The following is a 144,179-nucleotide window of genomic DNA, read 5'->3' on the forward strand; positions in this document are numbered from 1 at the left end:
GTTGGCTGTGACTGCCAACAGCTGCCTTGACTCTCTCTCTGTCACCCAGACACACATTCAGAAATACCTTTGTTTGCCCTGTAACCATTAAGAAACTCTTGTGCAAAACTGTGTCTCAGATTCTGCTTTATTTAGAAGCTTACTGCAGAAGCATTATACATGAAATCATGTATTTTTTCAGGTACTACATAAATGGCAAAACAAAAATTATAACATTAAGAAGTTTTTTTAATTCTTCTCAGTGTTTCAGCCTGAAAAGCAATAACTAAATTGTTTAATATTTCAGCTTGGTCGAATGGCATAGCAAGTAGAATTTTGATGGAATAATTGACACGATTTCAAGCAGAAGAACATAACTATCTAAACAGATAAAATAATAGAGAATAATAGAGGTATTATTTTAGAAATAATGAGGGCTTGTAATAATGAAGTATTTTTTATGGTAAGTGACAAAATGAATACTAAGGGTAATCACACAAGTAGACAACACAACAAATACCCACTTTTGTTATAAAATATCTCTATTTTTTAGGCTTCGGGTCAACCAATCATGCCACTATTCTGAAATAAAGTGAGAAAATAAGGTCAAGTAGTTTCTCATAAAATAAGTATACCAATTGACATACCAATTAAAAATGCAAAATACATTCTTCTCTACTATTGAATAAATATGGAAACTGAGAGTTTAAGATTTTAAGAAGCTGGAAAAGAACAAAATGTGTCCTTCAAATAAAGTAATTTCTGTTAACAGAAATAAGATGCATAATAATATCACCATTCATTTGAATATACTTCACTATACTTAAATGGAATAACATTTTCAGTATGCAATCAAAGACACAGCAAAAAGAAATAATATAAAATGAGCTATATAAAGCTCTTATTCTAGTGAGGTTTCCATAATCTCTAAATTATAATGTCTTATTCCCATTAAATTGCTCACTTTACACACATTTCTCCAGTCCCAAACTCACTTGTACCAATTTTTAAATAATAAAAAAAATGAAATAACTTTCCCTCAAAGCAAAAGAATGCTGAGCTTGGAACAAGAAATGCCTGCACTAAATTATTAACTCTACCACTTATCCATTAAGATTTAGACAAGTTATTTAACTTCTTAACTTCTCATTTTCTTCTCCATAAAATACAGATGGAAACACAGAAGCTGGAGAGACAGCACAGAGTAAGGTGCTTGCCTTGCATATGGCTGACCCCATATAGTTCCCTGAGATCCATCAGGAGTGATCCTTGAGCACAGAGCCAGCAGTAAACTCTGAGTATGGCAAGGTGTGGCCCAACCCAGCCCTGCCTCCCATAAAGATAAAAAAAATGTCTCAAAAGTACTTATCAAACTCTGGAAATTAGAATTTTAATTTACAAATGATATACAGGGTAACAAGATGAATTAATTACCTTTGTACATATCTGTGCAGGATACTGGGACTTGCATCCTGGCACTACAGGTCCTCAGAGCACTGCTAGGAATGACCATAAGCACAGAGCCAGTAGTTTCTTCTGAGCACCACTAAATATATCCAATCCCTGTTGACTCAGCTCCACAAAAGAGGCATATCAATTTCCTATGTAAATTACATAATGAAACATTTTGTTTACCTCTTTGGAATACCTCTATCACAACTAGTATAATAAAACTTGTTTGTACTAAGCCCCATTTTTATATGCCAGGAATTAATATTTTTAGAAAAGCATATCTGAAACTAGGGCAGAGTAATTTTACAATATAAGATAACTGTAAAGAGTCAAAGTTATGACCCAAATCCATGTCTATCTTCTAAAATAATGAAACATTTCTCAAATATAGTCCATCCTCCCAATCACTATTGATTTGAAATAAAGAAGCCATCAATTCGCATGAACACAACATTGGCTTTTTAATTTCTAGAATGTTCCTGGCTCTACCTTGTCAAGTGTGGAGCTGAGAAATGTGTGGTGTCATCTAATGACAACGTAGTGTGTGACTACCAAGGGCCTCATAAGTCAGTACTTGAGAAATTGAAGTTCTTGTGGAAATTCTCTTGCCAATACCTTGAGATACTTCAGACACAAAACAGAAATCTATTTTTACTATGTCCAGAAGTAGCTATAGGGAGAGGCAGAAATAGGTTTTCATCTTCACTGACAAATTTTAAATAAATTTGGTGACCCAAATGTGTAAGCTTGTGGCAATTATTAAAAGACTTTGCAAAATTCAGCTACTGTTCTTAGACTTGGGACTCTGGGAAAGTATTGTATTTAAACACTAGCTAGTTGGGACCAGAGAGTTAGTACAGCAGGGAAGATGCTTGTCTCGCAAGTGATAGACCCAGGGTGGATTCCTAGTACCTCGTAAGGATTCCTAACTTCCACCAGGAGTGATATCTGAGCACATATCAGGGGTAAGACCAAAATACAGCTGGGTCACTGTCACAGTCACTATCCTCTGGTTGTTCGTCGATTTGCTCGAGCAGGCCCAGTAATGTCTCCATTGTGAGACTTAAGTTGTTACTGTGTTTGGCATATTGAATACATCACAGGTATCTTGCCAGGCTTTGCCGTGAGGGCGAGATACTCTCGATAGCTTGCCGGGCTCTCCAAGAAGGGCAGAGGAATTGAACCCGGCATGGCTGGGTTGGCTGCATGCAAGGCAAACGCCCTACCGCTGTGCTATCGCTCCAGCACACAGCTGGGTATAGACCCAAAATAAAAACCAAAAGACAAAACTAAAATATTACTTAGTGCACTTCCCTAGTTACTAATGCACAACAGTCTGAAATATAGTTTCAAAACCTTATCCCACAGGATAAGAATAGATATTTGGATTTCTGTAGACATAACCTTCTAGATGCCAACAAATATGGATAATAATGGCACAGAGAAAGAATTATAATCTTTTCTTTCTTATCAGGATAATGTCATTGCTGTTGAAAATTCATTGTGAATATACAAACTATACCCATTAAGTTATTCTGAAGATCTCTATTTTTTCAAATCCCCCAGAACTTTATTTTCTAGCTTTTTTTTTTTTATCTTACTATGCTCCTTTCTCTACTTCCTTTCATTTATCATTTGGTTTAATTTCAATGAGGTTCTATTTGTCTCTGTTTGAAAAACAGGTTTCTAATTATTTCACCTTACTAAAGGCATAAGCCTAATACTTATGTACTAGAATTTTATTCAAAGCCCTGTGAAATGAAAATCACCCCAAAATTTTAACTTTAAGCAAGAAATTGAGTGAATGACTCTTGGTTAAGGAAGAACTAGGAAGTGAAATGTTATTTCCAACTTTAGATTATGGACCAGAGAACAGCACCAATGGAAAAGATCATTCATTCTAATTTATTCACTCCACAGACTGGAAAGATTGTCTCATTAGTAATAGCCTTCTTGAAAATACGATTAAATTAAAGATACCGGTCTAATTATATAGCCCTATATAAAATCATGTGGACCTGAACTACAGTCACCCCTCTCTCTCTCTCTCTCTCTCTCTCTTTCTTTTTCTCTCTCCACACATAGACACACATATATATACATATATGTGTGTAATATATACATATATTACATATACATAATCTGCCATTCTTCCTCTCTGGAAGACATAGTTCATAGTTTTATTTATCTATATATTTTTATAGATAAATAAATAGATAAATAAATAAAATTATTTATAGATAAATAAAACATAATCTGGAGCGATAGCACAGCGGGTAGGGCGTTCGCCTTACAAGCGGCCAACATGGCCGACCCGAGTTCGATTCCTCCGCCCCTCTCGGAGAGCCCGGCAAGCTACCGAGAGTATTCGATATGCCAGACACAGTAACAACAAAGTCTCCAATGGAGACGTTACTGGGCCCGCTCGAGCAAATCGACGATCAACGGGAGGGCCTTTACCTTTACCTTTTACATATACATATATGTAAAACAAGGATATGATTTCACAGCAAAATACTTGTGTAGCATGTCTGAGGCTCTGAGTTCAGTACCCAGCATTGAAAACTAAAAGGAGACAGGGATATGTACAGAGGGCAAGAGGAGAGGAAGAATGGCAGATTGAAATGCTGGGACCATAAGCATAGGGCTGCTGGTGCACCACTTAAAATTGCAAGAGGTTTTCCAAGAAAGCCCTTAGAGGAGAAATGGCTTGGCATAGAACCTTGGTTTTGAACTTATGACTTCAAGAGTTGCATGTTTGTAAGCATTTGCTGTTTTCAGGTGTCAATCTTCTAGTAATGTGTTATGGAACCATGGGGTATGAATATAGCCTTTGCTCTAAACATGGGGAAGAACATGAATAAGACAAAAGACCTGTGAGGAAGAAACTAATTAGAACAAGACCTAAAGGATGTCTATGGAAGCTTACAGAGAGAGAAGCAGGTTGTCATCCAGAAAGAGATTTGAATATTTAAGTCAGTATCAATTAAGGCGCAATCAATAAGATTTATACGAATCAGAGGAGATGAACTTCGTTTCAAACTCGCAGGCTTGCTTTAAATGATCCTGAACGAACAGAACCAAGAATCTGGCAGAATCACTCTGTTTCTGATGTGTGAAATTTTACCAATAACTAATAGGTTGTTAAGCTTAACAACTAGTTAAAACAACTACTCTTGGTTTTTGTTTAATTGTTTTTCTGAGCCATACCTGATGGTGCTCAGGGCTTCTTCCTGGCTCTGTTCTCAGGGATTACTCCCAACAGTGCTTGTGGGACCATATGTGATACTGGAGATTGAAGTGGGGTATTGGTGAAATGCAGAGAAAGACATTATCTGCTGCATTCTCTGGACCCAGGGTTTTTTATTATTGACATATGTTTATTGGATCCTATCTAATATGACAACTAGCTAGAAGCATTTAACAGAAGTATAAAACTAAGATAAAAATGTTTTTCCTAGTTCAAAAATTCCTTTCCTTTCCTTCCTCTGATTGTTGTTTTTATGCGTGGTGGTTCCATATGGTTGTCTGTGGGGCTCTTTGGGGCTCGTACCCACTCTTTGGGATGAAAGATCCAAGACAGAAGAGCTGCTGGGGTCACACTGGGGGCAAGAGGGCAGTGCTGGGTATCAAGTTCATGGCCTCATACATTCAAATACTGAGAACAGTGTTTTTTGCCTCTAAATCATCTCTGAACCACCTAATAGTAAGACTGGAAATGAAAAATGTATATAAATGACAATCTAATGCTCAGACACTTCTCATTGCAGATGGAGTAAAATTTGGCCGAACCTGTAAGTGGGCCACATGAAAGCACTGAAAGGGAACACAGACAGCACGAAGAATGTAATTTGGGGGGCTGGAAGGACAGTGAACAAACACCCCAAAAAGACTTGATCACAAAGTGTAAAGGTTAGTGGTCTGTAAGAGAAGACCGTTTAAATGGAAAGAACACCAACAGAATGACATGAGGGCACTCCCTTGCATGCTATAGTGTGAAAAGGAACACAGATCATTTTCCTGAGAGAATAAGTAAAGAGGGACTTTTGAACAAATCTGGAGCCAGGAGCTGTTTCTTTACCCTGAGAACAGACTCCGGAGCAGACTATCACTTTGACTAATGTGACAATTACTCTGAGCTGAAAAGATCACCATTGACACTCTAAAATTCATGTTAGAGTCCCAACATCTGGTACCTCAGATTGTGACTGTATTTGAAAATAGGAGCTTTAAAAGATCATTAAAATAATATTGTACAATCATGTTTGGTCTATAGTCTACTTTCAGCACTCAATGCCTTGTTTGCAAACCACAACACCCAAAAGGAGAGAGAGAACAAAAGGGTATGCCCTGCCACAGAGGCAGGGTGGGATGGGGAGGATGGGGGGGGGGGGTGGGAGGGATACTGGGATCCTTTGTGGTGGAAAATGAGCACTGGTGGAGGAATGGGTATTTGATCATTGTACAACTGAAATCCAAGCACAAAAATTTGTAAGTCTACAACTGTACCTCATGGTGTCTCACTAATAAAAAAAAATAGTATTGTATAGGTGAATTCTGATCCAATATGGTGTCCTTTGAAGAAGAGGAAATTTGAACTCAAAGGTGCTAGGTATGCCAGCAAACAAGAAACCCTTGGGAGGTAGTGAGAAGGTCTCTTGTAAGCTAAAGAGTTACACTTTGGGAGAAACCAACCCAGCAGTCACCTTGAACTTGGTGTCTGGTTTCTGGTCCTCCAGCCTCCAGAACTATGACATAGTAATTTAAACTTGTTTTTCCTAGTTGGAAATACTACTACAGAGGAAGTTTTAGAAGTACTATAACGGTAAACTAATTGTTGAGAGGTAACTAGAGAGACAGTGATAAATGGCAAGAGGTAGCACTCTAGCACTGTCCTCCCACTGTTCATCGTTTCTGCTCGAGCGGGCATCAGTAATGTCTCCATTGTAAGACTTGTTGTTACTGTTTTTGGCATATCAAATACACCACAGGAAGCTTGCCAGGCTCTGCTGGGAGGGCAAGATATTCTCGGTAGCTTGCCTGGCTCTCCGAGAGGGACAGTGGAATCAAACCCGTGTCGGCCACGTGCAAGGGAAATGCCCTACCCACTGGCAAGAGGTATTTAGGTAAAAATGTGCTGTAGGACTGTAGAACTATTGAAATTCCTTGACCACATATCTGTGAAATTAGCACTGCATTAAGGATCCTAGGAAGGCTAAGCCCAAGGTCTTTTGCCCATGATCATGTGTTGATTTTGATTTCACGTTGAGACTGTTTATTTGGTTCACAAGATAACTCACTCATTTGCTTGCTTGTAATCCGTATCTTCCATGCAGAGAAATATGCCATATTTCGCATTTTCTATTTAAAATAAGAGCCAAGCCATTTGACATCACTCAGCTCCCCGCACCTTGTGACAGGGAAGTCATTAAGGAGCTGAGACGGAAGCATGTTCTCTGAGTGACAGCAGAGCAAGACACTTTTCAGTTTTGAGAAGTTTGGATGAATTCCAGGGATCAATGTAGAAATTAATTGCTTACAGTTCTTGGCACTAGTCTACTCATCAGCCCTGATTTTTTTTGAACAGCCACAGTAATAGGACACCGCTTGCCAAGGGAAGGCGGCTGACAGTTTTGCAATTAGAGGAGGCTGAGGGATGATTTGTTGGTCTGAGGAGCAGATATGCACAGTGTACAAATGACACGTGCAAAGGCAAATGAACCGAATGCTTTAAAAAGAATTGTTTCATTTTTCCCTCATTCCATTTCCCTCTCATTCATTTTGTTTCTCTCATTAGAGATGGACTTAAAAGTAATTAGGTATAAATAATTCTGAGCTTAGGTTATTTTTTGGGGGGGTCAGCTGGGGGATAGGTGTGTCTTCACAATGTTGTACTTGTAATTTAATCACATCAGAAATTATAGGAAATTGATTTTTATGAAATTAAAGCATCTGGTGGCATAAAAAAATGCTTGTGGAACTGAGTAATTTATAACACCTAAGGCATTGCATGCAGTGAACTTTACCTCAAAGTGGTAATTTAAAACATCAGCTTCCCCTCTCTGTGGACTTTAGAAAATGCTCTGTGCCAAAAAGGAGCATGGAGAGATGGATTCTGTATTATAAATCACATTTAAATTACTTATGAAATGGTAACTGTGCTACCTCTTTATTCCCTGTGAACTTTTAATTTATTTGCTACTAACCTAAATATAGAATCATTACTTTTGTGATGTACAAATATTTAACAGTTTTACTTTTTAATGTGTATTTGTTCTCTTTCACACACACTCCAAATTTAGTCTCAACTCTGATATGCATCATTGTTTATCTTTATTTGCTGTAACTGAGGGAAATTCATTTCTTTTTTGGATCACCCCCAGTGGTGTTGAGGGGCTACTGGGTGCTGCAGTTCATCTCAAGTGGCGCTCAGCGAGGTGGGGTTGGGGGGAATCATGCATTTCAGGGGACTGAATCTAGTCTGTAATGTAGCCTGTAAGAAAAGCATAACCTCAGTTTATTGAATTATCTCTCTGACCCCTAATTTTAATTTTGAATCAACATATGAGAGTAGCATCTCAACTCATTTTCCCTTTCTTACCTCCATTTCGCTGTCCACTGTCAAAGTCTGCAAGGACTGCAAGGACTTTTTTTTTTTTTAACAAAAATGTACTTATCAGTTATGTAAGAAGTATCTGTAATCATGGTGTCATTTCTCTATGTGCCTATTAACCACATCACAGAGACACATTGCTTAGTTGGTTTATTTCCAATTTGTAAATATTTAATTTTTTTTTTCTTGCCACACCTCACAGTGCTCAGGATTGACCCCTGGCTCTGAACACAGGACTACTGCTGACAGGGCCACCATGTAGGGTTTTAGGGATGGACGCTGCTGGGCCAGGTGCCTGCAAGTGAGCATCCTACCTGCTGGGCCATCTCCTGGCTTGAATCTCCTTTACTCTTTGCTCGAGCGGGCCCAGTAACGTCTCCATTGGAGACTTTATTGTTACTGTGTTTGGCATATCGAATACTCTCGGCAGCTTGCCGGGCTCTCCGAGAGGGGCAGAGGAATCGAACTCGGGTCGGCCATGTTGGCCGCTTGTAAGGCGAACGCCCTACTCTTATTTCCCAAAATTCAGGTTTAATGGTTCATTGCATCCGTCTCATGCTGTAGTTGAGAATTACTCTGCTTCTATTTCTTCATATGAGGGTAAAACATGATCCCTAGCTTCTTGGAAGCTCAGAGTGAGGAAATTCATGAGTATTGTGGAATGTTCTAGAAAAGAAAATACTGGGCACCTGTGCACAGACTATAAACCCTTTTCCAAAACTGACTGCTCTGATATTATTTCTTTCTTTTTCCTTAGCCCAAGAGATAGTTTCTAATATTCAGGTGACACATTGTATAGTTTCTTATTATAGAATACAAAAACACTCTTTTTTATGGCCAGTCTTTTCCAGGATTATGTAAGTTTTTGGAAACCAAAATATTTTTTACTTAAAAAAATAAAACTAATATCACTTCCTTTCCTCCACCAGAAAATCAAGCCCCTATACACTTAAGTGTTTGCTGAGAATTGAAGATGTAAAAAGTAAAAGAGAACATATATTAAGAATGCAAATTAATACACCTGAAAAATGGAAATTTCTGAAATTCAAATTATTGCCAGCGACAGGTTCGTCCCATCAATGGCCAAGACGCAGAGACTATAAAACCCAGCTCCGGAAGTGCACGGCCGGATTTGCGGCTGTGTGACATCTTATTACCTTATTTTTCTTTTGGAGAACCTGGCAGGCTACCAAAAGAATCCTGCCTGCATGGCAGAGTCTGACAAACTTCCCGTGTCGTACTCAATATGCCAAATACCAGTAACAATGATGGGTCTTATTCTCCTAATCCTGAAAGAGCATTGAAATGGCTCTTTTAAAATCTCAGGGCTAGGAAGAAGGAGACGTTACTGGTGCCTGCTCGAGGAAATCGACGAACAACAAGATGATCGTGATTGTGATCGTGATCATATTTTATTATCATTTTTATTATCAGATGTACTTCAAATGATTATATTTTTATTATTATATCATATCACACTTTCTACAATGTCTCTGAAAGATGATAAAATTTATCAGTAAAGAAAGTGACAAATCAAACTTTGAGTTAGAGAGAAAGGTGAGTAAACTAAACACAGATCTTGCATTTGGAAAGCTCAGCTTCAAAGTCTGGTGTCACACAGTCCCTGAAGACACTATAATGAGCAACTTCAAAGAATGGATCTTGAGGGAGCCTTTGAACACTTCTCGTGTAGTCCAGTTTCCAACCTCCTCAAAAAACAGACAGACAAAATACTTTGGTTTTGTTGATTTGGGCAATGGCTCCTGAGCTGAAAACACAAAAACAATAATTGCTGTCATGTCATCTGAGAGTATTTCGCCCGCACGGCAGAGCCTGGCAAGCTACCCGTGACATATTCGATATGCCAAACACAGTAACAAGTCTCACAATGGAGACATTACTGGGCCTGCTTGAGAAAATCGATGAACAACGGGAGGATCGTGACCATGACCGTGACCGTCATCCCATAGTCTCAAGTATGAGGAAGACAATAATTCTGTAGAATATGCTAGGCAATAAAGGATGCTATCCCAAAGAGTATGGCACCATATCTGTTTTGTTAAAAAAAAAGTGGCAAGCGCGAATGATCAAGTACGACATCATTGGTCTGACCGAGACAAGAAGACACGAATCTCACCATGCCGTTTTCGACACTGGAGAAGAATTGTTCCTCGGAACATGCGATAAAAGAGGTGTTGGAGGCGTCGGTGTCCTTGTCAACACAAACTTGGCCAAGAGCATTGATTCATTCGAATGCCTAACAACCCGAATCGGACGTTTACATTTGAATAGATGTGGCTCACTGCCTGCAGTTTCTATCTTCGTTGTCTACGCACCAACATCTCATTATGATGAAAGAGAAATCGAGAAGTTCTACATGGAGCTAGAGAAGTTCTATAAAGAAGACCACACCTTCTACAAGATCATTGTGGGTGATTTTAATGCCAAGATAGGACCGAGAAGATCAGCTGAAGAACTTCACATCGGAACCCATGGCCTAGAATGGAACGAACAGGGTGAGAGACTGTCTGAGTTCATCATGTCGACCAAGACCATTCATGGTAACTCACAGTTCCAGAAGGCAGAATCTAAACGATGGACATGGGAGTCTCCCGGTGGACGATTCCACAACGAAATAAACCACATCATATTCAATCGACGGTTTTGCCTGACTGATGTCGCTGTTGTCCCAAAATTTCGAACGGGATCGGACCACCGTCTCCTTCGTGCAAAATTCTACTTCACAGAGCGGGGAGAAAGGGCTGCAAAGTTCAAAAAGAGAACTCCCAGAACGACCACCAACTGGGAACTCTTTGGTACTATTGCGGCAACATGGGAAGATGCCATTGTTGACAACATTGACGAGGAATACGATCGACTGGTTCAGCACCTCCATGAATGTGCGAGGAACGCCAAGAGAGAGATAGCCACAAAAAGTCGCCTATCTTCGAAAACTCTTGAGCTAATTCGCCAGCGTGGTTTGGCGCATGCCTCAGGCAACCGCAAGCTAACGTCCGAGCTTGCAAAGCAGTGCAGAGATGCGATCAAGGAAGACCTCAAAGAGAGAAGAGCAGAAGTACTGGTAGATGCGGCAGAAGCCGGGAAAAGTATTCGTAACGCCCGCCTGTCCTTCACCAACTATAAGACCAAGATGACTGCCCTCCGACATCCTGATGGATCCATCACATCCTCCAGAACGGCAATGGAGAAGATTATCCATGACTTCTACTCAAATCTCTTCGATAGCCATGTCCACTTGCCGACATACCAAATTCCACAGGATGGGTATGTCGTTCCCAACGTTCTCCCTTCCGAAATCCGACACGCCATTTCGTCAGTAAAGAAGCAAACAGCACCCGGCCCAGACAAGGTCAGACCTGAACACCTGAAGAACCTGCCGTCAGTACTCATCAATACACTGGCTCGGCTCTTCACTCGCTACCTGTCTGAATGCAAGGTTCCATCTCAATGGAAAACCAGCAGGACCGTACTACTGTTCAAGAAGGGAGACATCCATGACATTGGCAACTATCGCCCGATCTGCCTATTGTCTGTCATCTACAAGTTGTTCACTCGAGTCATCCTGAATAGGATTGGCAGAACACTAGATGAAGGACAACCATGTGAGCAAGCCGGGTTCCGCAAAGGATTCAGCACCATCGACCATATCCACACGATAACCAAACTCATTGAGGTTTCTCGGGAGTTCAAGATGCCGCTCTGCTTAACGTTCATTGATTTAAAGAAGGCCTTTGATTCTGTTGAGACGGAAGCGGTCATTGAAGCCCTAGCCAATCAGGGCATTCAAGCCCAATACATCAGGATCCTCCGTGAGCTGTATTGCGGATTCACTACCAGGATCTCACCATTCTACAAAGAAGTGATCGTTGATGTCAAGAGAGGGGTGCGGCAGGGTGATACCATGTCACCAAAACTCTTCAGTGCCACCCTCGAGAACATCATGCGACGACTGGAATGGGAAGGAATGGGAGTGAAGATAGATGGTCGGCAACTACACCACCTCCGCTTTGCTGATGACATTGTTTTAATAACACCAAACATCAGCCAAGCGGCACAAATGCTGGCCGACTTTGACCGTGAGTGTGGAAAGGTAGGACTACAGCTGAATCTTACGAAGACAATGTTTATGAGAAACAGCCTTGTTCCTGACGCCCCATTCGCTCTCAATGGAACGACCATCTCTGAATGCAACAGCTATGTGTACCTAGGTCGAGAGGTCAACATGACAAATGACCTGGCACCCGAGCTGCGCAGGAGGAAGAGAGCGGCTTGGAACGCCTTCAAGAACGTCGAAGAAATAGCTAAGAGGACGAAGAACCTCCGGCTCCGGGCACATCTCTTTGATTCCACTGTTCTTCCTGCATTAACATATGCCTCAGAGACCTGGGCCCTACGCAAACAAGATGAGAACGCCATTCAGGTCTCCCAAAGAAGAATAGAAAGAGCTATGCTTGGAATATCACGTTTCACTCAAATGAGAGAACGAATCCGGAGTTCTGACATCCGTCGACGATCAAGGATCAGGGACGCTGTCTCATTTGCCAAGGTGTCTAAAATCAGATGGGCTGGTCACGTAATGAGATTTAAAGACGACCGTTGGACTAGAGCTGTTACTGATTGGATTCCACGGGATGTCAAGAGACCGCGTGGCCGCCCACCTACCAGATGGTCAGACTTCTTTGTCAAGGTCATGAACGATCGGTTTGAGGCCCTCCATGTTCCCGGAGCGAAAAGATGCCATTGGGCTACACTAGCACGCGACAGGGACAAATGGAGACGTTACTGGCGCCCGCTCGAGCAAATCGATGACTAACGGGAAGTTAAGTGATTAAGTGATTAAGTGAAAAAAAAAGTAATGTCTGAGGTAAGCAAACAAGGTTGAATGTGGATATGAAAGAGTCTATACATTTATGCATGTATGCCTATTGATATTCAAATATAATAAGAGATGGATACAGACATAGATGCATGCATTATTTGTGTGGCCAAAGGCAGTTTTAGTTGTCAATTGGCTGAATGTTTTATACTTTTTCTTCCTTCTCAAAGCTAACTCAAGATGCTTGAGAGAAAGTGCTGCGGCTCATATCAAATCAGTTAGCTGGATTCAAGAGATCTCTAGGAGAGTTTGGGGTGAGTACACTGGAATCTAAGATTTGGCTTCATCTGTGGAAATCCAAGGGGGACAGTGATGAACAGATTTTTGCTGTTCGGCAATAAAGTATGGCTTCGGGGCATAGCTGAATGGCATGGGAAAGGAGGCTATGATTCTCCTGTGAACTGGACATGAGGATATCTCAGACGGGGTCAGCTCTGTCTGGTAGTAAAGGCTGACAAGCCTGGATACCCAGACAGTGGTGTCAGAGGAGACTGTTTAGGGAAAAATGCCCAATCCAAGGAGAATGGTATTTTTCTTCTCAGGCCTGACCTCTGTTGCTTCAGCAGAAGAATGTCCATGAAAAAGGTCACAATTTATACTCTGGGTCACTGCTAACATTCAAGACTTTCCAATTCACCAGATTTTACTGAAGGTTTGAGGAGAAGAAATAAAATTGCAATCTAACAGGAAAAAAATGGCTTCAAAACAATAAAACACATTGAATCTGTTCATGAGAAGTTAGCCAACAGCCTCTCAAAAGAAATTTCATAATTTCTAGACGGTTGTGTCATAGCCTGAGCTGTCTCTTATGTTCTATTTCTTCCTCCATTTATTCCAACTTCATGCACAGAGTCACACACAGAACAATTCATCTCCCTCCTTTTTCTGTCTTGCCTCTTGCTAAACTGTCTCCTCTGTTCCTCATTCCTCTGCTGTTTATATTCATTTGCATGCACCAAAACATACTAGGTAGATGCATATGCATTTAGATGCATGTGTCTGGATGTGTTTGTTATATTTACCCAGTCACAAGGATGAAGTAGAAAATCATGTTACTTTCCATTGCAAAAGTCCCTCAGGCTGGCAAGGAAGCATAGCAGTCAGGGGAATGAATTTTGCGTGCATGGACCCTGCTTTAATTCACAGCACTGCATGGCTGCTCTCTCCCAACATTGGGTACCTCAGAGGGTCTGGAACCATAGTTGGGGAGCAGTGATCCCTCATCCCCCAATCCTACCACTGAACTGCACAAGCCAGTTGATCAAGTATTGCTGGGAGTAAACCTGTTCTCCTAAGCATTGCTTTGAAGTTTCCCTGAACCCCAAATGTCCTCATCTTTAATTTCTCAAGTAAATCTCACTTCCTATTTTCTTTACTGGCCATCATTCAGTATATATCAGTAGAAATGAAAATTGGTACAGGTCAAAAAATATGTTAGAGATACAATAATGTATACAATAGTATATACAGTATTATAATACATAATATATGTACTATATTATACTATATATTATATATACTATAAAAAGTGTTTTGGCAATTGTAATATATAAAATATCTTAAATACTATTGCTCAGGGTTGGCCTAGTCAGTCAGCATTGGCACTTCAAGGTGGGTAGGACAAAGAGAACTTGCAGTTGTTATCACATCTAATGATTGTTGTTATATTTAAAAAAGAGAGAGAGAATAGATGAGCAACTATGTCAAATAAAGCTGAACAGAAGTTGAAATGAGGCAGAACAATGAATATCCTGCCTTCTCTTTGAAACTGTCCTTGAACTCCTTCCAGGGCTACCTGTTGGGGACTGCCCCAGAAAATGCAGAATGGGGCACTGTGTCATCCCTTGAAAGTCAGCTGTTGAGTGCTTATATCAGGATAAAGAGGGTGCAATTGTTGGTTGTGACCAATAGAGAAGAATTGTGCAACTTTTCCCCACTTGACCTTAACTCAGGAGGTTTTGTCTAGCAGAAACACCCAGGGAGGAAGCAAACAAAGGAAATAAATATTGCTGCTTTATGAAGCCAATCAATATTTCTTCTTACACCATTTATTCCAAATTCCCTTGCCCTCTATACCAATGGGGCAACCACTTTTTGTACGGAGGGTTAATTGACACAATCTTTATTTCCATGGGGCACACTTCCTTCATGCTCTTGTCCTCATCAGGCTGACCGCTATTAATTGAGCATGGGGGAGTTAGCAGGAGTTTTAAAAGAATGCCCTCACTTTGATAGAGTAATAGAGTTGTTCTTGACACTTCTGTATAGCAACAACTCAATTTCCCCTTTGTTGTCAGGATCAATCGCCTTGGCCAGTACATTAACCCTCCTCTGCCTGTTAGTTCAACTGCAGTAGCCACAAAGCCGGTAGAGTTAGCTGCCACACATGCCAACAAGCAATCCCGGTCAATTTCAGCCCCTGAGTTGTATCCCTGTTACCTCCCGCTTCCTTCCTACCTCAGCACTGCTGATAGTTATCGCCTGGGTGGTCCCTGAGCACCTCTGGCTATGCCTCCCCCAACTATATTTCCTTTTTTTAAAAAAAAAACTTTATATTATTATTATTATTATTATTATTATTATTATTATTATTATTTTGCTTTTTGGATCACACCTGGCCATTGCACAGGGGTTACTTCTGGCTCTGCATTCAGGAATTGCTCCTGAATGATCCTCAGGGAACCATATGGGATTCTGGGAATTGAACCCAGGTTGGCCACATGCAAGGTGAATGCACTACTTGCTGTGCTATTGCTCCAGCCCCAAAACAAGACAACTTTAAACTTTCAATATAAATAAGCACACAATGATTTTTTTTTAGTTTTATGTTTTGGAACCAATCCAACAGCATTTGGGGGTCCTGGCAGTAATCAAAGGACCATATGATGCCAGGGATCACACTGGGATGGACCACATGCAACACAAGCCCTTAAACCCCTGTACTAGAAGGGCCCCCTCTAACCACCACACCTGCAGGCCACACACTTCTACTTTCATTCTTGGAGATCACATTTCCAAAGTTCGGTGTCTTGGTTTAGGGCCAGAGTGTGAGTAAACTCCATGTTGACCCCAGACACAGCGAGTTCACACATTTCATATTTTAGTCACATTGAGTAGCATCCTCTTCTCGCTGAGAACACCCTATTTAACAGAGTAAGTTACATGATCTCCTTAGTAAAGGTAATAGGACAACTCCATTTGCGATTTGCAAGGAATTCTATTTCTCTCCTTGTACAACAAATAATTCTGCATTTTATAGTTTCACCAGATCAGTTGCCTCTGGAGGATGCAACTCCTTTAAGATGAATAACATCTTGGCTCTTAACCCATGGCACCATTATTTTTTTATTATTGAATCACCATGAGAACAGTTACAAAGCTTTCAGGTTTAAGTCTCAGTCATACAATGTTCAAACACCCATCCCTTCACTAGTGCATATGTTCTACCACCAAGAACCCCAGTATATCCCCCATGTCACCCTCCCCCTGCCTGTGTGGCAGACGATTACCACTTTACTCTCTCTTTACTTTGATAACATTCAACTTTTTGACAGAAGACCCACCATTATTATTTGGAATTTCCCCCCAACATTCAGACCTGCCGAAAAGGCATCATTAGATAATTTGTTTTCTATTGCTGATAATGAAGAGCATATGATGTGTGATTTTGGATTTCTGGTATTTTAGTAATTAAGTCCAGAGGGATTTCTGACAAAAATCACTGGGTTATGAGATAGGTTTGTGTCCCTCTAGGATCATGGTCTTTCAGGAAATGGAGGAGCTGAAGGAGCCATTCCTGGGCGGCAACTAGGGGTCTCATCAGGGCAGGGAGAGGGTCTTGTTCCACCCCCCATTCCAAGAGGCCATGTGCATCTCATCACTGCAAGCTTGTACCTCTTTGCCCTATAGGCTCTGAAAGATGGTGGTCACCCACGCTGAGGGGAAAAGGTGGAAGGACAACACCCTTCCCATCTGGGATGTCAAGGGGCCGTAGCTTAATTCACAGTTCAGAAGCATTTTTGCCAAAAGCCTCTGGATTCTGAGATTGGTTTGTGTGCCTCTGGGACCATGGCCATTCAGGAATTGGAGGAGTTGTTCATGGGTGGTGATGGCACCATTTTTAAAAAGATGAATTTCTTGATTTATGACTGTGGGCTTTGAGATACCAAGATGATAAGAATGACTATGAAAGTAAGCATGTGTGTTGGGGCTGATCACCAAACTAATGACAGTTTGTGATTAGATACATTTAGAAAATGAGAAAAAAATTAGAAAACTGTATGCATTTTTGACATGTGAATATACATAAGTAAATTTTCACTTAAATCACTTAATCACTTAACTTCCCATTAGCCGTCGATTTGCTCGAGCGGGCGCCAGTAACGTCTCCATTTGTCCCTGTCGCGTGCTAGTGTAGCCCAATGGTATCTCTTCGCTCCGGGAACATGAAGGGCCTCAAACCAATCGTTCATGATCTTGACGAAGAAGTCTGACCATCTGGTAGGTGGGCGGCCACGCGGTCTGTTGACATCCCGTGAAATCCAGTCGGTAACAGCTCTAGTCCAGCGGTCATCTTTAAATCTCATTACGTGACCAGCCCATCTGATATTCGACACCTCGGCAAATGAAACAGCATCCCTGATCCTTGATCATCAACGGATGTCAGAACTCCAGATTCTTTCTCTCATTTGAGTGAAACGTGATATTCCAAGCATAGCTCTTTTCTATTCTTCTTTGGGAGATCTGAATAGCATTCTCATTTTGTTTGCGTAGGGCCCAGGTCTCTGAGGCATATGTTAATGAAGGAAGAACACTGGAATCAAAGAGATGTGCCCGGAGCCGGAGGTTCTTCATCCTCTTAGCTATTTCTTCGACGTTTTTGAAGCCGTTCCAAGCCGCTCTCTTCCTCCTGCACAGCTCGGGTGCCAGGTCATTTGTCATGTTGACCTCTCAACGTACGTACACATAGCTGTTCCATTCAGAGATGGTCGTTCCGTTGAGAGAGAATGGGGCGTCAGGAATGAGGCTGTTTCTCATAAACATTGTCTTCGTAAGATTCAGCTGTAGTCCTACCTTTCCACACTCACGGTCAAAGTCGGCCAGCATTTGTGCCGCTTGGCTGATGTTTGGTGTTATTAAAACAATGTCATCAGCAAAGCAGAGGTGGTGTAGTTGCCGACCATCTATCTTCACTCACATTCCTTCCCATTCCAGTCTTCGCATGATGTTCTCTAGGGTGGCACTGAAGAGTTCCGGTGAAATGGTATCACCCTGCCAAACCCCTCTCTTAACATCAACGATCACTTCTTTGTAGAATGATGAGATCCTGGTAGTGAATTCACAATATAGCTCACGGAGGATCCTGATGTATTGGGCTTGAATGCCCTGATTGGCTAGGGCTTCAATGACGGCTTCCGTCTCAACAGAATTAAAGGCCTTCTTTAAATCAATGAACGTTAAACAGAGCAGCATCTTGAACTCCCGAGAAACCTCAATGAGCTTGGTTATTGTGTGGATATGGTCGATGGTGCTGAATCCTTTGCGGAACCCGGCTTGCTCGCATGGTTGTCCTTCATCTAGTGTTCTGCCAATCCTATTTAGGATAACTCGAGTGAACAACTTGTAGATGACAGACAATAGGCAGATTGGGCGATAGTTGCCAATGTCATGGATGTCTCCCTTCTTGAACAGTAGTACGGTCCTGCTGGTTTTCCACTGGGACGGAACCTTGCATTCAGACAGGTAGCGAGTGAAGACCCGAGCCAGTGTATTGATGAGTACTGACGGCAGGTTCTTCAGGTGTTCAGGTCTGACCTTGTCTGGGCTGGGTGCTGTTTGTTTCTTTACTGACGAAATGGTGTGTCGGATTTCAGAAGGGAGAACATTGGGAACGACATATCCATCCTATGGAATTTGATATGTCGGCAAGTGGACATGGCTATCGAAGAGATTTGAGTAGAAGTCATGGATAATCTTCCCCATTGCCTTTCTGGAGGATGTGATGGATCCATCAGTACGTCGGAGGGCAGTCATCTTGGTCTTGTAGTTGGCGAAGGACAGGCGGGCGTTACGAATACTTTTCCCAGCTTCTGCCGCATCTACCAGTACTTCTGCTCTTCTCTCTTTGAGGTCTTTCTTGATTGCATCTCTGCACTGGTTTGCAAGCTCGGACTTTAGCTTGCGGTTGTCTGAGGCATGCGCCAAACCATGCTGGCGAATTAGCTCAAGAGTTTTCTAAGATAGGCGATTTTTTGTGGCTATCTCTCTCTTGGCGTTCCTCGCACATTCATGGAGGTGCTGAACCAGTCGATCGTATTCCTCATCAATGTTGTGAACAATGGCATCTTCCCATGTTGCCGCAATAGTACCAAAGAGTTCCCAGTTGGTGGTCATTCTGGGAGTTCTCTTTTTGAACTTTGCAGCCCTTTCTCCCCGCTCTGTGAAGTAGAGTTTTGCACGAAGGAGACGGTGGTCCGATCCCTTTCGAAATTTTGGGACAACAGAGACATCGGTCAGGCAAAACCGTCGATTGAATAGGATGTGGTCTATTTCGTTGTGGAATCATCCACCGGGAGACTCCCATGTCCATCCTTTAGATTCTACCTTCTGGAACTGTGAGCTACCATGAATGTTCTTGGTCAACATGATGAACTCAGACAGTCTCTCACCCTGTTCATTCTATTCTAGGCCATGGGTCCCGATGTGAAGTTCTTCAGCTGATCTTCTTGGTCCTATCTTGGCATTAAAATCACTCACAATGATCTTATAGAAGGTGTGGTCTTCTTTATAGAACTTCTCTAGCTCCATGTAGAACTTCTCGATTTCTCTTTCATCATAATGAGATGTTGGTGCGTAGACAACGAAGATAGAAACTGCAGGCAGCGAGCCACATCTATTCAAATGTAAACGTCCGATTCGTGTTGTTAGGCATTCGAATGAATCAATGCTCTTGGCCAAGTTTGTGTTGACAAGGACACCGACCCCTCCAACACCTCTTTTATCGCATGTTCCGAGAAACAATTCTTCTCCAGTGTCGAAAACGGCATGGTGAGATTCGTGCCTTCTTGTCTCGGTCAGACCAATGATGTCATACTTGATCATTCGAACTTGTACCATCAGGTCCTCGATGGATGCATCTGATGCTAGCGTACGTGCATTGAAAGTACAGATGATCATTTTGTCTTTCTTTGTTGTGGCAGCCTAGGTCGGCCTTGAGATTTTGTCGGCCTCTCCTTTCTCATCCTTTTCAGTGCTGCTATGTTGGTGAAGGCTTCAGGGTCAGGTGAATGAGACCAGTTGTAGTTACTGGTTTTGGCATATCGAATACACAACGGATAGCTTGCTAGGCTCTTCCGTGCGGGCGGAATACTCGGTAGCTTGCCAGTCTTTCCGAGAGGGATAGAGGCTTTTGGGGCGACCTCTAATCACCCTTGTAGGTGTTACCATATTTGAACCCTATCAAATACGGTACGACAATTCCGGAAGATGGGTATTTAGTGTCTTATGATGTGTCCCGCGGCCGCAAAGCAGCCGCGTGGGTCCAGAAAGCGTCCTGGAGTGTGGCGATGGCTGGGTAGTGGAAGTAGTGTGGACAACACTACCCAACTACTTCAGTGTCTAGTCCCGACTTTCTCATCCCCAACAGCATCTCGTCTTCATATCCTTCCCAGAGTCTAGTTCTCTCTCACCCTTTACAGCATAGTTATATAGAAATCATGAAGGGTGGGGATAGAAATGTGGGTTGAACATTGTCATAACAAAGGGAGGTACAGGAGTATAACTTAAGCACAAAACCTCAGCAGAGGATATTACTCCAGATTACTTGGAGATCTGATCAAGTGCAGGATTCCATCCAGGGTATATTGCTTTCTCCTTTCCTCAGCTAGTTATCCATTTAAACAGTCATAGTAAATTTACTTCTTATGATATTTCTAGCAATGTCATTTCGTATGAACACAGTAAGAGATATACTAAACTTAAAGTTTGACTCTTACTGGGGAAATTTCACTATATATTCCAGATCACAGTCCTCAGGTCAGGTTAGTTTTTCCTAATTCCAGCAGGATCCTTATTTAGTTACTTCTTTTGTGTCATGACAGATTTTGTCCATGACCGTGCTCTTAACTTATAGTTAAATATCATGGCACTAGACCTGGCCATTTCCATGACAAGGTAGCTCATAACTTGTCCTGGGTCCATCCAGTCCCTTGTTAGGACCCTGCTTTGGGGGCATTAGGAACTAAGTGAAAGTGAGGCTTAAATCCAGTAAATATAGATGCCCAGGAGTAAATATTATTTTGGAGTCAGTTAGCTCCCATATTATGTAGCATAGCATTAACTGTCTTCCTATGTCCTACAAAAAGGACATTGCTAAATAAATCATACAAATGACATAAAGGAAAGAGTAAAGCAACATAGGATTATCAGTGCTTGATGTAACTGGGTGTGCTTCAGTTGCACTGTTGTGGGACTGTCTTAATAAACCTTAGGCTCCCTGTGGTAGGAACAAGGACATCCCAATGTTATCCAATAGTATTTGATAATTGAAAATTAAAGTATCAGTTGTAGCCCAAATGAGATGAAAATTTAAGGCATTTTAGAAATTAGTAACACATGGTTCAAGATTAAGAAAATTGTTCAAAGAGGGCTGGATTAAGATTAAAGGCAAAACTCAAGACTACTTACCAAATATATCTCTACATTCTACTTTTGCTTTTTATCCATAAAATTATACATGTAACAATTAGGAATAGGAGTTTATTAACTTTGAGTCACTACAGTTTTATGTAAAATTAAGAATTTCATACTAAAATATAACTATAGCATACTGTGTCAGCATTTCCCACTAAGAGTGGGATTTGGTTTATGACAATTTGTTCAAAAATGTATGCTAGCTGAAAGAAACTTCATGTCAGTTTGCTGGCTAAGCTTTTCTTTAGGAAGAAGTGTGAGAACAACTATAGCTCAGCTAATAATCTACTTAAATGAACTGTTTTTCAATTTCCTGTCAAGAATGCTCAAGTATAATTGTTCATGATGTAATTAGGTTTAATAAAGGATTATGAATCAACTTACTATTGACCAAATGGTGAACACTCATTTGTTTGGAAAACAAGATACTTTTGTGAATATTTTTGAAAAAGGAAGAATCTCATATGATATTTGAATTATAAAACTCAGTTGAGTCTGCTTGACATAAAAGAAGTGATTATGTTGAATAAAAGTAACTTTTAAAATAGGACACTAGGGGAACTGTCCATTTCATCTATTACATTTTTTTTTGTGGCTTTATCTTCTGGTAGCTTACCATTATATTTTTGATAGAAATAACTTAAGTGGAAAAATGGACTTATCTTTTATAGTTCTTTAGTGTTATAATACCCATTGCTATTATCTCTCCAGTTAACTCAATAAGATTTTATCAGAATCTACCACTTTCTATTTTCTAAGAGAAAGTTTTGTAAAGCTTAAATATTTCATGAGATCTCAAGGCTATATTAATGTAATTTATTATCACATGGAATTTTATTTCTATCCAACTTTTAGTCAAAATTTAAAATATGAAAATGCTTTTGTACTTTAGAGACCAAAAGGACAAAACGAAACAGCTGTTCAAACAGCAGCAAGATAAGTGGATTCTATAATCTTAGGTCTACACTTGAGATATTTTTGCAGCTAATACAATACTGTAAATATCGGTTGTGTGTTCCAAAGGATTTGAATCCCAGATTTGGGGTGAATGTGTTATAATACTGACTTAAATTTCAGTAGTTTTTCTTTCTTACCCAACAGAGAGTTAAAAGTTATTTTTCATGAAATAAGAATAGTCCAGTTAGTTAACTGTAAAACAGACCCCAAAATGATAAATTTTGTGCACTGAGAATTTTGTGTTTCATATCTTTCAGCAAGAAAAAGACCCCTTTTGGGAAAACAATCACTATGTGTTTTTGGTAACATCAAAACAGACTCATTGATTTCATAGCTCACTGATGCATTCAATCTGATTTTTTAAAGCTCACATTGAAGACATAGCTGAAGTAAGAGTAAAAAAAACAAAATATGTTCCTCCCAAATATTCAATTTATGTTTAAAATTCCATTTAGTGTTATTTTGGTTTGTTTGGGGCCATACCACTTTTGGGTTTGCTTCTGGTGCAGTGCTCAGGTTTCACTCAGGGCAGACTCAGGGGAACATATGGGGGGCCAGAGATGGGACCTAGGTCTGTCGCATGCAAGGCAAATGCCATCTCCACTGTAACATTGCTCCAGCCCCAGTGTTATTTATTTTTCACAGTTTTATTTATTTATTTTTCTTCTTATATTTATTTATTGAATCACTGTGGGAAAAGTTACTAAGCTTTCAGGTTTAAGTCTCAGTCATACAATGGTCAAACACCTCTCCCTTCACCAGTACTCATTTTTCACCACCAAGAACCACAATATACCCCACCTCCCACCCCTCCCAATGCCTGTGAGGCAGATGGTTTCCACTGAACTCTTCTCTACATTGATTGCATTTATTATTTCGACAAAGGATGAACCAGTATTGTTCAGAATCGCCCCCCCCCCCAACAACCAGAATTGCTGAAAAGCCATTGTGAAATACTTTGTTTTCTATAGCTGATTATGAGAATAATAAGTTGCGTGGGATTTTGGATTTCTGCAAAGAGCCAGATAATTACGAGATTGGTTTCTGTATGTCTGGTGGTATGGCTGTGCCAGAGAGCTGCTCGTGGGGGGCAACTTGTGACCTCGGTAAGGCGTGAAGGACGAGCTGGTACTGCCCCCCCCTTCCCATTAGACTGCAGTTTCCCTGTCACTGCAGGCTCATACCTGGCTTTATTATAAGCTCTGAGGTGGTGGCAACCTTGCTGCCAGTGGGGAGGGTGGGGAGAAGGCGGAAGGGAGCAATACCCTTTCCCACCCAAGGAGGCATGGTGCCGTAGTTTAACGCATGGTCCATTCACTTTTCTGCAGCAAGCTGCTGGGCTCTGTACTAAGTCCTTTTGCCTCTGGAGCCATGGATGTGCCAGAGAGCCGCTCGTGGGGGCAACTTGGGACCTCGATAGGGCATGAAGTATGAGCTGGTACCGCCCCCCTTCCCATAAGACTGCAGTTGCCCCGTCACCGCTGGCTCATACCTGGCTTTCCTATAAGCTCTGAGGCAATGGTCTCCTTGCTGCTGGTGGGGGGCGGGGGGGGGAGAAAGGCAGAAGGGAGCAACACCCTTTCCCTCCTGGGGAGGCATGGCGCTGTAGTTTAACGCATGGTCCATTCACTTTTCTACCGCAAGCTGCCGGGCTCTGAATTAAGTCCTTTTGCCTCTGGAGCTGTGGCCGTGCCTGAGAGTTGCTTGTGGGGGACAACTCGTGCCCCCAGTAGGGTGTGAAGGATGAGCTGGTACTGGCCCCTTTTCCATGAGACTGCAGTTGCCCCATCACTGCCAGCTCATACCTGGATTTCCAATAAGTTCTGAGGTGGCGGACACTATGTATGTGGTCCAGATGCATTTCTGCCAAGGGCTGCTGGGTTTTGAGATTTATTTCTGAGTCTCTGGGATCATGGCCGTTAATTAGCATGATCAGAAGCCAGAGAGGCCATATGTTGGCGGTGACTTGGGGTCTCTCTGGGATGGGGAGGAAAGGGCCGGTTCCACCTTCATCTGGAGAGGCCCCACATGTCTCATCACTGCAGGTGCAAACCTGACTGTCCAGTGTCCTCTGGAGGATGGCAGTCACCGGGCCGCCAAGGAGAACAGGCCAAGGCACGAAACCTATTCCCACCTGGAGTGGCCCAGCGCCAGTAACCTATTGCAGGAACAAGACACATTTCTGCCAAAAGTCTTTGGGTTCTGAGATTTGTTTCTGAGTCTCTGGGATCATGGCCACTAAGCAGTTCAATCAGGAACCAGAGAGGCCATGCCTCCAATTACATAGCTGAGCCGAGGTGGTTTGTGGGTGTGTCTTCCACATACCTGACTTTTGGCCGTTTACTTTCTTGGTAAACTTTACCCCAAGTTTTTGGGGTCTGGTCAAAGCTCAGCAGCAATTTTGGGGTATCTGAAAGTCTGACGGTGCCATCAGGATGCTGATGCACTCTCCTCACAGGTACAGATTGACCTGCTGGCGGCACCATATCCCCTATATATTTTAAAGGGAATATTTTTCATAGTTTTCTAAGCATGATGATTAATGCTATATGTTTATAAGTATACACCTATAAAACACAGATGTAATGTTATTAATACATTTAACTAAAATTTTTCTTTAAAATGACATTGGAACCGGAAAACTGTATGACTTATAATCAATATTTTACTCTACTAGGCATTTCAAAGCCAGAAAGACTGAACTTCACCAAATCTTTACTCTGTTGATTTAATATCTAAATAATTAAAAATGATAGTACTGAGAGGAACATTTTCACTGTTGCTGTCCTCTCATTGTTCATTGAATTACTCGAGGGGGCCCAGTTACATCTCCATTGTGACACTCATTACTGTGTTTGGCATATCAAATACAGGTAGCTTGCCAAACTTTGCCCTGAGGGTGAGATAACTCTCAGTAGCTCACAGGACTCTAGAAGAGGGGCAGAGGAATTGAACCTGACTGTTTAAGGCAAACGCCCTACCTGCTGTGCTATGGCTCCAACACAATTGGGTGATACAATAAAATAGTATTATTGTGGGGAGGATCCATTTTAGTCCCTTGTGACAGCACTGGAGGCATGTGATGCTGGGGATAACCCCCTGCTTTGGATATGCAAAGTCTGCACTCTGCACTTGAGTCACATCCCTGGTCACCAAGAAGAGATTTCTTTTTTGAAAAATAAATATTTTATATGATCAAATCCATTATTTAAAGCACCCAGAGAGCACTTAGGCAATTCTAAAATGAAATGGTAAAGGTGGATTGTATAGTGCTGATATAATAGGAAACACAGATAATCTAAAAAAAGTCAGTGAATGACAGAAGGGTAGTTCAAAGGACTGAGCACATGCTTTGCATGAAGGAAACCAGGTTCAGGTCCTCTAAGTACATCCAGGAGTGATCCCTAAGCACTGCCAGAAGATATTTCTGAGCATTTCTTTCCTTGGGAAAGAAAGAAGAAAGAAGAAAGAAAGAAAGAAAGAAAGAAAGAAAGAAAGAAAGAAAGAAAGGAAAGAAAGAAAGAAAGAAGGGAAAGAAAACAATATAAATATCATAAATGTCATTTCTTCAGAAAAGAACTACAATGAGAAAGTGAATTGACAGCAACTTGATAAGAGATAAAACTGTTAACCCAGACATTTTAGAGTAAAAATAAAGACTAGCATATTAAGATATATACTGAGAATGTAAGAAATTTAACACATCATGTGTATATGTTGCTTAAGGGGAAAAAAGAATGTGTCTTAGGAATATAAAGCATCACTGTCACTGTCACTCTCTTCCTGTTGTTCATTTATTTGTTCAAGTGGGCCCAGTAATGTCTCCATTGTGACACTTGTTACTGTGTTTGACATATCGAACACGTCATGGGTAGCTTGCCAGGCTTTGCCGTGCAGGCAAGATACTCTTGGTAGCTTGTTGGGCTCTCCAAGAGGGGCAGAGGAATCGAACCTGGGTCGGCTGGGTCAGCTGTGTGCAAGGCAAACACTCTACCCACTGTGCCATTGCATAAGAATCAAAAATTGAACCAGAGAGATAGTACAGGTGGTAAGACATTTGCTTTCCTGTGGCTGACGGTGGCACTGAACATCGCCCGGGATCACTCATAAGCACAGAACCAGAAATAGTCTGAGTAACCACTGCATGTGGCAGCAACCCCTTACTCCCTCTAAAAGAAGGAAAATGGTGAGAAAAATTATACTTCAAGTGTATGTAATAAAGAAATGAAATATTTAAAATATATATATACATATATACATATGTAAAACAAGAGCAGAAATAAAGCATGCCTTCCTCAGCTATCAGTGAGAATTGATGCCAAGAATTTACAGCTAAGCTACTAACTGACTATTCTCTTAAGGTTATGTCCTCATTCTAGGACTCTGCACCTAAAATTTCTGGTAAAATGATGTAAGTAGGCCCCATTATCCTAACTTGAAAAAACTCTCAAGTGTCAAACTCCTCTTTAGGATTAGCAGACTCTATTGTGGCATGCATTCTTTTTGTTCTTGTTGTCTTGGCTATGATGTCTATTGAACTTGTTCCCACTCCAACCCACTATTAGATAAATCTTTCTTCTTAAACTCTTGATTATAAAATCAAAGACATAGTAAACCCCTTGCATGCAGTTCGTTCCTATAGAACTAACCTGGAATAGTTCCTATAAGAAGTGGTTTGAAATAAACATGTTTCAAAGAGGAATGAATAGTTGAATAAACTTTTAGTCCATTTAAAGCCCTTCCCTGGTGGATAAGTAGCAGTAGCACCCAAGAGAGCTTGTAATTTTGACTTGTGACAGCCATACAATCATTAAACTTGAATAGTCATACAATCACTAAACTTGAATAGTTATAATATGGGATGAAATCATCCAGGAAGGGAAGACACTAATGATGCAATGTGTGAGGATTTGAGAACTGCAGGAGAAACTGAAATTAAAGGCATGCTGGTAACAGAAAGCAGCACCTCAGATGAGATAGCTGAGGTTAGTGGAGAAATAAGAAGAAAAAGTTTGAATATGATTAACTAACAACTAAAGAGAAAATATAAAAGCTAGAGATTCTTTTTTTCTATGTTGTTCTTTTCTTTTTATTTTTTTTAATTGTATTGAATCACCGTGAGATAATTAAAAGCTTTCATGTTAGGGTTACAATCACACAATGATCAAACACCCATCCTCCACCAGTGCACATTCCCTACTACCAATATCCCCGGTATACCCCCCCTTTTCCACCCACCCCCTGCCTCCATGGCAGACATGATTTCTCATAATCTCTCTCTACTTTTGGGCATTATTGTTTGCAGTACAGACACTGAGAGGTTATCATGCTTGATCCTTTATCCACTTTCTGCACACATCTCCCATCGCGACCAATTCCTCCACCCATCTTTTTCTTAAGGATCCTTTCTCTATTCTAGCTGCCTTTTCCCCTTTGCTCATGAGGCAGGCTTCCAGCTATGGAGCAATCTTCCTGTCCCATGTATCTACTATCCTTAGGTGTCAGCCTCATGTTATATTGTTTTATACACCACAAATGAGTGCAGTCCTTCCATGTCTATCCCTCTCTTTCTGACTCTTTTCACTTAGCATGATACTCTCTGTGTCTATCCATTTATAAGCAAAGCTCATGACTTTATCTCTCCTGACAGCTGCATAGTATTCCATTGTGTAATACGATGTACCAAAGATGTAACAAAGTTTCTTTAACCAGTCTTCTGTTCTAGGGCACTTGGATTGTTTCCAGATTTTGGCTATTGTGAACAGTGCTGCAATGAACATACAGGTATAGATATCATTTCTACTGTGCTTTTTTCATCTTCGGGATATATTCCCAGAAGTTAAGATCAGTCGATTTGCAAATTCCGCAACATCTGTAATTCCTATTTTTCTTTGTCCAAGAAGAGAACATATTTGCAGATCTTTAGTGGAAGTCATTCACACCAAGAGCATCCAACAAACACTCCATCCTTTCCACCCCTCACTATAGGAAAAAGCACATCCCCTGTCCCCAACCCTGCCCTCACACACTCCATTGAGGTCATGTGACTTTAGTTAATTAATGGAATATAGAGAATACTGACAGCGAGTTCTGCTGAGCTTTATCCTGCTGCCATGCCCATCTCATTGTTGTATTGCGGGGTCCTATGGAAGCTCAATTTCTAGTTTTTGAAGGACTGTCCATACTATTTTCCAGAAAGACTGGACTAGTGGGCATTCCCAGCAACAGTGAAAGAGCGTCCCTTTTTCCCCACATCCATACAAGAACTGGTTGCTTTTGTCCTTTTGAATGTGTGTCAGTCTCTGTGGTGTGAGATGACATCTCATTGTTGTTTTGATTTGCATCTCCCTCAGGGCTAGCGATGTGGAGCATTTTTTTTTATGTGGCTTTTGGCCATTTGTATTTCTTTTTTGAGTAAACTGCTGTTCATATTTCTCCCCATTTTGTGATGAGGTTGGAGGTTTTTTTCTTGTACAATTCTACTAGTGTCTTTTATATCCTGGATATGAATCCCTTATCAGATGGGTATTGGGTAAACATTCTTTCCCATTCTGTGGGCTCTTTCTGTATTTTGTTCACTGTTTCTTTTGAAGTGCAGAAGATTCTTAGTTTGATGTAGTCCCATTTGTTTATGTTTACTTCCACCTGTATGGTAAATGCTGTTTCACCCTTAAAGATGTTTTTAGCTTCAATGTCCTGGAGAGTTCTGCCTACATTTTCCTCTACGTACCTTATGGATTCATGTCTGATATTGAGGTCTTTAATCCAGTTTGATCTGACTTTTGTGCCTGGCATTAGATAGAGGTCAGAGTTCATTTTTTTGCAGGTAGCTATCCAGTTTTCCCAGCACCACTTGTTGAAGAGGCTTTCCTTGTTCCACTTCACATTTCTTGCTCCTTTGTCAAAGATTAAGTGGTCATATATTTGGGGGTCTGTGACAGAATATTCAACTCTGTTTCATTAGTTTGCAGGTCTGTTTCTAGCCCAGTACTATGCTATCTTAATTACCATTGAAAAGTTAGAGATTCTAACTGAAATATGTTAAGAGATTCTTAAATGCTATAGAGTAAGTGAAAGGGAAAGAGTGGAAGAGCATTTACAACTTATCTATAAGAGCAGAATTTCAGAGAATGCTACAATTTCACAGAACTATTCTACCCAGGACTCTGTTAGAATGTCATCTACTTTGAGAGAACTTAGATTCCTGGAAACATTTTTTTTTTGTGGTTTTCTTTTGTTTGGTTTGTTTTGGGTCGAGCACAGAGCCACACCTTCATATACTCAGGGCTTATGTACTTCAGAGCTATGGAGAGACCATATTTGGTGCCAGGGAACAAATCCTGGTTGACCTCATGCAAGGCAAATACCCTCCCCTTTGTACTATCACCTGATACATCCATGGAATATTTATAATCTACAGAAGTAGCATCCTTTAAATAATAGGTGTAGAATCCGTATGCTGCACACAGAAAATGATCTTTGACGTGAATGAAAAGACTAGATAGAATGACCCTGAAGGCAAAATCTGTTTCCTTCCTACCTTGAATTATATCTATCTACATAGTCCAAAATATTGATCATAAAATGTATAATAAATAAAAAGTATAATAAACTTAAATAGGAATGTTTGGATATTGAGATATCAAAAAAACTTGAGATCGCTTAAAGGTCATAACAATATTTTTTTAATTGCAAGTTGAAATATTAAAAAGAATGTAAGTATTTAACATTTTCTCTTGATATCTTGTTCACAATCATTTCACCAGGGAGGCCACATTTGGAGTACGATTTCTTTTGTGTTTTTATGGGAGTGGTGTCAGAGAGCAAAAGCTGATTTTAATGCCATTTTTATATGTCTATCTGTCTCTCTATCAGCTATTTAATCTCCACAAATGTAGCTGTATCCTTTTCAGGACTTTCAAAATTAGATTAAATCACATTACATCTTTTCCAAAATCTCTATGGTATTTTTTTGTTTGTTTGTTTGAGCATCCTGACTGGGCTGAAAGCTCCCATTTCTGCTCGTCCTTCACTAAAAGCACTCTCTAAATGCATTTGTCTCATCTGCATAGTTCCAAGAGAATATTCATATTTTAAGATCAGTCGATTAGCAAATTCCGCAACATCTGTAATTCCTATTTTTCTTCGTCCAAGAAGAGAACATATTTGCAGATCTTTAGTGGAAGTCATTCACACCAAGAGCATCCAACAAACACTCCATCCTTTCCACCCCTCACTATAGGAAAAAGCACATCCCCTGTCCCCAACCCTGCCCTCACACACACCATTGAGGTCATGTGACTTTAGTTAATTAATGGAATATAGAGAAGACTGACAGCTAGTTCTGCTGAGCTTTATCCTGCTGCCATTCCCAGTGTGAGTTCTATTATGAAAGCCAGCATCCACACCTAGAAATGGAGTCAACAAATCCATCTCAGAGGCCATAACATGAAAACACTCCACTCCGGGGTAGCTTTGCTATATGGCAATGTTGGCTTCATCTAGCATTCATGTTTGCTTCCCCAAATGACATCTCCTTATTGTTGCTGTCACCTAGGCACAGATAGAGGGATGCTATTTGTACAACTCTGTGGGAGTTGGGTCATTCCTAGCAGCAGAATCTGTGTGAATGAGATTTCCAGAGTGGTGCACATGGTGGCCTTGGACATGACAGTAAGTTGATATGTTCCGGTTGAAGCTGGACATACAGTGAAACCTGTGAGAAATGAGTTTTTGTTTTCAGTTAAATCTTGCAGATCTATAAATACATCACTGTCAGTGGTGTGAGATGTACAGTCTATGAAACACCTCACTAGTAAGGACTTGTCATCATCACTGGTACTGTGACATTTTGCTCCTTATAGGATGCTTATGCCTCCTACCTGTTCTCTTGCAGGATTTGAAGCAGATCTGACTGCAGAAATTTAAGAGATAAATAAATGCAGACACTTAAATGTCACAAGTCCAGATATAACTTAAGATTCTCTTTTCCTGTTGGTGTCTATTTTTCAGAACCGAATGAAACGCATATTTTGCTTCTGTTGATTGTTCCTTTGCATTCTACTAGAATCTCTCTCTTGAGTATAACAACTCCCAAGTGTGTGATTCTTATGTTCTCCTAAAATACAAGTCTTGCTATTCTCCTTACATTTCCTTATCTCCTTTAGGATTCTGAATCTTCTTTGCACCGATGTCAAGTGGATGTGCCAGCCATTTACGTACTGCACTTTCTAGAAGTACTTCCCCCAATTGTCAAGCAAAAATCAACTATAGCAGATAACAAGCTACTGCTGTAAAAACTTCTGAAGCCTTACTACTGTCTTATTGCCACTGAAAACCAATGGATTCTATGCCACGGCCTGTCTGCCACTGTTTCTTCCATTCCTCAGCATCTGAACTTTGCAGACCTCAAATAACTTTATGTTTGCTTCTAGTGTTCTATTTCTATTCTCACCTAAATGGCTTTAAAGCTGGTTTGACCACATTATTAAAGTTCTATTCAGCTTCTTAAATTGATTTGGTTTCATTTTCAACAGAGAACCAATATGTTTTCCGTTATGAGTGCTATGACTCCTTGATATTTCTTTGCTTTAGGCCAGCCTCTTATTATTTTTTACTTAATATGTGCACTTATATATTTTTTCTTGCAAACACCCCCTCTTGTGAGATATAAGGAGCTGATAATTTTGAACTTCCCAAGATATCCATTGTTTTAAACAAGTCCTGCCTGTGCTACATATTTTCTTAGTTAGGATTTTCCTTCCAGGAGATAATCTGCTTAAGGTCTAATCAAAGCCTGGTGAAAAAAAATTCTGTTTGCACCCAAAAGGAGAGAGAGAACACAGGGGCTTGCCCTGCCACAGAAGCAGGGTGAGATGGGAGGGATGGGGGTGGGAGGGATATTATCCATGGTGGTGGAAAATGGGCACTGGTGGAGGGATGGGTATTTGATCATTGTATAATTGAAATCCAAGCACAAAAAATTATAAATCTACAACGTACCTCATGGTGTTTCACTAAAAATAATAATAAAAAATCATGCATTAAAAAAAATTAAAAAAATAGAAATCTCATGAAAAACTTTGAAAAAAAATTCTGTTTACATTAATGCATCTCAGCCCTTACAAAATGAGCACTACACTACACACACACAGACACACACACACACAGACACACACACACACACACACACACACACACACACACACACACACACTCCCCATCCCGAATACTGGAATTTCCCTGATCTTACATGCCTTCCTAACTATAGAATCTGGGATAATCTCTCTGAACTTTCAGGGTCTTTTTATCAGGTTGCTTTAGATGCTGTGTAATCACCTTACTGCTGCTCTGTAGTTGAACAAATGACAAAGAAGTATATTTGTACTGGCTCTTCTTTCCAACTTCCTCACTCCCAGTCTCGAGTATAGCTCTTGTTTTCCTGGATGAAGTTTTCCTCTGGGTAAGTTTTTCAAGTTCAGTCACTAAGATCTGGACCTTGTTAAATGATGCTGCATCCCAGTATTCTCTTTGTCTCAGGAACAGTGCCCTGTTCAGTGTTCTGTAACTCTGTCTTTAGCAATGCTTTCAGATATTTGCAAATCTGCTCATTTTTATGAATATGGCTATATTTTGGAAATATTTTCCCCAACAATATGTCCTTTAGTTCCTCAAGTTTTCGTGTTTCTCAGCCTTTTAGTGTGTATTTCTTATTCTCTGATTTCTAATTACCTGTATTTTACTTCATTTTTAAGAGAATTTCCTTCAGGTCTCCAATTGAAGTCTCAGTCAGATTAGTTGTCTTAACACAGAATTTTGAGGCAAAACCTTTTCTAGTAGTAGTTTGCCTATGTGATTTCATTATTCCTACTAACATTTTTATTTCTTCCTTTAAAATAAGAGTGACACAATGTGCCAGATCTTCCTTTGTTTGTGATGGCACAATATCCAATAAACTCATTCAAGTCTGATTTTGTTTAACTCTCCTAATAATATGGCTTGGCCTAGTATCCTTAAATGTACTCGGAAGACATTCCAGGATAAGAAAATACCACATTGTGTATTGGCAGTGTGTAAACAAAAGCAAATTTTAAAGTAGTTTCCACTGAATTTGTCTTTTTTTGCACAATAGGAAAGCTAAAAATTTGTAAGCTAAAGCATCGAATGCCAGGGAACATCTGTATACAGAATTTTCCATATCACTTTATGTGTTTATTTAGAAAACTTAAGTTCAGTTGGGAATTTACTTGCAATCTCAGTCCTTATAATACAACACCACAATCAATGAATACATAATGAAGAATCCAGACAATCTGGGAACCTAAGTAGACATGAGTGGAAGAGACAAAGGGCCATAGCACAAGAATCTTATGGTTGAACCACATGAAATTAGAAGTTTAATCATGCTGTGAATTTCTTCTGTCTCAAAATACACCTGAGACAAAGAATAGATTCAATGCAGTAAACAGCAAATCTGTGGGTTTTCTAGTTCTTCACAATGTTGAATTTCCCAAATCACATGTAAGTGTATGTTCTCCAATATTATGCAATTTTTTTGGCTTTTGGTGTCATGTTCAGCAATATTCAGGAGTTACTCTTTGCTCTGTTCTCAGGAATTAGTCCTGGTGGTGCTCAGAGGACCATATGAGATGCCAGGGATTTGAATTCAGGTTGGCCCCATGCAAGGCAAACACCCAACTTGCTGTCCTTTCACGCCAGTCCAATAATATGAAAATTTTATATGCAAATACATACTATATATTTGACTAATTTTGTAATAGGATTGTACAATGATTTTAATAAGAGTAATAAAAGAAATATTTCTATCTGAATTTAGCAAATGCTTCCAGTACTTATATTGAGGGACATTTCAAGCTACTTAACTAAAAACTCCCTTTGCTAAATCAGAAGAATATAATTAAAAGTAAAAGATTCCTGATCTTTCATTTTCTTTCATATTAATTAATAAGACATAATGAATTTTTTAATTTGACTCTTCAGTGTTTTTGCGTAGTTTAATAATTAGATCAACCTGGCTATTTTCTAAATTGAATTAAGTGGCATTGTAACATCACATTCTCTGATAAGGAGTATAAGGCACTGAGGTTAAGAATAATTTGAAGTGTTAAAAACATAAAGTAAATTGATGTTCCAAGAAAGCACTATAGCTTTCAAATTCCCTTGTGCTTTTAGCTGATCTATTTTAGGGTTTCTGTGATCAACACCTGAAGTATTCATTGCAGTGTGGCTGGGCCCTCATGTTTCAGTAATCATCCATGGCCCTCTGAAAAAATGCCAAGTAAGTGTCAGCTCATCAGAGTGGAGTCTGCATTTCATAAAAAGCAGAAACTCTGGGGATAAGGTGCTGCCAGCAGGTCTATCTATACCTGTGAGGTGAGTGCATCAGCAGCCTGATGTCACCGTCAGACTTTCAGATACCCCAAAATTTCTGCTGTGCCTTTGGCCAGACCCCAAAAACTTGGGGTAAAGTTTACCAAGAAAGTAAACGGCCAAAAGTTAGGTATGTGGAAGACACACCCACAAACCACCTCGGCTCAGTTATATAATTGGAGGCATGGCTTCTCTGGTTCCTGATAGAACTGCTTAATGGCCATGATCCCAGAGACTCAGAAACGAATCTCGGAACCCAAAGGCTGTAGGCAGAAATGCGTCTTTGTCCTGCAGTAGGTTACTGGCATTGGGCCACTCCAGGTGGGAATAGGTTTTGTACCTTGGCCTGTTCTTGGTGGCCCGGTGACTACCATCCTCCAGAGGACACTGGACAGTCAGTTTTGGGCCTGCAGTGATGAGACATGTGGGGCCTCACCAGATGAAGGTGGAACTGGCCCTTTCCTCCCCATCCCAGTGAGACCCCAAGTCGCCTCCTAAAAACGGCCTCTCTGGCTTCAGATCAAGCTAATTAATGACCATAATCACAGAGACTCAGAATCAAATCTCGAAACCCAATGGCTTTTGGCAGAAATGCATCTGGACCGCATACAAGTTGGCTGCCGCCTCAGAGCTTATTGGAAAGTCAGGTATGAGCTGGCAGTGACGGGGCAACTGCAATCTCATGGGACAGGGGCCGGTACCAGTTCATCCCTCATGCCCTACCGAGGTCACAAGTTACCCCTCATGAGCAGCTCTCTGGCACAATCATAACACCAAATGCACAGAAACCAATCTCGCAATTATCTGGCTCTTTGCAGAAATCCAAAATCGCAAGGCCGCTATATCGACCACACGAGATTATATGATTCTCATCACCAGCTATATAAAACAAAGTATTTCACATTGCTTTTTCAGCAATTCTGACTGTTGGGAAGGGAATTCTAAACAATAATGGTGCATCTTTTGTCGAAATAATGAATGTAATCAATGTAGAGAAGAGTTAAGTGGAAATCATCTGCCTCACAGGCATTTGTGGGGGGATCGTCAACCTCTGTTGATGATCAAGAATACCTGTCTTCATACCTGTCTGAATGCAAGGTTCTATCCCAGTAGAATACTAGCAGGACTGTACTACTGTATAAGAAGGGAGACATCCATGACATTGACAATTATCGCCCAATCTGCCTATTGTCTGTCATCTACAAGCTGTTCACTCAAGTCTTCCTGTATAGGATTGGCAGAACACTAGATGAAGGACAACCATGTGAGCAAGCCAGGTTCAGAAATGGATTCAGCACCATTGACCATATCCACACGATAACCAAGCTCATTGAGGTTTCTGGGAGTTCAAGATGCCGCTCTGTCTAACGTTCATTGATTTAAAGAAGGCCTTTGATTCTGTTGAGACAGAAGCAGTCATTGAAGCCCTAGCCAATCAGGGAATTCAAACTCAATACATCAGGATCCTCCATGAGTTGTATTATGAATTCACTACCAGGATCCCACCATTCTACAAAGAAGTAATCATCGATGTCCAGAGAGGGGTTTGGCAGGGTGACACCATTTCACTGACTCTTCAGTGCCACCCTCAAGAACATCATACAACTACTGGAATGGGAAGGAATGGGAGTGAAGATAGATGGTTGGCAATTACACCACCTCTGCTTTGCTGATGACATTGTTCTAATAACACGAAACATTAGCCAAGCGGCACAAATGCTGGCCAACTTCGACTGTGAGTGTGGAAAGGTCGAACTACAGCTGAATCTTACAAAGACAATGTTTATGAGAAACGGCCTCGTTCCTAATGCTCCATTCACTCTCAACAGAATGACCATCTCCGAATGCAACAGTTATGTGTACCTAGGTCGAGAAGTCAAAATGATGAATGACCTGGCACCTGAGTTGCACAGGAGGAAGAGAATGGCTTGGAACGCCTTCAAGAGCGTCAAAGAAATAGCTAAGAGGACGAAAAACCTCCGGGTCTGGACACATCTCTATGATTCCACTGTTCTTCCTGCATTAACATATGGCTCAGAGACCTGGGCCCTATGAAAACAGGATGAGAATGCTATTCGGGTCTCCCAAAGAAGAATGGAAAGAGCTATGCTTGGAGTATCACGCTTCACTCAAATGAGAGAAAGAATCTGGAGTTCCGACCTCCATTGACGATCAAGAATCAGGGACGCTGTCTTGTTTGCCAAGGCATCAAAAATCATATCGGCTGGACACATAACGAGATTTGGAGATGACCCCTGGACTAGAGCCGTTACTGACTGTATTCCATGGGACGTCAAAAGACCCTGTGGCCGCCCACCTACCAGATGGTTAAACTTCTTCATCAAGATCCTAAATGATTGGTTTGAGGCTCTTTGTGTTCCTAGAGTGAACAGATGCCATTGGGCTACACTAGCACGTGACAGGGACAAATGGAGACGTTACTGGTGCCTGCTTGAGCAAATTGATGATTAATGTGAAGTTAAGTGATCAAGTGATCAAGTGGTGATGAAATATGAGTACTGGGATAGGGAGAAGTGTTTGATCTTTGTATGATCAAGACTTAAACCTGAAACTTAGTAACTTTTCCCAGCAGTAGGGCATTTGCCTTGCACGAAGCCTACATGGCCGACCCGAGTTCGATTCCTCTGCCCCTCTGGGAGAGCCCAGCAAGCTACCAAGAGTATTGAGCCCACATGGCAGAGCCTGGCAAGCTACCCGTGATGTATTCGATATGCCAAAACACAGTAACAACAAAGTCTCCAATGGAGATGTTACTGGGCCCGCTCGAGCAAATCGATGAACAATGGGAGGACAGTGACAGTGACAGTGATTCCATAAATACATATAAGAAGCAAAAAATAAATAAAAGTATGAAAAAAAAGTAAGGTGTAGTTCCTGCCCAATTTAATCAGCAAATCAGTGACTGAACAAATAGCAGTACTCTTACATAAAAGGGAAAAAAAAGTAGAAACTCGGTGCTGGAGCAATAGCATAGTGGGTAGGGCATTTGCCTTGCACACAGCTGACCCGGGCTCTATTCCCAGCATCCAATATGGGCCCCTGAGCACTGCGAGGAGTAATTTCTGTGTGCATGAGCCAGGAGTAACACTTGTGCATCGCTGAGTGTGAGTCCCCCACACAAAAAAGAAAAAAAAAAAAGCAGAAACTCCTAGGTGATGCCAATGGTTTGGTTCTCAGACCACCCTTTTAGCAGCCAGGTCATGGAATTGACAAATAAAAAAGCTCTAAAAATGTATAAAATGGTCCAGTCTGTAACTTTTATATTTAGAGATAAGACCCACATAAGGAGCCCAGAAAATGCTTCCAGGCCCTAATCATAACCTGTGGGAGGAGAGGCTAAGCTGCCACCAAAGTTACAACGGAAAACATAAAACGGGGCAGGGGCCAGTTTTGGAATAATAATGGCAAGGAGCATTGAGCTTCTTTGCTGCTCGAAAGTCACCTTATTCTGAATGTTAAATTACATGGATTAAAGAACAAGTGGCCCCATTTCTTTTCCAAGGAAGAACTGGGAAAGAAATGGGGCCACTGTCAAATCCCTATTATGCTTTTATCACTGTCATTGTCACTGTCCTCCTGTTGTTCATCGATTTGCTCAAGCAGGCCCAGTAATGTCTCCATTGTGATACTTGCTACTATGTTTGGCATATCGAATACGTCATGGGTACCTTGCCAGGCTTTGCCATGCAGGCGAGATACTCTCGGTAGCTTGCCAAGCTCTCCAAGAAGGGCAGAGGAATTGAAACTGCGTCGGCAGGCTGGCTGTGTGCAAGGCAAATGACCTACCTGCAGTGCTATCAGCTATCCATAGCAAAGGAGAAATTTTCTGCCACCCTCCCCACAGGGAGTGGATTTTGAAGAAATCTGCAATTTCTATAAATTCCACTTTTTTCTCTTCATTTTAATAATATGACAGAACTGTGATTTACAAATTTATTAATAGCTGCACTTTTGGCATATAATATTTCAACACCTATCCCATCACCAGTGTAAACACCACTTCCTACCCCTTCCTCAGGAGAGCAGTTACTTCTCTGATTGTTCAGAAAATAAGATAGTCAATGATCCACATTTTAAACATGGCTTGCTTTGTGTTGAAAGCCTGGACTTCTACCTATTACTTTATGCTACTTTGGTGAGCTACTTTGGTGAGGGCTGGAGCGATAGCACAGCGGGTAGGGCGTTTGCCTTACACGCGGCCAACATGGCCGACCCGAGTTCGATTCCTCCGCCCCTCTCGGAGAGCCCGGCAAGCTACCGAGAGTATTCGATATGCCAGACACAGTAACAACAAAGTCTCCAATGGAGACGTTACTGGGCCCGCTCGAGCAAATCGACGATCAACGGGAGGGCCTTTACCTTTACCTTTACCTTACTTTGGTGAAGCTGATTAAGGACTAGTACTTATCCATGGTCCAGTGATCGTTTTATTGTATTCGAAGAGAAGTTTCTTTCATAAACTACCAATATCTGAAAGACAGGTAGTAAAGCTTTGTTTGAGAAGTTTGATGATCCTCTGCTCTCTTTTCATTAGACTTCCACGTAGGAATGAGAGGGCATGATAGATAATGTGTGATTGCCAAGGGATTGCTCAATTTAAAGGCAAACTCTTTTGCCTCTCAGTTAAGTGCAGAAAAGGAAGTATATGAATAAGTGAGAACATAGTAACATATGAACAAAATTAAATGAAAGATCCCTCAAGACTAAATTGACTCAACAGAAGAGGCATAACTTGACTTTGGAAGGAAAAATTTCTTGAAATTTTGAATTTACAATTTTTCTGTTTTGTTTTTGTGGGGGGTGTGCAGATTAGTTATTCACACATGTACATGTATACACATACATGTTCATATATATGTTTTTCTATTCATACACATATACATATATGTATATATATTTACTAGCTTTCTTTTAATCAAAATAAAAACATAATGTATCTAGGGTAGAAAGTAATATAATAGGAAAATATATAGTAATGGAGCTGTGAGAAAACTTATATTTAAGACCATCTGGCCAGTGGTTTATTATTTTTTTTTTTAAAAAAAAGAAAGACCAACTGGCCAGGAGAACTTTGACAGTATGGAGGAAGCAGGAATAAATCCTGGACTCTAGTTGGTGAGTGTAACAAAAAGAATAAGAAATTATACATAAATACATTCTTGGTGCAGCCAGTTTGGTGTGTTTGAGGAATAATTGAGAAGTCAGTAATGACTAAGTAGAGCCTTGAGCGATGGCACAGTGGGTAGGGTGTTTGCCTTGCATATAGCTGACCCAGGTTCTATTCCCAGCATCCTATATGGTTCCCCGAGCACTGCCTGCAGTAATTCCTGACTGCAGAACCAGGAGTAACCCCCTTGCATCACCAGGCATGACCCAAAAAGCAAAAAAAAAAAAAAAAAAAAAAGGAAAGACTAAATAAATAAACAGGGAATTTCTTCACAGTGTTCTAAAATATCATTAGTAATTAGTATATCACTTAATCACTTAACTTCCCGTTAGTCGTCGATTTGCTCGAGCGGGTGCCAGTAACGTCTCCATTTGTCCCTGTCACGTGCTAGTGTAGTCCAATGGCATCTGTTCGCTCCGGGAACATGAAGGGCCTCAAACCGATCGTTCATGATCTTGACGAAGAAGTCTGACCATCTGGTAGGTGGGCGGCCAAGCGGTCTTTTGACATCCCGTGGAATCCAGTCGGTAACAGCTCTAGTCCAGCGGTCATCTTTAAATCTCATTACGTGACCAGCCCATCTGATTTTCGACACCTTGGCAAATGAGACAGCGTCCCTGATTCTTGATCGTCGACAGATGTCAGAACTCTGGATTCTTTCTCTCATTTAAGTGAAACGTGATATTCCAAGCATAGCTCTTTCTATTCTTCTTTGGGAGACCTGAATAGCGTTCTCATCTTGTTTGCGTAGGGCCAAGGTCTCTGAGGCATATGCTAATGCAGGAAGAACACTGGAATCAAAGAGATGTGCCCGGAGCCGGAGGTTCTTCGTCCTCTTAGCTATTTCTTCGATGTTCTTGAAGGCGTTCCAAGCCGCTCTCTTGCTCCTGTGCAGCTCGGGTGCCAGGTCATTTGTCATGTTGACCTCTCGACCTAGGTACACATAGCTGTTGCATTTGGAGATGGTCGTTCCGTTGAGAGCGAATGGGACGTCAGGAACGAGGCTGTTTCTCATAAACATTGTCTTCGTAAGATTCAGCTGTAGTTCTACCTTTCCACACTCACGGTCAAAGTCGGCCAGCATTTGTGCCGCTTGGCTGATGTTTGGTGTTATTAAAACAATGTCATCAGCAAAGCAGAGGTGGTGTAGTTGCCGACCATCTATCTTCACTCCCATTCCTTCCCATTCCAGTCGTCGCATGATGTTCTCGAGGGTGGCACTGAAGAGTTTCGGTGAAATGGTATCACCCTGCCGCACCCCTCTCTTGACATCAACGATCACTTCTTTGTAGAATGGTGAGATCCTGGTAGTGAATCCGCAATACAGCTCACGGAGGATCCTGATGTATTGGGCTTGAATGCCCTGATTGGCTAGGGCTTCAATGACTGCTTCCGTCTCAACAGAATCAAAGGCCTTCTTTAAATCAATGAACCTTAAACAGAGCGGCATCTTGAACTCCCGAGAAACCTAATTGCGCTTGGTTATCATGTGGATATGGTCGATGGTGCTGAATCCTGTGCGGAACCTGGCTTGCTCTCATGGTTGTCCTTCATCTAGTGTTCTGCCAATCCTATATAGGATGACTAGAATGAACAACTTGTAGATGACAGACAATAGGCCGATTGGGCGATAGTTGCCAATGTCATGTCCTGCTGGTTTTCCATTGGGACGGAACCTTGCATTCAGACAGGTAGCATGTGAAGAGCCGAGCCAGTGTATTGATGAGTACTGACGGCAGGTTCTTCAGGTGTTCAGGTCTGACCTTGTCTGGGCCGGGTGCTGTTTGTTTCTTTACCGACGAAATGGCGTGTCGGATTTCAGAAGGGAGAACATTGGGAACGACATATCCACCCCGTGGAATTTGGTATGTCAGCAAGTGGACATGGCTATCAAAGAGATTTGAGTAGAAGTCATGGATAATCTTCTCCATTGCCATTCTGGAGGATGTTATGGATCCATCAGGACGTCGGAGGGCAGTCATCTTGGTCTTATAGTTGGCGAAGGACAGGCGGGCGTTACGAATACTTTTCCCGGCTTCTGCCGCATCTACCAGTACTTCTGCTCTTCTCTCTTTGAGGTCTTTCTTGATCGCATCTCTGCACTGCTTTGCGAGCTCGGACGTTAGCTTGTGGTTGCCTGAGGCATGCGCCAAACCACGCTGGCGAATTAGCTCAAGAGTTTTCGAAGATGGGCGATTTTTTGTGGCTATCTCTCTCTTGGCGTTCCTCGCACATTCATGGAGGTGCTGAACCAGTCGATCATATTCCTCGTCAATGTTGTCAACAATGGCATCTTCCCATGCTGCCGCAATAGTACCAAAGAGTTCCCAGTTGGTGGTCATTCTGGGAGTTCTCTTTTTGAACTTTGCAGCCCTTTCTCCCCGCTCTGTGAAGTAGAGTTTTGCACGAAGGAGACGGTGGTCCGATCCCGTTCAAAATTTTGGGACAACAGAGACATAGGTCAGGCAAAACCATCGATTGAATAGGATGTGGTCTATTTCGTTGTGGAATCGTCCACCGGGAGACTCCCATGTCCATCGTTTAGATTCTGCCTTCTGGAACTGTGAGTTACCATGAATGGTCTTGGTCGACATGATGAACTCAGGCAGTCTCTCACCCTGTTCATTCCATTCTAGGCCATGGGTCCCGATGTGAAGTTCTTCAGCTGATCTTCTCGGTCCTATCTTGGCATTAAAATCACCCACAATGATCTTGTAGAAGGTGTGGTCTTCTTTATAGAACTTCTCTAGCTCCATGTAGAACTTCTCGATTTCTCTTTCATCATAATGAGATGTTGGTGTGTAGACAACGAAGATAGAAACTGCAGGCAGTGAGCCACATCTATTCGAATGTAAATGTCCGATTCGGGTTGTTAGGCATTCGAATGAATCAATGCTCTTGGCCAAGTTTGTGTTGACAAGGACACCAACGCCTCCAACACCTCTTTTATCGCATGTTCCGAGGAACAATTCTTCTCCAGTGTCGAAAACGGCATGGTGAGATTCGTGTCTTCTTGTCTCGGTCAGACCAATGATGTCGTACTTGATCATTCGCGCTTGTACCATCAGATCCTCCATGGATGCATCTGATGCTAGCATACGTGCATGGCAGCACTGAGAAGAATGAGAAAGGAGAGGCCGACAAAACCTCAAGGCCGACGTAGGCTGCCACAACGAAGAAAGACAAAAATGATCGTCTGTACTTTCAATTAGTATATAACCGATGTAATACCAAATCTAAGTCGTTTAAATGCAAGATGTTGGACGTTAAGGCATATAATCTTTGTTATTTTTTGTTAATATTTGTTTATGACTAATGACAGTCATGCAGTTTCCCTAGTATTTATGCTTTTTCATTGAGGGATTGGATCACACTATTTTCTCAAATCTTTCTATGAATCTGTTTTGGTGGTAGGGGACTCTGGCAAATGTTTAGGGCTTACTCCTCCCTCTGTGTTCAGGAATCACTCCTGGTGTGCTCATGGAGCATAGATGATGGTGGGAACTGAACCAAGGCTCACTGTGTGCTTCAACCCCTGTGCTATCTCTTGCATTTTTATTTTTGGTTTATTTCCTTTTAGCTAAAGCCCATGGTGCTCAACACTTGTTCCGGGCTCTATGCTCAGAAATGATACCTGATGGTGATATGGTGATGGGGAATCAGAGGCAGCATAGTGGCTGGACCACATACAAAGCAAGCAAATCTTACACATTCTGTTTGTTTAATCTTCCATTCCACTTTTCAGGTGGCTCAAAATCATTTACGTAAAATGTAAGTTTTTTTCACAATGTAAACTCATATGGAAGCTCAAAATTCATATGGGAGTTATTATAAATTTATGGAAGCCATAACTCACTTTTGCAATATCAATATGAATTTAATCAAATCATAGACAAGCATTCTATTTCATATATTCATATCTGTTTTATATTATGTTCTGTGGTCAATGCACAAAGGTTTTCAGTAAATGAAATTTTCTAACTGTAAGATTTTCTAGGATTGAAAGTTTTGATATTTTTTCTCAGTGCAGATTACAAATAGTATTACTTCTCTTATGAGGCTCTATTTGATAGTTTCCTAAAAAAAAATCATATGATAAAAGAAGAAAAGAATTAAACCTTTTAAAAATTACTCAAAATTCCTTTTTAATAAAATTTTAGATTTTTACCTAGTTACTGATCTACATGTATGTTAATTCTGGAATGTATATACTACAATTAATATTCACAAGTTTTTATTTTAACCTCACCGCTGATAAAACTTTGGAAAAATGGTATAGAATATTTTATTTTTACCATAAATTTTAAAAAGAGTATTAAGTGCAGAATTTAGACACAGTAAGCTTTTACCCAATTTTCTAACCTACTAAATCTTTTAAGACTCAGTCAAGACCAAATAGAACTATTAGCCCTCTCCCAAACTAATTTGAGCTAGCATTTCAGCTCTGTTTAGCACAGAGATTTGATAGCCAAAGACATATTTTATAGCAGGTTTCAAACTAGAAAGGCGTGACTGTTTTCAGTGAGATTGATGAAAAATTGTTCCTTTTTGGGATTTCTGATTGATAAAAAGAAGTATTCGTATAGAGACAAGTGCCATACTCCACACTAGAAGATTAACTATATGAAATGTAGTAATTCTTCAGTGCTGATGGAAATTTTCATTATTTTTCAAGTTAGTAAGACCATATGTTTAATGCTTTTTTAGAAAGTAAACTATTGTCAGTAATTTTTGAGATTATATCAAATAATCTTTTTGACATTTATTCTTTATTCTACTCATAATCTAAGACTGTTATGCTAAAATAATGTTCCATATTTCAAAATGTATACACCTTGTAACAACAAAATGATGTGAGATAAAAATTTTTTGAAATTTAATGAATATTATCATAGTTCTGAAAAATATGATTTACCTGTGCTTTCCAGTATCAACATCTAGGTAGAACTACCATTGATATCTCGAAAGTGAAATAAATAATAAAATTATATTGGTAAAGGTAAAGGTAAAGGCCCTCCCGTTGATCGTCGATTTGCTCGAGCGGGCCCAGTAACGTCTCCATTGGAGACTTTGTTGTTACTGTGTCTGGCATATCGAATACTCTCGGTAGCTTGCCGGGCTCTCCGAGAGGGGCGGAGGAATCAAACTCGGGTCGGCCATGTTGGCCGCGTGTAAGGCGAACGCCCTACCCGCTGTGCTATCGCTCCAGCCCAATTAATCAATTAACACATATGATTATACTATTGCTATTAATGACATTTAAAATACGTTGTATTTTATGCCTATAATAAAAGAACACAGATATGTAATCAATTGTCTTGTCCAGCTCAAATTTTAGTGATTAATTGATATTGTTAGTCTTGATCAACATGTGTGAGTATGCTTTGTGTTCTCACTATCAGTATCAGCAAAAATTAATGACTTATTTCATGTCATAAAGAAAGTTAAATTTAGAAGTAAGCCCTTGATCTTCTATAAAATTTGCTCACCAAATAATTATCTTTGGAAGTCCTGGCCATTGCAGTTAGGGAAGAGAAAAGTATCAAGGGCATACAGATAGGAAAGGAAGAGGTCAAGCTATCACTATTTGCAGACAATATGATACTATACTTAGAAAACCCTAAACATTCTACAGAACGCTCCTAGAAACAATAGGTCAGTTCAGTAAAGTGGCAGGCTATAAAATCAACACACAAAAGTCCATGGCTTTCTTATATACAAATAACAAAAGAGAAGAAAGAGACATTTAAAAAAGTACTGTTCACGAGATAGATAAATGGGACTATCTTAAACTAAGAAGCTTCTGCACCTCCAAAGAAACAGTGACCAAAATACAAAGACAGTCTACAGAATGGGAAAGGATATTCGCCAAATACACATCTGACAAGGGGTTGATATCCAAGATATACAAAATACTGGTTAAACTCCACAAGAAGAAAACATCCAACCCCATCCAAAAATGGGGCAATGAAATGAACAGAAACTTTCTCAAAGAAGAAATCCGAATGGCAAAAAAGCACATGAGAAAATGCTCTACATCATTAATCATCAGGGAGATGCAGATCAAAACCACAATGAGATACCATCTCACACCTCAGAGACTGGCCCACATTCAAAAGAACAAAAGCAACCGATGCTGGCGTGGATGTGCCGAGAAAGGGACACTCCTTCACTGTTGGTGGGAATGTCGACTGGTTCAGCCTTTCTGGAAAACAGTATGGACGATTCTCAAAAAATTAGAAATTGAGCTCCCATTTGACCCAGCAATACCACTCCTGGGAATATATCCCAGAGAGGCACAAATGTATAGTCGAAGTGACATCTGCACTTGTTTGTTCATTGCAGCACTCTTTACAATAGCCAGAAACTGGAAGAAACCTGAATGCCCAAGAACAGATGACTGGTTAAAGAAACTTTGGTACATCTACACAATTGAGTACTATGTAGCTCTTAGAAAAGATGAAGTCATGAAATTTACATACAAGTGGTACAACATGGAAAGTATCATGCTAAGCGAAATGAGTCAGAAAGAAAGGGATAGACATAGAAAGATTGCATTCATCTGGGGGATATAAAGTAACAAAATATGAGATTAATACCCAAGAATAGCTGAGATCAGCACCAGGAGGATTACTCCATAGCTTAGTGGCCAGTCGGGCATTCTAGAGGAAAGGGCAGCTCAGATAGAGAAGGGAACACCAAATAAAGGGTGTTTGGAGGACCCTCCCAGGAGGGGAGATGCATGTCGAAAGTAGACGATGGACTGAACATGTTTGCCACTCAATGCCTCTTTTGCAGACCACAACACCCAAAAGGAGAGAGAGAACACAGGGGATTGCCCTGCCACAGAGGCAGGGGGGGATGGGGGAATGGGGGTGGGGGGGATATTATCCATGGTGGTGGAAAATGGGCACTGGTGGAGGGATGGGTATCTGATCATTGTATAATCAAACCCAAGCACAAAAAATTGTAAATCTACAACTGTACCTCATGGTGTTTCACTAATAAAAAAAAATAAAATAAAAAGTACTGTTCACAATAGTACCTCAGAAAACCAAAGTACATCAGAATCAGATTAACCAAAGAGGTGAAGGACCTATACAAGGAAAGTTACAAAACACTAAAGGCCCTCCCGTTGATCGTCGATTTGCTCGAGCGGGCCCAGTAACGTCTCCATTGGAGACTTGGTTGTTACTGTGTCTGGCATATCGAATACTCTAGGTAGCTTGCCGGGCTCTCCAAGAGGGGCGGAGGAATCGAACTCGGGTCGGCCATGTTGGCCGCTTGTAAGGCGAACGCCCTACCCGCTGTGCTATTGCTCCAGAACACTACTTCAAGAAATAAAAGAGGACACTAGGGAACGGAGACACATCCCCTGATCATGGATAGGGAGAATTAGCATTATCGAAATGGCAATACTGTCCAAAGCACTATACAAATTCAATGTGGTCCCTATCAGGATACCCATGACATTTTTCAAAGAAATAGAAAAAACTCTCCTGAAACTCATATGGAACAATAAACCCCCACGAATAGCTAAAGCAATTTTTGGTAAAAAGAAGATGCGTGGCATCACCTTCCCCAACTTCAATCTGTACTACAAAGCAGTAGTAAATAAGACAGCATGGTACTGGGCTAGAAACAGACCTGAAGACCAATGGAATAGAGTTGAATATTCTGCCACAGACCCCCAAATACAGACCACTTAATCTTTGACAAAGGAGCAAGAAATGTGAAGTGGAACAAGTGGTTCTGGGAAAACTGGATAGCTACCAGCAAAAAAAAAAAATGAACTCTGATCTCTGTCTAATGCCACGCAAAAAAAGTCAGATCAAACTGGATTAAAGATCTCAATATCAGACATGAATTCATAAGGTACATAGAGGAAAATGTAGGCAGAACTCTTCATGACATTGAACCTAAAAAAATCTTTAAGGATGAAACAGATCTGACCATACAATCAAACAAAGAAGCTTCTGCACTTCAAAAGAAACAGTGACCAAAATACAGAAGCAGCCCACAGAATGGGAAAGAATATTTACCCAATACCCATCTGATAAGCGATTAATATCCAGGGTATACAAGACACTCGTAGAACTGTACAAGAAAAAACCTCCAACCCCATCAAAAAATGGGGAGAACAAATGAACAGAAGTTTCCTCAAAAAAGAAATACAAATGGCCAAAAGCCACATGAAAAAATGCTCCACATTGCTAGCCATCAGGGAGTTGCAAATCAAAACAACAATGAGATATCATCTCACACCACAGAGAGTGGCACACATTCAAAAGAACAAAAGCAACCGATGCTGGCATGGATGTGGGGAAAAGGTGACAATATTTCACTGTTGGTGGGAATGCCCACTAGTCCAGCCTTTCTGGACAACAATATGGACAGTCCTTCAAAAACGAGAAATTAAGCTTCCATATGACCCTTCAATACCACTTCTGGGAATATGTCCCGAGGATTCCAAAAAGCACAGTAGAAATGATATCTGTACTTGTATGTTCATTGCAGCACTGTTTACAATAACCAAAATCTGGAGACACCCCAAGAACAGATGACTGGTTAAAGAAACTAATGGAATAATATGAAGTTGTCAGAAGAGATGAAGTCATGAACTTTACTTATAAATGGATAGACATCAAGAGTATTGTGCTAAGTGAAATGAGCCAGAAAGAGAGGGACAGACATAGAAGGACTGCACTCATTTGTGGAGTATAAAACAACATAACATGAGACTGACACCTAAGAATAGTAGATACATAGGGCAGGAAGATTGCTCCATAGCTGGAAGCCTGCCTCATGAGCAAAGGGCAGAAGGCCGCTGGAATAGAGACGGGATCACTAAGAAAATGATGGCTTGAGGTACCGGTCCTGATGGGAGATGTGTGAAGTACCAAACATGATAACCTCTCAATGTCTGTATTGCAAACCATAATGTCCAAAAGTAGAGAGAGATTATGGGGAATCATGTCTGCCATGGAGGCAGGGGGAGGGGGAAAAAGGAAGGGTATACCAGGGATATTGGTGGTGGGGAATGTGCATTGGTGGAGGGATGGGTGTTTGATCATTGTGTGACTGTAACCCAAACATGAAAGCTTGTAATTATCTCACCGTGATTCAATAAAATTTTTAAAAATAATTATAATTATCTTAATAACAAATTTATGATGACAAGAAATATAATAGAGCCATTTGTGTTTCATGGAATTTATTCACCAGGAAAAGACAAATATAGACAAAAATAATTTGGAGAAGTATTATTAAACTGAAATAAAATGCAATAAAGTGTTTATAACAGAATTACATTGTCTTAGTAGAGATAGTGAGATCCTTCCTCACGAAGAAAATTATTTTCCTAAACTAACTTCTGAAAAGACAGGAAAAATGTTGGAACAATAGGTATGATTTTATCTACTCAGTTAATTTTCAGAATTTTAGATTATTAGTATTACTGTCAATAGCTCTTTTCACATATCAATGAAAACAAATAAATCACATTTAGTTATCATAAAAAGTAATATTTAAAAACCATTGCCAAGATCTGTATTGCTTGTTGAAAATTAGTACTTACATAATGATTCATTTTGAAAAAGCTAGTTCACTCATTTGATTGAATACTTATTTTACTAATATAGCAAGTTTATGTTGGGCAGATCTTGTGCCATACATCCTGCTCTTATCTGAAGGAAGAAAATATTTAATAAAGAAATAAGGTATGCTGTGAAATTATAATCTATATTAAAAAGTGTAATAATATTCTATTTAATGAATTGAGCAAGAGTGGGATTAGCCATGGAGGATTATCAGGATGATGACAAGAGACAGGTGCCATGTATAGAGGTGGTTAGTTACTGAAATTATAGAAAAGAATGAAAGAATGTGTGGGAATTCATGATCACAATCATCCTGTTGTTTGTCGATTACCTTGAGCAGGCCCCAGTAACATCTCCTTCGTCCTAGCCCTGAGATTTTAAAAAGTGCCATATTCAAGGCTCTTTCAGGGTTAGGAGAATGAGACCTATCATTGTTACTGGTATTTGGCATATTGGGTACGGCACGGGGAGTTTGCCAGACTCTGCTGTGTGAGCAGGTTACATTCGGTAGCCTGCCAGTTTGTCCAAAGTAAGAATGAGATAATAAGATGTCGTGCGACCGCAAATGCGGCTGCACGATTCTGGGAGCTGGGTTTTATAGTCTCTGGGTCTTGGCCATTGATGGGATTACATGGCGCCAGGGAGCCAGTTGGTGGGTGTGACCCCTGCCTACTGGAAGATGGAGGATCTGGGTGGAGGATGCTCAGCCTTGATCTAAGCAGGCTTGAGATCTCAGCCCTGGGACTCACATGCCTTTGTTCCTCTGCCGGTACCTTCATGCGTGTGGAGAGTGGTCTCAGCATGGTTGTGGCTGGTTCGGGAGGTCTTTGGCTGCTGGATCTCTGCTCGGGTGGAGAGGGAAACTCAACCCCCCCCACCCCCCGCAAGGGGCCCCGGTGAGGACAGCCAGGCGCAGGGGCAGGGGATTATGTGTGGAAATTATCACAGATATTAGAAAGTGATTTGTAGACAAATGGAAAATCTACCCTAAGTGCCTAAAACAGATTTCTGCATGGAGTGTTAATGGACTAGCAAAAGGACAGTGTAATCAGAGGGAGTGAGCAAAGGGAGAATGGAAATGAAGTCCAAGAGAGCCAGAAAATCTAAGAAATTACAAGGCATTTGAAAGACTTTGATTTTAGTCAGTAAGAAATGGGAGCCATTAAAGAATTTAAAGTGAAACATTAGCATAGTCTGAAACATGTCTTAAAGTACTTTTAGCCTGAGTGTAGGAGAGAGACTGCAAGTCCAGCTAGAGTGGAATTGGGAAAACCTATTCTCCAATGTGGATTGAGTTGAGTGGAGGCACTGCAATCAGGGTCAGGGCAGCTGAGATAGTGACAGAAAATCAAATACTGCATTCAATTGGATGGGGGCGCTAGATGGTCTTTTTTGCTGAAACATATAAGGGATATGAAAAAGGAAAAAATCAGACAAGCCACATGTTCTTGCAGTGATCAGAGGAATTCAGTCATAAACTATGTCTCTCAAGGGATGATTTTTGTTAATGGGTTTGGATAGTAGTGCCCATGTTTGCAATGAGTGATGCCATGAGAAAAGGAAAAAAGCATTTTGGCAAATCCAGGGTTTCAACATAAATTAAGAGTGGATTTCAGTGGGTTCCTCTGTCTGATGGTGTAAACAGGCATCCAACAATGGTCTTCTAACCCGGACCAGAACATTCACTTCTGACTCTTGCTGGAAAGAATGAGCTTTTCTTTTCCCTATGGAACTACAAATTAATCACACAACTAATTTACAGGAGAAACTCTTTGGTAGCAGCTGAGTTTCCTTTTCAGTTCAATATCCCTGTTAGTCTGGATAATTTTAAAATTTAATTACATTAAAGGAAACAAAATTTTTCCCAATTATTTTATGTTCAAGTTCAATTAAGATGAGAGGTTAATTGAAATATTCCAGGCCCGAAGGAAGATATTTTCTGTCTTTTATCAATTATTGGTTATGATATATGATATCATCAATTATGACTTAGAGATAGAACAACTGTAATCATATAATATTACCCACTTTAAAACTGAAAGGCCTACTAAAGCAAACTAGCAATATACTGAATGCATATAGGTTTAAGGTAACCTCATTATGGTAATCAATCTTTCAATCAATGGACTGACATTTTCAACAATTCTATTCTAAATTTTGTGGTTTACTGCAACTTGGAGAGAAATGACGAATGTCATTCTAAGTGAAATGAGTCAGAAAATAAAAGATAAATGCCAATGATCTTGCTCATATGCTGAGTACAAGGAAACAAAGAAAGGGATTAAATAATTCCCAATGCTGGAGCTGAATGGGGACAGTGGATGGGGCTTGCATCCCATATGGTCCCCTAGAATCGCCAGGAGTCCTTGAGCACTGCTGGGTGTGGCCAAAAAACTGGAAAAAAATCCCATTGTAAATTGTGAGACATGATGAAAAGCAATTAGAACTAAGGAGGCTGGGAAGGGAAATGGGATAATGGTGGAGGATTATAAATTCTAGTGGACAGATTGGTGTAGTAGGCCTGCAGCCTTAAAATAACAACTTCAGAAGTATTATACTGCACAATACCTTAATAAAAATTAATCAAAATTACTTAACATCTAAAAAATAACTTTTGTACTCCAAATATTTTGTTCTTGTATTCTTAAACAATTATTTGACCAAAAACACAGTTTGAAAGTCATGCCTTTCTTTTTGGTATAGTTACTCTAATACAACAATGTATTTTAGTATTCTACTTGTGTATGTTATCAAGGTACTTTAAATTTTGACTTGAAATAACATTCAGTCATTCATTCAGTGACATATAGGCACTTTCTATGTATCAAATTTTCTTTGATGTATAGGGGCGGGAGGGATATATCTGTTCTCACAAACTTCACAATATAGTAATGTGAAACTGAATAAAGTGGAGGGAGTTAAGGGAGCTTGGGGAGGACTTAGTGATATGCAAGTTTATTTTGGTGGCAGAGGGAAATGTAATATAGAAAATGCCATTTTAAAAAGAAAAGTGATGATGTGCGGTCTGTAAGACATTTGAAAATATTAGGGAAATACCATAAGAGAAGGAAAAGTAAATGCAAGAATCTTGAGATAATTTTTATATGAAAAAAAGAAAGGAGTGATAAGGTGGACAGAACAAAATAGAAGAAAATGGGGTCAGAAAGGTAAGTTGTTGGTACATCTACAGAGTGGAATACTATATTGCTGTTAGGAAAGATGAAGTTATGAAATTTGCTTATAAGTGGATGGTCATGGAGAATATCACGCTAAAGTGAATGAGTCAGAAAGGGAGAGACAGACATAGAATGCCTGCACTCATTTGTAAAATATAAAATAATATGAGACTGACATCCAAGGACAGTAGATAAAAGGGCCAGGAATATCACTCCAGAGTAGGAAGCCTGCCTCATGAGCTGGGATCAAGGCACCTAGAATAGAGAAGGGATCACTAAGTCAATGATGTTTGGAGGAATCACTCAGGATGGGAGACGAGTGCTGAAAGTGGATAAAGGACCAAACGAATAGTCTCTCAGTATCTGTATCGCAAACTATAATGCCAAAAAGGAGAGAGAGAGAGAGAGAGAGAGAGAGAGAGAGAGAGAGAGAGAGAGAGAGAGAGAATGGGGAAAACTGCCATAAATATAGTACTGCACCAACTACAGAGCACAAGAGTAGGAGCAGATATATAAGAATCCAGAGATGATAATCATGGTTTTAGACCAGGATGGTAGCAACAGGCATGGTGCCACCCTGTAGAAGTATAAGAATTTCCTGATAGAATGCATGATCTAAGAGAAAGAGAAATGACAGACAGCTTCAATATGTTTTGACTTGAGTAACCAAATGGGAAAAACTGGAAACAGTTGAGATTGGAAAGGCATTTGGTATAGCTAGCAGGAAAAAAAGAGATTCATTGCTCTCTTTTGGATATTATCAACTCGAATTTCTGGTTAGGTATCCAAGAGAAAATATCAGATGCAGAATTGAAATTATGGTCCAAAACTCATTGAAAAAGTCTGGATTGCGGACAAATATGTGTAGGATTTATAAGTTTGAGATGCTATTTCAAGCCTCATGATAAAATCATGTTACTTGAGCGGGCCCAGTAACATTGGGAGACTTGTTACTGCGTTTGGCATATAGAATACATCATGGGGAGCTTGCCAGGCTCTGCCGTGCGGGCGAGATACTCTCATTAGCTTGCCGGGCTCTCCGAGAGGGGCAGAGGAATCGAACTTGGGTCGGCCATGTTGGCTGCGTGTAAGGTAAACTCCTTACCCACTGTGCTATCGCTCCAGCCCAAAATCATGTTAAGGTAGTTAATAGAGTAAAACAAGACCAAGGAGATGCTTTGTAAATGTGGACTTCTCTGAAGCTAAAATGAGAATTTTTTATATTAATTTTTTTGATGGGCTGGAGAGATAGTACAGGTGTTAATGCATCGCAAGTTGTCTGACCCTGGCATTGTATATGGTCTACTGAGTACCTGCAGGAGTAATTCCTGAATACAGGCTCAGAAGGAAGACTCAGAAATCATTGGATATGACCCCTAAATCAAACTAAAAAAAATAAAATGGTTGTGAGATACTTTTTATAGAAATATTCAACATATTTTCTTATTAGCATACAAAGAATATATTTCTATACTGCAAAAAAATCAATTATCTTTTATTTATAACACAGTCATGTGTTAATGTTATATGATTTTTTTCAGGGGTGGAACTTGCCTAGAAAATAGTTATTCTACAGGTCTTTCGAATGAAGTTTTATATGAAACTCAATGACTATTAGCTGGAAATTAATATAGTGGTAATTTGTATTATTGAGTTTTTGTAATATTGTACTTAATATTATAACAAGGTTAATACATTATTCACATAATCTATTTCAGTGCTACTGAAAGAATTTGCTTTTTTCAACACTTAATAAAATATTAATTTACCCATGCCCCTGCTTGCATCTACCAATATTATTTTCTTGTATCTCATTGAAACCACAGATATTCATTAGTTGTTTGTTTAGACTCAGATCTATGTGTGATTCATATTTATTAGAACATAGTCCATTTTTTCCTCTGTGAACATACATTCTGTTAATTAGCAGATTTTTAAATGAAGTCATAAGAGACATCATTTCAAATGTGGTGATAGTAATATTGTTTGTCCTTACTCTTTTAAGTAACACACAAATGATATTTTCAAATAGCCTGGCAATTTATTCTAAGTGATACAGAGAGGACAGTATATTTTCAAAGAATTTGATTTAAAGAAAAATAATCTATTTGATCTTGCACTAAAGTTGATTTTATGTTACAGATTCAAAATTTACATCCATGGACAGGTTTTGTTTATATGCAGCATTCTTCTTTCTATAAGATTAACTGTCTCATATAGATAATCTAAAACATTAAAAAATAAAATATATTCATATTCAGTTCACATTATCCCAACTTGCCTTTAATTAGAAGTACCTTTAATAAAAGTTGATTTGTTTTGTAATCAAACATTTTTCAGAATTTGACATTCTTATTAGGAACTCTAGGTTCATAATGATATCTTAGTATAAACATGATTATTATGAATTATACTTTTAAAATGTCAAATTTTGCATGTAGCTTTTCTTACATTTTAGAATCAGATATTATTTACATAGTCATTTTTCACTGCACTTCACTGATTTCCCCTTTCTAACATATGATTGGTAGTAAATACAGAAATACAGAATAAGAAACATTCACATGCAGAATTGTTCCTAGTACCTTTATGTTGGGCTGGAGTGATAGCACAGCGGGTAGGGCATTTGCCTTGCATGCGGCCAACCCGGGTTCTATTCCTCTGTTCCTCTTGAAGAGCCTGGCAAGTTATGGAGAGTATCCCGCCAGTATAGCAGAGCCTGGCTCCCCAGGGTGTGTTCAAGATATCAAAAACAGTAACAATTCTCAGAATGGAGATGTTACTGGTGCCCACTCGAGCAAATCAATGAGCAACAGGAGGACAGTGCTACAGTGCTAGTAGAATAGCTTAAAATAGTTTATAAAGAATAAATTATACAAATTTTAGATAGACTTGGGATTTTTCAAGCTGATTATAGCATTGTCCTCTCTGTTCGGTTTTCACTCTATGATTAGGAAAAAGAACACGAAGGGGGCTGGAGCGATATAGCGGGTAGGGCATTTGCCTTGCATGTGGCCAACCTGGGTTTTAATATCCAGCATCCCATATGGTCCCCCAGCACTACCAGGAGTAATTCCTGACTGTAGAGCCAGGAATAAACCCTGTGCATCGCCTGGTATGACCCAAAAAGAAAAAAAAAAGGACACAATGTATTCACTAGGGAAGTGTCACCAATAATGCTCAGAAACTCATATCTATATTCCAAAAGTTGCCACAGTACAATAATGCATTCTATATTACACTCAGTTCAGTTTTATTGACTCTGCCAAACTGATACACTTAGCCACATGTGCAATCAAGGACATACTGAATATATAATCTCCTATTTCACAAGAGATCTATAATGTTGACAACTTGTCAGCTATGTGAAATAAATTCCAAATTATAAAAAAAACTCCTTTGCTTCTGTTTTAATTCTTCCCTCCCTATGACTATATATGTATAATACTTCACACAGACATACTAAAATTATTGATGTAAGGTAGAAGTAAAATTCCAAAATTTTGAACATAATTATTTTCTTGGTTGTAAAGCATATATTTAAATGTATCTTTGTTTTGTTTTTATTTTATAGCTCAACAAAAGAGATATAAATGTCTCTAAAAAGTTGAAACATATATGTCAGCAAAATACCTGGTATACCAATGTGCAGAATTTGAGCTTAAGTACAATTTTGATGAAAATATGCTTTATACAGAAACAGAATACATGTCTACCCCAGGAGAAAAAGTATCAATACTATTATTCATTGAAGTAATGGGTATTGGACTGTCTTAGTTGATGCTTTTTAAAGATATATATTCTTTTATTTTCATAAATTTGTTCACAATAATGGATTACATTCAATATTTCAACACCAGTCCCATTACCATCACATCTCTCCACCCCATTTTTTTAATTTTCCACCACCACTCAAACCTGCCCAACAGGCAATGATAGATCATTTATTTGCATTGCCTTCTATGAATAACATAGAATGTCGTGCTCCTGCTCCTGAAATCTAAAATTTTAGATGATTAGGGTCTGGAGAAATCTCTGCATCAAGTTGCTTGGTTCGAGATTCTTTCGTCTGTTTCTGGATCATGTCCATTAATGAGCTTAAATAGTTGCTGGAGACAGCTCGTGGACATGCCATCTAAGGTCCCAGGGGGGCAGGGAGATGGGAAGGACCAGCCTATCCCGTATCCTATGAGGCCTGGAGTTTGTAATTTGTGCTCTTAAAGTTAAGCAAGTTAGGAATGAAAGATATATATGCTATTATTCCTTTACAGTATATGTGTTTAAAATTACATTTTCAAGTAAAATGTGTTTGCATATTATTAGAATGACTGATAAAAACCCATTGTTATGGTAACATCTTTGAAAAGCTGAATTTTTCCCATTTTTTTAAGTTGAGTTGACATGGTTTACAACAGTTTACACATCATTGTTTTATGTTTGCAATAGTACTTGCCACCCCACCACCCCAGTACCAGAACCCACCACCACAGCCCCTAGATTCCCTTCTCCTTTTTGTGCTCTAGTCTTCTCTGTTCTGTTCACAATATATCAAGATTTGCTTCTGTATCAATCAATTCAGTGCTCATGAACCACGTATTCCAAGCTAATAATTTAGATATAGAAGAACATAAAAAAGGAAGTTGAAATAGAATTTATTTTATATTATATTTCTTTACTCTATTTGAAAACACATCGGGACAGTTTTTAGACAAAAGAAAGTCATTTTAGAATAATTATTAGGTAAAGAAAAATAGACCTCTTTTTTAGTTAAGGTAATATTTATCCCTAAGTTCTATTTAGGGCTGGAGCAATAGCACAGAGGGTATGGCGTTTGCCTTGCACGCAGCCAACATGGCCGACCCAAGTTTGATTCCTCCACCCCTCTTGGAGAGCCCGGCAAGCAATTGAGAGTATCTCGCCCGCATGGCAGAGCCTGGCAAGCTACCCGTGATGTATTCAATATGCCAAACACAGTAACAACAAGTCTCACGAAGGAGACGTTACTGGGCCTGCTTGAGCAAATCGATGAACAATGGGAGGACCGTGACTGTGAAGTTCTATTTACACTTACAATCTACAAAATAATTCAGATCTTAGATTTTAGAAGCACTTAGATAATACTTAAATTTAGAACAGATTCAGTAATTCACAGGAATAATATGACTAGTCATGGCTGGAGTGATAGCACAGCGGGTAGGGCGTTCGCCTTACACGCGGCCAACATGGCCGACCCGAGTTCGATTCCTCTGCCCCTCTCGGAGAGCCCGGCAAGCTACCAAGAGTATTCGATATGCCAGACACAGTAACAACAAAGTCTCCAACGAAGACGTTACTGGGCCCGCTCGAGCAAATCGACGATCAACGGGAGGGCCTTTACCTTTACCTTTACCTTAATATTAATTTTGCTAACAGATAAATATTAAGTTATTAGTGTTAATAGGTAATAAAGAGAAGGCACTATAAACATATTTAAAGTTTTTATAAAGTATTTTTCAAAGTATTTATCATAGTACTATAATACCTTTCATGCTGTTGGATTTTAGATATGTATGTATATGTGGTGTGTGTGTTACTAGTATTGAAGGCAATGGTGTTTTGGAGAATGTCAGGTAGTATAAGTAATTTAAGCTATTACACTCATAAAGAATGTGATATAGAAGGTCAGAGATATAGTATAATAGGCAGGACACTTGTCTTGTGCATAGCTGATTGGGGTTAAACCCCAGGCAACACATATCATGCCCTAAGCACTGCCAGGCCTGATCCTTGAGTATAATAAAGTTAGGAACAATCCCTGATGGGTCTCATTCTCCTAAATAGCCTTGAATATAATCTCAGGGCTAGGATGAAAGAGACGTTACTGGGGCCTGCTCGAGGCAATCGACGAATAACAGGATGATGAAATGAAAATGAAATCCCTGAGCTTAGTTGGGTTATGGCTCAAAAATAGAGCAACAACAACCACAAAAATGAATGTGCTATAGAAACACAAAACATTACCATGCTGTTTTCTATGGTACTTGCTTTATCAGGCACTATTATTCACAGGATCTTAAACTGGGGTTAATCTTAATCTTTCTAATTTAAGAACATAACAAATATTTAAAGAATATAATAATGGCTATTATATGACGTCTTTATATGCATCCAAACTCAGAAATTCATTACCAAATCATCAATTTACATGTGAAAAAAATCGAGTCTAAAGTTGGTTCATCATTTTTCCAAGTTGATACATTTTCATACCCAGATATGTGACTCCTGTGTTTGAGCTTATAACCACAAAAATATGTGATTATATAACAGAGTGCATAGAAAAAAATCTATCTTTACTTGAGTTGTGATATTTATATGAAAAATGACCTGAAACTTGGAAAGAAGCAGAAACACAGGATAGGTATCTTCCTGATATCAAGTGACAACAAGAGCATAGTGTATCCTTAAGAGAAATGAGCTAGTTCATCTGATTGTTCCCTATTGATTAAAGGTTCCACAAGTTATGAATTAACTTCTGAACAAATGCTTTAATTTTTGCCCTTTGGAGATAAACACAATTTCTTCCAGCAAAAGAAAAAATGCCAAAGATTTATGACTTCTGAGAAAAGTTTATATCTAAACCAACAATCTTATCCTAAAAATTACTTGTTTAGCCATCATAAGAATCCTGGATAGGCTTCCTCTTTGTCAGATCATATTATCACACGGCCTACATTAAATTAAATCTTGGACAACTATTTTTTATCTTACATATAGTGTTTTTCAGAATAATAATTAAACATTGTCCTAAAAATATTACCTGGAACATACTATGATAAAATTTATTTCTGTAATAAATAAGCATTTACTTGCCACATCTCCTGCAGCCAACTTGAACTTTGGCCAGAGTGAGGGAATGAGAGCTGACAAGGGCTACGGGGGACTGCGTGCAACATACGGCATACAGCAAACAGCAGAATAGCACTGCACTGTCCTCCCATTGTTCATCGATTTGCTTGAGCGGGCCCAGTAACGTCTCCACTGTGAGACTTTGTTGTTACTGTGTTTGGCATATTGAATACATCACGGGGAACTTGCCAGGCTTTGCCATGTGGGCGAGATATCCTCGGTAGCTTGTCGGGCTCTCCGAGAGGGGTGGAGGAATTGAATCCAGCTCGGCTGGGCTGGCTGTGTGTTAGGCCAACGCCTTACTGCTGTGCTATTGCTTCAGCATACAGCGAGTTTATTATAATCCAAGCTGGTTTATATAATCTTATTTTAGCAAGGGTCAGCAGGTTACATAAGCTGCATAAGCAATTTTAATCATACTGTGCAAGCAACTTTATTTTTGCCAATATTACTTGTTTTTCGGTTCCTTCTTGTTTTTCAGTTCCTTATCTCAGCCCTGAGAAACAAGAAATGGAGATGTGGCCTTGGGCGGATATGAGCCAGTCTTCCCTTCAGCCTCCTCTTAAGTCCAGCTGCCTGAGCATGGTACCCCTTCGGCCGTTTTTCAAGGCCTGCTGTCAGGGGATGGCTTAACACTCACGCCAAGGTTCTCCACACTCATCCCTGTTTACAGGGTCAGAGGCAAGGGGTACCTAGGCCCGTCCCCAACATTTATGAGATCTCAACATAAGCAAGGTTTGAAACAGACAGAAATGAAGGTTTGTGTCCTCATGGAACTTACTTACTGATCATCGGGTAGGGGAGAGGAGACATGGCTGCGGGCTTAGCAAATGCTTCCTATAAATGGTATTTATGAAACAACAACAACAGCAACAACAACAACAACAACAACAACTACTACTACTACTACTACTACTACTACTCTTTCTGAGTAGTATTTACAAAACTCTGGTGCTCCACTCATTGGACTCCTTGCCAGGCTGTTTCCACTCAGGGCACCTCAGAGGGGGTCAGGCGAGAGCCCTCCTGGCCCAAGGGACCCAGCCCCAGCAGCCGACCTCCACTACCCAACTGCCACCATGTACAAGGCCACTTTAAGGACCACACAGCTTTGCCACTGGACACTTCCTACCCATTGTCCATAATTACTACACCATGTTTGATGGAATTCAGATAGTAGGCAACAGATCATAGAGAGAAATGTGTATGTGTGTGTGTGTGTGTGTGTGTATATATATATATATATATATATATATATATATATATATATATTTCAGAGAGTCCGGCAAGCTACTGAGAGTATGCCACCTGCAAGGGCAGAGCCTGGCAAGGTCCCCGTGTTCCCGTGTTGTATTCAATATGCCAAAATCATTAACTATTAACTATAACAAATCTCATCCCCCTGACCCTGAAAGAGCCTCCAATCATTGGGAAAGATGAGTAAGGAAAGGCTGCTAAAATCTCAGGGCTGGGAAGAATAGAGACACTATTGGCACCCACTTGAGTAAATCAACAAACAAAGGGATGACAGTGATACAGTGACACAATGATTTACAAAACTTGATACTCATCCAGTATATGACACTGTAGAAGTGAAATCTCACTTTTTCTGCAGTGAACTGTTATAATTGCTACATCTATTATCCTACCAGTCAATGTTCTATGCACTTCCAAAGTTGAGTAACTACTTCTCTGTAACTGCTTTGGTTAGGAGAGAATATTTTCCCCCCTTTATTTTCATTAGTGACCATTTCCATACCTCCACTCCTTAATGTACAAGTGTCCAAGTGTGCATGCCAGACACACCCACAGACACACAGATACATGTGCACACACACATAGACACACACACAAACAACACCAACATGGAACAGTTCTTGCATTTGAACAAGTTCCTGCGAAGAATGAAACAACATAACCATATAAATTTCTCAAATCTCATCTCTTACTGTGCTGGAGAATGTATGGCTAAATAAAAACATCAGCTTGAAGCAGCCAGTGTGTTGGTGGGGAGAGGGTTGTCAATGAGTTCTGGGGAAATATTAAAACCAAGATGGAATTCAAGGAAGTCATTCTCTCACTCATCGTAAAGCAGCCCAAAAGCAGGAGGTCAGACCCAGTTTGTGGACACAGGAGCTGAGAGTGATGATATTCTAAGTGATACCAAGACTAGACCAGAGAAGGCTGGACCTTCTCTGGAGATGAGGCATTGTGTGGGGAAATAAAGCCTGTGATAAGAATAGGAAGGGGGACCAGCAAAAGTCAAAGCTCTTACCCTTGACAGCATAATAGCAAGAGATTGATCTACATAGAAAGTCCCACCTGGGGGAAGTTTGGGAGGAAACCTATAAAACCAACTCTGCAGAGGCAAGAGTTGGTTCTGTCTCTGTCTCTGTCTCTCCCTCTCCCCCCTTCTCTCTTCAGAATCCTTTTTGTTTTGTTTGTTTTGGGTCACACCGGCAATGCACAGGGATTACTCCTGGCTCTACACTCAGGAATTACCCCTGGCGGTGCTCAGGGGACCATATGGGATGCTGGGAATCGAACCCGGGTTTGTCACGTGCAAGACAAATGCCCTCTCCTCTGTGTTATGGCTCCAGCCGTCCTCAGAATCTTTACATAAAACTGTTTTGCTTCACTAATCATCTCCTCCCATGGTCTTATGTCAGAGGAGATGGCAATCTGTAAAGAGCCTGAGGGGAAGCTAAAATTGATTTTCCTCTTCCCACAATAAGTGATTCCTCAGTCCAGCCTGAGTTCTGGGACTTCCCGAGAGATCAGGAGGTAGGAATAACCCCTAGACAGTATTGGTCAAGTGGAGCTCAGGTGCAATGAAAATTGCCAAGTGGAGCTGGTGGGACACAAGCAGGATCCTCATGGCAGAATATTCCAGTCTTGGATATCCCAGATTCTTCTCCCCCTTTACATGAGTCACGTGCAACAAATATTCAGACCTTCTATTTTTATGTTCCTGACAAGTTCCTATCAACTTGTCAATATTCCTATGTTAAAGTTAGAATGAAGATTTTTTTTTCTTTTTGTGTCACACTCAGCGATGCACAGGGATTACTCCTGGATCATGCACTCAAGAATTACTCCTGGCAGTGCTTGGGAGACTATATAGGATGCTGGGAATTGAACCCGGGTCGGTCACATGCAAGGCAAATGCCCTCCCTGCTGTGCTATTGCTCCAGCCCCTAGGATGAAGATTATTTAATGGACATCATTTACTTTTTTTTTTCTGAGACTCTAAAACATAAAAAATGTCCTAAAAAATCCTTGACAAAAATGAGACCCCTATCTCATTCATTCTCCTTATCAATTTATCCTGTTATTATTCTCCCGCTGTCAGAACAAATTTAATACAATAAAGGGTTCCATTACATTAGAATACCTCTCAAAGACAAGCAGTTTCTGTGAGAATTTCATAGTTAATAAGATTTAAACTGCAATGGATTCCAAACTATTCTTTTTGTTTTGTTTTGTTTTGGATTGAGACCACATCCCGCAATGCTCAGGGGAACATACTTCTGGCTCTGCACTCAGAAATTACTCTTGGTGGTGTTCAAGGAATGATATGGGGTGTCAGGGATCAAACCTCGATTGAACACTATCTCTCTAGCCCAGGATTCTAATCATTTTACTGAACATATAGTGGAACAAAATGCTAGTTAAATAAAAGAACTTCTCAAGGTCACAAGAACTTGCGCCAATTGAAATGCCTCTTAACTAATTTTCACTGCCTCCGATTAGTAAATTATATAAAACATGTATAAAATTAATTAAGTTTCAAAAGAAGGACTAAAATCAGAGAGAATTTTTTTAAGAATACAAAAAAGAGTTTTAGGATTTAAATGACTTGTCGTTGGCAAAGAAAAGAAAAAGCTATAGTACATCAAAATGTGTTTTCAAGACTCAGAGTATGTGAAATCTAAATTTAAGACAGGTGAGAGAAATATTAGACCGGCTGTTGTATAGTTGTTGGATTCAATCTTGTTAATGTGTGTAAAAAATATCCATATTTCAATTCTGTTCAATCTGTGTCAATGACATTTTAACATTTTTAACTGCACGAGTCACTCACTCCTGGAATAACAGGTATATGGGAAGTCATGTGGTGGCAATTTTGATTTAAATAGCATGTCACTGTCACTTTTAAGAAAGATAAACACAATGAGTATGTTATGAGTGCTCCAGTTCTAAAGGAAGAAGGAGTAATCAGCTGAATTTACTAGACATTTTTAAATAAAATTATTATAAATAATAAACATTTAGAATCATATTATATCTATTATCTTCAAAATAATCTTCAAGATAATATAGGGTACTATCTTCAATGGAAAATTTCCAGTGAATATAATTAAACTCCACTTTTAAACATTTCCTTGGCTAACCTGGGTATTCACAATTTCTCTTTTTTAATAAATTGTGGGGCTAGAGCAATAGCACAGTGGATAGGGTGTTTGCTTTGCATGCGTCTGACTGGGCCTACCAGGTTTTGATTCCTCCACCCCTCTTGGAGAGCCTGGCAAGCTACCAAGAGTATCTCTCCTACACAGCAAAACCTAGCAAGGTAACCATGACGTATTTGACATGCCAACACAGTGACAATAAGACCCACAAGGGAGATAATACTGGGCCCACTCGAGCAAATCAATTAACAACAGGAGGGCAGTGACAGTGACAGAATAAATTGTAAATTTCCTATTTTTAGCAGGAAAAATTGTCTTAATATTGTCAACAATATCTCAATTAAATAAGAAAAATAAAGATAAATGATATCTAACATGTCAGAATACAAAACATATTCAAGTGTGGTTTTGAATCATGTTGAATAAACTTAAGGATTATTGAAACATTTCAGTTTATTTTTGAGGATGATACATTAATATTTATAAATTCAACATTTTTGTATACATATATATTTGGTCTATGATATTGTGTTTTATGAGTATAATTCCAATAAATTCTTCATGACCAGTAAACCCCTCTCTCTACCTTCTGCAAGAGCCCCAACTTCTCTCTCATCACCTCCCAAGCAACTGATCCACCAATTCTGCACATAAGTTCCCCTATTTATGTTGCCTCTGGGTCTCTGTTGCCACCTTGTTGTGTATCTTTAAGGCCTACATATGAGACACAACATTCTGTATCTAACCCTCTTCTTCTGAGTAACTCTGTTCAGCATGCTATACTCTAGTAACATCCATGGTACTACAAGTTACATAATTTTGTTCTTTCTTAGAGTTGCATAGTATTCTACTACATTTTGGCCCATTCATCTGTCGCTGGGGATTTGAGTTGTTTCCATATTTTGGCGATTGTACTAAGAGAAAAATGATGAATATTGGTGTGCACACATGCTTTTGAATTAATCTTTTGTACTCTGGGGACAGATGCTAAGAGGTGGTATTGCTGAATTATATGGTACGTCTATCCTTATTTTTACAATGGAGTTTCTGTATTGTTTTTCATTAAAGTTGAATCAGACAACAATCCCACCAGTAGTGGATTAGGATTCCTTTTTCACCAAATGCTGCCAACAGTATTTCCAGAATCTTTTGATGTATGCTATTTTCACAGGTATAAAAATATCTCATTATTTTGTTTCACTTTTCTCTAGTTACAGGTGATAATGAACTTTTTCATATGCCTGTTGAGCATCTGTATGTATTCTTTGGGGAAGTATCTGTTCTTATCCTCACTTCATTATGGATATGGTCGTTGGAGATTTTTTTTTTTTGGTAATTTTAATGCATGCTTTATAGATTTGGAATCAATGCTTTATCAGAAGTATTGTGTGCAAATACTTTGTCCCATTCAGAACATTCAGAAGAATGTTTTTGTAATTAGAACTTGAGTGTCTTTTTCTGTGCAAAAACTTTTAATTTGATGTAATCCCATTTTGTTGTTGTTGTTGGCCTTTTCACTGTGGTACTTTCCTTGAAGATTCTTCTACAGTCAATTTTTTAGAGCGTTCTGCTGATGTTTTTTCCTCAACGTATTTTATGAATTCTGGTCTCATTTCAAGTCTTTAATACACTTTGAGTTTAATTTTGTAAAGGGTATGGGACACAGTTCTAATTTCCTTTTTTCACACAGGGCTATCCAGTTTTCTCCAAAACATTTGTTGAAGAGATTTTCTTTGATTTCACATGATGTAGTTAGTGTTTTGGGTCATAGTTTAACTGACTATAAATCTGGGGGCTTAACTCAGGACTCATAATTCTGTTTCATTGGTTTGGTTCAGTACCATACAGTTTTGATTATTATGGCTTTGTAGTATGGTTCAAAGTTGGGGGCTGCAGTCCCTCTCATTGTGTCTTGTTTTCTGAGAAGTGTAATGATATGAACGTGTTCCCTTCTACAAATTAAGCATTGATTCAATATTTTAAATGCATTGTCTCCCAGGGTATGTTGGTTTAGATACTTTATCTTTCAATTGAATCTGTGAAGAATAAGCATTAAATAGGATAACTTGGAAATTTCCACAAACCTGAGAATTGCTAGATTCTTAGGAAAGGAGTGACAGTAGAAAGAGCAGGATGCTTGTATTGCTCATGCCAAACTGGGTTAGATCCCCCAGCATCTCATATAGGCCCATGAGCCTGCCAGGAGTGACCCCTGAATGCAGAGCAGAAGTAAGCCTTGAGCACTACAGGGTGGGGCCCTCCCCCCCCCCAAAAAAAAGAAAAAAAACCCTTGGTTGTCTGAACAAAGTTCTACATCTTAATTTATTGTATAACATGTACAATACTACATGCTTATAAAATAAACAAAATAATTACATGAATTCCTTTATCTTCTACTGTAATCTACTGAGTTCTACCTTAAGATTATTGGGCAACATATCTTGGATGATGCTCCATAAGAAAATTAAGAAAAATAAAAGTAAAAAACTCAGATCAAATAAAAAATGAGAGAGAAAGCAAGAGATTATTAACAGAAATAATATCTCAGAGAAATTAAAAGAGATCATTAATATTTTTTTTCCTTCCTCCCTCGTAAACTCTCCTCCCTTCCTTCCTGTTAATCAAAAGAGTTTCAATTGAAAGAAATTTACCTAGAATGATGTGAGGGGAGAGATAGAACCTGTTCAAGAGAGCAGGCAAGGGTTTCCTTCACAGGCATCTTTTTAAGTTTAACTATTGTAATTCAGATCAAAATAGGGAGAGGAAAGAAGAGAAAATTCTCTGAAATAGATTTTAAATATTTCAGTAAACTCAACTTACCTTCAAAACTTGACTTCAAAACTCAGTGTTTTATTTTCCACCAATTTTTCGAGGAGTTGGGGTAACACCCAGCAGTACTCAGAGCTTACTCTTGAATGTATGCTCTGGGGTAACTCCTGGAGCTTTGTGGGAACATAGGCAGTGCTGCGAACTGAACGAGGACCAGCTGCATACAAGGCAAGTCCCTAAAGCCCTCTCTGGTCCCACAAATAAGGGAACTTTAGGAAAGAAAAAGGACTGGAAACTTGTTTTAAAGGATATGTAAGGAATTTGGAGTAGGGGCTGTACCACTGTTTCAAAGGGAAACTAAAACGCTTTCTTTTTAAATTCACAAACCTGGCATATTAGAGAAATTGTTATTTCCAGTAACCATAATGCCAAGAATTAATAAAGGTAAGATTAAACACCACTTTTATACAAACTTTCAAATTTGGTTTCCTAGGGAAAGGTTAAATTCATTGTCAAATTTCCATAAAGGTAAGATCACCATGACCCAAGGGGGCACTTATTGGGGTACACTAATTCTGTTTTAAAATTCTAGCTGCAATAGCATGAGATGTTAATGGCTTTCTGCAAAAATAGGTCGACATCACAGATGAAATTTTCTACTTTTCTCAATAGAAATTATTTTTCTAATTTTATCAGAAGAATTTGTACTAAAGAACATATTAAGATGTATGCAACTAATGAAATATAAAAATATTTTTTGCAGGTAATTTGTAAAAATTAGTGTATCAATTGAAAATATTTCAAAGAAATATAAAAGTTATCAAATCTTGTATTAGTTGTTTGTTAATTGGTAGCATTGTTGTTAAAATTATAGTGGGATAATAAAGATTTTATACTACCATTGCTTTTTTAATTACTTTTTTTCTTTCTCTATATAGTTATTTTTACATACTGAATACAATACTGGAGTCTAAATTCTACTTTGTATAGTTCAAGTCAATTTCACACTCTCCTTTCCATACTGACCTCACTGTGAGTACATTCACTACAAAATAGTTTACCTACATAAGAGATATATGTCATTTAATTTAACTTTCTTTACTAGAAATTTGTCAAAATTTGGAGTATCTTATAGAATAATTCATGCCAGAAGGTGGCACCAAAAGACTCAATTTAAAAATCTCTTTATTAATAAACCCATAACATTGTTCTATTTTTGGACTTCTGAGTACAAGAAAATAGCACTGCAAATATGGAGTGAATGATAAAGATAACGCATACATTTTAAAGTTGTATGTAAAACTGGCAAGAAAAGGCCTATTTTTTACTTCAAATATGGTACTGCAAAAATTTACCAGTGTGCTCATTTTTACAAATTTAATGTATTTCTGAGCTCTTTAAAAAATGCTTATCAGCAAATTGTCAAATGATTGTTCAAAATGCTAATGGACAGAATCATATATCCTCTCAACAAAGTATCTTTTTCATATCATAAGGTTTAAATTTTTGTTTTGAGCAATTTAGTTATTACAATTTATACTAAAAATATACTAATCAAGAATTTTCTTTCCCTTTAACACCACTCCACAGTAAAGCAAAACATTTCTGAATCTTATCCAATAATCTTATCCTAATTTACTGCAACTATTTCAGTCTGCTTTGTTTGAGTTTTGCTTGAGTTTCAAGAGAGCTGCAAAGGGTTTTGAAAGATTTTCTTTAAAGAAAAACTTCTTGGCACTTTAAAATTCACTCAATTTTTTTCCCCAATTAGAAAATGAATAAGCTCCAGGGAACTAACATACAGAATGGTGACTATACTTAGTGATACAGCATTGTTTACTCAAAATTTGCTGACAACGGGCTTGATAAATTAAACCCCAGCATATATACACACACATTAAATACATGTGCACACATATACAGAAAGTACCAGAGGGAGGTGTTAGCTAATCTGATTATGGTAATTATTTCACAGTCTAAATTTTCAAATTTCACATTTTACACTATATACATATATAATTTTGTCAATTTTACTTCATAAAGATGAAAATGATTTAATTTATTTACACAGACATTCTGTTTCGGTTTTCTTTTTTTTTTTGTCAAGGGCACACCCAGTTGTTCTCAGGACCAACTCCTAATTCTGTGCTCAGGGATCACTCCTGGTAGTATATCAGGAACATATGTGGTCCAAAGTATCCAACCCAGGTTGCCTGCATGCAAGGCAAGAACCCTAGCCTCTGTACTATCTCTATGGACCCAGTTTGCTTTTCTAATAAACTTATAATGTATATGTTTGGTGGTAGATCCTTGGATGCTGTTTAAATGCCTATGTGTTATATTTTGTCTTATTTTTAAATCAACCACATAAAATACCAACATGTGTTATCCAAAATTTTGATTTACAGAACATTTTTCATGTGCAGAGAAATATGTAAGTTTTACAGAGAAATATGTAAATTTTACACAAAGTCTCATTGATTCCAATCAACTTAATTGTTGTAGAAAATAATAACTTTAACCCATTTTACAGGTCAAAAGCCAGAAACTCAGTGCATAATTTATTTCATAAAGGTAATTAAAAGAAAGGAATTTATAAACAGAATTGTATGCTATCAAGACAATATTAGAATACACAATGGAATACTATGCAGCTGTAAGGAATGAATGGATCATGAAATTTAAATATAAATGGAACAAAAGATATTATGCTAATTGAAGCTAGACAAAAGAAGGATAAAGACAGGATAATACCACTTACATGTGGCATTTAGAGTAACTAGAATGAGGAAATGTGATGGTTTAAAGTGGGGAGCCGGGGATACCTTGATCAACCTTGGCCCCAGGATATAGGGATTAGGACAGAAATCCGTGGGGGCTGGAGGATGAGGAGAAAAGATAGATAAAGATCAGGGTCAAAGGTCAAGAAGATTCAGGTACATGGGTGGTGATAGGGAATGATAGAGCTAATTATCCAAAAAAATAGAGTAAACAACAATAAAATTACATTACCCAAACTTTAAAAACTAAACTTGAAAATGTGCTTATCAGTATGGCAGGATGGGGGTGAGCAGGGTTAGATGGGGAACCTCGGAAAACTGGTGGGTGGCAGTTGACACTGAGGGGGTGAGGGGGAAGGTGCTGGAACATTGTATGTATAAAACCCAACCATGAGTAATTTTGTGAATCACAGTGTTTTAATAAAATCAAATTAAAAAATAATAATTTTAAAAAGACAGTGCCATAAACCATAGGACTATTGCATAACTTTGGTCTGTGTTCCTCCTAGATAGATTTTCATTTAAGAGTCTAAATTATAAATAAACTATGAGAATTTGGGTTCTCTGAGTTATGTATTCTGTTCTCTATTAGGGGGATCAAATAGTCATAATTTCTTCCTACTCAAATGACCTGTGGGCCTGACACAAGGAGAGGACAACCAGCACTCTAGTGAGACGATCCATGTGATACCTAGTAGCATAGGCTTTAAGCTGGATTTTATTAGTTGCCTTAGCAATAGACATGCTTTACTTCAATTTTCCCCTCTGCAATTAAAAAAAAAACCTTTCATACTCAGCTTAAAATCAGATTTACTAATAAGTTTTTCAGGTCTTTGATGCAACTGAGTGAACTCTTCTTTATGTTGAGAAGAAAATAATGTTTTTCTTTGGGATTTGATTATTCAGTTATTTTGACATAATTTGTTGAAAAGGCAAGTCCTTGTTATTGGTTTTTATGGGCCCTTTCTGGGCAGTGCTCAGCCTGGCAGTGCCCTGTTTGGTTTGCTCTGCAGGGTGACCACCTGGGCTCCATGTGGACACTCTCAGAGGTCCTTAACATACCATATGCCCTCCTGGAAAGGCCATTTCCTGCCCCACTAGAGTCTTGTACATTTGTTTAGAATGTATGAATTTACTCTTAAACTCAATTTTATCCCATTGATGCTCTGTCTCAGTACCACATTCACTTTCTTAAAGTTGCTTGATAGTAAGGCCTTTTTTTTTTTGGTGGTGGTGATGGTGTGTCTGGGGGATGGTGTGGACTCTTTTTGTCACACCCAGCAATGTTCAAGGTTTACTCCTGTCTCTGCACTTAGGAATTACTCTTGGCAGTGCTCAGGGGACCACATGGGATGCTGGGGATTGAACCCCCGGTTAGTCATATGCAAGGCAAATACCCCACCTGCTGTAATATTGTTCTTGCTCCTATAGTAAGTTTTAAAATCTAAAAATATCTTTGTTTTTCTTGTTTTTCAGAATTGCTTTGTCTATTCAGGGTCTCTTGCATTTATACATGATTCTTAAAATAAGTCTGTCAATTTCAGAACTCCATTGGGATTCTGTTAGGGAATTCATTTTATCTGTAGATCTCTGGAGCATTCTACTTTAACAATGTTAAGCTTTATGATTCATGAACACAGGATGTCTTCACTTACTTAGACAGCCCTTACATTTTTTAATCTTTTTATAGTTTTTAGAGTGAAAGTTTTATACTTCTGCTAAGTGTGTTCCTAAGAATTGTTTTGGTTACAAAGTTTTGGTGAGTGTAATTATTTTCTAATATTCATCCTCAAATTGTTCATCGTTAGTGCACAGAAACAATGAATTTTTATGCTGGTCTGTAATCTGCTACTTTTGAACTCAATAAGCATTAGTGATTCCTCAGTATTTTCTACATATAATGTGTCACATATGTTACCGTATGTAGCCTGCCCACACGGCAGAGTCTGGCAAAATCCCCGTGGCGTACCCAATATGCCAAATACCAGTAACAATGATGGGTCTCATTCTCCTAAAGAGCCTTGAATATAATCTCAGGGCTAGGATGAAGGAGATGTTACTGGGGCCTGCTCGAGGCAATCGACGAATAACAGGATGATTTGTGATTTTGATTTTGTGAATGTGTCACATGTGAACAGTTTTACTTCACCCCTTTTCATCTGGATCTATGCCTTTTTAAAATTTAATTTTTCATTGTTTTTCCTTTGATATTTTTCTCCATATTTATCTAAGCCAGGAATGCTGATTATTATTTTTATGTTTTACTATTTATAATTCTCTCACATATGATACCAAAAGTAAAGAAACTCCACAGAGAAATCTTGGAGTATCTAGATAGCTGTAATATTTCAAAATTGGCTATGTATTAATTCATGGTAGCTCAATACATCCACTAATTTTGGCATTGACTACCTGCATTCATTCACTTTAAAATTATTTCCCAGTTGTTTCTCATTAATAACCAGGAATCTATGGAAATTTTGTAATTTTCCTTTTTTTCATGTATTATCTTTATTGCCAACCATTGCATTGAGAATGGAATTCAATACAATAAAATATGTAATCTATATATGTTTTCAAAGGCATATCAATTTTATAGACACTCATCGTCTTGCCTTTAGAGTGAATTATATTGTTTGCAATATCTCTAACAATGGTGAACATCTTATTGTATGATTTCCTCTTGGCTTACTTTGTTTTTGAACTCCTGTTAGCAACTTTTAACATGCATTAGAAGGTAAATTTGTACACTTTTTCATGGATCAATTTAAACCAATAATTTCCTCTATTTTTCTCTCCCCTCATACCTCCCTGAAGTTCTTTTAATAAAACCATTTGCTTCACTAAAAAAATTTATCTATTAATGCTTCCTGATAGAAATTATCTCCTCCCAACTCTATGCCAAATCATTACCTCAATAAAAATTGTAGTTCTGAAATAAATTAGTATTAAAACATCTAACTGTAATACAAATATTTTTGTCATATTATACTTAATATAAAAGATCATTATTTACTGTCATAATGTAATGAATCTTTAATATTAACTTTCCTAATTCCGCAATAGCTTATACTAGGTTATCACACTGATAAAATGAGAATTTTCTCTTTCTTTGACCAATAATATTCATGTTATGATCTGTTGGTCTGGCTTTTGACAAGGAGTGAATTCTGTAAATTATATTTTGTTATTACCTAATGGTTTGATAAGAGTATTGATAGAAAGCCACTGTGAACTGAATGAGTAGTCTCATCAATTCCTTCTTTAGGGGAATCACGGGGTCCACATTTGGTATGCTCAGGGCTCACTTCTGGCTCTGTATTCAGGGATCATTCCTGCTGGAGTTGAGGGAACCATCTGGGTGCTGGGGAAAGGAGTCAGAACAGCCACATACAAGGCGTGTGCCTTGCCCACAGTACTGTGATTCCATCACCTCTCTTACATTTTTTAATAAAACACTCTATACATAAGACTTCACTGACTGACTTTATTGTAATTCATTTTTATGTCCCTTTTATTGAAGAGGTCTCAGGGCAGTTTCTGGCACATGAATAGTGCCCTATGAATGCAATTAATTTATGCACAGTTGAAAAAGGTCATGAAGTCGTCATCAATATTGCTACCCTCTAAAATTCTAAGAACTGAACATGTATGATCAGTTAGAGCAATAAAGAGATTATAAAGAATCATCAAGAGTGAGTTGTTTAAGGTTGCACTTAGAAATTAAACCATACCCCCAAACTCCAAACTAGAGAGGGTTATCTGCTTCCATATTATGTGCTGAGAATTACAAATACTCTGAACATAGCAAATTTTGATGTGAATCTATGAGGTTAAAAAACAAAATAAAACCACAAAGGGCTGGAGCAACAGTACAGCAGATGGTGTGCTTGTCTTGCATGCAGCAGACCTGGTTTGATCCCTGTCATTCAATATAGTCCCCTGAGTTCACCGGCAGCAATTCCTGGGTGCAGAGCCAGAAATGACTCCTGAGCACTATCAGCTATGGCCCCAAACAAAAGAAAAACAATTCTGTCTCTGATTTGTGAGAGAGAAAAATATGAACATTTACCATATATGAATATTGATTTTAAAATGTGTTAGCAAGCACAAGATTAGACAGAAAATAGGTTGCAATAAATTATGTTTTTAAAATTCTGTACACATTAGCAAAGCAAAAATATGGATTTTACTAACTTAAAAAGCTTTTGTGGAGGAAAAGATCATTTGTGGTCAATAAAGAACAAAAACTATGAAGAAATAGAAGGAATAAAATCTTGGGAATATCCCTCATAGAAATATGCATATAAAGTTGCATTGGGTGTATGAGAAACACTGGCAAATAGCATTTGTTGCGTAGAGAAAAATCATACTATATTAGATTATAAACTCTGGGAGAGAACATTAGATTAAGTAAACTAAATGCTAGTGAAAATTGTTTGCATAGGGTAACAATAGGAAGAAAGCAGTGGTTTCTAAATGCTTTCAAGCCAATAGATTTCACACTGAAACAAAAGAAATGCGATGAGGAATAATCTTTTGTTCATTGAACAAATATGTACAAGTTGTCCCCAAAGGAACAAAGATTTAGTGATGAAGGACAATGGCTTTGATAAGAGAGATTAAGAAACTATCAAGGAAGAGAAGCTGTATGTTTAGATCAGCATCTGGGTAAGAGAAACCTCCCATCAGTGGTCCACCTGCCTGGCAGACCAGAGCCGAATTCACCGCAGGGAGGTTAGCAAGTTTTGATTGATGATGCTGCCCAAGGCTACTTCTTCCTAACCGCATTGTTCCCTTTACTGCTCAGCAGGAGCATGAACAAATCTCCTCTCATGGAAGTTAAAGAAGCATTTCAAGGCAGAGAGACCTAACAGGATATAATTCTGCATTATTCAGAACTAAAAGTTTAGATGTGGTATGTGGGCTAGAGGACTTAATGGGAAAATGTTGACCACGGAGAATCTGGAGAGACTTTAAAGGTGGTACAAAATGCAGGGACAAAGAAGTAATGCGGAGACTGCGGAGCTAGAACAAGGGTTATGGTGCAATCCTCTAAGACTGTAACTTGGCTTCACTGGCTGGCACCTTATGGTCTCCTAAGCAGCATCTCTTGGTGAGGACCTGAAGGTTCCCAATCATTAGCTGATGGCACCTTGGAGACTCTCAAGCACTGCCTGGATCTCCCTGGTGGGTCCAACTGTTACTACATTTGCAGGTCCTAGCACTGAATTTGAATATCACTGGAAGTGGATCATTGGCCCCTGAGCACTATTTGGGAAACCCTCGAGAAAACCAAGCAAAATAATTTAAAATAAATTTATGTATATAAAGTGAATTCAAAGAACACAATTACAAGACAAGTTGCTTAGAAAGAAACTGGAAATCTAACAGTGATTTTCATGGGGGAAGAGTCTGTTATAAATAAAAGCAGATATCTTCTTTGATTCTTCTTTCTTATATTTTTTACTAGAAATGAACCAATGTTTATTTTGTTCATAAATGTATACTCTCACACCTAAGAAAGCACATCTAAAATTGTTAAAATATCAACTACTCAAAATTTTAGTGGAAAAATTGACAGTGGATAATGGAGAATACCCAAGACAATTTATGGGGCCAGAGTGATAGTACAGTTGGGAGGACAATTATGCTGAACGTGGCTGATAAAGATTCAATTCTCTGTGCCCATATGGCCCCCCTCTGCATCTATATGGTTGCCTGAACACTTACAGGTGTGATCCCTGATTGCAGACACAAGAGTGAGCCCTGAGCACAGCTATGTGTGTCCCCAAGGCCAAAATAATAATAAACAATTGATAAAAATGAAACTTAATTGGAGAGATAGTCCTTTTAAAGTTTAGAATAGTCACATTAGTCTCAATATGATTATTTAGCTATTGGCTAAGTTCTTCACTCATTGATACATTGTATTTTCAAGCTCAAGCTGATCTTGAGCCAAGACTCTCCAAGGCCTAAATATTCCATCAGTGGCATTTTCAAAGCCTTTGTCTTTGTTGCCTCTATGGAACTCTATTTGGAGCTATCTGGTAAAGGCAGGGGTCAGGAAGAACCATCATCATGTCATGAATACTGAGTTCTACTAAATTTCCATCCCTCAGACCATAAATTGGAATATATGCACCCAGAACTGTGAAGAGGATGGAAAGGTTGAGAGTACATTGGTGATGGATGGTCTTGACTTCTAGGGAGACAGACTTGAAATAAAATCAGAGAAAAATACAGCTTAAAGTTATGCAGGAAGCTAGTCGGGCCAGGATGTGTGTCTCAACAACATCACAAGGGAGCTGAGACCACGGTGGCTGTCAGATCACATAGTTGGGACTTCAACCAGACCAGCTACTGGTTCCTAATCAGACCCAGGAGGAAAAGAGAAGAGGAAGAAAAGGAACCTAATAGTTTTTACCTAACCGCTCACGAAATATTTTCTAATATATATTTTGACTATTTGTATTTGTGAAGGGAAGCAATAGATTTCTCAATAACAGATGGATTTAATAGCATCTATAGTAAATTTCACCCCCAAAACAGCTGAATTCAAAAAAATTACATTTTTTCAAGTGCACACACATTCAAGGACAAGCCATATGCTGGTACATAAAATAAGCATCCATAGACATACAATGATTTAAATCATAGCAAATATCTTCTTTGCATTGAAGAAATGGTAAAAAAATAACGATTATGTCGCAAATAATCACTCTAGAAAAGAACTGAGTGCTGAAAAGAGGTAAAGCAATATATATGATGTCCTTTCAGTACCAGTATTGCAAACCATAATTTAAAGTAAAGCATATTGGAACATTGTATGGTTAAAACCCAATCATGAACAACCTTCTAACTGTATCTCATAGTGATTCAATATAAATAGATTTTTAATAGTTGAATATATCTTTGCCTTTATCTATACAGCCATTTGTTACCAAAGAGAATTAGTTTTGAATAGCTAATTAGCAATCAATGCAATATTTTCTATGTAAAGGGAGTTTTAAATTCTCATGGAAAAAAGTTACTTGCAAAGTTTGGTAAGAAAGATTCAATTCACCAATATATTTGAAACATTATACTTTCCGACATGATCATTATTTTTTTTACCATTTCTTCAATGCAAAATTGAGATTTTAATAACACATAATGTATCATTCTATATATCCCATAATAGAAATGTTCATTTCAATTCAAATCAGAATAATGGCCCTTGAATAATGAACATGACCAATTTGAAATGACCTTTTATAAAATGATTTTATAATCAATAGTAATTTTGAGAAAATAATTGCATTTATGTTCCTTACAAGGAAATGTTAAATTTAGCTTTTAATACTTGGGTTTAAAGTTGTTATAAAGGAAATAATATGAAAGAAGGAATTTTTTTTTAAAAATCAAGAATAATTATTTAAATTGCTAAAATGAAGTTTATTTTATTCTTATGTCCCACATATGAGTTTGGAGAGAAAGACTAAAGAAATATAATTACATTTCTTACACTATTTACTGGTATGTAATTTTAATTGTGTGAGACATGTTGAAAAACTTATTTTACTCACAAAAGTAAGGTCCTTATCTAAAGTCCTTATATATTGTCTACACTTTCTATTTCTACTAGAAATTTCTCATGTGAATGTGATAATTCCTCTTGAATCATAAAAGTCTTCATTTTTGCAATTTTGGAGGGCTTGGGGGGAGGTAGACTGCACCATGCATGCTGGTGTCTTGGGCTTATTCCCAGTGTTCAGTATTCTGTGTTCAGGGGTCACTCCTGACAGTGCCTGAGTGATCATCTGTGATACCAGGGATGAAAGCAGAGTCAGCCACGTGTAGTCAAGCACATAAATTTCTGAACAAGCTCTCCAGCCCCTGAAATCTGTGTTCTCAGTGTGTCTGATGCTTACAGCCATGAGGGAATACTCACACAATGCATAAACTCTGCGGCCACCGCCTTACTCCCCTGGTCCTCCTAGTCTATGTTCAAGCCTTAGTGATGTTTACTGATCCACCAACCTCACATAATCACCTTGAGCAAACGAAGGACTTGGAATATTTAGTAGAGCAGGGTTTGATAAAGGTGGGAAAGAGGAAGCAAGGAAAAGGAAAAACTGGGGAAGTTCTAAGTAAACTCAATTAATTCTCCCTCCCTTGTCGTTCTCAGGATTCTATTTTTAATCTCATGACTCAGAGAGGATGCTCAGTCCCGATCTGAGCAGGCTTGGAGATCTCAGCCCTGGGACCCGGAAGAGAACAGCGCAGAGTCTCCTGCCCCCACGCCTGGCTGTCCTCGCTGGGGCCCCTTGGAGGGGAGCAGGTTGAGTTTCCCTCCCCGCCCCCACCAGGGCTCCGGCAGCCAAAGACCTCCAGAACCAGCCACCACCATGCTGAGACCACTCTCCACATGCATGAAGGTACCGGCAGAGGAACAAAGGCATGCGGGTCCCGGGGCTGAGATCTCCAAGCCTGCTTGGATGGGGGCTGAACATCCTCCACCCAGATCCTCTATATTCCAGTAGGCAGGGGTCACATCCACCAACTGGCCCCCTGGCACCATGTAATCCCATCAACGGCCAAGACCCAGAGACTATAAAACCCAGCTCCCGGAAGTGTGCGGCTGCATTCGCGGCCGTGCAACATCTTATTATCTCACTCTTACTTTGGACAAACTGACAGGCTACCGAATGTAACCTGCTCACACGGCAGTATCTGGCAAACTCCCCATGGCGTACCCAATATGCTAAGTACCAGTAACAATGATGGGTCTCATTCTCTTAACCCTGAAAGAGCCTCGAATATGGCACTTTTTAAAAAGTCTCAGCGCTAGGATGAAGGAAACGTTACTGGGGCCTTCTTCAGGCAATCGACGAACAACAGGATGGTCGTGATCATGATCGTGACTCAGAGAGTTTCTTGATTAATTGAACCTGGAAATAAGAAGCCGATTTTTCTTATGGTAAGAAGAAATCCAGACAAGAAGGACAAAGTCAGAATACTTCTTTTCTTCTTGGAACACAACCACTATCAGAACTGTTCATAAGTGAGTGCCAAGTACCAGGCACTTGTACTAACAAGTACAAGGACACTTTTGAGTAACAGATACTTAAAGAAAATAGCCTGAAATGCTGCTGGATTTTGCTTATTTCTTAAAACAGAAAGAGAGGGAAGAAACAAGTCATGAGCAGGCCTCCAGGCCTCATATTCATTTCTTTGGTTGGATTCCTTGCTCAGGTAAGGGTCTGAATGAAAGCAGTATCAATTCTCTACTCAAAGGCAAGTATTGGTCTCTGAAACCTGCTGAGCTAATCTCAAAATGGTCATTTTGCTACAGCAAAGTACTGTTCCATCTTGCTAAGTAGCATACACTTAAATTCATAGTTCAACTATCTTTTTCTCACAATTTCTCACTTTTCAGTCCTAGCCATGGCCATTCGTGTTCCACTTTTTATTGATAATTTCAAGCACATTCTCGTTTATGATTTTCAGGCAAGATGTGATGCAAGAAAATGCTCTTCTTTTTTTTTTTTCCCCTTTATTTTATTTTATTTTTTTTAAAGTTGTAGATTTACAATTTTTTGTGCTTTGGTTTCAATTATACAATGATCAGATACCCATCCCTCCACCAGTGCCCATTTTCCACCACCATGGATAATATCCCTCCCACCCCCATCCCCCCATCCCCCCGTCTCTGTGGCAGGGCAATCCCCTGTGTTCTCTCTCTCCTTTTGGGTGTTGTGGTCTGCAAAAGAGGCATTGAGTGGCAAACATGTTCAGTCCATAGTCTACTTTCGACATGCATCTCCCCTCCTGGGAGGATCCTCCAAACATCCTTTATTTGGTGCTCCCTTCTCTATCTGAATAGCCCTTTCCTCTAGGATACCCGGCTGGCCTCTAAGTTATGGAGAAATCCTCCTGGTGCTGATCTCAGCTATTCTTGGGTATTAATCTCATACTTTGTTACTTTATATCCCCCAGATGAATGCAATCTTTCTATGTCTATCCCTCTCTTTCTGACTCATTTCGCTTAGCATGATACTTTCCATATTGTACCACTTGTATGTAAATTTCATGACTTCATCTTTTCTAAGAGCTACATAGTACTCCATTGTGTAGATGTACCAAAGTTTCTTTAACCAGTCATCTGTTCTTGGGCATTCAGGTTTCTTCCAGTTTCTGGCTATTGTAAAGAGGGCTGCAATGAACAAACAAGTGCAGATGTCACTTCGACTATACATTTTTGCCTCTCTGGGATATATTCCCAGGAGTGGTATTGCTGGGTCAAATGGGAGCTCAATTTCTAATTTTTTGAGAAACGCCCATACTGTTTTCCAGAAGGGCTGAACCAGTGGACATTCCCACCAACAGTGAAGGAGTGTCCCTTTCTCGCCACATCCACGCCAGCATCGGTTGCTTTTGTTCTTTTGAATTTGGGCCAGTCTCTGAGGTGTGAGATGGTATCTCATTGTGGTTTTGATCTGCATCTCCCTGATGATTAATGATGTAGAGCATTTTCTCATGTGCTTTTTTGCCATTCGGATTTCTTCTTTGAGAAAGTTTCTGTTCATTTCATTGCCCCATTTTTGGATGGGGTTGGATGTTTTCTTCTTGTGGAGTTTAACCAGTATTTTGTATATCCTGGATATCAACCCCTTGTCAGATGTGTATTCGGTGAATATCCTTTCCCATTCTGTAGACTGTCTTTGTATTTTGGTCACTGTTTCTTTGGAGGTGCAGAAGCTTCTTAGTTTAAGATAGTCCCATTTATCTATTTCTGTTTTCACTTGCTCGGCCAGTGGCGTGGCATCTTTGAAGATACCATTAGCTTCAATGTCATGGAGGGTTTTGCCAACTTTATCCTCAATGTACCTTATGGTTTCTGGTCTGATGTTGAGGTCTTTAATCCATTTTGATCTTACTTTTGTACATGGTGTTAGGCAGAGTTCTGAGCCTATTTTTTTTGCATGTAGCCGTCCAGTGATGCCAACACAATTTATTAAAGAGGCTTTCCTTACTCCACTTCACATTACTTGCACCTTTATCAAAGATTAGATGAGCATATGATTGAGGAGAGATGTCAGTGTATTCAACCCTGTTCCATTGGTCTGCAGTTCTGCCTTTGTTCCAGTACCATGCTGTTTTAATTATTACTGCTTTGTAGTACAGTTTGAAGTTCGGGAGGTTGATTCCTCCCATTTTCTTTTTCCCAAGAATTGCTTTAGCTATTCGTGGGGGCTTATTGTTCCATATAAATTTCAAGAGTGTTTGCTCCATTTCTTTGAAGAATGTCATGGGTATCCTTATAGGGATTGCATTGAATTTATACAATGCTTTCGGTAGTATTGCCATTTTGACAATGTTAAGTCTCCCAACCCATGAGCAGGGGATATCTTTCCATTTCCTCATGTCCTCTTTTATTTCCTGAAGTAGCGTTTTGTAGTTTTCTTTGTACAGGTCCTTTACTTCCTTAGTTAAGCTGATTCCTAGGTACTTGATTTTCTGGGGCACAATTGTGAATGGGATTGTTTTTTTCATGTTGCTTTCTTCTCTCTCACTGTTTGCGTATAGGAAAGCCATGGACTTTTGGGTATTGATTTTATAACCTGCAACTTTACTATACGAGTCTATTGTTTCTAAGAGTTTTTTGGTGGAAGTTATTGGGTTCTCTAAGTAGAGTATCATATCATCTGCGAATAGTGAGAGCTTGATTTCTTCCTTTCCTACCTGAATGCCCTTAATATCTTTTTCCTGCCTAATCGCTATTGCAAGTACTTCCAGTACTATATTGAACAGCAGTGGAGAGAGTGGGCATCCCTGTCTTGTCCCTGATCTTAGAGGGAAGGCTCTCAGTTTTTCCCCATTGAGGATGATGCTTGCTGTAGGCTTGTGGTAGATGGCTTTAATTATGTTGAGGAAGGTCCCCTCTATACCCATTTTGGCTAGGGTTTTCATCATAAAGGGGTGCTGGATCTTATCAAATGCTTTCTCTGCATCTATTGATATGATCATATGCTTTTTATCTTTTCTTTTGTTGATATGGTGGATTATGTTGATTGATTTCCGAATGTTGAACCATCCTTGCATCCCTGGGATGAATCCTACTTGGTCATGGTGTATGATCTTTTTGATGAGTAGTTGGATTCTATTTGCTAGTAGTTTGTTGAGGATCTTTGCATCTGTGTTCATCAGGGATATCGGCCTGTAATTCTCTTTCTTTGTGGTATCTCTGTCTGCTTTTGGTATCAGTGTGATATTTGCTTCGTAGAAACTGTTTGGAAGTGTTTTTGATATTTCAATTTCGTGGAAAAGCTTAAAGAGTATTGGGAGTAAGTCCTCTTTAAAGATTTGGAAGAATTCACTAGTGAATCCATCCGGGCCAGGACTTTTGTGCTTGGGGAGACTTTTTATTACCATTTCAATTTCCTTGATGGTGATAGGTCTGTTCAGGTATTCCAGGTCTTCTTGGTTCAGCCTTGGGAGTCTGTAGGAGTCTAGGAATTTATCCATTTCCTCGAGGTTTTGATGTTCCGTGGCATAAAGCTTCTCAAAGTACTCCCTGAGGATCCTCTGAATTTCTGTGGTTTCTGTTGTAATGACCCCCTTTTCATTTCTGATTCGGTTGATTAGGGTTTTCTCTCTCCCTTTCTTTGTGAGTTTTGCTAGAGGCTTATCGATCTTGTTAATTTTCTCAAAGAACCAGCTCTTGGTTTCATTGATCTTTCGGATTGTTTTTTGGGTTTCCATCTCGTTAATCTCTGCTCTGAGTTTTATTATTTCCTTTCTCCTGTTCGGGTTGTGCTCCTTTTTTTGGTCCTTCTCCAAGCTCTTAAGCTGTGAGGTTAGGTTACTTATGTGTGCTCGCTCCTCCTTCCTGAGGAATGCTTGTAGAGCTATAAACTTTCCTCTTAACACAGCCTTTGCTGTGTCCCATAAGTTTTGGTAACTCGTGTTCTCATTTTCATTCGTTTCTAGGAATCTTTTGATTTCCTCTTTGATTTCCTGTCTAATCCACTCGTTGTTCAATAGTGCACTGTTTAATTTCCAGGTGTTTGATTTAGTTTTCTGTTTTTGTGTGTGATTTACTTCTAATTTCAGCGCATTATGGTCTGAGAAGATTGTTGATACAATCTCTACCTTCTTAATTTTATGGAGGCATGTTTTGTGGCTCAGCATGTGGTCTATCTTGGAGAATGTTCCATGTACGCTTGAGAAGAATGTGTATTCAGCTTTTTGTGGATGAAGTGTCCTGTATATATCTACTAAGTCCCTTTCTTCCATTGTTTCCCTCAAATGAAGTATGTCCTTGCTAAGCTTGAGTCTGGTTGATCTATCAAGAGGTGACAAAGCAGTGTTGAAGTCTCCCACTAGTATTGTGTTGCTATTGATGTCTTTTTCCAAATCTATGAGTAGTTGTTTTAAGTACTTTGCTGGTCTCTCATTAGGTGCATATACATTTATTATTGTAAGTTCTTCCTGTTGTACAGATCCTCTGATCAATAAGTAATGGCCTTCACTGTCTCTTATGACCTTCCTCACTCTGAAATCAATGTGGTCTGATATAAGGATGGCTACCCCAGCTTTTTTATGGGAGCTGTTTGCCTGTAGGATTGTTTTCCAGCCTTTGACTCTGAGTCTGTGTTTGCTTTGACTATTGAGATGCGTTTCTTGCAGGCAGCAGAATGTTGGGTTCAATTTTCTAATCCATCCTGCCACTCTATGTCTTTTAATTGGTGCGTTTAGCCCATTGACATTGAGAGAGATTATTGTTATGGGATTTTGTCCCATTGTTATGTTAAAATTGGGTGTATTTGAGGGGCCTTTCTTGCCTTAAAGTAGCCCATTTAGTTGTTCTTGTAACCATGGTTTTGAGTCTATGAAGTTCCTGAGCTGTTGTTTGTCTGTGAAACTGTGTGTTGTTCCTTCTATTATGAATGAGAGTCTTGCTGGGAAAAGTATTTTGGGGGAGGCATTTATTTCATTGAGTTTTTTTACTATGTCCCACCACTGTTTTCGGGCCATGAGGGTTTCATCAGAAAAATCAGCTGTGAATTTTAAGGATGCTCCTTTGTAAGAGATTTCTTTCTTCGATCTTGCTGCTTTCAGAATTTTGTCTCTGTCTAAGGTTTTGGTCATTTTGATCAGAATGTGTCTTGGGGTATTTTTATTCAGATTTCTTCTAGCTGGTACCCTTCGGGCCTCCTGAATGTGGTCACAAGTTTTCTTCAGCTCTGGAAATGTTGTAGCAATGATGTCTTTGACAGTTTCTTCTTCATCGAGGTTTTCTTCCTGTCCCTCTGGGACTCCAATAATTCTTATGTTACCCCTCTTGGCTTCATCACGATCTTCTCTTGCCATCTGTTCCCGAATTGTGAGTCTCTTTTCCATTTTCTGCTCTTTTCGGGAGAGTCTCTGAACTTCATCTTCGAGCTCACTGATTCTGTTCTCAGCCGCTGTTACTCTGCTGCTGAGGCCTTCCACTGAGCTTTTCAATTCGCCTACAAGATTTTTCAGGTCTGACATTTCTGATTGCATTTTCCTCATTTCTGCCTTCAGATCCTCTTGTCTTCTATTGGCATTGCTTTCCATTGTTTCTTTTAATTCCCTAAGCATCCTAAGTATCTCCCTTCTGAATTCCTTGTCAGAGAGGTTGTCTAACACTACAGTACTGTTGGTGTCATCTGGGCTAGACTCTTCAATATGAATGTTTGGTGGGCTTTTGCGTTGCTTTACCATTGTGAGAGGTGTGGTTTAGTCCTGCACGTTCAGTGTTACTATTCTGCTTGATATGCAGTGTGAGTTAAGATAGGCTTATGAGTTATTGGCAACTGTATTTCTAGTGGCTGAGCTAAAATAGAGAAGTTTCCATCTAAGAAGTTAGCTTATGGTTCCTATGTCATATGTAGTGGGAAAATATTTCGCGGCCGCGTTAGCGGCCGCGGCTCCGGAAAGAGTCCCTGGCACTGGGCGAGGAGTTGGGAATGTCTCCTGTTTGGAATTGGAGCCGTTCAGCTTTGTTGCCCAGAGCTGGGCCTCTGTGCCCGTCCCACGCGGCTCAGGGGTTGAAAATCGGCTGTCTCGGGGCTGCTTCTAGCTGCGCGTGCCCAGAGAGGAACCCAGGCCCTTGGGGGCGGGCTGTACCTGTTGGAATTGGAGCCGTTCAGCTTTGTTGCCCAGAGCTGGGCCTCTGTGCCCGTCCCACGCGGATCAGGGGTTGAAAACCGGCTGTCTCGGGGCTGTTTCTAGCTGCGCGTGCCCAGAGAGGAACCCAGGCCCTTGGGGGCGGGCTGTACCTGTTGGAATTGGAGCCGTTCAGCTTTGTTGCCCAGAGCTGGGCCTCTGTGCCCGTCCCACGCGGCTCAGGGGTTGAAAACCGGCTGTCTCGGGGCTGTTTCTAGCTGCGCGTGCCCAGAGAGGAACCCAGGCCCTTGGGGGCGGGCTGTACCTGTTGGAATTGGAGCCGTTCAGCTTTGTTGCCCAGAGCTGGGCCTCTGTGCCCGTCCCACGCGGCTCAGGGGTTGAAAACCGGCTGTCTCGGGGCTGTTTCTAGCTGGGCGTGCGCAGAGAGGAACCCAGGCCCTTGGGGGCGGGCTGTACCTGTTGGAATTGGAGCCGTTCAGCTTTGTTGCCCAGAGCTGGGCCTCTGTGCCCGTCCCACGCGGATCAGGGGTTGAAAATCGGCTGTCTCGGGGCTGCTTCTAGCTGCGCGTGCCCAGAGAGGAACCCAGGCCCTTGGGGGCGGGCTGTACCTGTTGGAATTGGAGCCGTTCAGCTTTGTTGCCCAGAGCTGGGCCTCTGTGCCCGTCCCACGCGGATCAGGGGTTGAAAACCGGCTGTCTCGGGGCTGTTTCTAGCTGCGCGTGCCCAGAGAGGAACCCAGGCCCTTGGGGGCGGGCTGTACCTGTTGGAATTGGAGCCGTTCAGCTTTGTTGCCCAGAGCTGGGCCTCTGTGCCCGTCCCACGCGGATCAGGGGTTGAAAACCGGCTGTCTCGGGGCTGTTTCTAGCTGCGCGTGCCCAGAGAGGAACCCAGGCCCTTGGGGGCGGGCTGTACCTGTTGGAATTGGAGCCGTTCAGCTTTGTTGCCCAGAGCTGGGCCTCTGTGCCCGTCCCACGCGGCTCAGGGGTTGAAAACCGGCTGTCTCGGGGCTGTTTCTAGCTGCGCGTGCGCAGAGAGGAACCCAGGCCCTGGGGGGCGGGCTGTACCTGTTGGAATTGGAGCCGTTCAGCTTTGTTGCCCAGAGCTGGGCCTCTGTGCCCGTCCCACGCGGCTCAGGGGTTGAAAATCGGCTGTCTCGGGGCTGCTTCTAGCTGCGCGTGCCCAGAGAGGAACCCAGGCCCTTGGGGGCGGGCTGTACCTGTTGGAATTGGAGCCGTTCAGCTTTGTTGCCCAGAGCTGGGCCTCTGTGCCCGTCCCACGCGGATCAGGGGTTGAAAACCGGCTGTCTCGGGGCTGTTTCTAGCTGCGCGTGCCCAGAGAGGAACCCAGGCCCTTGGGGGCGGGCTGTACCTGTTGGAATTGGAGCCGTTCAGCTTTGTTGCCCAGAGCTGGGCCTCTGTGCCCGTCCCACGCGGCTCAGGGGTTGAAAACCGGCTGTCTCGGGGCTGTTTCTAGCTGCGCGTGCCCAGAGAGGAACCCAGGCCCTTGGGGGCGGGCTGTACCTGTTGGAATTGGAGCCGTTCAGCTTTGTTGCCCAGAGCTGGGCCTCTGTGCCCGTCCCACGCGGCTCAGGGGTTGAAAACCGGCTGTCTCGGGGCTGTTTCTAGCTGGGCGTGCGCAGAGAGGAACCCAGGCCCTTGGGGGCGGGCTGTACCTGTTGGAATTGGAGCCGTTCAGCTTTGTTGCCCAGAGCTGGGCCTCTGTGCCCGTCCCACGCGGCTCAGGGGTTGAAAATCGGCTGTCTCGGGGCTGCTTCTAGCTGCGCGTGCCCAGAGAGGAACCCAGGCCCTTGGGGGCGGGCTGTACCTGTTGGAATTGGAGCCGTTCAGCTTTGTTGCCCAGAGCTGGGCCTCTGTGCCCATCCCACGCGGATCAGGGGTTGAAAACCGGCTGTCTCGGGGCTGTTTCTAGCTGCGCGTGCCCAGAGAGGAACCCAGGCCCTTGGGGGCGGGCTGTACCTGTTGGAATTGGAGCCGTTCAGCTTTGTTGCCCAGAGCTGGGCCTCTGTGCCCGTCCCACGCGGATCAGGGGTTGAAAACCGGCTGTCTCGGGGCTGTTTCTAGCTGCGCGTGCCCAGAGAGGAACCCAGGCCCTTGGGGGCGGGCTGTACCTGTTGGAATTGGAGCCGTTCAGCTTTGTTGCCCAGAGCTGGGCCTCTGTGCCCGTCCCACGCGGCTCAGGGGTTGAAAACCGGCTGTCTCGGGGCTGTTTCTAGCTGCGCGTGCGCAGAGAGGAACCCAGGCCCTTGGGGGCGGGCTGTACCTGTTGGAATTGGAGCCGTTCAGCTTTGTTGCCCAGAGCTGGGCCTCTGTGCCCGTCCCACGCGGCTCAGGGGTTGAAAATCGGCTGTCTCGGGGCTGCTTCTAGCTGCGCGTGCCCAGAGAGGAACCCAGGCCCTTGGGGGCGGGCTGTACCTGTTGGAATTGGAGCCGTTCAGCTTTGTTGCCCAGAGCTGGGCCTCTGTGCCCGTCCCACGCGGATCAGGGGTTGAAAACCGGCTGTCTCGGGGCGGTTTCTAGCTGCGCGTGCCCAGAGAGGAACCCAGGCCCTTGGGGGCGGGCTGTACCTGTTGGAATTGGAGCCGTTCAGCTTTGTTGCCCAGAGCTGGGCCTCTGTGCCCGTCCCACGCGGCTCAGGGGTTGAAATCCGGCTGTCTCGGGGCTGTTTCTAGCTGGGCGTGCGCAGAGAGGAACCCAGGCCCTTGGGGGCGGGCTGTACCTGTTGGAATTGGAGCCGTTCAGCTTTGTTGCCCAGAGCTGGGCCTCTGTGCCCGTCCCACGCGGCTCAGGGGTTGAAAATCGGCTGTCTCGGGGCTGCTTCTAGCTGCGCGTGCCCAGAGAGGAACCCAGGCCCTTGGGGGCGGGCTGTACCTGTTGGAATTGGAGCCGTTCAGCTTTGTTGCCCAGAGCTGGGCCTCTGTGCCCATCCCACGCGGATCAGGGGTTGAAAACCGGCTGTCTCGGGGCTGTTTCTAGCTGCGCGTGCCCAGAGAGGAACCCAGGCCCTTGGGGGCGGGCTGTACCTGTTGGAATTGGAGCCGTTCAGCTTTGTTGCCCAGAGCTGGGCCTCTGTGCCCGTCCCACGCGGATCAGGGGTTGAAAACCGGCTGTCTCGGGGCTGTTTCTAGCTGCGCGTGCCCAGAGAGGAACCCAGGCCCTTGGGGGCGGGCTGTACCTGTTGGAATTGGAGCCGTTCAGCTTTGTTGCCCAGAGCTGGGCCTCTGTGCCCGTCCCACGCGGCTCAGGGGTTGAAAACCGGCTGTCTCGGGGCTGTTTCTAGCTGCGCGTGCGCAGAGAGGAACCCAGGCCCTTGGGGGCGGGCTGTACCTGTTGGAATTGGAGCCGTTCAGCTTTGTTGCCCAGAGCTGGGCCTCTGTGCCCGTCCCACGCGGCTCAGGGGTTGAAAATCGGCTGTCTCGGGGCTGCTTCTAGCTGCGCGTGCCCAGAGAGGAACCCAGGCCCTTGGGGGCGGGCTGTACCTGTTGGAATTGGAGCCGTTCAGCTTTGTTGCCCAGAGCTGGGCCTCTGTGCCCGTCCCACGCGGATCAGGGGTTGAAAACCGGCTGTCTCGGGGCGGTTTCTAGCTGCGCGTGCCCAGAGAGGAACCCAGGCCCTTGGGGGCGGGCTGTACCTGTTGGAATTGGAGCCGTTCAGCTTTGTTGCCCAGAGCTGGGCCTCTGTGCCCGTCCCACGCGGCTCAGGGGTTGAAATCCGGCTGTCTCGGGGCTGTTTCTAGCTGGGCGTGCGCAGAGAGGAACCCAGGCCCTTGGGGGCGGGCTGTACCTGTTGGAATTGGAGCCGTTCAGCTTTGTTGCCCAGAGCTGGGCCTCTGTGCCCGTCCCACGCGGCTCAGGGGTTGAAAATCGGCTGTCTCGGGGCTGCTTCTAGCTGCGCGTGCCCAGAGAGGAACCCAGGCCCTTGGGGGCGGGCTGTACCTGTTGGAATTGGAGCCGTTCAGCTTTGTTGCCCAGAGCTGGGCCTCTGTGCCCGTCCCACGCGGATCAGGGGTTGAAAACCGGCTGTCTCGGGGCTGTTTCTAGCTGCGCGTGCCCAGAGAGGAACCCAGGCCCTTGGGGGCGGGCTGTACCTGTTGGAATTGGAGCCGTTCAGCTTTGTTGCCCAGAGCTGGGCCTCTGTGCCCGTCCCACGCGGATCAGGGGTTGAAAACCGGCTGTCTCGGGGCTGTTTCTAGCTGCGCGTGCCCAGAGAGGAAGCCAGGCCCTTGGGGGCGGGCTGTACCTGTTGGAATTGGAGCCGTTCAGCTTTGTTGCCCAGAGCTGGGCCTCTGTGCCCGTCCCACGCGGCTCAGGGGTTGAAAACCGGCTGTCTCGGGGCTGTTTCTAGCTGGGCGTGCGCAGAGAGGAACCCAGGCCCTTGGGGGCGGGCTGTACCTGTTGGAATTGGAGCTGTTCAGCTTTGTTGCCGAGAGCTGGGCCTCTGTGCCCGTCCCACGCGGCTCAGGGGTTGAAAATCGGCTGTCTCGGGGCTGCTTCTAGCTGCGCGTGCCCAGAGAGGAACCCAGGCCCTTGGGGGCGGGCTGTACCTGTTGGAATTGGAGCCGTTCAGCTTTGTTGCCCAGAGCTGGGCCTCTGTGCCCGTCCCACGCGGATCAGGGGTTGAAAACCGGCTGTCTCGGGGCTGTTTCTAGCTGCGCGTGCCCAGAGAGGAAGCCAGGCCCTTGGGGGCGGGCTGTACCTGTTGGAATTGGAGCCGTTCAGCTTTGTTGCCCAGAGCTGGGCCTCTGTGCCCGTCCCACGCGGATCAGGGGTTGAAAACCGGCTGTCTCGGGGCTGTTTCTAGCTGCGCGTGCCCAGAGAGGAACCCAGGCCCTTGGGGGCGGGCTGTACCTGTTGGAATTGGAGCCGTTCAGCTTTGTTGCCCAGAGCTGGGCCTCTGTGCCCGTCCCACGCGGCTCAGGGGTTGAAAACCGGCTGTCTCGGGGCTGTTTCTAGCTGGGCGTGCGCAGAGAGGAACCCAGGCCCTTGGGGGCGGGCTGTACCTGTTGGAATTGGAGCCGTTCAGCTTTGTTGCCCAGAGCTGGGCCTCTGTGCCCGTCCCACGCGGCTCAGGGGTTGAAAATCGGCTGTCTCGGGGCTGCTTCTAGCTGCGCGTGCCCAGAGAGGAACCCAGGCCCTTGGGGGCGGGCTGTACCTGTTGGAATTGGAGCCGTTCAGCTTTGTTGCCCAGAGCTGGGCCTCTGTGCCCGTCCCACGCGGATCAGGGGTTGAAAACCGGCTGTCTCGGGGCTGTTTCTAGCTGCGCGTGCCCAGAGAGGAAACCAGGCCCTTGGGGGCGGGCTGTACCTGTTGGAATTGGAGCCGTTCAGCTTTGTTGCCCAGAGCTGGGCCTCTGTGCCCGTCCCACGCGGCTCAGGGGTTGAAAACCGGCTGTCTCGGGGCTGTTTCTAGCTGGGCGTGCGCAGAGAGGAACCCAGGCCCTTGGGGGCGGGCTGTACCTGTTGGAATTGGAGCCGTTCAGCTTTGTTGCCCAGAGCTGGGCCTCTGTGCCCGTCCCACGCGGCTCAGGGGTTGAAAATCGGCTGTCTCGGGGCTGCTTCTAGCTGCGCGTGCCCAGAGAGGAACCCAGGCCCTTGGGGGCGGGCTGTACCTGTTGGAATTGGAGCCGTTCAGCTTTGTTGCCCAGAGCTGGGCCTCTGTGCCCGTCCCACGCGGATCAGGGGTTGAAAACCGGCTGTCTCGGGGCTGTTTCTAGCTGCGCGTGCCCAGAGAGGAACCCAGGCCCTTGGGGGCGGGCTGTACCTGTTGGAATTGGAGCCGTTCAGCTTTGTTGCCCAGAGCTGGGCCTCTGTGCCCGTCCCACGCGGATCAGGGGTTGAAAACCGGCTGTCTCGGGGCTGTTTCTAGCTGCGCGTGCCCAGAGAGGAACCCAGGCCCTTGGGGGCGGGCTGTACCTGTTGGAATTGGAGCCGTTCAGCTTTGTTGCCCAGAGCTGGGCCTCTGTGCCCGTCCCACGCGGCTCAGGGGTTGAAAACCGGCTGTCTCGGGGCTGTTTCTAGCTGCGCGTGCGCAGAGAGGAACCCAGGCCCTTGGGGGCGGGCTGTACCTGTTGGAATTGGAGCCGTTCAGCTTTGTTGCCCAGAGCTGGGCCTCTGTGCCCGTCCCACGCGGCTCAGGGGTTGAAAATCGGCTGTCTCGGGGCTGCTTCTAGCTGCGCGTGCCCAGAGAGGAACCCAGGCCCTTGGGGGCGGGCTGTACCTGTTGGAATTGGAGCCGTTCAGCTTTGTTGCCCAGAGCTGGGCCTCTGTGCCCGTCCCACGCGGATCAGGGGTTGAAAACCGGCTGTCTCGGGGCTGTTTCTAGCTGCGCGTGCCCAGAGAGGAACCCAGGCCCTTGGGGGCTGGCTGTACCTGTTGGAATTGGAGCCGTTCAGCTTTGTTGCCCAGAGCTGGGCCTCTGTGCCCGTCCCACGCGGCTCAGGGGTTGAAAACCGGCTGTCTCGGGGCTGTTTCTAGCTGCGCGTGCCCAGAGAGGAACCCAGGCCCTTGGGGGCGGGCTGTACCTGTTGGAATTGGAGCCGTTCAGCTTTGTTGCCCAGAGCTGGGCCTCTGTGCCCGTCCCACGCGGCTCAGGGGTTGAAAACCGGCTGTCTCGGGGCTGTTTCTAGCTGCGCGTGCGCAGAGAGGAACCCAGGCCCTTGGGGGCGGGCTGTACCTGTTGGAATTGGAGCCGTTCAGCTTTGTTGCCCAGAGCTGGGCCTCTGTGCCCGTCCCACGCGGCTCAGGGGTTGAAAATCGGCTGTCTCGGGGCTGCTTCTAGCTGCGCGTGCCCAGAGAGGAACCCAGGCCCTTGGGGGCGGGCTGTACCTGTTGGAATTGGAGCCGTTCAGCTTTGTTGCCCAGAGCTGGGCCTCTGTGCCCGTCCCACGCGGCTCAGGGGTTGAAAATCGGCTGTCTCGGGGCTGCTTCTAGCTGCGCGTGCCCAGAGAGGAACCCAGGCCCTTGGGGGCGGGCTGTACCTGTTGGAATTGGAGCCGTTCAGCTTTGTTGCCCAGAGCTGGGCCTCTGTGCCCGTCCCACGTGGATCAGGGGTTGAAAACCGGCTGTCTCGGGGCTGTTTCTAGCTGCGCGTGCCCAGAGAGGAACCCAGGCCCTTGGGGGCGGGCTGTACCTGTTGGAATTGGAGCCGTTCAGCTTTGTTGCCCAGAGCTGGGCCTCTGTGCCCGTCCCACGCGGATCAGGGGTTGAAAACCGGCTGTCTCGGGGCTGTTTCTAGCTGCGCGTGCCCAGAGAGGAACCCAGGCCCTTGGGGGCGGGCTGTACCTGTTGGAATTGGAGCCGTTCAGCTTTGTTGCCCAGAGCTGGGCCTCTGTGCCCGTCCCACGCGGCTCAGGGGTTGAAAACCGGCTGTCTCGGGGCTGTTTCTAGCTGCGCGTGCGCAGAGAGGAACCCAGGCCCTTGGGGGCGGGCTGTACCTGTTGGAATTGGAGCCGTTCAGCTTTGTTGCCCAGAGCTGGGCCTCTGTGCCCGTCCCACGCGGCTCAGGGGTTGAAAATCGGCTGTCTCGGGGCTGCTTCTAGCTGCGCGTGCCCAGAGAGGAACCCAGGCCCTTGGGGGCAGGCTGTACCTGTTGGAATTGGAGCCGTTCAGCTTTGTTGCCCAGAGCTGGGCCTCTGTGCCCGTCCCACGCGGATCAGGGGTTGAAAACCGGCTGTCTCGGGGCTGTTTCTAGCTGCGCGTGCCCAGAGAGGAACCCAGGCCCTTGGGGGCTGGCTGTACCTGTTGGAATTGGAGCCGTTCAGCTTTGTTGCCCAGAGCTGGGCCTCTGTGCCCGTCCCACGCGGCTCAGGGGTTGAAAACCGGCTGTCTCGGGGCTGTTTCTAGCTGCGCGTGCCCAGAGAGGAACCCAGGCCCTTGGGGGCGGGCTGTACCTGTTGGAATTGGAGCCGTTCAGCTTTGTTGCCCAGAGCTGGGCCTCTGTGCCCGTCCCACGCGGCTCAGGGTTTGAAAACCGGCTGTCTCGGGGCTGTTTCTAGCTGCGCGTGCGCAGAGAGGAACCCAGGCCCTTGGGGGCGGGCTGTACCTGTTGGAATTGGAGCCGTTCAGCTTTGTTGCCCAGAGCTGGGCCTCTGTGCCCGTCCCACGCGGCTCAGGGGTTGAAAATCGGCTGTCTCGGGGCTGCTTCTAGCTGCGCGTGCCCAGAGAGGAACCCAGGCCCTTGGGGGCGGGCTGTACCTGTTGGAATTGGAGCCGTTCAGCTTTGTTGCCCAGAGCTGGGCCTCTGTGCCCGTCCCACGCGGATCAGGGGTTGAAAACCGGCTGTCTCGGGGCTGTTTCTAGCTGCGCGTGCCCAGAGAGGAACCCAGGCCCTTGGGGGCGGGCTGTACCTGTTGGAATTGGAGCCGTTCAGCTTTGTTGCCCAGAGCTGGGCCTCTGTGCCCGTCCCACGCGGCTCAGGGGTTGAAAACCGGCTGTCTCGGGGCTGTTTCTAGCTGCGCGTGCCCAGAGAGGAACCCAGGCCCTTGGGGGCGGGCTGTACCTGTTGGAATTGGAGCCGTTCAGCTTTGTTGCCCAGAGCTGGGCCTCTGTGCCCGTCCCACGCGGATCAGGGGTTGAAAACCGGCTGTCTCGGGGCTGTTTCTAGCTGCGCGTGCGCAGAGAGGAACCCAGGCCCTTGGGGGCGGGCTGTACCTGTTGGAATTGGAGCCGTTCAGCTTTGTTGCCCAGAGCTGGGCCTCAGTGCCCGTCCCACGCGGCTCAGGGGTTGAAAATCGGCTGTCTCGGGGCTGCTTCTAGCTGCGCGTGCCCAGAGAGGAACCCAGGCCCTTGGGGGCGGGCTGTACCTGTTGGAATTGGAGCCGTTCAGCTTTGTTGCCCAGAGCTGGGCCTCAGTGCCCGTCCCACGCGGCTCAGGGGTTGAAAATCGGCTGTCTCGGGGCTGCTTCTAGCTGCGCGTGCCCAGAGAGGAACCCAGGCCCTTGGGGGCGGGCTGTACCTGTTGGAATTGGAGCCGTTCAGCTTTGTTGCCCAGAGCTGGGCCTCTGTGCCCGTCCCACGCGGCTCAGGGGTTGAAAATCGGCTGTCTCGGGGCTGCTTCTAGCTGCGCGTGCCCAGAGAGGAACCCAGGCCCTTGGGGGCGGGCTGTACCTGTTGGAATTGGAGCCGTTCAGCTTTGTTGCCCAGAGCTGGGCCTCTGTGCCCGTCCCACGCGGATCAGGGGTTGAAAACCGGCTGTCTCGGGGCTGTTTCTAGCTGCGCGTGCCCAGAGAGGAACCCAGGCCCTTGGGGGCGGGCTGTACCTGTTGGAATTGGAGCCGTTCAGCTTTGTTGCCCAGAGCTGGGCCTCTGTGCCCGTCCCACGCGGATCAGGGGTTGAAAACCGGCTGTCTCGGGGCTGTTTCTAGCTGCGCGTGCCCAGAGAGGAACCCAGGCCCTTGGGGGCGGGCTGTACCTGTTGGAATTGGAGCCGTTCAGTTTTGTTGCCCAGAGCTGGGCCTCTGTGCCCGTCCCACGCGGCTCAGGGGTTGAAAACCGGCTGTCTCGGGGCTGTTTCTAGCTGCGCGTGCGCAGAGAGGAACCCAGGCCCTTGGGGGCGGGCTGTACCTGTTGGAATTGGAGCCGTTCAGCTTTGTTGCCCAGAGCTGGGCCTCTGTGCCCGTCCCACGCGGCTCAGGGGTTGAAAATCGGCTGTCTCGGGGCTGCTTCTAGCTGCGCGTGCCCAGAGAGGAACCCAGGCCCTTGGGGGCGGGCTGTACCTGTTGGAATTGGAGCCGTTCAGCTTTGTTGCCCAGAGCTGGGCCTCTGTGCCCGTCCCACGCGGATCAGGGGTTGAAAACCGGCTGTCTCGGGGCTGTTTCTAGCTGCGCGTGCCCAGAGAGGAACCCAGGCCCTTGGGGGCTGGCTGTACCTGTTGGAATTGGAGCCGTTCAGCTTTGTTGCCCAGAGCTGGGCCTCTGTGCCCGTCCCACGCGGATCAGGGGTTGAAAACCGGCTGTCTCGGGGCTGTTTCTAGCTGCGCGTGCCCAGAGAGGAACCCAGGCCCTTGGGGGCGGGCTGTACCTGTTGGAATTGGAGCCGTTCAGCTTTGTTGCCCAGAGCTGGGCCTCTGTGCCCGTCCCACGCGGCTCAGGGGTTGAAAACCGGCTGTCTCGGGGCTGTTTCTAGCTGCGCGTGCGCAGAGAGGAACCCAGGCCCTTGGGGGCGGGCTGTACCTGTTGGAATTGGAGCCGTTCAGCTTTGTTGCCCAGAGCTGGGCCTCTGTGCCCGTCCCACGCGGCTCAGGGGTTGAAAATCGGCTGTCTCGGGGCTGCTTCTAGCTGCGCGTGCCCAGAGAGGAACCCAGGCCCTTGGGGGCGGGCTGTACCTGTTGGAATTGGAGCCGTTCAGCTTTGTTGCCCAGAGCTGGGCCTCTGTGCCCGTCCCACGCGGATCAGGGGTTGAAAACCGGCTGTCTCGGGGCTGTTTCTAGCTGCGCGTGCCCAGAGAGGAACCCAGGCCCTTGGGGGCGGGCTGTACCTGTTGGAATTGGAGCCGTTCAGCTTTGTTGCCCAGAGCTGGGCCTCTGTGCCCGTCCCACGCGGCTCAGGGGTTGAAAACCGGCTGTCTCGGGGCTGTTTCTAGCTGCGCGTGCCCAGAGAGGAACCCAGGCCCTTGGGGGCGGGCTGTACCTGTTGGAATTGGAGCCGTTCAGCTTTGTTGCCCAGAGCTGGGCCTCTGTGCCCGTCCCACGCGGCTCAGGGGTTGAAAACCGGCTGTCTCGGGGCTGTTTCTAGCTGCGCGTGCGCAGAGAGGAACCCAGGCCCTTGGGGGCGGGCTGTACCTGTTGGAATTGGAGCCGTTCAGCTTTGTTGCCCAGAGCTGGGCCTCTGTGCCCGTCCCACGCGGCTCAGGGGTTGAAAATCGGCTGTCTCGGGGCTGCTTCTAGCTGCGCGTGCCCAGAGAGGAACCCAGGCCCTTGGGGGCGGGCTGTACCTGTTGGAATTGGAGCCGTTCAGCTTTGTTGCCCAGAGCTGGGCCTCTGTGCCCGTCCCACGCGGCTCAGGGGTTGAAAACCGGCTGTCTCGGGGCTGTTTCTAGCTGCGCGTGCGCAGAGAGGAACCCAGGCCCTTGGGGGCGGGCTGTACCTGTTGGAATTGGAGCCGTTCAGCTTTGTTGCCCAGAGCTGGGCCTCTGTGCCCGTCCCACGCGGCTCAGGGGTTGAAAATCGGCTGTCTCGGGGCTGCTTCTAGCTGCGCGTGCCCAGAGAGGAACCCAGGCCCTTGGGGGCGGGCTGTACCTGTTGGAATTGGAGCCGTTCAGCTTTGTTGCCCAGAGCTCGGCCTCTGTGCCCGTCCCACGCGGATCAGGGGTTGAAAACCGGCTGTCTCGGGGCTGTTTCTAGCTGCGCGTGCCCAGAGAGGAACCCAGGCCCTTGGGGGCGGGCTGTACCTGTTGGAATTGGAGCCCTTCAGCTTTGTTGCCCAGAGCTGGGCCTCTGTGCCCGTCCCACGCGGATCAGGGGTTGAAAACCGGCTGTCTCGGGGCTGTTTCTAGCTGCGCGTGCCCAGAGAGGAACCCAGGCCCTTGGGGGCGGGCTGTACCTGTTGGAATTGGAGCCCTTCAGCTTTGTTGCCCAGAGCTGGGCCTCTGTGCCCGTCCCACGCGGCTCAGGGTTTGAAAACCGGCTGTCTCGGGGCTGTTTCTAGCTGCGCGTGCGCAGAGAGGAACCCAGGCCCTTGGGGGCGGGCTGTACCTGTTGGAATTGGAGCCGTTCAGCTTTTTTGCCCAGAGCTGGGCCTCTGTGCCCGTCCCACGCGGATCAGGGGTTGAAAACCGGCTGTCTCGGGGCTGTTTCTAGCTGCGCGTGCCCAGAGAGGAACCCAGGCCTTTGGGGGCGGGCTGTACCTGTTGGAATTGGAGCCGTTCAGCTTTGTTGCCCAGAGCTGGGCCTCTGTGCCCGTCCCACGCGGATCAGGGGTTGAAAACCGGCTGTCTCGGGGCTGTTTCTAGCTGCGCGTGCCCAGAGAGGAACCCAGGCCCTTGGGGGCGGGCTGTACCTGTTGGAATTGGAGCCGTTCAGCTTTGTTGCCCAGAGCTGGGCCTCTGTGCCCGTCCCACGCGGCTCAGGGGTTGAAAACCGGCTGTCTCGGGGCTGTTTCTAGCTGCGCGTGCGCAGAGAGGAACCCAGGCCCTTGGGGGCGGGCTGTACCTGTTGGAATTGGAGCCGTTCAGCTTTGTTGCCCAGAGCTGGGCCTCTGTGCCAGTCCCACGCGGCTCAGGGGTTGAAAATCGGCTGTCTCGGGGCTGCTTCTAGCTGCGCGTGCCCAGAGAGGAACCCAGGCCCTTGGGGGCGGGCTGTACCTGTTGGAATTGGAGCCGTTCAGCTTTGTTGCCCAGAGCTGGGCCTCTGTGCCCGTCCTACGCGGATCAGGGGTTGAAAACCGGCTGTCTCGGGGCTGTTTCTAGCTGCGCGTGCCCAGAGAGGAACCCAGGCCCTTGGGGGCGGGCTGTACCTGTTGGAATTGGAGCCGTTCAGCTTTGTTGCCCAGAGCTGGGCCTCTGTGCCCGTCCCACGCGGATCAGGGGTTGAAAACCGGCTCTCTCGGGGCTGTTTCTAGCTGCGCGTGCCCAGAGAGGAACCCAGGCCCTTGGGGGCGGGCTGTACCTGTTGGAATTGGAGCCGTTCAGCTTTGTTGCCCAGAGCTGGGCCTCTGTGCCCGTCCCACGCGGATCAGGGGTTGAAAATCGGCTGTCTCGGGGCTGCTTCTAGCTGCGCGTGCACAGAGAGGAACCCAGGCCCTTGGGGGCGGGCTGTACCTGTTGGAATTGGAGCCGTTCAGCTTTGTTGCCCAGAGCTGGGCCTCTGTGCCCGTCCCACGCGGATCAGGGGTTGAAAACCGGCTGTCTCGGGGCTGTTTCTAGCTGCGCGTGCCCAGAGAGGAACCCAGGCCCTTGGGGGCGGGCTGTACCTGTTGGAATTGGAGCCGTTCAGCTTTGTTGCCCAGAGCTGGGCCTCTGTGCCCGTCCCACGCGGCTCAGGGGTTGAAAACCGGCTGTCTCGGGGCTGTTTCTAGCTGCGCGTGCGCAGAGAGGAACCCAGGCCCTTGGGGGCGGGCTGTACCTGTTGGAATTGGAGCCGTTCAGCTTTGTTGCCCAGAGCTGGGCCTCTGTGCCCGTCCCACGCGGCTCAGGGGTTGAAAATCGGCTGTCTCGGGGCTGCTTCTAGCTGCGCGTGCCCAGAGAGGAACCCAGGCCCTTGGGGGCGGGCTGTACCTGTTGGAATTGGAGCCGTTCAGCTTTGTTGCCCAGAGCTGGGCCTCTGTGCCCGTCCCACGCGGATCAGGGGTTGAAAACCGGCTGTCTCGGGGCTGTTTCTAGCTGCGCGTGCCCAGAGAGGAACCCAGGCCCTTGGGGGCGGGCTGTACCTGTTGGAATTGGAGCCGTTCAGCTTTGTTGCCCAGAGCTGGGCCTCTGTGCCCGTCCCACGCGGATCAGGGGTTGAAAACCGGCTGTCTCGGGGCTGTTTCTAGCTGCGCGTGCCCAGAGAGGAAGCCAGGCCCTTGGGGGCGGGCTGTACCTGTTGGAATTGGAGCCGTTCAGCTTTGTTGCCCAGAGCTGGGCCTCTGTGCCCGTCCCACGCGGCTCAGGGGTTGAAAACCGGCTGTCTCGGGGCTGTTTCTAGCTGGGCGTGCGCAGAGAGGAACCCAGGCCCTTGGGGGCGGGCTGTACCTGTTGGAATTGGAGCTGTTCAGCTTTGTTGCCGAGAGCTGGGCCTCTGTGCCCGTCCCACGCGGCTCAGGGGTTGAAAATCGGCTGTCTCGGGGCTGCTTCTAGCTGCGCGTGCCCAGAGAGGAACCCAGGCCCTTGGGGGCGGGCTGTACCTGTTGGAATTGGAGCCGTTCAGCTTTGTTGCCCAGAGCTGGGCCTCTGTGCCCGTCCCACGCGGATCAGGGGTTGAAAACCGGCTGTCTCGGGGCTGTTTCTAGCTGCGCGTGCCCAGAGAGGAAGCCAGGCCCTTGGGGGCGGGCTGTACCTGTTGGAATTGGAGCCGTTCAGCTTTGTTGCCCAGAGCTGGGCCTCTGTGCCCGTCCCACGCGGATCAGGGGTTGAAAACCGGCTGTCTCGGGGCTGTTTCTAGCTGCGCGTGCCCAGAGAGGAACCCAGGCCCTTGGGGGCGGGCTGTACCTGTTGGAATTGGAGCCGTTCAGCTTTGTTGCCCAGAGCTGGGCCTCTGTGCCCGTCCCACGCGGCTCAGGGGTTGAAAACCGGCTGTCTCGGGGCTGTTTCTAGCTGGGCGTGCGCAGAGAGGAACCCAGGCCCTTGGGGGCGGGCTGTTCCTGTTGGAATTGGAGCCGTTCAGCTTTGTTGCCCAGAGCTGGGCCTCTGTGCCCGTCCCACGCGGCTCAGGGGTTGAAAATCGGCTGTCTCGGGGCTGCTTCTAGCTGCGCGTGCCCAGAGAGGAACCCAGGCCCTTGGGGGCGGGCTGTACCTGTTGGAATTGGAGCCGTTCAGCTTTGTTGCCCAGAGCTGGGCCTCTGTGCCCGTCCCACGCGGATCAGGGGTTGAAAACCGGCTGTCTCGGGGCTGTTTCTAGCTGCGCGTGCCCAGAGAGGAAACCAGGCCCTTGGGGGCGGGCTGTACCTGTTGGAATTGGAGCCGTTCAGCTTTGTTGCCCAGAGCTGGGCCTCTGTGCCCGTCCCACGCGGCTCAGGGGTTGAAAACCGGCTGTCTCGGGGCTGTTTCTAGCTGGGCGTGCGCAGAGAGGAACCCAGGCCCTTGGGGGCGGGCTGTACCTGTTGGAATTGGAGCCGTTCAGCTTTGTTGCCCAGAGCTGGGCCTCTGTGCCCGTCCCACGCGGCTCAGGGGTTGAAAATCGGCTGTCTCGGGGCTGCTTCTAGCTGCGCGTGCCCAGAGAGGAACCCAGGCCCTTGGGGGCGGGCTGTACCTGTTGGAATTGGAGCCGTTCAGCTTTGTTGCCCAGAGCTGGGCCTCTGTGCCCGTCCCACGCGGCTCAGGGGTTGAAAACCGGCTGTCTCGGGGCTGTTTCTAGCTGCGCGTGCCCAGAGAGGAACCCAGGCCCTTGGGGGCGGGCTGTACCTGTTGGAATTGGAGCCGTTCAGCTTTGTTGCCCAGAGCTGGGCCTCTGTGCCCGTCCCACGCGGATCAGGGGTTGAAAACCGGCTGTCTCGGGGCTGTTTCTAGCTGCGCGTGCCCAGAGAGGAACCCAGGCCCTTGGGGGCGGGCTGTACCTGTTGGAATTGGAGCCGTTCAGCTTTGTTGCCCAGAGCTGGGCCTCTGTGCCCGTCCCACGCGGCTCAGGGGTTGAAAACCGGCTGTCTCGGGGCTGTTTCTAGCTGCGCGTGCGCAGAGAGGAACCCAGGCCCTTGGGGGCGGGCTGTACCTGTTGGAATTGGAGCCGTTCAGCTTTGTTGCCCAGAGCTGGGCCTCTGTGCCCGTCCCACGCGGCTCAGGGGTTGAAAATCGGCTGTCTCGGGGCTGCTTCTAGCTGCGCGTGCCCAGAGAGGAACCCAGGCCCTTGGGGGCGGGCTGTACCTGTTGGAATTGGAGCCGTTCAGCTTTGTTGCCCAGAGCTGGGCCTCTGTGCCCGTCCCACGCGGATCAGGGGTTGAAAACCGGCTGTCTCGGGGCTGTTTCTAGCTGCGCGTGCCCAGAGAGGAACCCAGGCCCTTGGGGGCTGGCTGTACCTGTTGGAATTGGAGCCGTTCAGCTTTGTTGCCCAGAGCTGGGCCTCTGTGCCCGTCCCACGCGGCTCAGGGGTTGAAAACCGGCTGTCTCGGGGCTGTTTCTAGCTGCGCGTGCCCAGAGAGGAACCCAGGCCCTTGGGGGCGGGCTGTACCTGTTGGAATTGGAGCCGTTCAGCTTTGTTGCCCAGAGCTGGGCCTCTGTGCCCGTCCCACGCGGCTCAGGGGTTGAAAACCGGCTGTCTCGGGGCTGTTTCTAGCTGCGCGTGCGCAGAGAGGAACCCAGGCCCTTGGGGGCGGGCTGTACCTGTTGGAATTGGAGCCGTTCAGCTTTGTTGCCCAGAGCTGGGCCTCTGTGCCCGTCCCACGCGGCTCAGGGGTTGAAAATCGGCTGTCTCGGGGCTGCTTCTAGCTGCGCGTGCCCAGAGAGGAACCCAGGCCCTTGGGGGCGGGCTGTACCTGTTGGAATTGGAGCCGTTCAGCTTTGTTGCCCAGAGCTGGGCCTCTGTGCCCGTCCCACGCGGCTCAGGGGTTGAAAATCGGCTGTCTCGGGGCTGCTTCTAGCTGCGCGTGCCCAGAGAGGAACCCAGGCCCTTGGGGGCGGGCTGTACCTGTTGTAATTGGAGCCGTTCAGCTTTGTTGCCCAGAGCTGGGCCTCTGTGCCTGTCCCACGTGGATCAGGGGTTGAAAACCGGCTGTCTCGGGGCTGTTTCTAGCTGCGCGTGCCCAGAGAGGAACCCAGGCCCTTGGGGGCGGGCTGTACCTGTTGGAATTGGAGCCGTTCAGCTTTGTTGCCCAGAGCTGGGCCTCTGTGCCCGTCCCACGCGGATCAGGGGTTGAAAACCGGCTGTCTCGGGGCTGTTTCTAGCTGCGCGTGCCCAGAGAGGAACCCAGGCCCTTGGGGGCGGGCTGTACCTGTTGGAATTGGAGCCGTTCAGCTTTGTTGCCCAGAGCTGGGCCTCTGTGCCCGTCCCACGCGGCTCAGGGGTTGAAAACCGGCTGTCTCGGGGCTGTTTCTAGCTGCGCGTGCGCAGAGAGGAACCCAGGCCCTTGGGGGCGGGCTGTACCTGTTGGAATTGGAGCCGTTCAGCTTTGTTGCCCAGAGCTGGGCCTCTGTGCCCGTCCCACGCGGCTCAGGGGTTGAAAATCGGCTGTCTCGGGGCTGCTTCTAGCTGCGCGTGCCCAGAGAGGAACCCAGGCCCTTGGGGGCGGGCTGTACCTGTTGGAATTGGAGCCGTTCAGCTTTGTTGCCCAGAGCTGGGCCTCTGTGCCCGTCCCACGCGGATCAGGGGTTGAAAACCGGCTGTCTCGGGGCTGTTTCTAGCTGCGCGTGCCCAGAGAGGAACCCAGGCCCTTGGGGGCTGGCTGTACCTGTTGGAATTGGAGCCGTTCAGCTTTGTTGCCCAGAGCTGGGCCTCTGTGCCCGTCCCACGCGGCTCAGGGGTTGAAAACCGGCTGTCTCGGGGCTGTTTCTAGCTGCGCGTGCCCAGAGAGGAACCCAGGCCCTTGGGGGCGGGCTGTACCTGTTGGAATTGGAGCCGTTCAGCTTTGTTGCCCAGAGCTGGGCCTCTGTGCCCGTCCCACGCGGCTCAGGGGTTGAAAACCGGCTGTCTCGGGGCTGTTTCTAGCTGCGCGTGCGCAGAGAGGAACCCAGGCCCTTGGGGGCGGGCTGTACCTGTTGGAATTGGAGCCGTTCAGCTTTGTTGCCCAGAGCTGGGCCTCTGTGCCCGTCCCACGCGGCTCAGGGGTTGAAAATCGGCTGTCTCGGGGCTGCTTCTAGCTGCGCGTGCCCAGAGAGGAACCCAGGCCCTTGGGGGCGGGCTGTACCTGTTGGAATTGGAGCCGTTCAGCTTTGTTGCCCAGAGCTGGGCCTCTGTGCCCGTCCCACGCGGATCAGGGGTTGAAAACCGGCTGTCTCGGGGCTGTTTCTAGCTGCGCGTGCCCAGAGAGGAACCCAGGCCCTTGGGGGCGGGCTGTACCTGTTGGAATTGGAGCCGTTCAGCTTTGTTGCCCAGAGCTGGGCCTCTGTGCCCGTCCCACGCGGCTCAGGGGTTGAAAACCGGCTGTCTCGGGGCTGTTTCTAGCTGCGCGTGCCCAGAGAGGAACCCAGGCCCTTGGGGGCGGGCTGTACCTGTTGGAATTGGAGCCGTTCAGCTTTGTTGCCCAGAGCTGGGCCTCTGTGCCCGTCCCACGCGGATCAGGGGTTGAAAACCGGCTGTCTCGGGGCTGTTTCTAGCTGCGCGTGCGCAGAGAGGAACCCAGGCCCTTGGGGGCGGGCTGTACCTGTTGGAATTGGAGCCGTTCAGCTTTGTTGCCCAGAGCTGGGCCTCAGTGCCCGTCCCACGCGGCTCAGGGGTTGAAAATCGGCTGTCTCGGGGCTGCTTCTAGCTGCGCGTGCCCAGAGAGGAACCCAGGCCCTTGGGGGCGGGCTGTACCTGTTGGAATTGGAGCCGTTCAGCTTTGTTGCCCAGAGCTGGGCCTCTGTGCCCGTCCCACGCGGCTCAGGGGTTGAAAATCGGCTGTCTCGGGGCTGCTTCTAGCTGCGCGTGCCCAGAGAGGAACCCAGGCCCTTGGGGGCGGGCTGTACCTGTTGGAATTGGAGCCGTTCAGCTTTGTTGCCCAGAGCTGGGCCTCTGTGCCCGTCCCACGCGGATCAGGGGTTGAAAACCGGCTGTCTCGGGGCTGTTTCTAGCTGCGCGTGCCCAGAGAGGAACCCAGGCCCTTGGGGGCGGGCTGTACCTGTTGGAATTGGAGCCGTTCAGCTTTGTTGCCCAGAGCTGGGCCTCTGTGCCCGTCCCACGCGGATCAGGGGTTGAAAACCGGCTGTCTCGGGGCTGTTTCTAGCTGCGCGTGCCCAGAGAGGAACCCAGGCCCTTGGGGGCGGGCTGTACCTGTTGGAATTGGAGCCGTTCAGCTTTGTTGCCCAGAGCTGGGCCTCTGTGCCCGTCCCACGCGGCTCAGGGGTTGAAAACCGGCTGTCTCGGGGCTGTTTCTAGCTGCGCGTGCGCAGAGAGGAACCCAGGCCCTTGGGGGCGGGCTGTACCTGTTGGAATTGGAGCCGTTCAGCTTTGTTGCCCAGAGCTGGGCCTCTGTGCCCGTCCCACGCGGCTCAGGGGTTGAAAATCGGCTGTCTCGGGGCTGCTTCTAGCTGCGCGTGCCCAGAGAGGAACCCAGGCCCTTGGGGGCGGGCTGTACCTGTTGGAATTGGAGCCGTTCAGCTTTGTTGCCCAGAGCTGGGCCTCTGTGCCCGTCCCACGCGGATCAGGGGTTGAAAACCGGCTGTCTCGGGGCTGTTTCTAGCTGCGCGTGCCCAGAGAGGAACCCAGGCCCTTGGGGGCTGGCTGTACCTGTTGGAATTGGAGCCGTTCAGCTTTGTTGCCCAGAGCTGGGCCTCTGTGCCCGTCCCACGCGGATCAGGGGTTGAAAACCGGCTGTCTCGGGGCTGTTTCTAGCTGCGCGTGCCCAGAGAGGAACCCAGGCCCTTGGGGGCGGGCTGTACCTGTTGGAATTGGAGCCGTTCAGCTTTGTTGCCCAGAGCTGGGCCTCTGTGCCCGTCCCACGCGGCTCAGGGGTTGAAAACCGGCTGTCTCGGGGCTGTTTCTAGCTGCGCGTGCGCAGAGAGGAACCCAGGCCCTTGGGGGCGGGCTGTACCTGTTGGAATTGGAGCCGTTCAGCTTTGTTGCCCAGAGCTGGGCCTCTGTGCCCGTCCCACGCGGCTCAGGGGTTGAAAATCGGCTGTCTCGGGGCTGCTTCTAGCTGCGCGTGCCCAGAGAGGAACCCAGGCCCTTGGGGGCGGGCTGTACCTGTTGGAATTGGAGCCGTTCAGCTTTGTTGCCCAGAGCTGGGCCTCTGTGCCCGTCCCACGCGGATCAGGGGTTGAAAACCGGCTGTCTCGGGGCTGTTTCTAGCTGCGCGTGCCCAGAGAGGAACCCAGGCCCTTGGGGGCGGGCTGTACCTGTTGGAATTGGAGCCGTTCAGCTTTGTTGCCCAGAGCTGGGCCTCTGTGCCCGTCCCACGCGGCTCAGGGGTTGAAAACCGGCTGTCTCGGGGCTGTTTCTAGCTGCGCGTGCCCAGAGAGGAACCCAGGCCCTTGGGGGCGGGCTGTACCTGTTGGAATTGGAGCCGTTCAGCTTTGTTGCCCAGAGCTGGGCCTCTGTGCCCGTCCCACGCGGCTCAGGGGTTGAAAACCGGCTGTCTCGGGGCTGTTTCTAGCTGCGCGTGCGCAGAGAGGAACCCAGGCCCTTGGGGGCGGGCTGTACCTGTTGGAATTGGAGCCGTTCAGCTTTGTTGCCCAGAGCTGGGCCTCTGTGCCCGTCCCACGCGGCTCAGGGGTTGAAAATCGGCTGTCTCGGGGCTGCTTCTAGCTGCGCGTGCCCAGAGAGGAACCCAGGCCCTTGGGGGCGGGCTGTACCTGTTGGAATTGGAGCCGTTCAGCTTTGTTGCCCAGAGCTGGGCCTCTGTGCCCGTCCCACGCGGCTCAGGGGTTGAAAACCGGCTGTCTCGGGGCTGTTTCTAGCTGCGCGTGCGCAGAGAGGAACCCAGGCCCTTGGGGGCGGGCTGTACCTGTTGGAATTGGAGCCGTTCAGCTTTGTTGCCCAGAGCTGGGCCTCTGTGCCCGTCCCACGCGGCTCAGGGGTTGAAAATCGGCTGTCTCGGGGCTGCTTCTAGCTGCGCGTGCCCAGAGAGGAACCCAGGCCCTTGGGGGCGGGCTGTACCTGTTGGAATTGGAGCCGTTCAGCTTTGTTGCCCAGAGCTCGGCCTCTGTGCCCGTCCCACGCGGATCAGGGGTTGAAAACCGGCTGTCTCGGGGCTGTTTCTAGCTGCGCGTGCCCAGAGAGGAACCCAGGCCCTTGGGGGCGGGCTGTACCTGTTGGAATTGGAGCCGTTCAGCTTTGTTGCCCAGAGCTGGGCCTCTGTGCCCGTCCCACGCGGATCAGGGGTTGAAAACCGGCTGTCTCGGGGCTGTTTCTAGCTGCGCGTGCCCAGAGAGGAACCCAGGCCCTTGGGGGCGGGCTGTACCTGTTGGAATTGGAGCCGTTCAGCTTTGTTGCCCAGAGCTGGGCCTCTGTGCCCGTCCCACGCGGCTCAGGGTTTGAAAACCGGCTGTCTCGGGGCTGTTTCTAGCTGCGCGTGCGCAGAGAGGAACCCAGGCCCTTGGGGGCGGGCTGTACCTGTTGGAATTGGAGCCGTTCAGCTTTGTTGCCCAGAGCTGGGCCTCTGTGCCCGTCCCACGCGGCTCAGGGGTTGAAAATCGGCTGTCTCGGGGCTGCTTCTAGCTGCGCGTGCCCAGAGAGGAACCCAGGCCCTTGGGGGCGGGCTGTACCTGCTGGAATTGGAGCCGTTCAGCTTTGTTGCCCAGAGCTGGGCCTCTGTGCCCGTCCCACGCGGATCAGGGGTTGAAAATCGGCTGTCTCGGGGCTGCTTCTAGCTGCGCGTGCCCAGAGAGGAACCCAGGCCCTTGGGGGCGGGCTGTACCTGTTGGAATTGGAGCCGTTCAGCTTTGTTGCCCAGAGCTGGGCCTCTGTGCCCGTCCCACGCGGATCAGGGGTTGAAAACCGGCTGTCTCGGGGCTGTTTCTAGCTGCGCGTGCCCAGAGAGGAACCCAGGCCCTTGGGGGCGGGCTGTACCTGTGGAATTGGAGCCGTTCAGCTTTGTTGCCCAGAGCTGGGCCTCTGTGCCCGTCCCACGCGGCTCAGGGGTTGAAAACCGGCTGTCTCGGGGCTGTTTCTAGCTGCGCGTGCGCAGAGAGGAACCCAGGCCCTTGGGGGCGGGCTGTACCTGTTGGAATTGGAGCCGTTCAGCTTTGTTGCCCAGAGCTGGGCCTCTGTGCCAGTCCCACGCGGCTCAGGGGTTGAAAATCGGCTGTCTCGGGGCTGCTTCTAGCTGCGCGTGCCCAGAGAGGAACCCAGGCCCTTGGGGGCGGGCTGTACCTGTTGGAATTGGAGCCGTTCAGCTTTGTTGCCCAGAGCTGGGCCTCTGTGCCCGTCCTACGCGGATCAGGGGTTGAAAACCGGCTGTCTCGGGGCTGTTTCTAGCTGCGCGTGCCCAGAGAGGAACCCAGGCCCTTGGGGGCGGGCTGTACCTGTTGGAATTGGAGCCGTTCAGCTTTGTTGCCCAGAGCTGGGCCTCTGTGCCCGTCCCACGCGGATCAGGGGTTGAAAACCGGCTCTCTCGGGGCTGTTTCTAGCTGCGCGTGCCCAGAGAGGAAGCCAGGCCCTTGGGGGCGGGCTGTACCTGCTGGAATTGGAGCCGTTCAGCTTTGTTGCCCAGAGCTGGGCCTCTGTGCCCGTCCCACGCGGATCAGGGGTTGAAAATCGGCTGTCTCGGGGCTGCTTCTAGCTGCGCGTGCCCAGAGAGGAACCCAGGCCCTTGGGGGCGGGCTGTACCTGTTGGAATTGGAGCCGTTCAGCTTTGTTGCCCAGAGCTGGGCCTCTGTGCCCGTCCCACGCGGATCAGGGGTTGAAAACCGGCTGTCTCGGGGCTGTTTCTAGCTGCGCGTGCCCAGAGAGGAACCCAGGCCCTTGGGGGCGGGCTGTACCTGTTGGAATTGGAGCCGTTCAGCTTTGTTGCCCAGAGCTGGGCCTCTGTGCCCGTCCCACGCGGCTCAGGGGTTGAAAACCGGCTGTCTCGGGGCTGTTTCTAGCTGCGCGTGCCCAGAGAGGAACCCAGGCCCTTGGGGGCGGGCTGTACCTGTTGGAATTGGAGCCGTTCAGCTTTGTTGCCCAGAGCTGGGCCTCTGTGCCCGTCCCACGCGGCTCAGGGGTTGAAAACCGGCTGTCTCGGGGCTGTTTCTAGCTGGGCGTGCGCAGAGAGGAACCCAGGCCCTTGGGGGCGGGCTGTACCTGTTGGAATTGGAGCCGTTCAGCTTTGTTGCCCAGAGCTGGGCCTCTGTGCCCGTCCCACGCGGATCAGGGGTTGAAAATCGGCTGTCTCGGGGCTACTTCTAGCTGCGCGTGCCCAGAGAGGAACCCAGGCCCTTGGGGGCGGGCTGTACCTGTTGGAATTGGAGCCGTTCAGCTTTGTTGCCCAGAGCTGGGCCTCTGTGCCCGTCCCACGCGGATCAGGGGTTGAAAACCGGCTGTCTCGGGGCTGTTTCTAGCTGCGCGTGCCCAGAGAGGAACCCAGGCCCTTGGGGGCGGGCTGTACCTGTTGGAATTGGAGCCGTTCAGCTTTGTTGCCCAGAGCTGGGCCTCTGTGCCCGTCCCACGCGGCTCAGGGGTTGAAAACCGGCTGTCTCGGGGCTGTTTCTAGCTGCGCGTGCGCAGAGAGGAACCCAGGCCCTGGGGGGCGGGCTGTACCTGTTGGAATTGGAGCCGTTCAGCTTTGTTGCCCAGAGCTGGGCCTCTGTGCCCGTCCCACGCGGCTCAGGGGTTGAAAATCGGCTGTCTCGGGGCTGCTTCTAGCTGCGCGTGCCCAGAGAGGAACCCAGGCCCTTGGGGGCGGGCTGTACCTGTTGGAATTGGAGCCGTTCAGCTTTGTTGCCCAGAGCTGGGCCTCTGTGCCCGTCCCACGCGGATCAGGGGTTGAAAACCGGCTGTCTCGGGGCTGTTTCTAGCTGCGCGTGCCCAGAGAGGAACCCAGGCCCTTGGGGGCGGGCTGTACCTGTTGGAATTGGCGCCGTTCAGCTTTGTTGCCCAGAGCTGGGCCTCTGTGCCCGTCCCACGCGGCTCAGGGGTTGAAAACCGGCTGTCTCGGGGCTGTTTCTAGCTGCGCGTGCCCAGAGAGGAACCCAGGCCCTTGGGGGCGGGCTGTACCTGTTGGAATTGGAGCCGTTCAGCTTTGTTGCCCAGAGCTGGGCCTCTGTGCCCGTCCCACGCGGCTCAGGGGTTGAAAACCGGCTGTCTCGGGGCTGTTTCTAGCTGGGCGTGCGCAGAGAGGAACCCAGGCCCTTGGGGGCGGGCTGTACCTGTTGGAATTGGAGCCGTTCAGCTTTGTTGCCCAGAGCTGGGCCTCTGTGCCCGTCCCACGCGGCTCAGGGGTTGAAAATCGGCTGTCTCGGGGCTGCTTCTAGCTGCGCGTGCCCAGAGAGGAACCCAGGCCCTTGGGGGCGGGCTGTACCTGTTGGAATTGGAGCCGTTCAGCTTTGTTGCCCAGAGCTGGGCCTCTGTGCCCGTCCCACGCGGATCAGGGGTTGAAAACCGGCTGTCTCGGGGCTGTTTCTAGCTGCGCGTGCCCAGAGAGGAACCCAGGCCCTTGGGGGCGGGCTGTACCTGTTGGAATTGGAGCCGTTCAGCTTTGTTGCCCAGAGCTGGGCCTCTGTGCCCGTCCCACGCGGATCAGGGGTTGAAAACCGGCTGTCTCGGGGCTGTTTCTAGCTGCGCGTGCCCAGAGAGGAACCCAGGCCCTTGGGGGCGGGCTGTACCTGTTGGAATTGGAGCCGTTCAGCTTTGTTGCCCAGAGCTGGGCCTCTGTGCCCGTCCCACGCGGCTCAGGGGTTGAAAACCGGCTGTCTCGGGGCTGTTTCTAGCTGCGCGTGCGCAGAGAGGAACCCAGGCCCTTGGGGGCGGGCTGTACCTGTTGGAATTGGAGCCGTTCAGCTTTGTTGCCCAGAGCTGGGCCTCTGTGCCCGTCCCACGCGGCTCAGGGGTTGAAAATCGGCTGTCTCGGGGCTGCTTCTAGCTGCGCGTGCCCAGAGAGGAACCCAGGCCCTTGGGGGCGGGCTGTACCTGTTGGAATTGGAGCCGTTCAGCTTTGTTGCCCAGAGCTGGGCCTCTGTGCCCGTCCCACGCGGATCAGGGGTTGAAAACCGGCTGTCTCGGGGCGGTTTCTAGCTGCGCGTGCCCAGAGAGGAACCCAGGCCCTTGGGGGCGGGCTGTACCTGTTGGAATTGGAGCCGTTCAGCTTTGTTGCCCAGAGCTGGGCCTCTGTGCCCGTCCCACGCGGCTCAGGGGTTGAAAACCGGCTGTCTCGGGGCTGTTTCTAGCTGGGCGTGCGCAGAGAGGAACCCAGGCCCTTGGGGGCGGGCTGTACCTGTTGGAATTGGAGCCGTTCAGCTTTGTTGCCCAGAGCTGGGCCTCTGTGCCCGTCCCACGCGGCTCAGGGGTTGAAAATCGGCTGTCTCGGGGCTGCTTCTAGCTGCGCGTGGCCAGAGAGGAACCCAGGCCCTTGGGGGCGGGCTGTACCTGTTGGAATTGGAGCCGTTCAGCTTTGTTGCCCAGAGCTGGGCCTCTGTGCCCGTCCCACGCGGATCAGGGGTTGAAAACCGGCTGTCTCGGGGCTGTTTCTAGCTGGGCGTGCGCAGAGAGGAACCCAGGCCCTTGGGGGCGGGCTGTACCTGTTGGAATTGGAGCCGTTCAGCTTTGTTGCCCAGAGCTGGGCCTCTGTGCCCGTCCCACGCGGCTCAGGGGTTGAAAATCGGCTGTCTCGGGGCTGCTTCTAGCTGCGCGTGCCCAGAGAGGAACCCAGGCCCTTGGGGGCGGGCTGTACCTGTTGGAATTGGAGCCGTTCAGCTTTGTTGCCCAGAGCTGGGCCTCTGTGCCCGTCCCACGCGGATCAGGGGTTGAAAACCGGCTGTCTCGGGGCTGTTTCTAGCTGCGCGTGCCCAGAGAGGAACCCAGGCCCTTGGGGGCGGGCTGTACCTGTTGGAATTGGAGCCGTTCAGCTTTGTTGCCCAGAGCTGGGCCTCTGTGCCCGTCCCACGCGGATCAGGGGTTGAAAACCGGCTGTCTCGGGGCTGTTTCTAGCTGCGCGTGCCCAGAGAGGAAGCCAGGCCCTTGGGGGCGGGCTGTACCTGTTGGAATTGGAGCCGTTCAGCTTTGTTGCCCAGAGCTGGGCCTCTGTGCCCGTCCCACGCGGCTCAGGGGTTGAAAACCGGCTGTCTCGGGGCTGTTTCTAGCTGGGCGTGCGCAGAGAGGAACCCAGGCCCTTGGGGGCGGGCTGTACCTGTTGGAATTGGAGCTGTTCAGCTTTGTTGCCGAGAGCTGGGCCTCTGTGCCCGTCCCACGCGGCTCAGGGGTTGAAAATCGGCTGTCTCGGGGCTGCTTCTAGCTGCGCGTGCCCAGAGAGGAACCCAGGCCCTTGGGGGCGGGCTGTACCTGTTGGAATTGGAGCTGTTCAGCTTTGTTGCCCAGAGCTGGGCCTCTGTGCCCGTCCCACGCGGATCAGGGGTTGAAAACCGGCTGTCTCGGGGCTGTTTCTAGCTGCGCGTGCCCAGAGAGGAAGCCAGGCCCTTGGGGGCGGGCTGTACCTGTTGGAATTGGAGCCGTTCAGCTTTGTTGCCCAGAGCTGGGCCTCTGTGCCCGTCCCACGCGGATCAGGGGTTGAAAACCGGCTGTCTCGGGGCTGTTTCTAGCTGCGCGTGCCCAGAGAGGAACCCAGGCCCTTGGTGGCGGGCTGTACCTGTTGGAATTGGAGCCGTTCAGCTTTGTTGCCCAGAGCTGGGCCTCTGTGCCCGTCCCACGCGGCTCAGGGGTTGAAAACCGGCTGTCTCGGGGCTGTTTCTAGCTGGGCGTGCGCAGAGAGGAACCCAGGCCCTTGGGGGCGGGCTGTACCTGTTGGAATTGGAGCCGTTCAGCTTTGTTGCCCAGAGCTGGGCCTCTGTGCCCGTCCCACGCGGCTCAGGGGTTGAAAATCGGCTGTCTCGGGGCTGCTTCTAGCTGCGCGTGCCCAGAGAGGAACCCAGGCCCTTGGGGGCGGGCTGTACCTGTTGGAATTGGAGCCGTTCAGCTTTGTTGCCCAGAGCTGGGCCTCTGTGCCCGTCCCACGCGGATCAGGGGTTGAAAACCGGCTGTCTCGGGGCTGTTTCTAGCTGCGCGTGCCCAGAGAGGAAACCAGGCCCTTGGGGGCGGGCTGTACCTGTTGGAATTGGAGCCGTTCAGCTTTGTTGCCCAGAGCTGGGCCTCTGTGCCCGTCCCACGCGGCTCAGGGGTTGAAAACCGGCTGTCTCGGGGCTGTTTCTAGCTGGGCGTGCGCAGAGAGGAACCCAGGCCCTTGGGGGCGGGCTGTACCTGTTGGAATTGGAGCCGTTCAGCTTTGTTGCCCAGAGCTGGGCCTCTGTGCCCGTCCCACGCGGCTCAGGGGTTGAAAATCGGCTGTCTCGGGGCTGCTTCTAGCTGCGCGTGCCCAGAGAGGAACCCAGGCCCTTGGGGGCGGGCTGTACCTGTTGGAATTGGAGCCGTTCAGCTTTGTTGCCCAGAGCTGGGCCTCTGTGCCCGTCCCACGCGGATCAGGGGTTGAAAACCGGCTGTCTCGGGGCTGTTTCTAGCTGCGCGTGCCCAGAGAGGAACCCAGGCCCTTGGGGGCGGGCTGTACCTGTTGGAATTGGAGCCGTTCAGCTTTGTTGCCCAGAGCTGGGCCTCTGTGCCCGTCCCACGCGGATCAGGGGTTGAAAACCGGCTGTCTCGGGGCTGTTTCTAGCTGCGCGTGCCCAGAGAGGAACCCAGGCCCTTGGGGGCGGGCTGTACCTGTTGGAATTGGAGCCGTTCAGCTTTGTTGCCCAGAGCTGGGCCTCTGTGCCCGTCCCACGCGGCTCAGGGGTTGAAAACCGGCTCTCTCGGGGCTGTTTCTAGCTGCGCGTGCGCAGAGAGGAACCCAGGCCCTTGGGGGCGGGCTGTACCTGTTGGAATTGGAGCCGTTCAGCTTTGTTGCCCAGAGCTGGGCCTCTGTGCCCGTCCCACGCGGCTCAGGGGTTGAAAATCGGCTGTCTCGGGGCTGCTTCTAGCTGCGCGTGCCCAGAGAGGAACCCAGGCCCTTGGGGGCGGGCTGTACCTGTTGGAATTGGAGCCGTTCAGCTTTGTTGCCCAGAGCTGGGCCTCTGTGCCCGTCCCACGCGGCTCAGGGGTTGAAAATCGGCTGTCTCGGGGCTGCTTCTAGCTGCGCGTGCCCAGAGAGGAACCCAGGCCCTTGGGGGCGGGCTGTACCTGTTGGAATTGGAGCCGTTCAGCTTTGTTGCCCAGAGCTGGGCCTCTGTGCCCGTCCCACGTGGATCAGGGGTTGAAAACCGGCTGTCTCGGGGCTGTTTCTAGCTGCGCGTGCCCAGAGAGGAACCCAGGCCCTTGGGGGCGGGCTGTACCTGTTGGAATTGGAGCCGTTCAGCTTTGTTGCCCAGAGCTGGGCCTCTGTGCCCGTCCCACGCGGATCAGGGGTTGAAAACCGGCTGTCTCGGGGCTGTTTCTAGCTGCGCGTGCCCAGAGAGGAACCCAGGCCCTTGGGGGCGGGCTGTACCTGTTGGAATTGGAGCCGTTCAGCTTTGTTGCCCAGAGCTGGGCCTCTGTGCCCGTCCCACGCGGCTCAGGGGTTGAAAACCGGCTGTCTCGGGGCTGTTTCTAGCTGCGCGTGCGCAGAGAGGAACCCAGGCCCTTGGGGGCGGGCTGTACCTGTTGGAATTGGAGCCGTTCAGCTTTGTTGCCCAGAGCTGGGCCTCTGTGCCCGTCCCACGCGGCTCAGGGGTTGAAAATCGGCTGTCTCGGGGCTGCTTCTAGCTGCGCGTGCCCAGAGAGGAACCCAGGCCCTTGGGGGCGGGCTGTACCTGTTGGAATTGGAGCCGTTCAGCTTTGTTGCCCAGAGCTGGGCCTCTGTGCCCGTCCCACGCGGATCAGGGGTTGAAAACCGGCTGTCTCGGGGCTGTTTCTAGCTGCGCGTGCCCAGAGAGGAACCCAGGCCCTTGGGGGCTGGCTGTACCTGTTGGAATTGGAGCCGTTCAGCTTTTTTGCCCAGAGCTGGGCCTCTGTGCCCGTCCCACGCGGATCAGGGGTTGAAAACCGGCTGTCTCGGGGCTGTTTCTAGCTGCGCGTGCCCAGAGAGGAACCCAGGCCCTTGGGGGCGGGCTGTACCTGTTGGAATTGGAGCCGTTCAGCTTTGTTGCCCAGAGCTGGGCCTCTGTGCCCGTCCCACGCGGCTCAGGGGTTGAAAACCGGCTGTCTCGGGGCTGTTTCTAGCTGCGCGTGCGCAGAGAGGAACCCAGGCCCTTGGGGGCGGGCTGTACCTGTTGGAATTGGAGCCGTTCAGCTTTGTTGCCCAGAGCTGGGCCTCTGTGCCCGTCCCACGCGGCTCAGGGGTTGAAAATCGGCTGTCTCGGGGCTGCTTCTAGCTGCGCGTGCCCAGAGAGGAACCCAGGCCCTTGGGGGCGGGCTGTACCTGTTGGAATTGGAGCCGTTCAGCTTTGTTGCCCAGAGCTGGGCCTCTGTGCCCGTCCCACGCGGATCAGGGGTTGAAAACCGGCTGTCTCGGGGCTGTTTCTAGCTGCGCGTGCCCAGAGAGGAACCCAGGCCCTTGGGGGCGGGCTGTACCTGTTGGAATTGGAGCCGTTCAGCTTTGTTGCCCAGAGCTGGGCCTCTGTGCCCGTCCCACGCGGCTCAGGGGTTGAAAACCGGCTGTCTCGGGGCTGTTTCTAGCTGCGCGTGCCCAGAGAGGAACCCAGGCCCTTGGGGGCGGGCTGTACCTGTTGGAATTGGAGCCGTTCAGCTTTGTTGCCCAGAGCTGGGCCTCTGTGCCCGTCCCACGCGGATCAGGGGTTGAAAACCGGCTGTCTCGGGGCTGTTTCTAGCTGCGCGTGCGCAGAGAGGAACCCAGGCCCTTGGGGGCGGGCTGTACCTGTTGGAATTGGAGCCGTTCAGCTTTGTTGCCCAGAGCTGGGCCTCAGTGCCCGTCCCACGCGGCTCAGGGGTTGAAAATCGGCTGTCTCGGGGCTGCTTCTAGCTGCGCGTGCCCAGAGAGGAACCCAGGCCCTTGGGGGCGGGCTGTACCTGTTGGAATTGGAGCCGTTCAGCTTTGTTGCCCAGAGCTGGGCCTCTGTGCCCGTCCCACGCGGCTCAGGGGTTGAAAATCGGCTGTCTCGGGGCTGCTTCTAGCTGCGCGTGCCCAGAGAGGAACCCAGGCCCTTGGGGGCGGGCTGTACCTGTTGGAATTGGAGCCGTTCAGCTTTGTTGCCCAGAGCTGGGCCTCTGTGCCCGTCCCACGCGGATCAGGGGTTGAAAACCGGCTGTCTCGGGGCTGTTTCTAGCTGCGCGTGCCCAGAGAGGAACCCAGGCCCTTGGGGGCGGGCTGTACCTGTTGGAATTGGAGCCGTTCAGCTTTGTTGCCCAGAGCTGGGCCTCTGTGCCCGTCCCACGCGGATCAGGGGTTGAAAACCGGCTGTCTCGGGGCTGTTTCTAGCTGCGCGTGCCCAGAGAGGAACCCAGGCCCTTGGGGGCGGGCTGTACCTGTTGGAATTGGAGCCGTTCAGTTTTGTTGCCCAGAGCTGGGCCTCTGTGCCCGTCCCACGCGGCTCAGGGGTTGAAAACCGGCTGTCTCGGGGCTGTTTCTAGCTGCGCGTGCGCAGAGAGGAACCCAGGCCCTTGGGGGCGGGCTGTACCTGTTGGAATTGGAGCCGTTCAGCTTTGTTGCCCAGAGCTGGGCCTCTGTGCCCGTCCCACGCGGCTCAGGGGTTGAAAATCGGCTGTCTCGGGGCTGCTTCTAGCTGCGCGTGCCCAGAGAGGAACCCAGGCCCTTGGGGGCGGGCTGTACCTGTTGGAATTGGAGCCGTTCAGCTTTGTTGCCCAGAGCTGGGCCTCTGTGCCCGTCCCACGCGGATCAGGGGTTGAAAACCGGCTGTCTCGGGGCTGTTTCTAGCTGCGCGTGCCCAGAGAGGAACCCAGGCCCTTGGGGGCTGGCTGTACCTGTTGGAATTGGAGCCGTTCAGCTTTGTTGCCCAGAGCTGGGCCTCTGTGCCCGTCCCACGCGGATCAGGGGTTGAAAACCGGCTGTCTCGGGGCTGTTTCTAGCTGCGCGTGCCCAGAGAGGAACCCAGGCCCTTGGGGGCGGGCTGTACCTGTTGGAATTGGAGCCGTTCAGCTTTGTTGCCCAGAGCTGGGCCTCTGTGCCCGTCCCACGCGGCTCAGGGGTTGAAAACCGGCTGTCTCGGGGCTGTTTCTAGCTGCGCGTGCGCAGAGAGGAACCCAGGCCCTTGGGGGCGGGCTGTACCTGTTGGAATTGGAGCCGTTCAGCTTTGTTGCCCAGAGCTGGGCCTCTGTGCCCGTCCCACGCGGCTCAGGGGTTGAAAATCGGCTGTCTCGGGGCTGCTTCTAGCTGCGCGTGCCCAGAGAGGAACCCAGGCCCTTGGGGGCGGGCTGTACCTGTTGGAATTGGAGCCGTTCAGCTTTGTTGCCCAGAGCTGGGCCTCTGTGCCCGTCCCACGCGGATCAGGGGTTGAAAACCGGCTGTCTCGGGGCTGTTTCTAGCTGCGCGTGCCCAGAGAGGAACCCAGGCCCTTGGGGGCGGGCTGTACCTGTTGGAATTGGAGCCGTTCAGCTTTGTTGCCCAGAGCTGGGCCTCTGTGCCCGTCCCACGCGGCTCAGGGGTTGAAAACCGGCTGTCTCGGGGCTGTTTCTAGCTGCGCGTGCCCAGAGAGGAACCCAGGCCCTTGGGGGCGGGCTGTACCTGTTGGAATTGGAGCCGTTCAGCTTTGTTGCCCAGAGCTGGGCCTCTGTGCCCGTCCCACGCGGCTCAGGGGTTGAAAACCGGCTGTCTCGGGGCTGTTTCTAGCTGCGCGTGCGCAGAGAGGAACCCAGGCCCTTGGGGGCGGGCTGTACCTGTTGGAATTGGAGCCGTTCAGCTTTGTTGCCCAGAGCTGGGCCTCTGTGCCCGTCCCACGCGGCTCAGGGGTTGAAAATCGGCTGTCTCGGGGCTGCTTCTAGCTGCGCGTGCCCAGAGAGGAACCCAGGCCCTTGGGGGCGGGCTGTACCTGTTGGAATTGGAGCCGTTCAGCTTTGTTGCCCAGAGCTGGGCCTCTGTGCCCGTCCCACGCGGCTCAGGGGTTGAAAACCGGCTGTCTCGGGGCTGTTTCTAGCTGCGCGTGCGCAGAGAGGAACCCAGGCCCTTGGGGGCGGGCTGTACCTGTTGGAATTGGAGCCGTTCAGCTTTGTTGCCCAGAGCTGGGCCTCTGTGCCCGTCCCACGCGGCTCAGGGGTTGAAAATCGGCTGTCTCGGGGCTGCTTCTAGCTGCGCGTGCCCAGAGAGGAACCCAGGCCCTTGGGGGCGGGCTGTACCTGTTGGAATTGGAGCCGTTCAGCTTTGTTGCCCAGAGCTCGGCCTCTGTGCCCGTCCCACGCGGATCAGGGGTTGAAAACCGGCTGTCTCGGGGCTGTTTCTAGCTGCGCGTGCCCAGAGAGGAACCCAGGCCCTTGGGGGCGGGCTGTACCTGTTGGAATTGGAGCCCTTCAGCTTTGTTGCCCAGAGCTGGGCCTCTGTGCCCGTCCCACGCGGATCAGGGGTTGAAAACCGGCTGTCTCGGGGCTGTTTCTAGCTGCGCGTGCCCAGAGAGGAACCCAGGCCCTTGGGGGCGGGCTGTACCTGTTGGAATTGGAGCCCTTCAGCTTTGTTGCCCAGAGCTGGGCCTCTGTGCCCGTCCCACGCGGCTCAGGGTTTGAAAACCGGCTGTCTCGGGGCTGTTTCTAGCTGCGCGTGCGCAGAGAGGAACCCAGGCCCTTGGGGGCGGGCTGTACCTGTTGGAATTGGAGCCGTTCAGCTTTTTTGCCCAGAGCTGGGCCTCTGTGCCCGTCCCACGCGGATCAGGGGTTGAAAACCGGCTGTCTCGGGGCTGTTTCTAGCTGCGCGTGCCCAGAGAGGAACCCAGGCCTTTGGGGGCGGGCTGTACCTGTTGGAATTGGAGCCGTTCAGCTTTGTTGCCCAGAGCTGGGCCTCTGTGCCCGTCCCACGCGGATCAGGGGTTGAAAACCGGCTGTCTCGGGGCTGTTTCTAGCTGCGCGTGCCCAGAGAGGAACCCAGGCCCTTGGGGGCGGGCTGTACCTGTTGGAATTGGAGCCGTTCAGCTTTGTTGCCCAGAGCTGGGCCTCTGTGCCCGTCCCACGCGGCTCAGGGGTTGAAAACCGGCTGTCTCGGGGCTGTTTCTAGCTGCGCGTGCGCAGAGAGGAACCCAGGCCCTTGGGGGCGGGCTGTACCTGTTGGAATTGGAGCCGTTCAGCTTTGTTGCCCAGAGCTGGGCCTCTGTGCCCGTCCCACGCGGCTCAGGGGTTGAAAATCGGCTGTCTCGGGGCTGCTTCTAGCTGCGCGTGCCCAGAGAGGAACCCAGGCCCTTGGGGGCGGGCTGTACCTGTTGGAATTGGAGCCGTTCAGCTTTGTTGCCCAGAGCTGGGCCTCTGTGCCCGTCCTACGCGGATCAGGGGTTGAAAACCGGCTGTCTCGGGGCTGTTTCTAGCTGCGCGTGCCCAGAGAGGAACCCAGGCCCTTGGGGGCGGGCTGTACCTGTTGGAATTGGAGCCGTTCAGCTTTGTTGCCCAGAGCTGGGCCTCTGTGCCCGTCCCACGCGGATCAGGGGTTGAAAACCGGCTCTCTCGGGGCTGTTTCTAGCTGCGCGTGCCCAGAGAGGAACCCAGGCCCTTGGGGGCGGGCTGTACCTGTTGGAATTGGAGCCGTTCAGCTTTGTTGCCCAGAGCTGGGCCTCTGTGCCCGTCCCACGCGGATCAGGGGTTGAAAATCGGCTGTCTCGGGGCTGCTTCTAGCTGCGCGTGCCCAGAGAGGAACCCAGGCCCTTGGGGGCGGGCTGTACCTGTTGGAATTGGAGCCGTTCAGCTTTGTTGCCCAGAGCTGGGCCTCTGTGCCCGTCCCACGCGGATCAGGGGTTGAAAACCGGCTGTCTCGGGGCTGTTTCTAGCTGCGCGTGCCCAGAGAGGAACCCAGGCCCTTGGGGGCGGGCTGTACCTGTTGGAATTGGAGCCGTTCAGCTTTGTTGCCCAGAGCTGGGCCTCTGTGCCCGTCCCACGCGGCTCAGGGGTTGAAAACCGGCTGTCTCGGGGCTGTTTCTAGCTGGGCGTGCGCAGAGAGGAACCCAGGCCCTTGCGGGCGGGCTGTACCTGTTGGAATTGGAGCCGTTCAGCTTTGTTGCCCAGAGCTGGGCCTCTGTGCCCGTCCCACGCGGCTCAGGGGTTGAAAATCGGCTGTCTCGGGGCTGCTTCTAGCTGCGCGTGCCCAGAGAGGAACCCAGGCCCTTGGGGGCGGGCTGTACCTGTTGGAATTGGAGCCGTTCAGCTTTGTTGCCCAGAGCTGGGCCTCTGTGCCCGTCCCACGCGGATCAGGGGTTGAAAACCGGCTGTCTCGGGGCTGTTTCTAGCTGCGCGTGCCCAGAGAGGAACCCAGGCCCTTGGGGGCGGGCTGTACCTGTTGGAATTGGAGCCGTTCAGCTTTGTTGCCCAGAGCTGGGCCTCTGTGCCCGTCCCACGCGGATCAGGGGTTGAAAACCGGCTGTCTCGGGGCTGTTTCTAGCTGCGCGTGCCCAGAGAGGAAGCCAGGCCCTTGGGGGCGGGCTGTACCTGTTGGAATTGGAGCCGTTCAGCTTTGTTGCCCAGAGCTGGGCCTCTGTGCCCGTCCCACGCGGCTCAGGGGTTGAAAACCGGCTGTCTCGGGGCTGTTTCTAGCTGGGCGTGCGCAGAGAGGAACCCAGGCCCTTGGGGGCGGGCTGTACCTGTTGGAATTGGAGCTGTTCAGCTTTGTTGCCGAGAGCTGGGCCTCTGTGCCCGTCCCACGCGGCTCAGGGGTTGAAAATCGGCTGTCTCGGGGCTGCTTCTAGCTGCGCGTGCCCAGAGAGGAACCCAGGCCCTTGGGGGCGGGCTGTACCTGTTGGAATTGGAGCCGTTCAGCTTTGTTGCCCAGAGCTGGGCCTCTGTGCCCGTCCCACGCGGATCAGGGGTTGAAAACCGGCTGTCTCGGGGCTGTTTCTAGCTGCGCGTGCCCAGAGAGGAAGCCAGGCCCTTGGGGGCGGGCTGTACCTGTTGGAATTGGAGCCGTTCAGCTTTGTTGCCCAGAGCTGGGCCTCTGTGCCCGTCCCACGCGGATCAGGGGTTGAAAACCGGCTGTCTCGGGGCTGTTTCTAGCTGCGCGTGCCCAGAGAGGAACCCAGGCCCTTGGGGGCGGGCTGTACCTGTTGGAATTGGAGCCGTTCAGCTTTGTTGCCCAGAGCTGGGCCTCTGTGCCCGTCCCACGCGGCTCAGGGGTTGAAAACCGGCTGTCTCGGGGCTGTTTCTAGCTGGGCGTGCGCAGAGAGGAACCCAGGCCCTTGGGGGCGGGCTGTACCTGTTGGAATTGGAGCCGTTCAGCTTTGTTGCCCAGAGCTGGGCCTCTGTGCCCGTCCCACGCGGCTCAGGGGTTGAAAATCGGCTGTCTCGGGGCTGCTTCTAGCTGCGCGTGCCCAGAGAGGAACCCAGGCCCTTGGGGGCGGGCTGTACCTGTTGGAATTGGAGCCGTTCAGCTTTGTTGCCCAGAGCTGGGCCTCTGTGCCCGTCCCACGCGGATCAGGGGTTGAAAACCGGCTGTCTCGGGGCTGTTTCTAGCTGCGCGTGCCCAGAGAGGAAACCAGGCCCTTGGGGGCGGGCTGTACCTGTTGGAATTGGAGCCGTTCAGCTTTGTTGCCCAGAGCTGGGCCTCTGTGCCCGTCCCACGCGGCTCAGGGGTTGAAAACCGGCTGTCTCGGGGCTGTTTCTAGCTGGGCGTGCGCAGAGAGGAACCCAGGCCCTTGGGGGCGGGCTGTACCTGTTGGAATTGGAGCCGTTCAGCTTTGTTGCCCAGAGCTGGGCCTCTGTGCCCGTCCCACGCGGCTCAGGGGTTGAAAATCGGCTGTCTCGGGGCTGCTTCTAGCTGCGCGTGCCCAGAGAGGAACCCAGGCCCTTGGGGGCGGGCTGTACCTGTTGGAATTGGAGCCGTTCAGCTTTGTTGCCCAGAGCTGGGCCTCTGTGCCCGTCCCACGCGGATCAGGGGTTGAAAACCGGCTGTCTCGGGGCTGTTTCTAGCTGCGCGTGCCCAGAGAGGAACCCAGGCCCTTGGGGGCGGGCTGTACCTGTTGGAATTGGAGCCGTTCAGCTTTGTTGCCCAGAGCTGGGCCTCTGTGCCCGTCCCACGCGGATCAGGGGTTGAAAACCGGCTGTCTCGGGGCTGTTTCTAGCTGCGCGTGCCCAGAGAGGAACCCAGGCCCTTGGGGGCGGGCTGTACCTGTTGGAATTGGAGCCGTTCAGCTTTGTTGCCCAGAGCTGGGCCTCTGTGCCCGTCCCACGCGGCTCAGGGGTTGAAAACCGGCTGTCTCGGGGCTGTTTCTAGCTGCGCGTGCGCAGAGAGGAACCCAGGCCCTTGGGGGCGGGCTGTACCTGTTGGAATTGGAGCCGTTCAGCTTTGTTGCCCAGAGCTGGGCCTCTGTGCCCGTCCCACGCGGCTCAGGGGTTGAAAATCGGCTGTCTCGGGGCTGCTTCTAGCTGCGCGTGCCCAGAGAGGAACCCAGGCCCTTGGGGGCGGGCTGTACCTGTTGGAATTGGAGCCGTTCAGCTTTGTTGCCCAGAGCTGGGCCTCTGTGCCCGTCCCACGCGGATCAGGGGTTGAAAACCGGCTGTCTCGGGGCTGTTTCTAGCTGCGCGTGCCCAGAGAGGAACCCAGGCCCTTGGGGGCTGGCTGTACCTGTTGGAATTGGAGCCGTTCAGCTTTGTTGCCCAGAGCTGGGCCTCTGTGCCCGTCCCACGCGGCTCAGGGGTTGAAAACCGGCTGTCTCGGGGCTGTTTCTAGCTGCGCGTGCCCAGAGAGGAACCCAGGCCCTTGGGGGCGGGCTGTACCTGTTGGAATTGGAGCCGTTCAGCTTTGTTGCCCAGAGCTGGGCCTCTGTGCCCGTCCCACGCGGCTCAGGGGTTGAAAACCGGCTGTCTCGGGGCTGTTTCTAGCTGCGCGTGCGCAGAGAGGAACCCAGGCCCTTGGGGGCGGGCTGTACCTGTTGGAATTGGAGCCGTTCAGCTTTGTTGCCCAGAGCTGGGCCTCTGTGCCCGTCCCACGCGGCTCAGGGGTTGAAAATCGGCTGTCTCGGGGCTGCTTCTAGCTGCGCGTGCCCAGAGAGGAACCCAGGCCCTTGGGGGCGGGCTGTACCTGTTGGAATTGGAGCCGTTCAGCTTTGTTGCCCAGAGCTGGGCCTCTGTGCCCGTCCCACGCGGCTCAGGGGTTGAAAATCGGCTGTCTCGGGGCTGCTTCTAGCTGCGCGTGCCCAGAGAGGAACCCAGGCCCTTGGGGGCGGGCTGTACCTGTTGTAATTGGAGCCGTTCAGCTTTGTTGCCCAGAGCTGGGCCTCTGTGCCTGTCCCACGTGGATCAGGGGTTGAAAACCGGCTGTCTCGGGGCTGTTTCTAGCTGCGCGTGCCCAGAGAGGAACCCAGGCCCTTGGGGGCGGGCTGTACCTGTTGGAATTGGAGCCGTTCAGCTTTGTTGCCCAGAGCTGGGCCTCTGTGCCCGTCCCACGCGGATCAGGGGTTGAAAACCGGCTGTCTCGGGGCTGTTTCTAGCTGCGCGTGCCCAGAGAGGAACCCAGGCCCTTGGGGGCGGGCTGTACCTGTTGGAATTGGAGCCGTTCAGCTTTGTTGCCCAGAGCTGGGCCTCTGTGCCCGTCCCACGCGGCTCAGGGGTTGAAAACCGGCTGTCTCGGGGCTGTTTCTAGCTGCGCGTGCGCAGAGAGGAACCCAGGCCCTTGGGGGCGGGCTGTACCTGTTGGAATTGGAGCCGTTCAGCTTTGTTGCCCAGAGCTGGGCCTCTGTGCCCGTCCCACGCGGCTCAGGGGTTGAAAATCGGCTGTCTCGGGGCTGCTTCTAGCTGCGCGTGCCCAGAGAGGAACCCAGGCCCTTGGGGGCGGGCTGTACCTGTTGGAATTGGAGCCGTTCAGCTTTGTTGCCCAGAGCTGGGCCTCTGTGCCCGTCCCACGCGGATCAGGGGTTGAAAACCGGCTGTCTCGGGGCTGTTTCTAGCTGCGCGTGCCCAGAGAGGAACCCAGGCCCTTGGGGGCTGGCTGTACCTGTTGGAATTGGAGCCGTTCAGCTTTGTTGCCCAGAGCTGGGCCTCTGTGCCCGTCCCACGCGGCTCAGGGGTTGAAAACCGGCTGTCTCGGGGCTGTTTCTAGCTGCGCGTGCCCAGAGAGGAACCCAGGCCCTTGGGGGCGGGCTGTACCTGTTGGAATTGGAGCCGTTCAGCTTTGTTGCCCAGAGCTGGGCCTCTGTGCCCGTCCCACGCGGCTCAGGGGTTGAAAACCGGCTGTCTCGGGGCTGTTTCTAGCTGCGCGTGCGCAGAGAGGAACCCAGGCCCTTGGGGGCGGGCTGTACCTGTTGGAATTGGAGCCGTTCAGCTTTGTTGCCCAGAGCTGGGCCTCTGTGCCCGTCCCACGCGGCTCAGGGGTTGAAAATCGGCTGTCTCGGGGCTGCTTCTAGCTGCGCGTGCCCAGAGAGGAACCCAGGCCCTTGGGGGCGGGCTGTACCTGTTGGAATTGGAGCCGTTCAGCTTTGTTGCCCAGAGCTGGGCCTCTGTGCCCGTCCCACGCGGATCAGGGGTTGAAAACCGGCTGTCTCGGGGCTGTTTCTAGCTGCGCGTGCCCAGAGAGGAACCCAGGCCCTTGGGGGCGGGCTGTACCTGTTGGAATTGGAGCCGTTCAGCTTTGTTGCCCAGAGCTGGGCCTCTGTGCCCGTCCCACGCGGCTCAGGGGTTGAAAACCGGCTGTCTCGGGGCTGTTTCTAGCTGCGCGTGCCCAGAGAGGAACCCAGGCCCTTGGGGGCGGGCTGTACCTGTTGGAATTGGAGCCGTTCAGCTTTGTTGCCCAGAGCTGGGCCTCTGTGCCCGTCCCACGCGGATCAGGGGTTGAAAACCGGCTGTCTCGGGGCTGTTTCTAGCTGCGCGTGCGCAGAGAGGAACCCAGGCCCTTGGGGGCGGGCTGTACCTGTTGGAATTGGAGCCGTTCAGCTTTGTTGCCCAGAGCTGGGCCTCAGTGCCCGTCCCACGCGGCTCAGGGGTTGAAAATCGGCTGTCTCGGGGCTGCTTCTAGCTGCGCGTGCCCAGAGAGGAACCCAGGCCCTTGGGGGCGGGCTGTACCTGTTGGAATTGGAGCCGTTCAGCTTTGTTGCCCAGAGCTGGGCCTCTGTGCCCGTCCCACGCGGCTCAGGGGTTGAAAATCGGCTGTCTCGGGGCTGCTTCTAGCTGCGCGTGCCCAGAGAGGAACCCAGGCCCTTGGGGGCGGGCTATACCTGTTGGAATTGGAGCCGTTCAGCTTTGTTGCCCAGAGCTGGGCCTCTGTGCCCGTCCCACGCGGATCAGGGGTTGAAAACCGGCTGTCTCGGGGCTGTTTCTAGCTGCGCGTGCCCAGAGAGGAACCCAGGCCCTTGGGGGCGGGCTGTACCTGTTGGAATTGGAGCCGTTCAGCTTTGTTGCCCAGAGCTGGGCCTCTGTGCCCGTCCCACGCGGATCAGGGGTTGAAAACCGGCTGTCTCGGGGCTGTTTCTAGCTGCGCGTGCCCAGAGAGGAACCCAGGCCCTTGGGGGCGGGCTGTACCTGTTGGAATTGGAGCCGTTCAGCTTTGTTGCCCAGAGCTGGGCCTCTGTGCCCGTCCCACGCGGCTCAGGGGTTGAAAACCGGCTGTCTCGGGGCTGTTTCTAGCTGCGCGTGCGCAGAGAGGAACCCAGGCCCTTGGGGGCGGGCTGTACCTGTTGGAATTGGAGCCGTTCAGCTTTGTTGCCCAGAGCTGGGCCTCTGTGCCCGTCCCACGCGGCTCAGGGGTTGAAAATCGGCTGTCTCGGGGCTGCTTCTAGCTGCGCGTGCCCAGAGAGGAACCCAGGCCCTTGGGGGCGGGCTGTACCTGTTGGAATTGGAGCCGTTCAGCTTTGTTGCCCAGAGCTGGGCCTCTGTGCCCGTCCCACGCGGATCAGGGGTTGAAAACCGGCTGTCTCGGGGCTGTTTCTAGCTGCGCGTGCCCAGAGAGGAACCCAGGCCCTTGGGGGCTGGCTGTACCTGTTGGAATTGGAGCCGTTCAGCTTTGTTGCCCAGAGCTGGGCCTCTGTGCCCGTCCCACGCGGATCAGGGGTTGAAAACCGGCTGTCTCGGGGCTGTTTCTAGCTGCGCGTGCCCAGAGAGGAACCCAGGCCCTTGGGGGCGGGCTGTACCTGTTGGAATTGGAGCCGTTCAGCTTTGTTGCCCAGAGCTGGGCCTCTGTGCCCGTCCCACGCGGCTCAGGGGTTGAAAACCGGCTGTCTCGGGGCTGTTTCTAGCTGCGCGTGCGCAGAGAGGAACCCAGGCCCTTGGGGGCGGGCTGTACCTGTTGGAATTGGAGCCGTTCAGCTTTGTTGCCCAGAGCTGGGCCTCTGTGCCCGTCCCACGCGGCTCAGGGGTTGAAAATCGGCTGTCTCGGGGCTGCTTCTAGCTGCGCGTGCCCAGAGAGGAACCCAGGCCCTTGGGGGCGGGCTGTACCTGTTGGAATTGGAGCCGTTCAGCTTTGTTGCCCAGAGCTGGGCCTCTGTGCCCGTCCCACGCGGATCAGGGGTTGAAAACCGGCTGTCTCGGGGCTGTTTCTAGCTGCGCGTGCCCAGAGAGGAACCCAGGCCCTTGGGGGCGGGCTGTACCTGTTGGAATTGGAGCCGTTCAGCTTTGTTGCCCAGAGCTGGGCCTCTGTGCCCGTCCCACGCGGCTCAGGGGTTGAAAACCGGCTGTCTCGGGGCTGTTTCTAGCTGCGCGTGCGCAGAGAGGAACCCAGGCCCTTGGGGGCGGGCTGTACCTGTTGGAATTGGAGCCGTTCAGCTTTGTTGCCCAGAGCTGGGCCTCTGTGCCCGTCCCACGCGGCTCAGGGGTTGAAAATCGGCTGTCTCGGGGCTGCTTCTAGCTGCGCGTGCCCAGAGAGGAACCCAGGCCCTTGGGGGCGGGCTGTACCTGTTGGAATTGGAGCCGTTCAGCTTTGTTGCCCAGAGCTCGGCCTCTGTGCCCGTCCCACGCGGATCAGGGGTTGAAAACCGGCTGTCTCGGGGCTGTTTCTAGCTGCGCGTGCCCAGAGAGGAACCCAGGCCCTTGGGGGCGGGCTGTACCTGTTGGAATTGGAGCCGTTCAGCTTTGTTGCCCAGAGCTGGGCCTCTGTGCCCGTCCCACGCGGATCAGGGGTTGAAAACCGGCTGTCTCGGGGCTGTTTCTAGCTGCGCGTGCCCAGAGAGGAACCCAGGCCCTTGGGGGCGGGCTGTACCTGTTGGAATTGGAGCCGTTCAGCTTTGTTGCCCAGAGCTGGGCCTCTGTGCCCGTCCCACGCGGCTCAGGGTTTGAAAACCGGCTGTCTCGGGGCTGTTTCTAGCTGCGCGTGCGCAGAGAGGAACCCAGGCCCTTGGGGGCGGGCTGTACCTGTTGGAATTGGAGCCGTTCAGCTTTGTTGCCCAGAGCTGGGCCTCTGTGCCCGTCCCACGCGGCTCAGGGGTTGAAAATCGGCTGTCTCGGGGCTGCTTCTAGCTGCGCGTGCCCAGAGAGGAACCCAGGCCCTTGGGGGCGGGCTGTACCTGTTGGAATTGGAGCCGTTCAGCTTTTTTGCCCAGAGCTGGGCCTCTGTGCCCGTCCCACGCGGATCAGGGGTTGAAAACCGGCTGTCTCGGGGCTGTTTCTAGCTGCGCGTGCCCAGAGAGGAACCCAGGCCTTTGGGGGCGGGCTGTACCTGTTGGAATTGGAGCCGTTCAGCTTTGTTGCCCAGAGCTGGGCCTCTGTGCCCGTCCCACGCGGATCAGGGGTTGAAAACCGGCTGTCTCGGGGCTGTTTCTAGCTGCGCGTGCCCAGAGAGGAACCCAGGCCCTTGGGGGCGGGCTGTACCTGTTGGAATTGGAGCCGTTCAGCTTTGTTGCCCAGAGCTGGGCCTCTGTGCCCGTCCCACGCGGCTCAGGGGTTGAAAACCGGCTGTCTCGGGGCTGTTTCTAGCTGCGCGTGCGCAGAGAGGAACCCAGGCCCTTGGGGGCGGGCTGTACCTGTTGGAATTGGAGCCGTTCAGCTTTGTTGCCCAGAGCTGGGCCTCTGTGCCAGTCCCACGCGGCTCAGGGGTTGAAAATCGGCTGTCTCGGGGCTGCTTCTAGCTGCGCGTGCCCAGAGAGGAACCCAGGCCCTTGGTGGCGGGCTGTACCTGTTGGAATTGGAGCCGTTCAGCTTTGTTGCCCAGAGCTGGGCCTCTGTGCCCGTCCTACGCGGATCAGGGGTTGAAAACCGGCTGTCTCGGGGCTGTTTCTAGCTGCGCGTGCCCAGAGAGGAACCCAGGCCCTTGGGGGCGGGCTGTACCTGTTGGAATTGGAGCCGTTCAGCTTTGTTGCCCAGAGCTGGGCCTCTGTGCCCGTCCCACGCGGATCAGGGGTTGAAAACCGGCTCTCTCGGGGCTGTTTCTAGCTGCGCGTGCCCAGAGAGGAACCCAGGCCCTTGGGGGCGGGCTGTACCTGTTGGAATTGGAGCCGTTCAGCTTTGTTGCCCAGAGCTGGGCCTCTGTGCCCGTCCCACGCGGATCAGGGGTTGAAAACCGGCTGTCTCGGGGCTGTTTCTAGCTGCGCGTGCGCAGAGAGGAACCCAGGCCCTTGGGGGCGGGCTGTACCTGTTGGAATTGGAGCCGTTCAGCTTTGTTGCCCAGAGCTGGGCCTCTGTGCCCGTCCCACGCGGATCAGGGGTTGAAAACCGGCTGTCTCGGGGCTGTTTCTAGCTGCGCGTGCCCAGAGAGGAACCCAGGCCCTTGGGGGCGGGCTGTACCTGTTGGAATTGGAGCCGTTCAGCTTTGTTGCCCAGAGCTGGGCCTCTGTGCCCGTCCCACGCGGATCAGGGATTGAAAACCGGCTGTCTCGGGGCTGTTTCTAGCTGCGCGTGCCCAGAGAGGAACCCAGGCCCTTGGGGGCGGGCTGTACCTGTTGGAATTGGAGCCGTTCAGCTTTGTTGCCCAGAGCTGGGCCTCTGTGCCCGTCCCACGCGGATCAGGGGTTGAAAACCGGCTGTCTCGGGGCTGTTTCTAGCTGCGCGTGCCCAGAGAGGAACCCAGGCCCTTGGGGGCGGGCTGTACCTGTTGGAATTGGAGCCGTTCAGCTTTGTTGCCCAAAGCTGGGCCTCTGTGCCCGTCCCACGCGGCTCAGGGGTTGAAAACCGGCTGTCTCGGGGCTGTTTCTAGCTGCGCGTGCCCAGAGAGGAACCCAGGCCCTTGGGGGCGGGCTGTACCTGTTGGAATTGGAGCCGTTCAGCTTTGTTGCCCAGAGCTGGGCCTCTGTGCCCGTCCCACGCGGCTCAGGGGTTGAAAACCGGCTGTCTCGGGGCTGTTTCTAGCTGCGCGTGCGCAGAGAGGAACCCAGGCCCTTGGGGGCGGGCTGTACCTGTTGGAATTGGAGCCGTTCAGCTTTGTTGCCCAGAGCTGGGCCTCTGTGCCCGTCCCACGCGGATCAGGGGTTGAAAACCGGCTGTCTCGGGGCTGTTTCTAGCTGCGCGTGCCCAGAGAGGAACCCAGGCCCTTGGGGGCGGGCTGTACCTGTTGGAATTGGAGCCGTTCAGCTTTGTTGCCCAGAGCTGGGCCTCTGTGCCCGTCCCACGCGGCTCAGGGGTTGAAAACCGGCTGTCTCGGGGCTGTTTCTAGCTGCGCGTGCCCAGAGAGGAACCCAGGCCCTTGGGGGCGGGCTGTACCTGTTGGAATTGGAGCCGTTCAGCTTTGTTGCCCAGAGCTGGGCCTCTGTGCCCGTCCCACGCGGATCAGGGGTTGAAAACCGGCTGTCTCGGGGCTGTTTCTAGCTGCGCGTGCCCAGAGAGGAACCCAGGCCCTTGGGGGCGGGCTGTACCTGTTGGAATTGGAGCCGTTCAGCTTTGTTGCCCAGAGCTGGGCCTCTGTGCCCGTCCCACGCGGATCAGGGGTTGAAAACCGGCTGTCTCGGGGCTGTTTCTAGCTGCGCGTGCGCAGAGAGGAACCCAGGCCCTTGGGGGCGGGCTGTACCTGTTGGAATTGGAGCCGTTCAGCTTTGTTGCCCAAAGCTGGGCCTCTGTGCTCGTCCCACGCGGCTCAGGGGTTGAAAACCGGCTGTCTCGGGGCTGTTTCTAGCTGCGCGTGCCCAGAGAGGAACCCAGGCCCTTGGGGGCGGGCTGTACCTGTTGGAATTGGAGCCGTTCAGCTTTGTTGCCCAGAGCTGGGACTCTGTGCCCGTCCCACGCGGATCAGGGGTTGAAAACCGGCTGTCTCGGGGCTGTTTCTAGCTGCGCGTGCGCAGAGAGGAACCCAGGCCCTTGGGGGCGGGCTGTACCTGTTGGAATTGGAGCCGTTCAGCTTTGTTGCCCAGAGCTGGGCCTCTGTGCCCGTCCCACGCGGATCAGGGGTTGAAAACCGGCTGTCTCGGGGCTATTTCTAGCTGCGCGTGCGCAGAGAGGAACCTAGGCCCTTGGGGGCGGGCTGTACCTGTTGGAATTGGAGCCGTTCAGCTTTGTTGCCCAGAGCTGGGCCTCTGTGCCCGTCCCACGCGGATCAGGGGTTGAAAACCGGCTGTCTCGGGGCTGTTTCTAGCTGCGCGTGCCCAGAGTGGAACCCAGGCCCTTGGGGGCGGGCTGTACCTGTTGGAATTGGAGCCGTTCAGCTTTGTTGCCCAGAGCTGGGCCTCTATGCCCGTCCCACGCGGATCAGGGGTTGAAAACCGGCTGTCTCGGGGCTGTTTCTAGCTGCGCGTGCGCAGAGAGGAACCCAGGCCCTTGGGGGCGGGCTGTACCTGTTGGAATTGGAGCCGTTCAGCTTTGTTGCCCAGAGCTGGGCCTCTGTGCCCGTCCCACGCGGCTCAGGGGTTGAAAACCGGCTGTCTCGGGGCTGTTTCTTGCTGCGCGTGCCCAGAGAGGAACCCAGGCCCTTGGGGGCGGGCTGTACCTGTTGGAATTGGAGCCGTTCAGCTTTGTTGCCCAGAGCTGGGCCTCTGTGCCCGTCCCACGCGGATCAGGGGTTGAAAACCGGCTGTCTCGGGGCTGTTTCTAGCTGCGCGTGCCCAGAGGGGAACCCAGGCCCTTGGGGGCGGGCTGTACCTGTTGGAATTGGAGCCGTTCAGCTTTGTTGCCCAGAGCTGGGCCTCTGTGCCCGTCCCACGCGGATCAGTGGTTGAAAACCGGCTGTCTCGGGGCTGTTTCTAGCTGCGCGTGCCCAGAGAGGAACCCAGGCCCTTGGGGGCGGGCTGTACCTGTTGGAATTGGAGCCGTTCAGCTTTGTTGCCCAGAGCTGGGCCTCTGTGCCCGTCCCACGCGGATCAGGGGTTGAAAACCGGCTGTCTCGGGGCTGTTTCTAGCTGCGCGTGCCCAGAGAGGAACCCAGGCCCTTGGGGGCGGGCTGTACCTGTTGGAATTGGAGCCGTTCAGCTTTGTTGCCCAGAGCTGGGCCTCTGTGCCCGTCCCACGCGGATCAGGGGTTGAAAACCGGCTGTCTCGGGGCTGTTTCTAGCTGCGCGTGCCCAGAGAGGAACCCAGGCCCTTGGGGGCGGGCTGTACCTGTTGGAATTGGAGCCGTTCAGCTTTGTTGCCCAGAGCTGGGCCTCTGTGCCCGTCCCACGCGGATCAGGGGTTGAAAACCGGTTGTCTCGGGGCTGTTTCTAGCTGCGCGTGCCCAGAGAGGAAGCCAGGCCCTTGGGGGCGGGCTGTACCTGTTGGAATTGGAGCCGTTCAGCTTTGTTGCCCAGAGCTGGGCCTCTGTGCCCGTCCCACGCGGCTCAGGGGTTGAAAATCGGCTGTCTCGGGGCTGCTTCTAGCTGCGCGTGCCCAGAGAGGAACCCAGGCCCTTGGGGGCGGGCTGTACCTGTTGGAATTGGAGCCGTTCAGCTTTGTTGCCCAGAGCTGGGCCTCTGTGCCCGTCCCACGCGGCTCAGGGGTTGAAAACCGGCTGTCTCGGGGCTGTTTCTAGCTGCGCGTGCCCAGAGAGGAACCCAGGCCCTTGGGGGCGGGCTGTACCTGTTGGAATTGGAGCCGTTCAGCTTTGTTGCCCAGAGCTGGGCCTCTGTGCCCGTCCCACGCGGCTCAGGGGTTGAAAACCGGCTGTCTCGGGGCTGTTTCTAGCTGCGCGTGCCCAGAGAGGAACCCAGGCCCTTGGGGGCGGGCTGTACCTGTTGGAATTGGAGCCGTTCAGCTTTGTTGCCCAGAGCTGGGCCTCTGTGCCCGTCCCACGCGGCTCAGGGGTTGAAAACCGGCTGTCTCGGGGCTGTTTCTAGCTGCGCGTGCCCAGAGAGGAACCCAGGCCCTTGGGGGCGGGCTGTACCTGTTGGAATTGGAGCCGTTCAGCTTTGTTGCCCAGAGCTGGGCCTCTGTGCCCGTCCCACGCGGATCAGGGGTTGAAAACCGGCTGTCTCGGGGCTGTTTCTAGCTGCGCGTGCCCAGAGGGGAACCCAGGCCCTTGGGGGCGGGCTGTACCTGTTGGAATTGGAGCCGTTCAGCTTTGTTGCCCAGAGCTGGGCCTCTGTGCCCGTCCCACGCGGATCAGGGGTTGAAAACCGGCTGTCTCGGGGCTGTTTCTAGCTGCGCGTGCCCAGAGAGGAACCCAGGCCCTTGGGGGCGGGCTGTACCTGTTGGAATTGGAGCCGTTCAGCTTTGTTGCCCAGAGCTGGGCCTCTGTGCCCGTCCCACGCGGATCAGGGGTTGAAAACCGGCTGTCTCGGGGCTGTTTCTAGCTGCGCGTGCCCAGAGAGGAACCCAGGCCCTTGGGGGCGGGCTGTACCTGTTGGAATTGGAGCCGTTCAGCTTTGTTGCCCAAAGCTGGGCCTCTGTGCCCGTCCCACGCGGCTCAGGGGTTGAAAACCGGCTGTCTCGGGGCTGTTTCTAGCTGCGTGTGCCCAGAGAGGAACCCAGGCCCTTGGGGGCGGGCTGTACCTGTTGGAATTCGAAAATGCTCTTCTTAAAGTAAGTTACATAAAATTTAATTGAGAAGTTCACCTGGAACTTATGCCTTTAAAACCCCAAACATTTCTTGTCTTGCTTTGCATTCACCCTCATTTTGAAAGAAAATTATCATTATGGATTTGATTCTCTGTTAAATCATAGTTTTCCTTCAACACGGTCACATTAATCAGGGTTGAGGATAACCCATATGAAGAATGGAGAACGAATATGCAGACCAAGAATTCTCAGTATAAAGGGAAAACAAATAGATGAAAGTTGGAAAGGAAGAAAAGTTCTCAAACAAATGACAAATCTGGGCAATTTTGACTCCTAACTTTGATCAGACTGCAAAAATAAAGACATTCATGCTAATTTAAAATTATTTGGCATTTTATGTGATATTTCTAAATATAAATGTCTCACTAGATTCAGCTATTTAATGGCATTCTATCAAAAGTTCATGATCATTTTTCTTCCTATGGTTTTATTACTCCATACATTTCTTTTCTTCCCTGTTTCTAAGGCTCTTAGGTTCATTGGCTGTTGAAAAATACAATTACATCACCATTTCCAATTATTGAAATTAAAATTTTAAATAAGTTTAAGTCATATCCCATTATTCAGCATGCATTTATAAGAGAATAATAATTATTATTTTAAAAAAGTAGTAAAAACCTAGCCAGATCTTATTTTGAGCACATGAAAGGATCAGTTATGAACATTTAGTTGGGAAGTTCTTAAGAATCATAAGGAAGATCTAAGTTGGCAAATCACAGTATTATAAAATATCTCAAATGTGTCATGTATATAGTTATTGTCTCTCTCAGAGCACTTAGCATAGTGAACTAAGCTGCTAAGATGAGAGCCCTAAAATTAGAGTGGGGGATGGTGAATGCTGGGGTTTTCATTCCTCTGCTTCTGAAATTCGCCTCCTTTGTAAAGACAGAGCCGGTCCCCGACTTTCAATGACTGCTCTCTTCTCTGATATACTGAAGGACTTTTTTCTTTCACAAACAATTTCCATGGCAACACAGTAGAGAGAAGATATACTAATTATTAATTTTATAGTTTAATTTGTATAGCCTGGTGCATGTTCTTCTAGTATTTTATATCTACAGTATGATGATAAATATGAGGAGGAATGGGTCAGCATCAGTCACCTATATCACATAAAGTGAAGAGGAACTGTTTGGACTCTACAGACTTGTATGATTGTGTATTCCACTTTTACAAGAGTGTGACCTCAGATAAATTTCTATGAACTTTTCTGAACTATAAGATGTAAGTAATAAATGACTTCATTGAAAACCTGTGCAGACTTATTATCACTGTCATTGTCCTCCCATTGTTCATCGATTTGCTCCAATGGGCCCAGTAACATTGTGAGACTTGTTACTGTGTTTGGCATATCAAATACATCACAGATAGCTTGCCAGGCTTTGCCGTTTAGGCAAGATACTCTCAGTAGCTTGCTGGGCTCTCCAAGAGGATGCCAGAGGAATCGAACTCAGGTTAGCCATGTAGGCTGCATGCAAGGCAAACGCCCTACCAGCTGTGCTATCACTCCAGCCCAATTGAAGGGATAAAATAAAATAAAGTATTATTGTAAGGGGGATCCATTTTGTTGCCTTGTGATGGCAATGGAGGCCTGTGATGCTGGGGATAGACCTGTGCTTTGGACTGATTATCAGGGGGATAAAAATCAAAATGACCATAAGATACCCCCTTGGAGCAGTGAGAATGATCCATATCAAAATGTCCAGAAATAATTAGTGCCAGCGGGCATGTAGTGAAAAAGAAACTGTCATTCACTATAGGTAGGACTATTATCTGGCTTGGAAATCAGTTTCGAGAAATCTCAAAAAATTAGGAATAAAGGTTTCATATGATCCTGCAATTCCACCCTTGGCTCTGATTCTAAGGGCATGCCCACTCATTGACTCATCACAGAATTATTTATAATAGCCAAGATCTGGAAACAACCGAAACGTTCAACAAAAGAGAAGTGGATAAAGGAGTTGTTTTTGTATAAGCAGACAATGGAAAACTCTTCAGCTATAAGAAAATACCCTCTTGCTTCAAGCTAGAGGGTATCACACCAAGTGAAATGAATCAAAGAAAAAGACAAATACCAGATTTTTTGTGGAGTATAAGGAAGTGGAGTAGGGAGTTAGATGATCCAAAGTGGAAATAAGCCTGAGAGAGGATCAATAGAACAGTGATTTGAGGATGCTAAGGATGCTAAGGAAGAGAGAGGAAGGGAATTTGGGCTAACGGTGAAGGGATTCTGAAATTCTGTGGTTGGGCATGGTGTAGCAATGCTGCAAGTTTAAAATAACAGTATTAATACTGTTGCTTTTGAAAGTCCATGAAGATTACGGAAAATATAAAATATAAGACATCTATCATAGAGGTGAGTTAGAAAAGTATCCAGCAATCCTGGCACACTATGGTATATCAACAAAGGGTAACTCCATGCTCTGATGACACTTAAATGAAAGTTGTCACTACTGAAATTAAGTCTAACTTTTAGATGAAGAGTGAGGATCCACCAATATTTAGAAACATCTAGGGACATACAATGATAAGAAACGACATTTAGAAGTCAGTAAGGGGAGACTATATGAGATTACAATAATTATGCATGGTAGGTAGGAAAATCATGGCCCCAAATGTGCCACATCTATAATATGTGAATATTTTATATTATTTATTATGAGGGCACATTAATTTCAAATGAGATTAAGCTGCTAATCAAATGAGCTTAAAATAAAAATTATCTGGAATTATCAGATGGATTCCAATGTAATGACAAGGGTTTTTAAAGAAAACATATGGATATAGTTATTTAATACAGTAAGCAGGCAATAAATATTTGATGAAAACTGATGATTGTGAATACTAACAAGATAATGATAAAAATAGTGATGTCAAAAGCAGTGTTACAAAATGGTGATGAAAAATGAGAAAAACAGAACCTTAATTAGCCTCCATATGTTACAAATAAACACATTGTTTAATTTTTGTTGTTTAATAATGTTATTTAACTTTTCCTGATTATTTAATTGAAGCACCATGATTGATAGTAATATTGATATTTGTGTTTTAGGAATATCATGTTGCTGCGTCATAACCACCACCAAAGTGGCAGTAATTTTCTACCAGCATTCCTCGGTCCCTTCTCATCTTTGCCCACTTCCCTTTCACTCTAGTTACCCTTGCCCCCTCATAGTTTTGGTTAGCATTCTAGTAAGTCAACTGCAGTGAAACAGGAGTCAGAATATAGAGTTATTATACATAGGTTATTTTCCATACTTCTGCTTAGATTTTTCTGTGAACTATTAAAATTTTTATAATCAGTTCCGTAGTAGCACTGGTAGCACTGTCCTCCCGTTATTCATCGATTTGCTTGAGCAGGCCCAGTAACATCTCCATTTTGAGACTTGTTGTTACTGTGTTTGGCATATTGAATACATCGTAGGTAGCTTGCTCGGCTTTGCTGTGTGGGCGAGATACTCTCGGTAACTTGCCAGGCTCTCCGAGAGGGGCAGAGGAATCGAACCAGGCTTGGCCAGGTTGGCTGCATGCAAGGAAAACACCCTACTGCTGTGCTGTCACTCCAGCCCATTTCCTTAGTAAAATAACTAAAATTAATGTCTAAAAAATTAAGTATATTACAGGGCTGAAGAGATGGTACAATATAGGGTGCTTGCCTTGCATGTGGCTGACCTGGATTCAATTTCCAGCATTGCACATGGTCCTACAAGCCCTGCTAGAGGTGACTCTTGAGCCAAGAGTAATCCCTAAGGACTCCCAAGTGTGGCCCCCAAAACAAACAAACAAAAGTAAATAAATTAATTGACTTCTATTAAATTTATGCCTTTTTATTTTCTTATAGGTTAACAGAAAAAACCTTAGCTACACTTGTACATTCTAAACTTGTAATGTGTATTTATTTAAGGTGTTGTTTATTAAGTTAGAACTTTGCTTTCTTTATTATTATGACCTAATTCCAGGAATAGCACATGAAATGGAATGTTCTCAGTAAAGACTTGTTGATAAAAGAGATAAGGGGTTATGTCTTGTCTAATCTATTCTCTAGCATTGTCTACATGATGTATATCCTAGAATGATTCAGTTCACCAAAATGTCCAATAAATTTAGTCTGGCTTACATTCTACATAGGAAATAACAGACATGTTTATGAAGACCACATAGATCAAATTTCAGGCCCCAAATTCAGCTTTATTAAAAAGGAAATTACTTTTGTGTGGAATGATACATTTTTAATCTTAGTATACAACACAAAATAATAAAACATAACTTTGACTTAATATTGAACTTATTAATATACTATTAATTTTATCTCCAATCTCATAATAAAGCATAGTAAAACCAAACACTCATTACTTTCATTTGAAGAAATGATCAGATATTTTGGCAGCAGAATATATCTAATATTCTCTTCATGAATCTTTAGATGTATCATGCTCATTTGTCTTCAATGCTTCCAATTTTCCATATTCTTAACCTCAATAAAAACTACCAGCTATTTAGAAGTGCTCTTCAAAATATGACATTTCAAATATCTGAAAAGTTTTCTAGCAAACAAATACACCATACTAAATATGAAAATGGGTAAAGTTTGTCAAACAAATTGAAAAATTGTCTCAAAATTAAATCAGTGAAATTATAAATGCCTATTTTTATATTCATCTCGGAGAGCCCGGCAAGCTACCGCGAGTATTCGATATGCCAGACACAGTAACAACAAAGTCTCCAATGGAGACGTTACTGGGCCCGCTCGAGCAAATCGACGATCAACGGGAGGGCCTTTACTTTACTTTATATTCATAGTTACTTAGGTCTTCCTTTATTGCATCTCTGCACTGCTTTGTGAGCTTGGACATTTGCTTGTGGTTGCCTGAGGCATGCACCAAACCACTTTGGTGAATAAGTTCAAGAGTTTTCAAAGAAAGGCATTTTTTTTTGTGGCTATCTCTCTCTTGGTGTTCCTCGCACAATCATGGAGGTGCTGAACCAGTCGATTGGATTCCTCCTCAATGTTGTCAACAACGGCATCTTCACATGTTGCAGCAATAGTGCCAAAGAGCTCCCACTTGGTGGTTGTTCTGGGAGTTCTCTTCTTAAACTTCACAGCCCTTTCTCTCCACTCTGTGAAGTAGAATTTTTCACAAAGGAGTCGGTGGTCCAATCCCGTTTGGAATTTTGGGACAACAGCGACATCATCAGGCAAAACCATCGATTGAATATGATGTGGTCTATTTTGTTGTGGAACTGTCCACCAGGAGACTTCGGCCTTCTGGAACTGTGAGTTACCATGGATGGTCTTGGTCGACATGATGAACTCAGACAGTCTGTCATCCTGTTCGTTCCATTCTAGGCCATAGGTCCCGATGTGGAGTTCTTTGGCTGATCTTCTCGGTCCTATCTTGGCATTAAAATCACTGACGATGATCTTGTAGAAGGTATGGTCTTCTTTATAGAACTTCTCCTGCTCCATGTAGAACTTCTCAATTTCTCCTTCATCATAATTGGATGTCGGTCCAGAGACAACGAAGATAAAAGCTGCCGGCAGTGAGCCACATCTATTCAAGTGTAAAAGTCCGATTTGGGTTGTTAGGCATTCTAATGAATCAATGCTCATGGTCAAGTTCATGTTGACAAGGACACTGATGCCTCCAAAACCTCTTTTATCGCATGTTCCGAGGAACAATTCTTCAGTGTCAAAAATGGCGTGATGTGATTGATGCCTTCTTGTCTTGGTCAAATGAATGATATCATACTTGATCTTTCATGCTTGTACTATCAGGTCCTCAATGGATATGTCCGATGCTAGTGTACATGCATTGAAAGTACAGACAATCATTTTTGACTTCTTTCGTTTGGGCAGCCTAGTTCGGCCTTGAGATTTTATCAGCCTCTCCTTTCTCATCCTTCTCAACGCTCCCATATTGGTGACACCTTCAGGGTCAGGGGAATGAGACCTATTGTAATTACGGGTTTTGGTATATCGAATACACAACAGATAGCTTGCGAGGCTCTACCGTGTAGGCAGAATACTCTTGGTAGCTTGCCAGTCTCTCCGAGAGTGATAGAGGCTTTTGGGGCAGCCTCTAATCACCTTGTAGGTGTTTCCATTGTTCAAACCATATTTGAACCCCATCAAATATGGCGTGGCAATTCTGGAAGATGGGTATTAAGTGTCTTATAATGTGTCACAGAGATGCTATAAAGGAAGACCTCAAAGAGGGAAGAGCAGAAGTGCTGGTAGATGTAGCAGAAGCCAGGAAAAGCATTCGTAGTGCCCGCCTGTCCTTCCCCAACTAAAAGACCAAGATAACTGCCCTCCAATGTCCTGATGAATCTATCACATCTTCCAGAAGGGCAATGGAGAAGATTATCCATAACTTCTACTCAGATCTCTTCGATAGCCATGTCCACCTGCCCACATACCAAATTCCGCAGGATGGATATGTCGTTCCTAATGTTCTCCCTTCTGAAATCTGACACGCCATTTCGTTGGTAAAGAAACCAACAGCACCCGGCCCAGACAAGACCTGAATACCCGAAGAAGCTGCCATGAGTACTCATCAATATGCTGGCTCGGCTCTTCAAAGGCTACCTGTCTGAATGCAAGATTCCATCGCAATGGAAAACCAGCAGGACTCTACAAGAAGGGAGGCATCAATGACACTGGCAACTATCAACCAATCTGCCTATTGTCTGTCATCATTAAGCTGTTCACTCGAGTCATCTTGAATTAGGATTGGCAGAACACTAGATGAAGGACAACCATGCGAATAAGCCAGGTTCTGAAAAGGATTCAGCACCATCGACCATATCCACACGATAACCAAGCTCATTGAGGTTTCTCGGGAGTTAAAGATGCCGCTCTGTCTAACATTCATTGATTTAAAGAAGGCCTTTGATTCTGTTGAGATGGAAGTGGTCATTGAAGCCCTAGCCAATCAGGGCATTCAAACTCAATATTTCAGGATCCTCTGTGAGCTGTATTACAGATTCACTACCAGGATCTCACCATTCTACAAAGAAGTGATCGTTGATGTCAAGAGAGGGGTGCAGCAGGGTGATACCATTTCACCGAAACTCTTCAGTGCCACCCTCGAGAACATCATGCAATGACTGGAATGGGAAGGAATAGGAGTGAAGATAGATGGTCAGCAACTACACCACCTCTGCTTTGCTGATGACATTGTTCTAATGACACCAAATATTAGACAAGTGGCACAAATGCTGGCCAACTTCGACCATGAGTGTTGAAAGGTTGGACTACAGCTGAATCTTAGAAAGACAATGTTTATGAGAAACAGCCTCGTTCCTAACCTTCCGCTTGCTCTCAATGGAACAACCATCTCCAAATACAACAGTTATGTATACCTAGGTCGAGAAGTCGACATGATGAATGACTTTGCACCTGAGTTGCGCAGGAGGAAGAGAGCGACTTGGAATGCCTTCAAGAGCTTCAAAGAAATAGCTAAGAGGATAAAGAACCTTCGGCTCTGGGCACATCTCTTTGTTTCCACTGTTCTTCCTGCACTAACATATGCCTCAGAAACCTGGACCCTACACAAACAGGATGAGAACACTATTGGGTGTCCCAAAGAGGAATTGAAAGAGCTATGCTTGGAGTATCACATTTCACTCAAATGAGAGAAAGAATCCAGAGTTCCAACCTCCATGGACATTCAAGAATCAGGGGTGCTGTCTCGTTTGCCAAGGCATAAAAAATCAGATGGGCTGGACACATAATGAGATTTGGAGATGACCACTGGAGTAGAGCCATTACCAACTGGATTCCATGGGACGTCAAAAGACTGCATGGCCGCCCACCTACAAGCTAGTCAGACTTCTTCATCAAGATCCTGAGCAATCAGTTTGAGAGTCTTAACGTTCCTAGAATGAACAGACACCATTGGGCTACACTAGCACGCGACAGGGACAAATGGAGACGTTACTGGTGCCTGCTTGAGCAAATTCATGATTAACGGGAAGTCAAGTGATCAAGTCAAGTGAAGTTACTTTGATGTATGACACCCCAGAAGTCACATGTTATTAGTAATATTTATTTTTCAATTATTATTGTATTTTTCAAATTAATGTGTGGGGTCAGGGATATAGTTCAGAGTGACTCACACCGGCTTTGCATCTGTCAGGTACTAATTCAAAATCTGATGCCATCAAAACCAAAAATAGTAAATGTGTTGCCAACCTCAAATTGTAGGGTTGGGCAGTATCAAACTCTGATATATGTAAAGAAAGAAAACTTTCTCAACTTTTAAATTTGTTGGCATGTTTGTTTCTAAAGGTTTATCATGTGAAGTTTGCATAAGACCTCATTTAAACATTGTAAAATGACTGAAATAATATTACGTTCAAAGCAAAAATGATGCATTCATTTGAAAATTGTCACTTCACTGATATACAGAATGCTACAATTCTTTAGAACTTTGGGATATGAAAGATCACATTTGATTAAATTTTCTTTCTATGCACACCAGAACGCTAAAAATAATCATAATCACTTCAGAAATGGTGAAAAATAATGTGGTAATAAATAAGCAGCCCACTGACCATGTGAGATAGAGTATTTTTAGGCATTTTATTAAAATTATTTGCTCGTCAAAAAATAGGCTATTAAATTCAATATACAATCTGAATAGTGCTGGGATGTAAATAAATAGTTTTGAGAAAGTTTTTACTATGCTTCTCATATTAGTGGACTTAAAGTGTTAGGACAACCGCAGACTATGAGGCTTCAATAACAGTGATTAATTTTCTCATGGTGTTGTGCCCCCTTAGTCTTCCATGCAATTCCCAGTAAGTTTGATCTATTCTTTCATCTATTCCTCCTGGAGTAGATAGATATCACCACCATTATCATAATCACCACCACCCGTATCATCATCATGATCACATTTATGTATATGAAATATCAAAAAGCATTAAAACCTATGCATCTTGTACAGGATGAATTTTGGGAGTCTAGAATTCTGAAACATTGAGGATTTGAAAGATATCTGATACTCTACTGAAATACAGTAAGAAAAAAAGGAAGATAAAAAATATTAGACTATTAATCAAGAGATCATCATTTCTCAGAGCAGAGAACCTCAGAAATTTTAGTCACAATTAAGACATTCAAGTGATTTTCAAAATTATTCCAATATTAAAATTATCATGGCAGTGCTGATTAGGTATATTAGCATAAAACTTTCCTGTGAAAAGAGTTTAAACTTTCAAAAGTATGAGGTATCTCTAACAGTTCTGGAGTTTACTAAAGTTTAGCTATTCTTTGTTTTCAATGGAATTTCAATGAAATTTCAGACCCAGTTGGGTGAATTTAGAATGGAAACATGTCTTTACTTGTGAACAATATACTGGAACATTAGGACACAGTGCACTGAAAGTGTCAGGGGAATTCTTGGGCTCTAATAGGAGTAGAGTTAATTTAACTAAAGACGGATGCATTGACTTTTTAAAAATGGGTTTGGAAATAATTTTTATTACCTGCTAAAATGTAGTACAAGTTTCCTGTACACCTTTCATCCAGATGCCAGTGTTTATGCAAATGTTTTTGCATTTTCTAGAACTCAGAAGTTAATTTTCTTGCAATTCCATCACTGCATGTTGTTGTAAACTCGATTTTCCATAAATGTTCTCCTTTGGTTGGAACACCCAATTTAAGCTCCGTATAGTGACCCTATGTCCTTAGTCTGTTCTGTGACAGCTTCATCTTTCCTTGACTTCCCCAGGTTTGGCAGTTTCAAAACATGGTCATCAGAGACTAACTCTGAAACTTAAAATACCAATAGAAACCTCTTCCCTTCAACATCATATCAGAGGGTAACAGTGCCAACTGTAACTGTATCACTGTCATCCCATTGTTGGTCGATTTACTCGAGTGGGTGCCAGTAACCTCTCTATTTGTCCCAGCCTTGAGAGTTTAGCAGCCTCTCCTTCCTCTATTTTCCCAGTGACTGGAGGCTCTTTCAGGGTCAGGGGAATGAGACCTGCTATAGCTACTGTTTTTTGCACATAGAATATGCCACAGGGAGCTTGCCAGCCTCTGTTACTGCAGGTGGGATACTCTCAGTAGGTTTCTGGGCTCTCCGAGAGGCATGTATACATATATTATGATTTGTTGTCTATTTGGAATCTGAACTCCATCAAACATGGTGTGGTAATTATGGAAATTGAGTAGGAAGTGTCTTATGATGTGTTGCACAGCCGCAAAGCAGCCTGGAACGTGGCAGCAGTTGGGTAGTGGAGGTCAGCTGCCAGAACTGGGTCCCTTGGGGAAGGGAGGGCTCTTGCCTGCCCCCATCTGCGGCACCCGAGTGAGAACAGCCTGGTGCAAAATTCAGTGGCATGCTTATGGGGGCCTCATTTTATGCTCCCTTCCAGGAGAAGCAGCTTTGAGTTCTGGAAGGTGGTGGATGAGGAGATTATTTGGTGCTGGCAGGGTGTGGTTATTGGTATGACCCCTGGGTCACCAGAGACTGTGGGAAGCAGGCAGAGGATCTCAGTTCCCTGGTACCATTGAGTCCAGAGTCCAAGGTCACAAAGTTCTGCATTACCTGGGTTCCATGGGACTTCAGTCCTGCGTGAGGCTCTGGCCAAGTGTCTGGAAAGTGGCCTGGAGTGTGGGAACTGATGTGTAGTGGAGATCAGCTGCTGGAGTTGGATCCCTTGGGGCGGGGAGGCTCTCACCCATCCCTCTCTGGGGCACCCCAAGTGAGAAAAGCCTGCCGGGAGTCCAGTGGCAATATGATTTATTATTTATGCTATCTTAATTTCCTAGTGAAGATTGTGTCCTGTAGGAAAACATTGCTTTGTCCTTTCTCTGTTACCACAAGGAGTTTAGGTCTATAGGGTCACATCCATAAAACTGCTCCCTAGTCACTCCCATTCTTTTGTTTATCTGTAACCACTTCTTTATTCTCTCTTCCCCAACCAGTCAATCATCTTTTACCCCTTATCAGATTCTGTTAATTTGTAAGGTCAGATCTTTCTAAGACACTGAACTTGTATTGTAAGTTAATATTGCCTTTCTCCTCTCCTTATGTATTTGAATAGTTTGCTTTAAAGCAATGTCTTTTGTATAGACACAATAAGACAATTAATATTATGATTTTTAACAGGATTTAATTGGCTTCGAATATTATTCATTTCTCGGCATCTGCTTTTTCAACTTAAGCCTCAGTTGCCCTCACTTCCTAGCGCCCCCAAAAGCAGGGTCCTGATAAGGGATTGGATGGAACCAGGGCAAGCAGTAAGCAATGTGTTACCCTGACATTGAGATGGGCCTAGGCAAAGTACCACAATCCTTAACTATAAGTTAAGAGCTTGATCATGGACAAATACTGTCATGATCCACAAGTAACGATGAGACTAGGACCCTGCTCGAGATAGGAAAGACTAATCTGCCCTGAGCACTGTAGTCTGAGATCGGGATGACCCCAGGAGAGCAATTCTATAAGCTTAATGTATCTCTTACTGTGTCCATACAAAATGATTAATATAATGAATGCTTATATGTTTGTTGGACAAAGAGAGGAGAAACACACGCATGGGGTTCCATCCTTGGGTGGTCATCCTGCTGAAATAGAATCTTTCCTGGAAGCAGCATCCCTGAGGGAAAGAATGTTAACCCTATTGATTGTGACCACACATATATGTAAGCCCAGCTCCTTATGGTTTTGGGATTTAACTAGACTGTAAGCATGGGCTGGGGGTTCAAGATCCGGAGCCAGAGCCAGAAGGAGAAAGGGGTTCCAGATCGGGAGCCAGGAGAGAAGAGACAGGAGTGAATGGGGATGAGAATGGAATAAACGGCATCTGATCAATCAACCAGCTTGTCCCTTGCTTCCTCCACCATCTGCACCATGATCATGGCTTCCCCGGGTAGGGGAGCAGCCCGGGCCCCCCAGAACCTGGGAGGCCAGGGGAAGAGCCATCAGGGCTACCCCCTGGCCACCATCAGAGAGTTAGTTTTTACAGTGCCCTATAGATTTTTCTACACTAAAATGATAATTTTGATTATTAGTTTTGGGGCCACACTCAGCTGTGCTCATGGATCACTCCTTGCAAGGCTAAGGGGTTCATTTGTGGTATCAGCTATCAAACCAGACTGGCCACATGAAAGGCAAGAGTTTTAATCTCTGTACTATGTCTCCACTATTGTTATTTTTCACCTGCAGATCATAAACTGAAGTTCAGCCCATGTGATTAAGAGAGTAATTAATTTTAACCCTTTGGAGAGAAACAGTATATCAGAGATATGTTAAAACCGGCACAAATAACTCATGAATGAATTATTATCTATGTCACATTATCTGTGTCATATCAGCACTTGGGTTTGATTATTCCATTTATGATTTTGATTTTACTGTGGTAACCGGGTTCTATTCCTCTGTCACTCTCAGAGAGCTCGGCCAGCTACTGAGAGTATCTCTCCCGCACAGCAAAGCCTGGCAAGCTACCCGTGATGTATTCAGTATTCCAAACACAGTAACAACAAGACTCACGATGGAGACGTTACTGGGCCCACTCAAGCAAAGTTTGGCTGAATGCTAGAACCATTCTGTAGAACAGACAAAATCTGAGATAAAGATTATCTTCATGCACATAGTTGCGTGTATAATTTATTCTAATGCATCTCTAGTGGGATTTTGTGTCTATAATTAGAAATGGTGCTGTGTTTGAATGATATTCTCAGATAGGCTTTAGGGGTTCCCATTTACCTGTAGGTTTTCCTTTGTGGCTCTCACTATAGACATCATCATTTTCAAATTTTCCTAATTTATTTTGATTTTATGATTACTTGATGCTTAATAGTATCATACAGGGATGGTCTAAGGAGGCCATGTTATTGCATGTTGTAATTTTCTTATCATTCTTCCTGCAGTATAAACTCTTGTTCCATAAGGCTGCCCTGCTTTCCAATCCCAGTGGGTATCTGCAGGTGGCCTAAGATACTTTTACTTTCT

Source organism: Sorex fumeus, unplaced genomic scaffold (assembly GCF_029834395.1).
Source record: "Sorex fumeus unplaced genomic scaffold, SorFum_2.1 ptg000033l, whole genome shotgun sequence".
Taxonomy (NCBI): Eukaryota; Metazoa; Chordata; class Mammalia; order Eulipotyphla; family Soricidae; genus Sorex; species Sorex fumeus.